Genomic DNA, 144,179 nt, shown 5'->3' on the forward strand with positions numbered 1-144,179 from the left:
AAAGAGCGAGAAAGCGCGTGCGTGTGGTCGGGTGGGCACTGCGTGCCTGCTGATTGCACGTCCCTAATAGCACATTTTTTTAAACAATCGGCACTTTGCATTATGGCGCCAGTTGAAAATAGTATTTAGTCGAAGCATGAGGTGTCACGATGCAAGGTGGACACGTCAAAGCTGCGGCCTTCAGTTTTTTAAGTCCTGCTCGTTTATCGGATACTTACTTTAAGCAAACAGCTGTGGCATTGGCGCAATCCATCATGGCTTTCAAGTACTGTCAAATAGCTATGTTTACAGTGCTGTTGTCGTTAATGATCAGTCGCCAGTGTCGGCAGTTATAACAAATGCTTCACGTAACCCGCAGTGCTGCTGCATAATTTACCCGAATTATTACTTATGTTTTGATTTTGCAATAGTCACAGAAGACACATATCTTAGCGACATCAGCAGTAGGTGCTCGCGTGAACAGCCCGCAACCGCACTGCCGCCGTGGCTGTCTGTGTTTTTCACACTGCTCCGCTTCAAGCCGCCTTCGCTTCCTGTAGTTGTTTGAACAGTAGACGACTGCGCAGTGGTTTTCCGAAGACATCGTTGCAGCTTTAATCGCACATACACCCAAATCGGGCTCCTATTGCTAAGCAACCGCATACAGTAAACACGGAGAACCGCAGAGGACGCACGGGACGCACGGACACCGCCTTTCCGAACCAGCCAGAGAGGAGGAAAGCAATATGGCGGTGTTCGGCGCGCTGGGAGCGAGGCTAAAACTGAAAAAGGTCTATAGGTGCTGTTGTAAGTGCGGAGCGAAGGGCTTCAAAGGCTTGTTGACACTCAACTGTCCACTCGAAGTCAACCTTTCGGATGGCGGCTTGCAGAGGTGCGGCAACTTTCGAGAAGTTCGGGATGAAGCGCCTGTAAAAGTTAGCTGTCTGAAGCCAAGATAACAGGTGCTTTGACGAGCGTGGCATCGGCATGCACATGATTGCGGCAATCTTTGATGGGTCTGGCTGTTTCCCTTGTTCCGAGATCATAAATCCCAGAAACTTCACACTGGGGACAGCAAACTTGCATTTTTTCAAAGAAACTTTGAAGCCGGCTTGTAGAAGGAGAGTGAGGGTCTCGTCTAGGAGGTCAAGAAACTCTGGAAAGTTATCACAGAACACGATGATGTCGTCAAGATATGTGCGTACACCACATCCTCAGTGTCGGGCTTTGAGTCGAGAAAATATTTGGTGCATTGCTTTCTGAAAAGTCGCTGGTGCATTTTTCAACCCAAATGGCATTCTTGTCCACTTGAATGTTCCCTGGTGCGTGATGAAGGTGGTTTTTTCTTGGTCTTCATCTTCTACTTTAATCTGCCAATAAGCGCAGCAGAGGTCAACGATTGCAAAGAGAGAACTTCCTGCAAGGTCGTCAAAAATGTCATCAGCGCGAGGCAGTGGTTGGAGCACATTCATAGTCATCCTGTTAAGAGGTATGTAGTTAACACATAACCTCTTTTTGTCTTTCTGCGTCACGACACTGGCAGGAAATCCCCAAGGTCTAGATGAAGGACGGATGATGTCATTTTAAAGGAGAGATGCTGTTTGGGCTTCGAGGAACTTCCGATCACTGGCCGAGTAGCGGTATGGTTCCCGTCCATAAGGCTTTGCGTCCGGCAGTAAGTTGATCTCGTGCTCGATGCCTTCGTACAGGCCATTGTCATCAGGGCTGGTAGCGAAGAGACGTGAGTAGCGGTGCACTATTTCCTTCACTGCTTGCTGCTCTTCGGGCTTGAGTTGGGTCCCGATGATGATGTCAGGGAAACTGTTGTTGGGTGTGGATGAACATGGCTCAGAAGGAATTACGCTGCATGAGGCTGGCTGGGCTGGGCTCTTGTAGTCTGTTGGCTGAGTTTGAGACTGGGCTGCCTTGTTGAGCTTGCTCCACACGGGCTCGTGTTCGTCTGGTTCAAAATCCACTTGTAGGGGTTCGCTGGTGGTATGAGGTGGGTCAAAGCGAGACAGAGTTGATATTTTAAGTATCACTACATTGGACATACGTGGTAACAGTTCCTCTTTGCACAGCACGACAGTGTTTGTAGAGGACTGGCAGATAACAGGAAGGTGTGGCGGCCTGAAATGAAGTTCCGCTTGAGCAGCATAAAACCAGTCCTCTCCCAGGATAAGGGGAAGGGCATTTCTCTGAAGGACTGCGGTTTCCACAATTGCAGAGAGTGGGCCTACGCTGATTCGCAAGAAGACAGATCCCTGGGGCATGACGGAGCCTCCTCCTACGACGAGAAGGGGTGGCTTTGTCCACGGCTCTATGCTGAGGTTTTCAGCTAAGCTGGCAGCGAGGATAGTGACGTTCGAGCCACTGTCTGGGAAGGCACTGATCTCTCCAAGGCCCTTGACGCGAGCAGTGATAACCGCACAGCTGAGCATGGATCCAAGCAAAGGGTCCTCAGTGCGGCCAACACATGCTGTTGGCACTTTAGGGATTGTTTGCGTCTTGTCTCGGGAGGGCTGTCCTTTCTCGGTGCAGTTGCTAGCCAGATGGCCCTTTTTCTTGCAGCTATAACATACTGCTTCGCTTAGGTATTGCCCTCGTCTGTAGGCAGGTGCACCATACTTGGAAGAGATTGCCTCGTACCGATGTTCTTGGTCAGCAGCTGGTAGGTTGGATATTCTCGGGGGCGGCAGCCTTGGACGGTTTGGTTGCTGGTAGGTGCTATTTATAGGTCGGGAAGGCGGGCGGATGTCTGCAGTGGTCTCGGTCGTGGCTGTAGCACTGGAGGTGATAGGACGCGGCTGTCGGCTTGAAAATGGCGCGGATGGCTTTGTCAGTCTAGTCATGCGAGAGTGGTCCATGGCACGATCAACTTCTGAAGCGATGCTGACGAAATCCTGGACAGTCTTCGGGCGTTGAACGACGATCGCTGTAGCCACTTGCTCATCACGGATGCCCTGAATTAAATACTCGATGCGCTCTTTGTCAGTCAATGAAAGCGGGCACCTTCCAATTATCTTGAGCTTGGCGAGAGTATAGGTAACCAGGCTCTCACCGCGGGTTTGCTCACGCGCACCGACAAGTTCCTGCCACTGTATAAGCGACAGTCGCTCGCCGAACTGCGCTATAAGCGCTTCCTTCCACTCTGACCAAGTTTTTAGCTGGTGGCCAGTGGTTTCCTTCCAGTCAGCGGCTGGGCCACGAAGTTTTGAGAGGGCGATGGCTACCAGGGTAGAGGGTTCCCAAGAGGCAAGCTGTTGGGTGCGCTCGAGGTCGTCTATCCATCGAGTTACGGATAACCCTCCGTCGCCACTGAACGTCGGAAGCGTTGATGATAAGTCCGGCAAAGTTGTAACGTGCACTGCTCTCGTAGAGGCTTGTGACAGTGTCAAAGCTAGTTGATTTTGAAGGTAGGCGGTCAAAATTTGCATATTCTGTACGGGGTCGGCGCTGAACACTGGCATAGGTTGGAAAAACTGGTCACCTTGAGTTGGAGCGGGTTGTGTCTCGGTGACTGATACAGTTGTTTCCGGTGGCGAGACTCGTTTTGCGGCAGTGTCAGCAAGGATGCGACAAATAATTTCGTCCTTAGAACCAGTATTGTCCAAATTGCGTTGGGATAGTTCATCTCGCAAGAAGTCCACTGTAAAACCAGCGAGGTCCGAGGCGGTGGCTTCCTCCCAGTTTATGAGCGGCATGGCGGCGGCGGCGGCGGCGGTGAGACGGGCGGCGGGCTCGACACACGTTGACTCTGGCTTTCGGTGAAGTGGCTTGCGGCTTCGAATGGGTGGGCTACACCGATGTTCGGGACGTCGACTGCGCCATATGTGAGCACGGATGCATTTATTCTATTGTTGAACAACAGTCACAAACAAAGGGCTTGAAATACAGACGGCGGCCTCTCAGCTCGCGGCCGAAGGCTCTCTTCCCGCCTCGGCACTCCGAGAGGGAACGCGCGGAGCCAGTCAGGGTTGCCAGTCCACTTATGAGTTTGGCTGTTCCAGGCGGCGAGTGACTTGCATCTCACAACTAAGAGCAAAGCGAGCGCAGCTGCTTCCTTTAAAATATCGCCCTCCGCCCATGTCATGGCCCCCGCCGCTCACACAAGCGCAATCGCGAAAAACGAAAATGACAGTTACACTAACACCAGTGACGATCACTGGAGCGTTGCAAGAACACGCCTAATAGCAACGAGGTTTCACTGCCGATGGAAACGGGAGCGGGAATGGCACACGCACACTGCACGCACAGGACGCGAAACGTCCGCACAATACGCCGACGACCTCTCTAGCGCACGGCGTATTGAATCACTGGTGAACGAACAGCGCGAGTGCTCCTCAGTGAGCAGCGGTGGTCGCCCGACGGCTCCGAGCAGTGACGCAGTAGACGAAATGCCCGTCCGATCGTGGTCGCCGAGCACGTTGAAATCAATGCACGCAACAACGAGAGTTTTGCAGCGAATTCCACCTGAGATATGAGTGAACGGCGCCAACGTCAGCTTGTGAGCCCGATCAAAAACAAACTCGAGCAGTTGAGAAAAGTACGCCTACGCCGCACGGCAAATGCTACGCCGCGGCCGTCTGCTACCGCCCGGTTTGCAAGCAGCAACTACAACGCCGTTGCTAAGCTGCCCAGGACAAGATGGCCTCCCGATCGTGGAAAAAAACCACGTGATTTTCTCCACACTTTTCTCCCAGGGTGTTGTGTGGAAACGGCCTCTCCTCTTTTTTTCCTTCCTCCATGTATGGGCTCAATGCGCCATCATAGAGTTTCTTACTGTTACCTAGAGGGAAAGCTGGCAGCCCGTCTAGGGGAGTTTGCATGGAGATCCCTCGAGACCACTTCAGCCACCATGGGCGCTCAAAGCATAATGGGGCGGTGAGCTACCGACAGCAGAACTGCAACTTTTGGCCAAAAAATAATGCAAAAATAAACGCTATTCGATAATCAAGAATGTCCTAACGTTCAATATCCTGTCTGTAAATTGCAACAAACGAGCAGAAAAGCGTTTAAGTGCAAAGTTCGCCCAAAATTAGGGATGGCTAGCTCTTCTATTGGCCAAGTAATGAAGACTACAAAAACTAATATTTCGTAATTAACAGGCGCACGTTTAAAAATAAATGTGCTTTCAAAAAAAATTTTGTTGCTTAAACACTATAAGAGGTTTTTATGGCATTTCAGAAAAGTGAACCCTTTTATTGGCGTCGTGTGTCGTCGCGTTTTCACTACTACGAGTTTTGCACACTGCGTTCGCGCGAAAGTCGTCTGCGCACACACGAACAGCGTTTTCGGAATGACACATCTCAGTAGTGCCCCTCCATGTCCCCGAAAAATTACGACTGCGCCGCAACAAGTAGCTCATTGCCCCATGATGCTTTGAGCGTCCATGGTGGCTAAAGTCACTGGAACTCTGAAAGTACCGCAGCTGTTTTCTCTTTGCCGCCGCGCCGCCTATTGGTCAGTTGCGACCACGTGATTAGGCGTCTCCATAGATGGCCCACTCGCTCTAGGCGCCGAGGGGGGCAGTGCTTCCGAGGTGGTTGGACGGCGTGTTTTACGAAATAGCACGTTCAGTATCGCGTCTGTGTGCGTGTTTGTCTGTCTGTGTGCGCGCGCATGTCTGTGCCTCTATTTGAGCGTATATCTGCGTGTGTGTCTCTGTGTGCGCGTGTGTGTGTGTGCGCGCGCCTGTCTCTGGTGCGCGCGCGTGTCTGTGTATGCGTGTCTCTGTCAGTGTGTGTGTCTGCGTGCGTATCTATGTGTGCGCGTGTCCTTGTGCACCGCGTGTGTCTGTGCGTGAGTGTGCGTGTCTCTGTGCGCCGTGTGTCTGTGTTTGTGTGAGTGTGACAGCTATAAATGTCTTTGGAGACGTTGCTTTACGAGATTTTTTTTCCCTACTGGTCATCGATATTGGCTAATGAGGCTTAAATAAAAAATAATAAATTGCGGAGTTTAAGGTCCAGAAGTGACACGTTAGCTATGAGGGGTGCCGAAGTGAAGCGCAGTGGGGGAATTTATGCCACTTGGAGTTATTTAACGCGTACTTACATCGCACTGCGCACGGGAGTTTTTGTATTTCGCGTCTATCGAAATACAGCCACAGCACGTCCGCATGCTATCTGGCTATCTGGCCGCACAGTTAGAGCATACTGAAAATTTTGCGCAGAAAAAACGAGGACAAAGCAAAGACAAGCTTGCTTTGTCCTCGTTTTTTCTGCGCAAATTTTTCAGTATGCATATCGACCAACTTGCCCAACTTTCTGCACAGTTAGAGCCTTGGCCCCCTCGTCGACCTTGGGGTCATCCAACTACCTCCCACAAGCCTCCGACCGGCGACTGACCACACGGAAAGAAGAACAGGCGGCAGGAAACAGTAAACGTAAAGGGAACGTGTCATATGCATCAGACTTCCAAGTGAACTGATTTACTAATCGTTTTGCTATATCCCGCTGGTATGTACGCAGCCTACCGGTTTTAAAGTTTTCCGGGTCCCGAAAACATGCATTTGCGAGCCTCTCACGGAAGCGATAGGACAAGCCTGCTTCTTGCGTTGTTAGCGCACACCCGTGGGCTAAAGAATACGAGAGGCTGCGCAACTGTCGTGCGACGCTTTCAAGGTTTTCGTAAACCCTCACCTCATCTAAGCTCTCAATTATGAATACTTTCATTGATTTATTTTTGCGCAAAACCAATGAACAAGGCGGCCTCAAGGGAGACTTTCTTCGCCTAGCAGACGACGCGCTCGCCGCGCTGGACCACCTCTGGCAACTACACCCCAATGTTGCCCGCGCGCCGCCCGCTGGTTGCGGTACTTTCAGAGTTGCAGTGACTGAAATGCAGCGCCGCCAGCTTTCCCTCTAGGTAATAGTATGGAACTCTATGCCCGCGGGTTGCTTGCGGGCTGCCCGAGCGCTTCTTATCACTACATTCTTTGCATGCTTGACTACAATACATTTTTGGAGTAGTATTTTAATTTTAAATGCTAAAATACAACTTAAAAATGAATAAGGCAAAAATTATTGCTACAATTCTTGTTTAACCGTCTTTTTAGCTCACCGTAGAGGCATTTGTGGCGCTTCAATCGAGCTGCTCTTCAAACGCAGACGCAACGGTCCGCACCGGGGGCAAACGACACATTTGAAAAACCAAAGGTAACTTTCTTTTGTATAATTGTATCGTTCGATTGATTCCTGCATCACAGAACAGAATCTTGCTGCGAACTTTTCGCTGCCTCAATTCGTGCCGGCGCTACAAGTGTATACAGCCTGCCCAATTTTTAGCTGGCGTTCGTAACGGCCACGCGTTCCGTGCTCCTGGAGCCTAGGAGGGCGCAAACTTGCGAAAATATCAAATCTAAGCCCTGGCTCCCCAAGCCCGCGCTTAATATTGAGCTTCCTGTAAGTTTGCTTCGTCGAAAAGCGCAAGAGTGCAGAAAAAGCGGCTGTCGAGCGACCTAGCTAAATATTTGGCCGGCTGTACGTCTGCGAAGTCTTTTGTCTCACGTTTTGAAAACGCCTTATTTATTCATGCACGCTATGAAAAATAAATTGCGCTGCTGTAGGTATACCACGACGATGGTCGCATTTTTTTTTTATTTAATTTGTTTCTCCGGCAAAATTTTCTGTTCTTGCAGAATTTGCTTGTCCACATGGTAGACCTACACGGCATCGGCGCTGTAATTTGCGAGGCACAATGGCTTGGTGGTAGCGTTGGATGGCGTGGGGTCGCGTTTATGCGCGAAACATAGGTTAAAATACGCGTGTTCTGGGTGTACTGAGGGGGACGGTGGAGACGAAAGCCGAACCTGTAGAGAAGCGAAGGAATCCTCTCTGCTCGTGTTTGTGGTTGCGCGCAGTCACGTACGCCGCACGAATGTGCCTTGAAAGTGACAACATGGCGATGTTGAGCAGGAATGGCGAGAGGTCACAGCGTTGCAGAACGCTGTGCGCGCTGGGCTCGGCTCAAGCCGGGCTCCGCGAACGCGCGCGCGAAGCCTGCAAGGACGACGCATTTAAAAGAAGATTGGGATGCGAGCGATAAATTTTTGGTGGGAAAACGGAAAACCACAATGGCCCCATGCGCCGCTGTGCATACGCAGTGGCCGGTGCGCGCCCCTGCGCAGCAGGCGTATACGTTGATCGGGTATATATCTGCACTAATACATCTCCGCTTTGCCACAGAGAGAGAGACTATTTGATGAAGAACTAGGCTATGCTAAAACTGTCTAATGGTTCGTTCACACCGGGCATTCGGGTTTACCTGTACTGTGACTTTTAGAGGGGAAAATGTTGCTCGGAGTGAAACAAAAAATCAAAAGATAGGGGAAAGCTTCGAGCCTCTCCAGATATCTTGTTTGGCGGCCGTGGGGCCTTCGCGCGAGTGTCGGAGTCATGACGTCGTGTCCGTCAAGCGCAGTACAGCGCTGCGCGGGCTCGATAACCCATGAGTTGCGCGTGGTTCATTGAGAGTCAGATGGCTTAACGGCGCGGTACACGGTAGCGCACCGATATGTCGGATTCGTGTCGCTGCATGGCGGCTGTTGCCTTCGCGTTTCGGCTGCTTCGCCTTCCGTGGCGCGCGGCTTGCCGCCCGTTGACGTGGTTTCTCGGGAGCGTCCGCTGCCCGGCCGATGTGGGTGATAGTCTCGTTTGCGAACGGGTTAAAGCTGGAACTCAAAGCAGCGACGCCGGGCCGGACGGCGTCTCGTCTGGCGGCGAAGCCAATGGCTAATCACTGACGTCTGTTGCTGGGCGGAGGGGACCAAGTCGCCGTGCATTGGCAGCCGCTTGGGAAGGCGCCTTATGTCAGCGTGCGCGTTGTGCGTCGCCGTTGTGGTGGAGTTTGTTCTTCGATGCTTTGCACCGTGCTACCGCGCGCATTGATAAGTGTATTAAGGCGAAAACCTTTAATGCCTCATACTTTCGTGACCAAGTTGTATCAGCAAGTGTGTCCGCGTTTCGGCGTCACTTAAGAAAAAAACTGCCTCAAGGTTGGGAGGAACCAGGGCCTTTGGCATTTGAAGTGGAGATGCTAAAACTCCGCCACGAAAGCTCAGGGTTTGAGCATGAATAAAGGCGCATGTAGTGAATGCATGGGTTTCATAAATAAAATAAAATAAATTAAAAAAATAAGAAAAGAACAAAAATGAAAAACAATAAAAAACTGTGTGAAAAATGTAAAAAAACAGCGCGCCCAGAAAGGCTTTCGCCTTGCAGCACTTTAGAGAGCTAAAGTGCCCTCTGAATATTTAGTTCCTCGCCCATAGGTGGGACACTCACGTGCAGTGTTATTGCGCTGTCCCTGTAGCGGTCGCTTGTGAATATGGGAGTGCCTTCCAGCGCCCAGGATTAGGCGGCTACCGTTGATGTCTCGTGCCGAGCGCGTCATTTTCGCGGATAAAAGTAACAAAACGTTGGACAAGAGAGATACGTTCCTTGAAGAACGTGTGATTATCGGTTCTTTAGAGAGATAATGAAGGCAGAGCAGGGGTCCTTCGGATATCGCCTTGCCCATCACGTTCGCCTTTGCTCCGCTCTTTCAGGTGCTGGCGCTTTCAAGCCGCTGTGTTGGACGCACAAGCCATGTCCGGGGGCCGCCGGTTTTACGATTTCTCTACTCTGCCGGACGAAGTCTGGCTTAGAATTCTCGTGCACCTGGACACCTGCTCGCTCTTGGCAATTGAAGACACAAGCAAGCGCTTCGAGAGCCTTGTGTATGATGCCGGTGTTCTAAGGGAAGTCCGCTGCAGCCCCAACGTGAGCCATGAAGCCATGGCAAATTTCTTCACACCCAGGCGAGCGCAGTTCGTCAGGAAGCTGAACCTCGACAACTGCATCATGACTGACCCGGCCAACGTTATCCGCTGCGCTCGCCTGTGTCCGAATTTGACCTCATTCAGCTGCTTGAGCTGCAGAGTGTATCCCGCGGACATCGTCTCCCTGCTCATCGCGCCGGAGAGTTCGTTGGAGAGCCTGACGTGGTCTCTGTTCCCGGATGGAGTGTACCCCGGTGCGTACGCCAACGTTTGGCAGCTGCTGGAAAACAACCCAGAATCTCGCGCCCTGCGCCTCCGCTTCATGACCGTCGAAACTGGGAAGCAGGAGGCCACCGCAGAAATACTGGGAGCCATAGTTGAGCGCTGCAGCGCCCTGGAGAACGTGGAACTGCACCCCTTTGACAGCGACGGCTACGTGTCTATCGCGTGCTTCGGGGGCATTGCCGATGCCCACCACGATCAGGATTCGCCATGTCTGCTGCAGCTCTTGATCAGTTCGTTGCTCGCATGCTTCCCGTAGACAGGGCCAGCGGAAGTTGTGCAAAAGACGTCTTCACGCCCGCTTCTAGGGGGCGTGAAGCCGGCTTTTGCTCCCCGGCGTTTTTGAAGTAAAGTTGGCAGCCGCCACAATTTTCCCAACGCCTTCATGTGTCCCTGATATGACAGCATTGCCAGACTGCGGTCCACCGCCACAATGTTGGCTTGGACGCATTGTTCTCTGCTTGCATTCGTTCCGAGATTCGCGCAATTGCTGGCACCTTTATCAAGGCGTATTAGTGTCAGTGTTACGAGTCCGCCCTTGCAATGTTCGTTTTTGGAAAGAAGGCTTTAATGGAGAACTCAAATGAGGGGGAGCAAACACAGCTGTTTCTCTCCACAGGTAACAGCTGCACAAACGCAATATTAAGGCGAAAGCCTTTAATTCCTCATACTGTCGTTAGCAGCCATGTCGGCAAATGTGTCCGCGTTTCGGCGACACTACTAAAAAAAAACGGTCGAGGCTGAGAATCGAACCAGGGCCTTTGGCATTTGAATTAACTACTTATTTGGCATTTGAACTAGTCATTAACCACTCATGACTAGTTAGTCATGATTGGTTAATGACTAACTAGTCATGACTGGTTAGTCATTAATCACTCATGACTCGTTAGTCATTAACCATTCATGCCTAGTTATGACTGGTTAATGACTTGTTTCTCATGGCTGGTTAGCCATTACTAGCTACTCATTAACCAATCATGACTAGTTAGTCATCAACTAATTAGTCATGCCTAGCTAGTCATTCGACTCGACAATAGACCACATTCACACTATCAATCAGGTGATAGAGAAATGCGCAAAATATAAGCAACCCCTGTATATAGCCTTCATTGATTACGTTACGAGAAAGCATTTGACTCAGTGGAAACCTCAGCTGTCATGCAGGCAATGCGGAATCAGGGTGTAGAAGAGTGTTATGTGAAAATATTGGAAGATATAACGATTGCACAGCTACTATAGTTCTCCATAAAGTCAGCAATAAAATTCCAATACGGAAAGGTGTCAGGCAGGGAGACACGATCTCGCCAATGCTCTTCACTGCCTGCTTACAGGAGGTATTCCGGGGGCTGGAATGGGAACAGTTGGGGATAAGAGTTAATGGAGAATACCTGAGTAATTTGCGATTCGCTGATGACATTGCCTTGTTAAGTCACTCAGTACAAGAACTGCAAAGCATGATCAATGAGTTAAACAGGCACAGCAGAACGGTGGGGCTAAGAATTAACATGCAGAAAACCAAAGTAATGTTCAACAGCCTAGCAAGGGAACAGCAGTTCGCAATTTGTAGCGAGGTGCTGGAAGTAGTAAGAGAATATGTCTACTTAGGGCAGGTAGTGACTGCAGATCCGGATCATGAGAGGGAAATAACTAGAAGAATAAGAATGGGGTGGAGCGCATATGGCAGGTTCTCTCAGATCATGAATGCTAGCTTACCAATATCCCTGAAGAGAAAAGTATACAACAGCTGTATCCTACTGGTGCTCACCTATGGGGCAGAAACGTGGAGGCTAACAAAGAGGGTTCAGCTTATGTTAACAACAACGTAGCGAGCTATAGAAAGGAAAATGATAGGTGTAACGCTAAGAGATCGGAAGAGGGCGGAGTGGGTGAGGGAACAAACGCGGGTTAATGACATCTCAGTTGAAATCAATAGGAAGAAAGTGGCTTGGGCAGGGCATGTAATGCGAAGGTAGGATAACCGCTGGTCCTTAAGGGTAACGGAGTGGATTCCAAGAGAAGGCAAACGTAGCAGGGGACGGCAGAAAGTTAGGTGGGCGGATGAGATTAAGAAGTTTGCGGAGATACAGTGACGGCAACTGACAAAGGACAGGGTTAATTGGAGAGACATGGGAGAGGTATTTGCCCTGCAGTGGGTGTAACTAGTCATGACTAGTTAGTAATTAACCAATCATGACTAGTAAGTCATGGGTCATGACAATACCCAATTAGTCATGGCTAGCCAAACCAAGTAGACCCATAGCCGCCTCGTGTGTGCCAACGACCGTGCGGCCAAAACTGCGTGGAAAGGCTTTCGCCTCGCGCACTTCAGATCGTCAAAGTGGCCCCTGAATCAAAGAAAAAACGTTTAACATCGTCGCCGTTCCCAGAATACGCGTGTTTAAAATCAGCCAAAATGCACCTTTAAGCATGGTAGAGAGAGGCTAGCTGGGCAGGTGGTTCTTGAGAATCGCCAAGTGAATGAGGGGAAAATCCTCGGGGTGCTTGCCAACGTTTCGAGAAAAGGATATCGTCATACCAAGCAGTAATATTAAAATTAGGGGCACGCTTAAGCTCCGCCTTATGGGTATGACGCGGCAACGTTAATGGTTTTACACTTTCTTAATTAGTAGATTTCTCTAATTACACATTAGCATACTAGACGTGACAGCCCACTTATAATGGCCATCAGGTTCGTGATGAGTCCGCTCGACTGTAGTCTTCACGCACAAAAGTTTCCGAATCGTTCTGCACATCTTTCATCTTTGCGGTGTAGAGTACACGCGCCACAGCAATTCATTTTGGATTGATGCACCTCTGTACTTCCTCCTCCGAACCTCGCAGGTTCGGAGCTGCACACATTGTTCTTAACGTAGCTTGAAAGAACTCGCAGTATAATTACGGTACTCGGTGCTACATTCTTACAGCGCAGCTGTTGTGGGTGATTTCTGCGACCCAGTGAAGAAGGTCTTCTGTTATTTACGTATTTGAGGCTAACTGAAGCATTAAAGAGACCTCCAAAGGTGGGTCTTCTCGACGACCGCGCTGCGCTTCTGCTTCGGCAGCATTTTCAGCCATGCGCAGATTTCCTATCGTGATGAGGATTGCTTCTGGCTGCTCGCTTTGTAGCGGGCGCACACGGCATGTGCATACCAGCCGGTTGAGAGACACATGAAAAAAAAAGAAATAAATATTGCCGGCTATCAATTGGTTTGATCCGGAGGAAATGCGATAGCATGCGGATATCAATCGCCAATCTATTCCAGTTCTCAATGTATTCCAATTCTGAGTTCGTTCTTTCACTTCCCCATCTATTCGATATCTGATTCTATTCCAATTCCGACTACGCAACTGCGCGAAATTTGCCCCATTCACAGATTGCGGTGGGTCCTCGTACCACTACCTGTGCAGTGGCGTAGCGTTCAAGCGATGCACCACTGCATTCGCGGGTTTCAAACGCAGCCTCCGGTGGGGCTGGTGGAACGCTGGTTGCGCTTCCCGACCAACACGGGAAGGATTGGCTCCTGCAAGCCTCGTTTTGCACTGAAAGTTTTCTGGCAGGCTGTATGTTTAATGCGTACAGGCCTACTCTTTTCTGGGTCATTTTCTTAGCCATTTCACTGTTTGCTGGATGGTTCGGGCGTCTCCCTGCTCTCCCCCTACAGGTGGAGAGGGGGGATAGGAGGAGAGGTGGACGGTTCACAGGTGGTGAGAGGATAGTCCACCTAAGCACCACTCAGCTGGTGGAGGCTTCACACAGACACCGACGGACAGCTTTTGCCTTCATGACCCACCTAATGGTATCGCAACAAACACGAAGATAAAAACTAGGAGGGCGCTTAATAACCTCCCCTTGAGCGTGTCCGCCTACTAAAACAAGAGCACTGCTGGATTGGACTAGCCTCCGCATCTGCCCGGTTGCAACTTGTATCTTCCAACTGGACATTTGAAGCTGTGTAAGAACCGCTGGAGAAGGTCGACCTTCATTCGACTGCTCGACGGGCAGCCGACTGTTACAAGGCAGTCCTTGATTCCTTGTTTCCTCCTCCCAAAGGCACATCTCTACGTTACACGACATGCCGTTGGGGCAGAGCATATTTATGCACGCCAATTCGGGTCTTTCAGACATACTGCGCAATAGAAAGGCGCTTTTCCTTCTCTACATTGAAACGCGGTAATTAATTCTACCCGCGAAACCAAGTTCATCAAAAAAAAAATTGTCACTGCTATGGCTTCGACGACGTTCTATATGTAGACACAATTGGGTGTAAAGAAAACCCGATGCAAAGATGCAAAGTAGGTCATTAAGCCTGCTCTGAACTCGTTTTCATTTGGCTGTCGGAATTTCGGCGACATTCAGAGATCAGTTTCCAAAAATGTGAGCGGCCGACTGAGCTTTTCCTTCTCGTTGTTTTTGTGCTTACCAAAGCAATATTTTCACGCGTTATTCCAATTTAAGCGGCTTTGCAGGCCCCTTCCTTCCATGTGCATAGCCCGATATAATTCAAGAATCAAGAGCCGCCGTGGTGGCTTAGTGGTTACGGTGCTCGGTTGCTGACCCGAAAGACGCGCACTCGATCCTGGCCCCGGCGGTCGAATTTCGACGGACGCGAAATTCTAGAAGACCGTGTACTGTGCAAAATGAGTGCACGTTAAAAAACCCCAGGTGGTCGAGATATTCGGAGCCCTTCACTACGAAAAACCCCATAGCCTGAGTTGCCTTGGGGCGTTAAACCCCTAAACCATAAACTATCAAGAACGACGTGGCAGATGCCTCTGAGAAGAGACCCTCCAGCCAACGGCGACGAACGATTTTCACGACGCCCCGGTTAATACGAATAAGCAGCGGTTGTTCCCCACTTATCTGCCCCCTCCTGCGATTTCATGGTAGCAGCTCGGTGAAGGGGGAGAATGGGTCGACAACTTTGGCTGGAGAGGCTCCTTCGAGGGGCATTTGCCGCTACTTCTCGAGTTGTATCCGATAATAGCAGACTAGATGCGCACACTGAGCACCTCTTAAGCTGCAGGGGGTACGGGCCGGCCCTCGCACACTACATGATGAGTCCGAGCCTGGCTCATTAGCTATTTAATAAGTAGCGGGTCCGGGCAGGGCTTTGAGACTCGGGGTAATACAGCTATCTCACAATGAGGCCTCAGCAGTGCTCTGCTCTGAAGGCGGGACGCCTTTAGTCACCCCCACCTAGGCATGGATTTCATCGCCCTTGTGAATACCGTCCCAGAAATTGATAATTGGTTTTCAATTGGTTTCTTAAGGAAAGCAAATGGCGCAGTATCTGTCTCGTATATCTCGGCAGACACCTGAACCGCGCCGTAAGGGAAGGGAGGAAGGTAGGAGTGAAAGAAGGAAGAAAGAAAGAGGTGCCGTAGTGGAGTTCTCCGGAATAATTTCGACGATCTAGGGGATCTTTAAAGGGACTATGCAATGAATTAAAAGTCACTTGTAAATGTTTTCAGTACTTAGAAATGATGCTAAGAAGCATTCACACCAAGTGTGAGTCTTCGGAACTGATCCGGCAATTTATTATCAATTTTTAAAAACCGCGTTTTTTTAAATTCGCGGGCCTATTGGTGCCTTCGTACTGACCTACTTTGAAACTAAAATCGGGAAAATAGACATCACTAGTTCCGTGACGTCGGCAGGCCACCACACGTTGTCATTCGCTGGAGCCACGGCAGCCTTGACGTCACGGGTACGCTTCCGGTAGCCGTGAAAATTGTCTGCTCGAGCTGCCGCGCAACCCCCTCGGGCACGAGCCAGGGCATTGCCTTGACACATATGTTTTCAATTTACCTCTGCCGCCTATTTCTGTAGGGAGATCGGGAACCACTCGCAGTGCCTTTGTCGCAGTGATAAGCAAAGAAAACCGACGTGCGCCGCGATCCAGGAAGGCGGAGAGAGACGGGAGAGACGCTGCCGACGCTGTTGGTTGCTGGGTGCGACAACCGGAATTCGCAAACCGAACGTCAGCGAATGACGTAATCATGGGCGGGGCCCAGTCCCAGAGCTGTTTTCATTACTTTTTTTTGGTGCTCCGCGCGTATGAGTTGAGGGGGGAGAGGAGCAGCGTGATTTTTAATCGTCTATAACTTCGTTATTATTGAAGCTAGCTCAAAAATTCTTGCGCTAGGGTGACGAGTGATGGAATGCCTATCTGTCGCCTGCTTTACGTAATCGAAATTAATTTGCTGCATAGTCCCTTTAACGTGCACTGACATCGCAGAGCACACGGGCGCCTCTTGGGTTTCGCCTCCATCGAAAAGTGGCCGCCGCGGTCGGGTTCGAACCCGGGTACTCCGGCTCGGTAGACGAGCGCCTTACCACTGAGCCACCGCGGCGGGTAGAAATGTGCTAACGTAGTGATTGCAGACTAGTGCGACAATAACCGTTTAACCTGAGCAGCTGAATCAGAGTGACGGAGGTCCTGCACACGTATGCGCGAAGTTATGAACGTTTGAGTAGACGACTGCGCGTGCTAACGTAGGCTGCGCTATGCTTGGGGCTTGCACTGCGGAGGTCTTCTAATGCGCCATTCAACCTAGTCTAGGAGGCTTTGTGCTCTTTAGTTCTGCTGCTTCCAGCCCCTACTTGATTACGCACGTTCATCATTACACGCATTTCCGTGTCTCAAGACCACAGTTATTGGCTAGAAGCGCATTTTTTTTTTCGAATCCGCGCACCTAGACCCAAAGCTCCAGAAACCCTGCTGCAAGCCATACAAGAGTGTCCCTTCTATCCAGGAACTCCAGCCGCATCTCGTCAGGGCGAACGTTTAAAGGGTCCGTGAAACTGCCTTCAAGGTGCGTACATTATATGCAGTAAAAAAGACTATTCAGCGTTCATACCGCGTACAAGTCTTCAAAGTCGAGACGAGAATGGAAAAATTTGCGAAATTCGCCCTACCTCGCGGTAAGGTTCAGGGCCGAAGGTGCGCGCGAATTCTCGCCTTCGCAAGGCACACGTGATGCCACCTGTCAGGGGCTCTCTTAGGCTGGCCGAAAACCCCACTGACGTTTGCAAACGAAGCACGCGAAGGAGACGGCGTGCACAACCGGCTGGACACCTTGCTCCCTTCCACAGCGGAGGCGGAGTGGGCGGCGAAAAAGAAAGTAAACAACCCGGCTGTTGATCGCTGGCGGGGAAGGTTCCCCGCCTGTTTTTCTGGCTCGCTCCGATGTACGAGTTGAGAAAAGTCGGAGGCCTGTTTTTAATAGCCAATATTTATGGTGCTACAAATGCTAGAATTTTTTTTTTTTTTTCAGGGAGACCTATTCAATATTTATCAGTACCTCGACTTTTCTTACCCTCGCTGAAAACCGTTGCAGGGACCGTGTATAATTTTGATATAAAAATATATCTTGGTAAATCTTCAGTGCTGTTGATTTTTACGTCAGCAGCAGAATGACACACAACCTGATGAGAAGCAGTCATGTTTATTTATTTCCAGTAAGAGTACAAAAAAACATGCTCAATGATTCAGTGACAGGTGTTTACGATCAAATATTTTCCGAGTTCAAAGACATTGACAAAACACGAGTGGCAAACGCTTAATTACGTAACGTCTTCTAACAGCTGTGTACTGCTTGGTACCAGAAGACGGGCAGGGAAAGATGCTACAAAGCAGACACTCTGCACAGGGCAGCCATCGCGCGCCAGTGTGTCACGTTTGTTGTAGAAATTACAGCGGATGTCCAAATATAAGCTCAGAACTGAAAGTTTCGGGGGATGGACAGTTTTATTTGAACGGCGAGGATGCAGCCTGCTGCATGACCGTCCAAACAGCTGAGGCCGGCGGTGGAAGCCTGAGGAAAGGCTGGACGCCAGCTGTGCCTGGGTTCCTCTCTGTCTCAGACGTGATTGCCCGACTAGAAAATACTTTCCGAGGCACCAGGTAGACTTCTGCCTGGAAAAAAAAAGCACGTGTGTTAAGCGACTTCGCCCGAATAAATTCGCACCTTGTGTTCCCCTCGCAACAGCTTTTGTGGTAACAGGGTTGCAAAGCCAGTAACACCTGATCTTAGTGCTTGTGAGAATATATGGGTCGTTTCATCACCATCAAGATCACAGAATATATTGACACAACTGAGCGAAAAAATCGCTTCGACACGCCGCAGCACTTTAATACCCATGCCACACGCTCACAAGAAATGGCAGTAAATGCTTAAGGCCTTAAGTTTGTTAATGCCATTATTTTCGGAGTTGGTGCTACACGTCCACATTTAATGCCATTATCGAAAGTGACGATGACGATAACGCTTGCAAGGTAGTTAAAAGCTTCATCTGAATATAAACATTGCTAATGAGCACAATATATGGGAAATGTTGTTCAAATGTAATATAAAATCGATTTTTCAGAATATACGGCATTTCCTTCTTTACAAGTAGAAAAAGTAGCCATAGACTCGCATGTCAGCACCCAAGTCGAGAGTACCTGTCAATAAGGCTGATAAAAATGGCGCTCTTCGCATCGAAAATGCAGTATAGTTGCCTCATCTGACTGAAAGTTAAGAATTAACTATTTCCTACTGGTTAGGAAGTCGCTACTAACAAAGCTGCATGCTTTTCTGCGTGTGGAATGGGAACGAGAGTAGGCATTGCACGGGCGAATGAGTTGTGGCGAACTCAGTAGGTCGCGAATGGCAGTAAGGCTAATGCCATTAAATTTGTGCGTGTGGCACCGCACGAATGCCATTAAAACTTAAGGCAGTAAGCACTTAATGGCATTAAATCTGCCCGTGTGGCACGGGTATAAAAATCACTTCTTTCTTACTATTTAAGGACCAAGTCAACCAGCACTAAGCGCCTACGAACGCTCACCTCCGCTGGAGGCACCCTGCGAAACTAGGGCGAACGAGCCAGCAAAACGCAAAAACTCTCCTCGCATCTCCGCGCGAACAAGCCTTGCGGGGTGAATGCTGGATGCGGAGAAGATCATGGAAGGAACGGTTCCCTCATTTTTTTTTTACGGCGTGAGCCATTGCACAGAGCCCACATCGAGCAGTCGCGTGGATGATGCCCGTCCAAGGTCACCGATCAAAGCGGCCAGGAGAAAAAGATGAGAACGAATGGAGAGGCGGCGATGGTAGAAATGAGGAAAGTAAGGGGTAAATTGCACTCTACTGGCGCAAAGCCTACAAATGAAAATGACGCCTGCCGCGCTTGCGCTGGCGAGGCTCGCCGTCGACAAGACCCAGTTGCACTCGCCGCTGAATGAGAAGCCGGTCGGCGGGTTTTTAGGCTGACCGAGTACCGGCCGGTGATGACCTCGCAACACCAAGGCCAGCGCCGGTGACAGCGTGTATTAAGCGGCAACTCGACGAACACTTCCTCGGCGTACCTGCGGAGCGCCTGCGCGCCCAGCAGCGCGCCGCGACGGACATCGAAAACGGGCCTGCGTCTCCATGCTCCTGGTGCTGGCTCGCTCCAACTCGCGAGCCGACTGAAAGAACGGCAAGCCGTGAATAACGGATCGTTGGGGATCTCAAAGGCTTCCGAGAAAACTTGAGTGAACCTGAAAGAGCTTCAAGCCATCAAGAAGAGAGTCCCCGAAAGCCACCCTGTCCTCCGATTGTTATAAACCGGACCCCCTTTCGACGCGCGCGGGAGCGCCCGTGCGCAGGCGCCCATCTGACATGCACAGCTATCTGCGCCCCGCTATGGATAGCCCCGCTCCCGCCTGTTCGCGCGTCGGGCATGTGCAGACAGGCTTCATCGTACGCCCGTGCGCATAGTGGCCGTTGTACGATCGCTTTTGGGCGGATTCGCCAAGCAGGCGGACTGGCGGACCGCCCGACCAGACAATAGACCTCTCCCTGATGTAAACAGTGTGACGTCAAAAAATGTGTGCCCCGATGGGCAAAATCGTCGACTTTCGGTTTTGAACCGGTTTTTCTGGTGCCGAGCGTTCCCCCACAACCTTTGTTTCCCGATTCGAATCGCCTAGCAGCCTTTCTTCTCCGGGTGTGAGCCTTCTCGGTACGGCGCATGTTTTGCCCATCGGACCGCAAACACGTGCGCTGATGACGTGGCCAGGAGAGGTGTCCCCGTCGCGTCTTCTGCGCAGCCATAGCGCGCTAGCGCGCTGTGCCGGCTGCATTTGGCGAAGACGCTAAATGCAGCCGGCATGTGCGAGCATGAAAAAAGACTGGAATTGTTAGTAATGTGCACACAATACATCACAGCTCGAATTATAGATTTTAGTAAAGAATTAACTATGTTGCGCCAAAACACTGAACAGAAATAAAAAGAACAAATTCCATATCGCAGCACAGTGTACGCCAATGCATGTGCTATTGTTTTCCTTATGTAAATTGGGCATAGTGCTTTAATAGAATATAGCAGGCAGGCTATTTTGTGCAGCCTTTCACAAACATTAGCCAAATGAGTGTTCCAGGACATGTTAGAATCGAAATGGACACCGAGATAATTGACACTTGAGAGGTATGGAATAGGAGAGCAAGAGCAATTGTTACATGCATTACTGTGCCTAACTGTGTCAGACTTTCCTTGGTGCTTCTCTCTTACTGTCCCTTCAGCTAAGCAAGACATCGACTTCATAACATGGCTCAGTGAGAATGCTGCAAAGGCATACTTATGCATGTGACTTTTATATATTCAAGATAGTATTAGCAGGACTGCTGGTTCATCTTAAGCACAAAACCCGTCAACTTCAAGTTGCAGTATAGAGATGCCATGAAATGACAAAAGCCATCACTGCTTTTCTGTTTTCCTTTGGCATTCTCTGGCCTAACTTCATATTGATCTTTTCCAAATTTCTGTTGCCTGTCAATGCCTCAGTTTATTTTTCTTTGCAAGCACCCTGGCAGTGATATGGGTGTATTTAGCAGAACATGTTGATAGTCAGCAACTAAAAGCACTCTAAAATTCAGCATATGTTAAGTGGTATGAACATCTATTAACAGTTAGCAATGCTCACTTTTGCTTGCTACCTTGGGAACTGGTCATCGTTACATTCAGCCATTCTACATTTTACTGATCAGTGAAAATAACTTTAGACATCGCTTTAACGCTGTATCAGAGAACATATGCACATATACCTGTCACATACTTAAAACAGCTTATTTGTAATTTCATTTTATTGCACGACATCATAGCTCCCTTACTGGAGATATTGCAACTTGAAGTTGGCGGGTTTTGTGCTTAAGATGAACCAGCGGTCCTGCTAACACTATCCTGAATATATAAAAGTCACATGCAAAAGTATGCATTTGCAGCATTCTCACTGAGCCATGTTATGAAGTCGATGACTTGCTTAGCTGAAGAGACAGTAAGAGAGAAGCACCAAGGAAAGTTTGACACAGATAGGCACAGTAATGCATGCTTAGCTTTTCAGTGCATGAGTTTAGCTGGCTACACCTAGCTTGTGCAGTATGCAAATTAGCCTAAATGCAACTGTATACCGTCCGACAAACTATTGTGTAAATCTACCTCTATATTACTTGAAATAGATTGTGAGGAAAGTTCTTACGCATAAGATAGCATTGTGTTGGTTTGCTGAGCTGAGCAAGTGGCTAAGCACTTCATTAGAACTTATTTTAACGTTTATTATACCTAAACAGTACTAAATGACAATACTTGAGTGGTGAGCTAACATGATCCACCATGTAGGAACTTGATGAGTTTGTAATTTACTAATAAGAAGTAATTAACAATTAGCATTCAAGTACAGCCATACCACTACAAAGGAAAGCTTTGTAGGTTTTCTTTGTAGCCTTATGGCTTCACTTGAGTTGATGCGAATGAGTAATTACTCCCTTATCACAAATTTTCGCCTTGGGAGATTTACCTAATTCTCTGGATGAACATCATTTTGCATGAATTTCTAGAGTGACCAGCTCAAAGCACAAGAGGATAGCTAGCCCTGTGAGTTGGAAGGCCATTCCAGCCTTTTGTGGCAAAAACAACAATGAATCTTGAAATGCAGTGGCATGAGCTAACTGAGACACAGCACTGCCTGTGCAACTAGTGCAGAAGGAACCATGAGTCAGAACAGATTAGTTGGTTATGTGACGATAAACAGTTAAAAAATCAGCAGTTTCTGCACGACATGCAGAAATTTGAAGATTCACCTTTAGTGCTGTTACACTGGAGCTTCAAAAATAGTCTGAGAGAATAAAACAAGCGGCTCAGGTCTGAACTCATTCCAGAATTTTAGTTAAGTTAGATTTGTGGCATGCACCATTAGAATACCCAAGCTAATGCCACAAGGGGATTTTAACACAAGCAACTTGGAAGACAATGATACTAAGGACACGTCGGGGTGTAAATATCATAGGTTGTAGGCGGGTGTATGGGGATTATTAGGTGAGTATTTGAACCAGTATACAGTGAATATACCTTTATTGGAAGGCCTTATAAGTCGGCAAAATCTAATGCTGAAAATAAAAAAAAATATTAGTGAATTCTTAGTAACATTAGCAAACAGGCCAATCCAGAGAATGTAAAATGTTGTTTGAAGAACTGAAATGCTCGTGTTGATTGCAAGGTGGCAGACTCCATATGGCTGTCAGTGAAGGCATATGACAAAACACTGAAGGGAAGGTAATAATGCAAGTAATAAAAAGCTGAGGCCCAAGAGAGTGCCATGGGGACGTCTGAGATTGCAGGAAAAGGCAGGATGCATGAGAACTGGCAAGGGAAATCTGCTGACGGCTGGCTGTTTTAAGCTTGGATGCAGTTTAGAGCTATTCGATGCAAGTTAAAGAATGAGAAAACCAGCCTTACATAAATAAAGGACTCACATGCTTTTTCAAAGGAAAAGAAAAAAGCATCATAGGGAGATGTTGCAGTCAGGGTGCATGTCATGAAGAACAAGAGAAAGATGGCTATTGCAGAAATGTTTTCTAAAAGCTTGCCAATTTGTATCAAAAAATTTAATGGGCCAAAACAATCTAGCAGAGGCAATAGTATGAAATGTGTTTTGTGATTTGCAGTTTTGTGATTTGCCAATGCCCCAAAAATGGGCCTTAGGTGCTGGGTGATGAAGGGTAAGAAACACAGAGGGGCCAGGCTATGATGAGGCAGGAAGCTATCTGCACAGCATGCACTAGATATGCCTACACAACCTGCTTCCTCTCACTTAGTTGCTTAATGTAAATTTCACAGAACTTAATCATAGGGTACGCTGGGGTGAACCAGTGGCAAGTTGGCATGTTGAAACTGTGCTAAGGTACGACGACAGAGCAAGAATTGCTACCCTGTGCAGTGGTGTTGTTCCCATTATCTTTGTTCCTAGCCTAGCTTTACCAGCTCCACAGAGCTCATTTTGCAGTCTGCAAGTAACCATGTCCATAGCAAGCAGTCACAGGCAAATGAAGGTGGTAGCAGACAGACATATGCAAGTGCATTGCAAATGCATGTAGACAGATAGACATATGCAAATGCATGTTGTCTTGTGAAACAAATTGTTGTGGCTGGCCCAGGAAGTGCTGCTGAACAACCGCTTAACACCAATAAAGCCAATTTCGCGAGCAGGTCTGCAACAATAGCATTGCGAACACATCCAGTTTCGTACAACTGATCTCCGGATCGAAAAGGACCGTGGGCAAAATCAACAACAAACACTATCATTGCCCATGAGGTTTTTGAAGACCACTGCATTTTTCTGATTGCAGCGGAAACCAACATCCCATTTAAACTGAATACTGCCAAGCATTTGTCAATATTGACTTAACACTGCTAAGCAAAAAGAGAAAAAGCAATGGCAAAGGTTTTCTCAATATTTTTTTCTTCCTTTTCGTCAAGACTCATTATGCCCAACTTGCTCTGTGGACAGTTTTGATTGCATAAGCTCCTGCCACACTTTTTTTTCTGCGCTACATCAATTGAAATTTTCATGAAAAAAAGACTGACGAGTTGGCATATATTAGAGATTTGTACACTGTCAACCAGCCGTGATTTAAAAGTGGTAGTGATTCTTGTTTGTAATCGTGTAATACCATGTTGTTACAACCTAAATCGAAATGGCTAGAGGAAGTGTTCAGTCACCCATTCATCACGGCGATATATTTATTGCAGGCAAATGTGCGCACAGCCGGCAGGAAATAAAAAGAAATGATGCTCCCGAAGATACATTTGCACTGTACCGATGTTTTCAGAGAGGTTACACAGTTCCTCCGGAGAGTCGTAACCCAAGCACCCATCACCACAAAATGTACTGAATGGAGCTCCAAGGCGCAGAAGGATGGCGACATCGCTGTTGTCGCCGCAGAAAACAGTCCGACCGCCGTGCAGCCAAGCTCGCGTCACGTCGCACACATGGCAATTCTCAAGCACAGTGACAACATGAATCGCGATCAAAATGGTAATGAATGCTTAGCAGAAACAACGTCATGTGCACGCTTCGGTCGCGATCACTACAACCATCGCAACGAATGCGACTAGCTGCACAACGCCACGTTCATTTCAGCATTCAGAAAGCAGGCATGCGTAGTAAGCTCTCGCAGGTGCACATTTCACTGCCTTGACGTAAAAGCACTCGCTCCGATCGCAATCACTTTCACTACGCGGACACTCATGCAAGTACAGTTCACCATGAGCAGCTGTTACTTGCCGCTGTGCGTGATGATCCTTGCAGGAATTAGGAACGCTTCTAACAACCACAAACAGCTCCATATAAACACTTCGTGACACCGCCAGCGCGTAGGTGTTGCGTCAGTTTGAAGAGGCGCTCTGTCAACTCCATCAGCGTCAATGATTACAAAATTCAACTCCTGAAACTGTCGCTCGCCGCTGCTGCACGCGGAGAAGTTCGCAGTTGCTCTGAACACTTGTAATATCAACATGATTGTGGCCAATATAATATGCTTCGCGGTATAGCTGCCGCCACTACAGCCATGACCTATGCCTCGATCCCCAGTTCAGTCGACGGACAGCCATCTTGCCACGGCAGAGTTCCCGTAAAAAGCAGCCAATCGCTACAATCCGGTCGCCAGGCAGATCCACTCGTCCGCCCAAAAGTTGAAGTTGACCAACTTTCCATCCGCCCGCCGGACGGGGCGGATACCTATTGTCTGGTCGGGCGGTCCGCCAGTCCACCTGTCTGGCGGATCCGCCCATAAGCGACCGTACCGTACAACGGCACTTAGCCGAACCTTCAACTTCCGGAACTGCTGTCTTGGACGAGGTTCGTGCTAGGTGGGCAGCGCTTGAGCGGGAGCATGGGAAGCTTCAGCACGAAGGAAGCACCGCCGCCCTGCCACTGGCTCACGCCGATTATTCAATTTGGCCGTTTTATAGTTCTGCTTACTTTAAGCCTCCTGCTTGCGTCGATAGAGCCCCGTGGACGCTCCGAGAGTATTCTTGCACGGATTTGGCAAAAGTCGCTGCCACTGCAAGAGTCTCTCCTAACCGAAGGACACGCGAAGTTAAAGACTCTTACATTCATTTCACACCGAGTGTATAGCCAACCAACCAGGTGTTCTCGCATTCTTCATCAGTACCGACTGCACCTTAATGAGTCTACTGTATGTTCGCAAGTCAATTTTTAAAAAATTATATTGGAAGTTACTGCAATGTTTAAGCAGGGCAGCGCAGGTAGAAGTTTCTGAAATGAGCTAACATTAGAGATATAGCAGCCCGCTATAAAGTGGATGAGAACAACAAAATTATTAGTTTGAAGGCGAAAATAAAGAGCCTGCTCCCAGCATTGCATCCCTTAAAGGGATACTACATTAAATTGCGACTTTCTGTCAAATCGCCAAAAATGTATTTAGAAGGAGCGATTGTCTAGAGTTGCAGTCTTTATTACAAGTATTTTTGCGCGGATGGTGTTATTTTGCAGGTTTTGTGCGCACGCGCCAGTTGCCGCTCGTCCAGGCGGGAGGAGTGTGTGACGTCAAACGTCTCGCGGCGGCCTCCTCTGGTCGCACCGTGCTGCCACCGGTTCAGGTGCGGCACCTGGACGCTCAGAATTGGCGGCATGGAAACGTGAAACACAGCGAAAGTTACAGTCTAGAAAGTGGCAGTGAGAGTACATTTATATCATTCAGACATCGAAATGACCATGGACTAAAGGCATGGCTATGCCCCGCAGCCTCACAGAGCAACGACGAGTAAGATGAGCCTGGAGGATGACATATAGCCCAGGAGTGCGCCCCGCAGTGGTATATGTGGGTATTATAATCCAGTTTGATATTACCCAGACAAGTTTTCCTGAATTAGTTATTAAAATATTTTGTTTGCCGAAGGTAAATCAAGGCATCACCTTCATTAATTGCTCCAGCCACACAAAATGACCAGCCACACCACTGGGAGGGGGCGGGAAGAAGTGGGGAGGGGTAGAGATTTGAAATAGGACTTATACAACAAGTAAGCAGCGCGAACAAGGGGGTGAGTGCTCGACATATAAAAACAGCCAACTTAATTGCATTGCACAGTGATAAAGTATGCAGCACGCAGTTTTTGTAACTTGAGCATTGTTACTACGCTGCCAGACTTGCGTGCGCAACTCCCACGAGGGGGATCTGGCATGCGATTCACGTGGCATTGTCCTGTTGTTAAATTGCCAACATTGTTACTCTCCGATGGTTTTGGGTTACCAATATCCCTCAAGAGAAAAGTATACAACAGCTGTCTCTTACTGGTGCTCACCTATGGAGCAGAAATGTGGAGGCTAACAAAGAAGGCTCAGCTTAAGTTTAGGACAACGCAGTGAGCTATGGAAAGACAAATGATAAGTGTAATGTTAAGAGATAGGATGCAGGCGAAGTGGGTGAGGGAATAAATGCAGGTGAATGACATCCTAGTCAAAATCAAGAGGAAAAAATGGGCTTGGACAGGACGTGTAATGCAAAGGCAAGATAACCGGTGGTCCTTAATGGTAACGGAGTGGATTCCAAGAGAAGGCAAACGTAGCAGGGGGCGGTAGAAAGTTAGGTGTGCGGATGAGATTAAGAAGTTTGCGGGGATACGGTGGCCACAACTGGCAAAGGACACGGTTAATTGGAGAGACGTGGGAGAGGTCATTGCCCTGCAGAGGGCGTAGTCAGGCTGATAATGATGATTTAATTTCATTTTATTACTCTCAAGGCCGGTCAGGCATTACAGAGGACTGGGGAGAAAAATAAAAAATAAAAAGAAACAAACAAATAAACAGTTGCAATTGATAAGCATTAACAGTATCCTTTAATTTCTCAGAATCCTTGATGACGACAACGTGGACGGCAGGTGATTCCAGTCCGAGGCAGTTTTCAGGACGAAGGAATTAAAATATGGGACAGTCCTGCGCTGTGGAATGTGCACCTTTAGGTGGTGATCTCTGCAGGATATGTCCACCAGAGGAATAAACAGGGACTGCTTTAGGTTTTCGTTGCCGTAATATATTTTATGAAATGTGCAGAGGCGTGAAATGTGGCGCCGTATGGCAAGATCCAGAAGATTAAGCGTTCTTTTCATTTCTGAAGCACTGGCATGGTGGGAATAATTAGACAATATGAATCTTGCAGAGCGATTTTGGATGGATTAAAGCAACACAATGAGAGAGTTAGTGTATAGGTCCCATAGTGGAGCAGCGTACTCAATTTCTGAACGGACGAGTGTTTTGTAGAGCAGTAGTTTCACAGGGATAGGGGCAAGGGAAAAGTTGCGACGGATGAAGCCAAGCATGCGGTTGGCATTGTTAGTAATATAGTATTCAATATGAGCCTTCCAGGACAGATCATCTGTTATTTCAACACCAAGATACTTATACTTGTTAAATTGGGTAAGTGGGGCGTCATCGAAGGAGTATGAGCACGGAATGTTGTGACTAGTCGTACGCGTAATTCTCATTAATTTACATTAGTTAACGTTTAGTTTCATAAGCCAGGTATTACACCAAGTTCCAATTATGTTGAGATCATTTTGAACAGTGCATGCATCATCTGGGTTAGAAACTTCTCTGTATAAAACACAGTCATCAGAGAAAAATCTTATTTTTGAAGTAACTGAGGAAGGAAGATCATTAATATAGATAACGTAAAGAAGAGGTCCTAGAACTGATCCTTGCAGAACGCAAGAGGTTATGGGGGAAATGGGGGAGTCATGATCGTTAGCATTTACATACTGACTTCGATTACTAAAAAACACTCAATCCAATTTAAGATACCATTATCAATACTTAATTTTTTTAACTTATAAAGCAACAGTTGGTGTGACACGGTGTCAAAAGCCTTTGCAAAGAAAATATATATACAGTCAATGAGAGCAAAGCGGTCCAGTGCAAAAATCAAGTCATTAGTGAATGCAATTAACTGAGTTTCACAGGAATGATGCTTAAAAACCATGCTGTGAATCTGTAAAAAACGAATTAGATCCCAGATAATCAGCAAGGTTCGAATAGATACGTTCAAGGAGCTTGCATGGAATAGACGTTAAAGGGGTGGAGACACCAAATTTGTGGTTCGCGCGTTCTTAGTTTCAAACGCTTCTTATGGCTCCAGGAAGCATGATACACACTCAAATATACATATATTCACAGTGAATAATTTATTATCGCATTTTTAGGTGAACGATTTTCGGTTTCGGTTTCGGAACGCCGAGTTGTACAGTGACGTCACAGAGGGGGAAGATCAACTACTTCGCCTGGTCACGTGGGCCCACAAAAGTTGTGACGCACCTACTGCTACATCGTCTGCTTTCCCACACACGTGCTGACCAGCGCATGAAAACAAACAACTGCACGTCTAGTCCCAGCAGCTCGGATTCTGACAGATCTGATTCCAATGAGTGAGGACATCTAATATCGCCTTCGCGGGTTCGCGTGAGGATGCGAAACACTTTGCAAAATGCCAGTAAGCATCGCTGCACCACTCTACCCAAGCTGCGCCCACAACCGGTGTCACACTTCGCTGCCGTGCAGCAGTACCTGAGCGCTGCTTGGGATGGTGTACAAATATCACAAGAAAAGACAAGATCGCCTTGTTATCAGAACTGCCAGCTATACTCGAGCAGCGACAAAGCATATGTCTGCTTATGTTGGGAGCGTTCGGCAACGGCACCGCTCGCGGGCGCTCCGGGCGACGAGCTCTGCTGCTGCCTGGCTGCCGTGGTCGTCGCTAGGCCTATAGCCTGTTTAGCAAGCGGCCGGCGCTTCGGAAGTCGCCTGCGCTATAATAAAAGGCCTACTTTTCACAAATAGCTGTAGTGTTAACAGAATCATCTCACAATAAAATAATAGTATGGTCAATCTCCTCGACGCCTTCGGCAGCGGAGCTAGCGGGCGCCAGGCGAGCCGGACTCCAACGTCGCGCCAGCGGCAGCTGCTAGGCGCGGTTGTGAGAAATTTGCTCTTATCACAGTTGTTACCTCTACTAGCAGCTCAGTATTGGTCAGCGATCCTCAAAAATGACACTCATTTCACATTTCTTGTCCCATGGTTTATTATTTACATCAAGAACACTCTTTAGCTCGCTTTTATGACGTCGGCAGACGGTATCCAGGCTGACCTACCGGCCGGCAGACTCGGCGTACTTCACCCGCACAAGAAAATACAAAACAGCCATGCTACCAGAAAGGATGCTTTCTAGATTCGAGATATGACAGCATGACTGTGCTAAAAGTGGATCATTCGGCAGCGACACTGCCTGCGGCAACGCCGGCCGACGACCTGCGCGCTGGTCCCAGACTGCCCTAGTCGTCACTAGGCCTAGCTGCTTTCGCATATCGACTCCGCAGCTGAGGGCGCTTCGGGACTGGCCAGCGCTCAGAAACGTGCTCCGCTCGGCACCCCTTTACTGTGAACTCGTCCCATAATAAAAGATATGTTCGATTTCCACGACGTCTTCAGCAACAGATCTCGAGCTAGCAGACAGCAGGCGAACCGCACCAGGTAGCAGCAGCACAAAACTGGCTGATGAAATTTGCTTGCATCGCAGTCATCACTTCTACCAGGAACTTGGTATTTGCCAACGATCGTCAGAAACGATGCACTTTTGATATTCATATATCCCAGAGTTTGCTATGAACGTGAACAAACAATACTATTGCGTTCTTTAGATGCCGGCGTTCGGCACGAAGACTGGCGCAGACCGCCCGGCTCCAAGGAGTGCGCCCTATGTCATCATGACGCTGCCGCTCTCCGCGCTCGCATTGGCTGCCGCTTACCGTCGTTGTTGCCGCGAGCGGCCCGCCGTTGACATCTAGCAGGCCGGACGCAGGCAACGAGCTGCAATCGGACGTTGCGACGCTGTTCGCAACGGCGCGCCGCAAACCGAGCGAGTGGCGGTTAGCAGCAAACGCGGCTCGCTGGTGCGTCGACTGCGCTCACGCGGCTGTGCCCCGCTCATCGTACGTCACTGTATTTTCGTACGACGTCACTAAAACTTTGATTTTTCTACACCCCTTGTGACGTCATGGTTGATGGCGCTAGCGATGGGTCTAGATCGTGAGAGTGAGCATTTAGGTAATCTTTGGAACGGAATTAAAATATTTTTTAAACGTTTGTTGCGTCCAACACCTGCCTGTGAGTGCCCTTGCATACATAGGAATCCCATAGCAGGCTTTTTATAGCTTCAAAATTTGGTGTCTCCACCCCTTTAAGGAAATGGGTCTGTAGTTATTAGGATTATGAACATCACCAGACCTGTGGACCGGAACCACCTTGGCAATCCTCTAGTCGTCAGGCAGTGATGCGCTGCGGATGGACTGCGTAAAAATTTCGGACAACACCATGTATGAATATAAAAATGTACTCTTCAAGAACTTATAACTAATACTGTTGACTTCTGCAGCTGAAGCAAGCTTTCCTTTCTGAATAAGCCTGGCAAAACCTTCATCACTGATAGTTATAGGCTCCATGTTTGGTTTGGTTTATGGGGTTTAACGTCCCAAAGCGACTTAGGCTATGAGAGACGCCGTAGTGAAGGGCTCCGGAAATTTCGACCACCTGGGGTTCTTTAACCTGCACTGACATCGCACAGTACATGAGCCTCTACAATTTCTCCTCCAAAGGAATTCTAGCCGCCGCGGCCAGGATCAAACCCACGTCTTTTGGGTCAGCAGCCGAGCACCATAACCACTGAGCCACCACGGCGGCTTATAGGCTCCATGTGAACCATAACATAACATAAGAGTAGCACATAACCAGGACGACGGACAAAAGGGAAGAGAACACAAACCCACAACACAGGCGCTACATTGTAGGTTTCAGTCGTCCTGGTTTTGCGTTACTCTTATGTTATGGATCATTACCGACTTGCCAAAATCTCCACCCTGGTGAACCATGTGAACCAATTCTGAAACCGCAATATCAGGTAAAGTGGAAACCATGGAATTAGTAAAGGATGAGAAAAATGTATTCTTCAAAGCAATGCAGCACTTGTGAGGTGGAACTGAGATATTATTTATGGAGCGAAGTCGCATCTCTTTTGTTTTGTGCATATCAATGACGTTCCAAAATTTTTGTGGGTTGGAAACGAGCAAACGAGGCAGTATGTCACGATAAAAACATGCTTAGCGCTCTGCAGCGCCTGCTTGTACTCTGACGTGACAGCACGCTAAAGGTGCCATTTATCAGCAATTTTTTAATTTTTCAGCTGCCGGAAAATGCGCTTTTTCTTATTTAGGAGACACTTTAGCGATACGCTGAACCAGGGTGCTTGTTTGGAGCAGGAAACGCGACGAATGGGAATAAATTCTTTTACGAGATCATTCACCTTCGTTTTAAATATCTGCAAGTTTTCTTGAGTGGTCCGACTCCAGAACTGCGCGAAGAAGGTGTCGGAAAAGCGCTCGAGCTCTGCATTAATAGCTTGAGAGTCTGCCTTGCTGTAGTTCCTAAGTAGCTTGTATCTTTTTGGAGAGCGAGCCGAGCGTGAAGGCATAGTTAGGTGGATTGCACTATCGTCACTTAAGCCCGGAAGAAAGCTGATTGAAGATATAGTTTCAGGAGAAGTGGTTAGCACAAGATCAAGTATGTTGGCAGATATCTGAGTAACACGGGTTGGTTCTTTAAAGATTCAAGGTTGAACGCAGAACACAATTCAATGAATGCAGGACATTTTCAGAGAGGATGTAAGAAATGAAAAGAGGGGCTGTTCCATGAAATTGCGGGAAGGTTGAAATCGCCAAAAATATAAAGAGGAGACCTCGGAAACATAGAAAGGACCGAATGATCGGTGTCATGTAGGTCATCGCAGAAGCAAGGCTGTGAGCTGGGTGGTCGATAGCATACGCAGAATAAAACATCCTTGTGGTTCAAATGCAAGCAAGTGCAGAGAAATTCCAGTGAAGAATTCACGGGAACTCTATAGGAAGCAATTTGATCTGATACAGCAATCAAAACACCACCACCAACTAGCTCGCAGCAATCAAATCTACAAATGTTATAATTTTTTTCACAAGAGAACAGTTCTCGAGAATCAACTTTTGCAGACAGCCACGTTTCGGTCAGGACAATCACATTGGCAAGCAACGTGTCGGCTAGAGCTAACAATGAGTCTGGTTTATTTAAAATTCTGTGAATGTTAGTGAAAGGCATCGAATAATCTGGATTCGGTAATGCTTGAACGGCTGCGTTTTCCTATGGTGAACCTGAGGAAGAAGTTGATGCAGGCATGTCTGATGCAGGTGGAGGTGATGCAGGCGGGGCTGTTGCATCATTTTCAGAGTCCCACCGTTAGGCGCTTCAACTTCGCATACGGCATCTGTGTCGGCAAAATATACGTAGATTTTTTGTTTATGTACAGCCTGTTGTAACGCAGGTTGTATTTATGGCCACTCGCTCTACCATAGTCCATGAGCTGTTTCCACGAGAGCCTAGCTGCTCTGCAAAAGTCCTCCTGTATAGACAAGCCTGTATTCTTCAGTTTTGTTCTCTGAGCCCGAATTCCATCTTTAACTTTGAATGACGCGAACTTCACGACGATCGGTCGGGATTTCTTTTGAACGAAAGCTCCAAGGCAATACGCCCTTGCAATGCCTTCATCGGTTATTTCCAGGAAAAATGAGCTCAGAAGGTGCCTCCGTATCTTCTGCTCAGATTCCGCCCATGTTTCATCTGCTGCATCATCGACACCGTAAAATATAAGATTATCTCTTCGAGACTGATCTTCAAATTCACCAAGGCGCATCCGCAGAAGATAGCTTTCATCATGAACTGCTTTAGTTACAAAGTGTTTCACGTCAGCCCCATCCAGAAGAGCTGTAGAATCGCTTGCCTTTGCTTCGAGAGCTGCCAGTCAATGTAATGCATCTGACACCGTATCTTCAAGCTGCTTTTGACTGGCCTCTAACTGTTTCTCACCGGCCTCAAGCTGTTTTTGACTGGCCTTTACCTCGCTCAGAGATGCCATTACTTCCCCAAGATGTGATTCCATAATATTTTGAGGTCATTAATTGCAACTAATATATCCTCATTACACAGGCCTTGCTTGTTGGGACCAGCGTTCAACTCTACATCCCCTGACAACAAAAGCAACTTCACTACACGAATACAATCGGCAATAGTGCATCCCAAAGTGTGTGGGCATGGGACAAGCAGTAAACAGCGATTACTAGTACGCTTAGAATATAGTGAAAGTGGGCAACTGACCTGCGTAAGCAAGTAGAAAGGCTTTAGCACCATCATCGCTGCTGTCCCACGCCCACTGACGAGTGGATGCATGAATCGACTATTTATACACTGCACGCTGGTTGATGATGGTGGCAGTGCATCTTCCTTGTTGTAGTGCGGTGGCAGCGCGCTTTCGTGGTCCAACGGCGTGAAGTTCAAAGTGGCAGGACAATGTCCGGCTGAGAAGAGTCCGTGGGAACGGGCAGCATTTGGCAGCAAGGGTAGTCCTCCAGGCAAATCCAGGCAAAAAGCAGGGAAGTTGTAGTCGATCCCGAGCAACTGCGTAAGCAAGTAGAAAGGCTTTAGCACCATCATCGTTGATGATGAGGGCGAAGTTGGATGAGGACAAAGGCAACAAACGCCTGTCCTTTCCTTTTCTGTGCAAAGTGAAGTCGCATCTTTGTTCTTGGCGTTTTTTCTAAGCACTGAACAGGCTAAGCGCATGCCACACTGGCGCCAAAGAAACCCGGCGAGCTGCACCATCAAGCTAGACCAAACAGAGTGCATCATAGCAGGAGGTTTTAAATTCCGAAAACATTGGGAACGGAAGTATTTTGATGCACCCTCGCGAGTTCCTACATTGTGTCTGAACAATTTTTGGAAAACGTTTCTTAAACTATGCTAGTCCCGGCTTCAAACTGTACTTGTCGATGGTAAAGAACCTGGCGAATGCAAATATGACGAACTCAGAAAATCGATATTTTCATGAAAACGCTCCTCTAAACCACCATGACCCATTTAAACCAGTTACACACACAAAAGCAGTGTGTATCTACTTATCACACTGACAGCAAAATGCAAACTTGGTAAAATGCATTCCGTAGAAAAGCACCTATTTTGCAGATTCAGGAGCAACAGTTAGGAACACCCTCCATAAAGGTAAACAGCAGCACGAAATGACTTAAAAAAAGAAAAGCAACAAACCATTCAGCACAACTCATCAATATTGTTACAGCTTTTCACAATGACAGCTATGTCCATACATATTCCACAAAAATTCTACCTAATAAAGCAAAAAGTTCATAAGTAAAGAAATGCATTCAAAAGTTAAGAAATGCCCATGGCCCAATCTCGTGTCTGCCCAAAGTCACCAACAGGCATTCTGCAACATGTGCATTGATATGAGGAAACATGGGTTGCAGAATGTTCAAGGAAGGAAGTGTTTCTGTATTAATGCTCAATGTGATTCCAATGAGTCCGGCAAAAAAAAATCTGCGCGTAAGAGAAAGGTCCCATTACCATAGCGATGGAAGAAAACAAAAAGATATCGTAGTTGCACGTATCCAAACATGACCACGAATATGACGGGAAGGAGAACTTGACATTTAAAAAAAAAAAGAATGATGATTCGAAAGCCAACACAGTTTCCAAGCCATGCAAGTGCAAACAAGGCACAGAAGGCTGAATAAAAATAGAAACACAGATGGTGCACAAGAATAGCAAAGCATCAGATATGTTGCCTTCATTGGAAACACACCAGAAATGTGTGACATTATCAACCGCTGCAGGGCATCAGACTATCAACACGTGCCAATGCCGCCGTGTGTTTCAAGCAGCTCAATCCCAGTGCCCATTTTCTTTTTTGTTTCCACTACTTAAGCTTCTTCTAGTACCTTCTCCTTCTCAATGGCCTGTGCCGCCTTCTTTATTCCTTCATCGCCGCCTTCTCCAGTGCCCATTCACGGCCTGAAGTCATGAAAATGTTGCCTTCTCCTACTAGGAGATGGTAAGTCTAGTGGTGAAGGTCACTGTACAATCGTGAGAAACAGCAAGTAAAAAATCCTGTTACATTCGTAACTTGGTTTCAAATATAACATGACAGGCTTTCTGAGACTGATGAATAGAGGGAAATAAAAAACTTGCGTTATATTCGTGTAACTAGTCTATAACCCTCACCCCCTCTAAAAGCCTCACACAAATTCATAACAGCTAGAGAAAAGCCAATGTGGATGTGATCTCCACTGATGCTCAGCCTTGCATTCTTTGTGTTTCCAGTCTCATTCTACACACTGGTTGCTGAGAAGTCAGGGTTATAAGGGTGTCTTCTAAGCTTCCATTGACAACTGAGTGTACCCATTAACTTGCCTTTATCACAGTTCTCATTTAACTGGGATGTGCGCCACCTCATCCGTAGCATCGTTCGTACTAGTTTTCCTGGTGCTGCAGCAGCTTATGGACATATGTGATAATATACATTGCAAAGTTGTCCACATCCATGAGTGCAGAAGTTTTATGGGACAGCATAACGAGCTCATCGGTTTGGTTAGCAGCATCTCCTGTTACACCCAGGTCGATGCCAATTAAGAGGTCTCATGATCACACATGGTCGGTGCATATCATGAGGTGTATGGCTAATCATGACGTGATGCATGCTCTTGAGAAGAAGGCTCGGACACGATCGAGAAAATAAGCTTCACTTTCTCATGCTATGTGCCAGCACATATTAGGGAACATCAACAAACTAGAAGCGACGACACATCGTGATGCCATGAAACTGGAAGTGCTGACAGCAAGGTGTGAAACGTCTTGATGGGCTCGTTGTGTCCTCCCAAGACATGCTGGCCACTGTCTAAGCGGCCGCTCATTTTTCTTTTTTGTCACAGAACCACTAGTGCCCTTTTTACATTTAAATAAGGCAAAGAAAAAATCTCTGAACAAGCTGGCCTCCTGACCCTCCACATCTAAAACCTCTCTTTCCAATAGATGGCCACAGATCTGCCTGTCTTGTGTACCCACACAGGAGCCTATGTACTCATGTGAGTACTAAACAAATTAATTCCTATTACTACCGTCATTCTTACACAAAGTACCACTCCATTAGAAGTATACATCTCAAGGGGTTTGATTCTGTGCCATCCACAGAAAGTATGCAGCATCTGTGAAAGCTTAACACTTGGAGGGGGCAAGCACTAGAGTTCCCTTGCAGCCTCGAGACATTCAGAAAGCTGGTAAATCAAAGACACCACACTGCATGGTCCAGAAGCAAACTTGGTGGGCTGCATATATTTTGACAAAAGGTGCAGATTAGGTGTGATGAGCACAATGCAAGGTAGACATTTGCATGTGTCCATTTTTGAACGACACTGCATTCGTTGTTTTTAAAGACCGCCGTCAGAGCTCACAGCAGAACGACAATTTAGCAGACTACTGAGATCCTTGTGGGAAACACTGCAAAACGCACAGGTACAACACAAGTGGCCTCCAACTCAATCCTGTAACAAAATAAGACAGCTTTCTCTATTTGGCAGAGGATTTTATGTGCTACAATACAGGTTAGCCTGGCATAGGAGAGAGAATGATGCAGTTATGAATTTTTAGATGCAAACTGGCTCGCTGCTGGAACTACATGCAGCTACTCTTAGCAGCTTGCCTATGCCTAACCGCACTGAACACTTGAAACATTCTTAGATATTTTTTACATGGTGCAACAGACTCAAAGAAGAAACAACAGGATGTCATGCAAATGCTTTTGTGTGCCTGCCTTAAGGTGGGGTGAGACTTTGAAATCGAGTTTCAAAATTTGGCTGTACAGCAGTAATAAAAGCTATGGTCATAAAATTTAAAAGGAATATTAAAGATAGGCGCAGCTTGGAGCAGAGACAAAAATTAGCTTTAAATTTTGAAGCAATTTTTTTATTTTTGTTTTTACTTTTTTATACTTTTGTACCTTTTATTTAAGATCTACTAATCACAGTGTTATAATTTTGTACAAAGGTAGCAACGAATGTTTTACAGACGTGGAACTAGAATTATATTCCTACAAGGAAAGCTAGATTTGTTAAATTTTTTTGCTTTTGCCGATGCATGAAAATTGCCAGTTCTGACCGGTCTTTTTATGCTATAAAAAACAAAAATGGACCTAGGCTATTGATTCTAGTTCCAGTTATGTAGCTGCCATTAATTAACACCTCAGAGAAATTTTGTTTGCTTGTGCCCTATAGTTCCCGAGAAAAAGGTACACAAACTTCCAAAAATGTTGTTTTGAGAAAAACACCGGTAAAGTCTTTGAAAGCATTTTTATTCTTCAAAAATTCCCTGGGCTGTAATCTTTTGAAGTGCCAGCATCGCCATACCCATTCTCTTTGCTTCTGGCCCCTCTTTCTTGTTTCGCTCCAGATCTCGGCTTGAAATCATTTTTTTGACCCTCCGTCTGTCCATAGATGCTAACACACACAGAGGCCCAGGGGTGGCTCCCAAATGTTTCAGCACCCTGACTCGTGCTACATTTCCATCATTAAAGCATGTAATTGCATCACCGACAACTGTCTCAACTGTTTTGAGACTGGCATAGATGGTTTCAGGACACCTCACCTAGATTAATTGCTAGTACATTGCTAGTACATCGACAGCACAAGGGGACAGCGTCAAAGCTTAGCGCGCAGCCATAAACAGAAGAGCAACAGGAGGAGCCCTAGTGGCTTGAAAATGTACTACTCCCAAGAATAAATTCAAAGCCGAAACCGAAACCTTCACAGCATTGACTTTCTACATGTATCGGAAACGAAGAGATTGCGTCGAGATCGCAGCGGAGATCAGTGGTCGAGATACACCCACTTTTCCTGTCAACGTTGCGAAGAAAACGGACAAAAAATTATTTTTGAAACCGCGAATATGCAAGTGTAATATATTTTCTTAAAGATAAAAAAATTCTCTATCAGATGATTGAAAAATCTCAAAACTGAATTTTTTGACCAAACAAAGTCTCACCCCACCTTAAGCATTGCCTCATGAAATCCCAGCAACTTGCAAAGTACCCACTAATTTTGGGGCCATCTACTTTACAAAGCAGACAGCATATCCGAGGAACACAATGCCTCCTTTCCAACGTACCTACCACATAAAGCAAGCTCGTGTGAAGACGAACCTGGTTAAGATGATTTCTCTGACAATATCAGCACTGTGAGCTCATTAGGTCACTTTGATATACGTGCCAATGTGAAAAAATATCTGTTTAAAATGAACTGTTAAGGCAAAATTTCAGTTAAGGCAATATTTCGCAGCGATCGTGAACCATGGTGACCCCCCCCCCCCCAATGGGGTGTTCACGCGGCACAGTCAAGGAAAGAAAAAAATATATATATATGAATTGGTTCTATGCAAGAAAGCACGCAATCGCAAGATGGCTACTGCGCACCTTCGCGAAAACCTGGAGGGAAGCCGTGCATTCTTAGGGTAAAGCTCACGGCGCTGTGTTTCGATGGAGGTGAAATGCAAAACACACCCGTGCGCTAAGTGATGTCAGTGCATGATAAAGATCCCCAGGCGGTCGAAATTGCTCTGCAGTCCTACACTACAGCACCTCTCTCTTCTTTCACTTGCACCTTCTTCTCCTACCTCACGGTGCTGTTGAGGTGTCCACCAACAAGTGGGATAGTTACTGCCCCATTTCCTTTCCTCAAAAACCACTAATATATTTCTTGCCCGTGCAGAGAAGGAAGGGCCCCATCGCGCTTGTCAGATCTCTGCATCGCGTGCATCAAGTGTCACCTCCCACAGACTGAAAAACGCATGTGCGCAAAGTGCACCCGGGTGGCTCATTGATAGGGGCCTTAAAAACTCCAGGGCCACATTTTAAACTCATATGGCATCGCAACATGCGCATTGCCTGTGGAGTACAGAGAAGCGCATGTGAGTAAGCACAAATACTCGTAGCTTGCAAAATGGCCAAATAACTGCAGCAACACGGACTCTTGTCTTACCTCTGGTCTTACACATTAGACAGACTTACCTAGGAATAACGACGTTACTGAAGGCAGTGAGGAACCACTTCCTAACAATCATTGCCATTTATTTTCCACTCTAGCCGCCCACTACGCTGGAAAGTGTGGCCAGGCAGCACTCCAACCGAGGTTCTAGCTTGGCGCACCCAGTTTTGCGTGTGTGACTTCTAAGGCTTGTAAAGAAAAAAGGGTGCAGCAGGGATAAATTTATAAAGGCCTTACGAATTTCCAACGCCGTTTGCGGAGAGGCAGATGGTGTCGCTAGAAATTTCGCTTGTTGTTACGAAACCGTTCTTGAGTGTCGGAGGCACACTGCTCAAAGGTGAGTTGTGTTTAACGGCACACAGGCAGCTAAGGCCTTCTTGCGCCAAGAACAAGGTATAGGAAAAGCATTCAGCAAGATTTAATAAATATGCGGAAAGTGATCGGTGGTGTAGTGTGCCTAAAAAATTTAAACTACCTAGTAATAACAGAGGAAAAGAAATTTAGGAATCGCGAATGGTAAAAGCTTTAACAAAGGCCAGATAGCCTCAGCAGCTATCCTTGGCTGGGCAAGGATGCCGAGGCTCTCAACCAAACAAATAAAAACTGCAGCCTGTTTCTCAGAAATGAGAACACGGCTGAGGGGCATCAGGTGAAGCACTGTGTCATGGTTTACATTTTTTTCAAGAAAACATGCTTCTGTTAAAAATCTAAAAACCTGAGACATAACCACAGTAGCAGTATCACCTAAGAGCAGTGCTGCGTGAAAAGGGTTGCACTGATTATAAAATTGTGAAAAGCACTCTTTCTTTAGCTTTTTGAGGTTCGAGCATGAAAATAAAATGTGATTTATACTATAAGTTCATCTCCACATGTACAAACTGGTTTGTCTTGTTTCATCAGCAGAAAGTTGTGTGCAAGGTGTGTGTGGTCTATACGGAGATGGCAGATAATGACTTCCTTGAAACGTTCCTGGTACACTTATCTTCCATTCACCTAAAAGTGGTTTTACCAAGTGCAGTTTGTAATTTACTTCGTTGTTCCAAGTGAACTGCCAATTTTTCCTCTCTTCCCGATGCACTAAGTTCATGCAATCTTTATAGGGCACATTTACATTTTTAATTTGCTTTACCACAAGCTTGAGTAGTGTGCAAATCTGCTGTTTTATTGCCTTTTATGCCGACATGACTTGGAACCCAGCAAAGTTTTATGTTTTGTCCTTGAGCTATGGTGGTTATGTTGTGCATGATGCGGCCAAGCAGGGCAGTGATTGCATTTCTAGAGTTAGGACTGTAAGCACACTTAGCGAGTCTGTGTAAAGTGTAAATAGTACTGTTTGCGAGGTTCTCATTTACTATTTTTTCTATGGCTACACAGATGGCGTAACATTTGGCAGTGAAGATGCGTGCACGCTGCGGACTAACTATATTATCACAACTCTCATGTATCACTGCACTTCCAACGTAAACATCAGTTTTTGAACCATCTGTATAAAAAGCTGTCGAAGTACTGTACTTTTTCTCGAGTGTAAGAAATTCTTGCATCATACGTTGTTTTCTAATGTTTTATACAGCATTGTGTAAAAGTGAAATAAAAACTTGCAGGGAAATTGTCAGATGACGGCAGTGGATCTAGTCTTCGAGCAATGCTTGGCAGTGCGTCTAGTACGCCAAAGTTTTGGCACACCGCAAGAGCAGTAGCCGGGTAGCTTGCTGTTTGTTTTAAAGAATGTTCTAGATGGGCACTTTGTGGCAATGGGGCAACATATGCTTCTGCAGTGAACGGATTTTTAGAATGTACGAGCATGTGAGCATGGCTCTTGTGTCTGGCTGGGCACTTTTATTTCTTTCCTTTTAAACCCTTTCTAGCATATGTAAGTGATGGTTCGTTAGAGTCTACATACAGACTCTTTATGGGCGACATCGTGTATGCCCCAGTGAAAAGACACAAACCTAAATTATGCACTGGATCCAGTTGTTTAAGGTACAATGGCCACGCTGACCCATAAACTATGCTTCCACAATCTAATGTAGAGTATACTACACAGCAATAAATTTGTAAGAAACATGTCCTATTGGAGCCCCAGTGTTCTCGTGAAAGTATTTTTTGTACATTCAGGGATTGAGAAACTTTCTTTTTGAGAATGTTTATGTGTGGCAGGAATGCGAGTCAAGTTAATCCCCAAAATTTATGCTCGTCTTTTGCTGTTAATGTGACGTCACTCAGGAAAAGGGTGCGATCAGTCTACAGCCCTCTTATTAGCAAGGATAGAACAGCTACTCACTTTTGCGTGGAAAACTCAAAACTAATTTTATATGCCCATGTCGTTAGTACTTTTACCGTCATTCGTATTTGTGTCCAGCATGTTGCTACATTTGAGGATGTGCAGGCTATTTGAAGATCGCCAACATAGACAGAATACATGACGGCTTTCGGGATTATCTTAGTGATGGAATTTATTTTTATAATAAATAGTGTCGTGCTTGTTGTACACCCGAGATACTCCATTCTCCTGAATGATTCTCCTTGAGAGGGTTGAGCCTAGGTGTACATGAAGAGAATGGTTGGAAAAGAAGTCATTCAGGCAGTTCAACATCCTACCGCGGATACCTAGGCCCCCTAGGTCACAGAGGATCACAAACCGCCATGTATCATAAGCTTTATCCATATCGAAGAAGACAGCAAGACAGTGCTGTTTGTGTATAAAAGCTTCTATGATTGTGTTTTCGAGGCGGACTAGATGGTCAGTTGTTGAGCATGCCTTTTTAAAGCCGCATTAATGGATGTCAAGAAGTTCGCAGGATTCGAGGGAAAAAGTCAGTCTAATATTGAGGACATTTTTAAAAGATTTGGTGAGATAGCTTGTAAGGAATACTGGCCTATAACTACTAGGGGAAGTTGGTGGTTTTCCTAGTTTCAGGAATGGCACTATGATGGCTCTTTTTCACTCCTTAGGTATTTTCATTCTATGAATATTTTGTTAAAGAAATTCAAGAGTTTTTCTACGGCTGGCTGGCAAAGATGGGCAAGTATTTCACAGTGTATCTGATCCTGGAGCAGTTGTTTTGCTGGCAGACAGTATTCTATTGACTTCTCCGAGGGTAGTTAAATTGTTGTATCGTTCATTTGCATCTCCACTCGTTAGAAGGTGGTTTTTGGCCATGTTTTTCCGCTTTAGAAATCACCTCGTACAGTGTGACGAAATGGCGACTGCAGCCAAGTGCTCTCCCAAAATATCTGCCTGTTCCCTCATCCTGGTTTGCGTACCAGATGTTGTCAAAAGAGGAATTGTGAATGGTGAAAACCTGCCATTTAAATTTCGAACCAGCTCCCACATTGTTTTTGATGTGATTTGACTGTTTATAGATAAACCATAGCTGTGCCATGAGGCTTTCTCGGCACTGCGCCAGACGTACCGAGCCTTAGCTCCATTCATTTCGTTTCATTTATTTATGCTGTCAACCGTGATCACGGGATATAACAGGAGCAAGTAATGTGGTACAAAAATGACAAAAACATTGAAATGGGCACAAAATTTGCACATAAAGCATTCGCCACTCACTTTTTTAGAATTTACGAGTTTCTCCTGTGTTGGGTAGCTCAAAATTTTAGCCCATGCTTTATTTTGTTGTTTTTTTGCTTCTTTGCAGTCTAGTGCTCACCACACTTTGTGGTTTTTGTCACACACTCCTGAAGGCTGAGGAACAGCTAGGTGTGCGGCAGTTTTGATACAATTTGTAAATGATTCATTTACCTGATCAATTCTGAGATTTCTCTAAACCAATATCTTCTAAAGGAGCTTTTGCTCTAAAAAGTTGCCAGTTTGCTAAATGGAGCCTCCAATGGTGCAGTTTTGATGGGATAATTTCAGGTGTACCTGATAAACTAATTAGTACAGGGAGGTGATCGCTGCCATACAGGTTGTCAGTGATATTCCATTTAAAATTGCTAAAAACAGCCGGTGAAACAATAGACAAATCTAAAGAGCTCATTTTCCCAGAAGCTGGGAAGCAGTATATGGCCTTTCCTATATTTGGAAGAGATATATTAATTGTGAGGATGAAATCTTCGATAGCTTGGCCCCTAGAGTCATAGCATTCACTTCCTCAAAAAGGAGAATGGGCAATAAAATCTTCAACTACCAGATATGACTCTGGAAGTTCGTTGATGAGTTCTTGTAGATTCTGGACTGTTAATGCAAACTATGGAGGAAGATAAACAGAACAGATTGTTATCGTTTTGCAACTGACGATGCTGACCGCAACCACCTCAAGTTCTTTCAGTTTGATTTCTTGAGCAAAGACGCTGCTTTCAATGACTATTGCAACGACTGCTGAGAGTCTAGTCACATGCTCGCGATCACGTTGGAATGTTTTATAATGTCTCAGGATATTCACAAGCTGTCGACCAAGGTTGGTTTCATGGAGACATAAAGCTACAGGCAACACTGACGCTAGAATATGTGTCATGTAACTAATTCCTGAGTAGTTCTCTACAGTTACACTGAACCAAGAATTCATGTTTGGATTGTATTCTTTATTCGCCCTCTGCCCTTTGTGCACATCCCAAATCTGTCATGCTCCCGCATGCCGTGCTCACACTTTCTGGTGGTTGTGGCGCCCTGTACATCGCAAACCCGTTGCCTTTTCCCACCACTTTACTTCGGCGAGAATCACTTGGCACGGTAGATGTCATTGATCTCGACGACGCTTCCCCTGTCCTTGATGACCCTGACATTCATGACATCAACGCCCTCACTCCTCCCATCGCCGTTGCCGACCCGTCCTCCCCGGATATGTTTTCCCATTCTGTCAATGCCGCTCTACCACCTCACCAACGCGCCCAGCTCATCGCTTTGCTGCAGCGCTTCCGCGCGTCCTTCGACTCTCACTCAGCACCTCCACCAAGTGTAATGAGGGGACTCGCACAGTTAGTGTTGACGGCCACAGTCCTTGTTCTAGCGGTGCTGCTCAGCAGGCCGGCGTTCGGAAGCGCAAACCCGAACTTTGTCAGCTTCTCCTTTCTTCTTCTTTCTCGCCTTCGTCGGCGCTAGCTGCTGGGGCACCAAACCCCAACTCTCTTTCTTACAGTATGTTTTTTGGTTGATACGGAAGGGATTTAGTTCTTTTCTGGACCCGTTATCAGGGTTCTGTCTTTTCTTCGCTCAAGAGAGCTGGTCCACCACTGCAAAGCGGGTGGACTGGGAGTTACATCCATCACCTCGCCAGAGGTGCCAGATGACCGTGGGTGTGTGGGTTTCAGGACTTCCCCAGAGGGGGAAACTCCTGCGGGATGCCGACCCATGGACCCGTGCTCCATGCTTTTGAGATGGCAGAGCAGCGTTCGCTGTCCCTGCCTTGGGCATGGATGGCCCTGCCATAGACTCAGTGGTAGTGGCCTGGGAAGATGCCACAGTGCTATGTGGTGCACCTCCTCTGTGCACCACATTGGCAAAGTTTGTTAACTTGAAAAAGTTGAAACCAGTCAGAAAACACACCACCTGATTCAGAAAACACACCGCGGATGGTGTTTAGAGATCGATGTGCTGTAACTGGCGCAGGGATTTCCCCAATGGACACTAGGCTGGAAAGTGTCCAGTACTGGGCAATGTCTCTGAGTTTAAGCAGCAGGTCACCACTAGGCATTTTAAATAGTCCCCTGGCCCAAGGCATCAGTTAGGCATTTGGGCACTAAGAATGGTGACTTGGCTCTAGTGGGTTTTTTTCTGTTTCTTCACTATGAAGAGCATGGTACTTTGTAAATGTTTTTGGTTTCTGGAAAAATTGTGCCCTTGCATCGGTCTGCCCTTTCTCTGCAGGCCAATTGTTTTGTGGGATAGGGAGAGCCAAAAAATATATGTGTTGTTCAGCTGTGGTTCCAGCCACCCATTAAGGAGCTCAACGATGGGACGGGGCAGGAGCACAGCCTTTTTGTCAACAAAATGCAGTAACCTGCCAATGTAGACAATTTCAGTTTGAACTCAATGTCGCTTTACCCTCTGCCAACATGATGATCGGCACTCGCAAGATCAAAGACATTTTGAGGGCATCAACCTTTCTAAAAGTTCTGGAAATTACTGTACAAGCAAAAAATATCAGTGCTACGCTGCAGTCAAACAAAACAGAGGCACGGACAGCAAAAATATCTCTGCGACATTTCCATAAGAGCTCTCCTTCACCAACCTCTAATTTTAAAGCTTAGTTAACCCTCTCGTGCATTCCACAGGCATCATATATAAGGCTCAGACTTTTTCGGTTTAAATTGAAAAAGGTCTGCATTTTTGGCTTGCAAGGTGTAGCTACCTCACTGCTTAGCATGAGTTACTCTCCAGCAAAACTGAAAATTGACTCATTAGGGAAGGGAGGGGTGTGATGGGACGGTGATATTATTCGATAAGCATTAGCACAGTTGTGCGATTTCAGGGATTGCTCCACTAGCTTACACACCCCTGCAGACCAGGAAGCACTCTTCCTCTCCTCCTGATAGCCAAGCACTGTTTGTCTACTATCATCCTCCACTTAGAGGAATTAGCTGATTGAATAGGTTTACCAACTGAATGCAGGACACTGAGATGAAACCATGAATGGGCATCACAAAAAAGTACCATGTTCTGGCTACCGTGACAACTGAGTAACAGTTTCATCGCTACCATACACACACAAACCATGTGATGCCTCACGCTCCTGCTCAACCCGGTGCCACAACCCAATGACATGTCAACCTAGTTCTTAGAAGCAAATTGCCACGTGCACTTTTTGGCTGCCAGCTATCTCATTTAACTAGCTTCACTTTCTTAATGACTGCAGCAATTTCTTCTAAAAGCAGAGGTCAAATTACTACCATTTAAACATTAATACTGGCTGACAAACTTTTTTCTGCAGACAAATACACCGAGATAGTTTGCCAATGTCTATGTCTGTTGGACTGGCACATCAAATAACCGTAAAAGTCAGTAATGCATTTTTCGAAAACAATATTCACCAAAATAAACCTGGCACTTGCGTTCTGAAATAAACATCGAAAAAATTCCTCCAAATTTTCAAGAAATAAAAACTGAAAAGCCCAGCCACTAAATGTGTACAAGAGTAGTGATATACACAATAGCCAAAATATATATTTAACCACCCACTCCTTCCCACAGGCTATACTAATACAGGATATGATTTTTAATTAGGATCAAATATTGCCTTTCACTGCAAGTCCATTTCTAGAAGGACGTGCACAAATTTCACTTTTAAAATAATTGTTTACTGACATAAGGTTGTTTACTTAAGCTTTTTTTTACTCATGTGGGTAGTACAAAATAAGGGCAAACTGTTCAGGAGCACTACATATATTTTCTATGCACGTGGTTATTTTTGTAATTTAGAGCTCACAACATCATGATAGTTGAGTAAGCATGCTTATTAGTCCTATGTTCAGATTTACTTTTCCTAAAAAACGAATGTATGTACCCACTCCACAGCTAATGTCAGTGCGAGCTATGTGCTAGAGCATTCGGATTAAGTTTACCAGCTCTAGAACTTTACCTATAGAGACTGTAGCAAAGAGGAATAACTAGTCAATCACTACGAGAACGCAGCAAGACCTAAATGTTCACGTATTGATGATGATGATGAATTTTCAGGGTGAAATACATCGGCGACCAAAGAGTGCCAAGACACAAGGTTTTTTCTTCGATACTCAAAGACCCATTTCCCACGCAATTCACCCTTGAAGAAGCCGAGCACCAGACCAGGGGAGAGCTGGTACCCACTGTATCACCGGTGGTCACCCGGCGACACTGGGGATCGAACCCCGAACCTCCCGCATGCGAGGCGGACGCTCAGACGACTAGGCCACTGCTGCGGAAAATGTTCATGGATTAAATGGCTCCTCTCACCTCGACACTAAATGCAACACCAAAACAAAATGCCCTCAAAATACTCCTTTGAAAAGAATTGAACCTTACATTCTGGGCTATAATGCATAAAAGTGACAGCAATACATTTGCCGCACCTGAATAAGTTGTCAGTACCAATGTTGCTGACTTGAGTCAACAGCACTCCAACAGATGAACTGAGATGCTTCCCGATGCCTGGGGTACGAAAAATGGAGATCAGCACATGACAACTGAAAGAATTCATTCTCAGAGACAAGTGTAGTACATGCACACAAAAATTACTTCTAAGGTAACAACAGTATATAGGAACTACAGAGAAACATATGAGCGCATTTGCTTAAAAACAGTAAATGAGCACCTGACACCGACTGTCTTTGAACAAACACCTTTCCTTGAATTTATAGCCAAGAAGCTATGCAGGTTCTGCAGAGCAAAATAAACTATACAGAAAGATATTATGAAACAGAATAAAAATGACTGCAACTAGAAAGAAGAGGTGGAAAAATTGAATTGCTTGTCAACATGTACAACACTGCATTTTGAAGAGTGCAGAAAATTGGTGTTTGTTCCGACAGGGTGAAGAATGCTATTCTTGATGAGGGCAACACTAAACACTATCAGTCGATCCGCTAGGTGGCGCCGCACTGGTTAGCTGGCTGACTATCGTGCTCCGTTTTTCACCTGCCCCTGGCCTGGTCCAGGGCCTTGCCCGCCCCTGGATTTACACTCCATCACATCAGGAAGACATCCGCACCACGTGGACACCATTGGCATCACGGCCCGCTGTCGAGCTGGCGCTCCAAGCGCCTCCAAAAATCTGCTGCGGCGCGGCGCCTCACTAACCCTAACGCGCCGCGCCTGCACCTCTGGCATGCAGCGCCTCAACAAGCCCCTGAAGCCGAGACCCACCCATACCTCGCCGGTGTCAACTTCTTCCGACGCGGCCGCCGCGGGGCCTACTCCAACCACGCTTACAGCCATGTCTCAACCGGCTGTGTTCAACACCGGCCACACCACCGCGCCCATTCCCGTCGCGTTCACCGACGCTGGGAGCTCCGAATCGACAGCCGCAACGCAACTGGCAGCGTTCGTCACCGCCGCGGCGTCCACTGCTCGCCAACTCCCCGCATTAAGGGAAGCCAAGAGCTTCGGGCACACAGACGCATCGCAGTCGACTGCGTTCGTCGCCGCCGCCAGTGCCGCCGCACCTACTCGGACCACACTTCCCGCTGACAGCAAGTCCAGCACCTTGGTACCTGCGTCGCAGATTGCGGCTCAGGCTGACGACACAGCAGACATGGACCTTACGGCGTCCCCGGTCGACGGCCATCTCATTCCGGCCTCTGAGGTCGGCTGGACCACCATCGGTGCCTGCCATAAGCCTGCCTCCGCCACCCGGCCCCGCACCGAGCTCATCACAGTTGGCATCCAGCTTCCCCCTGGCACCCTCAACCCCAAGATACCGCTCTACGACGTGCTCGCCGCAGTCGTCTCCGCTGCACAACTGTCCTCCGAGAGCAGTGCGGAGATTACCCTTCAGGCCAAGCCAGCCCAAAGCCTCGTCTTTTTAAAAACTCATTCCCCTCTCACCGCCCACCTCCTGCTTTCTATCACGCATCTTCAGCTTCACGGTAAGCCTATCACCATTAAAACATATGCCCCTAATCCTCCCATCTCATGCCTCGGCGTCATCCATAACGTCGGTGGCCACTTCACCCCTGATGACCTCATGCATGATATCGAATCATTCAACACCGATATTCTTGCTGCTTGCATGATGGGCACCACTCAGTCGGTGCTCATAACTTTCGCTGGAACCGTAATCCCCCACTTTGTGTATTTCAAACGTGTTGCCTTCCGGTGCCGTCCCCATAAGCCTAAGCCTCCCACCTGCACCCGTTGTCTCGCTCTTGGACACTGCACCCACCAGTGTCCACAGCACAGCGTTCCGGCAAAGTGCCGTCGCTGTGCTGCTCCTCTACCCGCCGACCCTTCCGCTCATGTATGTGCCCAGCCCTGGTGCGTTCATTGCCAGGTAAACACCCACCCCTCCCTCGACCCCACTTGCCCCTTTCTCCTTGGTAAACAACGCGAGTGTGCCAAAGCTGCATACCTACGACGCCTAGCTTTGCGCCGGGCCACGCAACCCACCCCCTCCTCCTCCTCTAATCATGAACCTCCGTCAGCTCCGGTCACGTCACCACCAGGCTCCTACGCCGCCAAAGTTAAAGGCTCCTCGGTTCCAGCGTCCCTTTCCAGCGTCTCTTCCACTGCACCACCCTCTCCATCCCTGACTGACGAGAGCCGCTCCTTCGACCTCCGGCTCGCTATGCTGGAACGCCAGCAGCGAGAGCAACAGCGCATTTCCCATGACCTACAACAACAGATCCACGCCTTGACCCAAACCCTCCAGACAACCACCTCCTCTCTTACCTCCCAGCTTACCAAGCTAAATGAGCACCTTGCCACACTCACCACTCCCTCCTCCACCGCCCAGGTCGCCCCTTTGGCTGATCTTCTCGAAACCACCACACAGGCACACCACACTCGCTTGGTTCAGCTAGAGACATCGGTTCTGCAGATTCTTACCACCCTCCAAGCACAATCCAAACAATTAGAATCCTTCACTTCTACGCTCCAATCCCTGCATGAGTCACTGCCCCCGGCCAAAACGAAGGAACGCGTACCCTCACGAAGTTCTACCTCTACACTATCATAATGGCTTTTGGTGAGGACCTCGAGATTGTGCAGTGGAACTGCCGAAATCTGTGCCATAATAAGACCCCCCTCCACCAGTATCTACTCGCCCGCCCCTCCCTGCCCCATTTCCTCCTTCTCCAGGAGACCCGGACGGCCCGCACTGTCCCAGGCTACCGCGCCTACCATGCCACTACGGCCACACCACTTGCGTCTATTTATGTACGTAGCGATGTGCTCGTGGAGCCACTTGATATCCCCTCCGTCCTTCTTAAATATTTAGTTGGTGTGGTCTATTACCACCCTTCTTCCCGCGTCTCACTCGCCCTTTTGTCTTTCTACAACCCACCTGTCACTTCCTCTTTATTCTCTTCTCTGGGCAAATTCCTTCACTCTCTTTCTTCTACCTCCCATCTCCTCTTTGGTGGTGACTTTAATGCCCCTCACACACTCTGGGGCTACCCACAAACCCTCAAACCCGGCCGCCTCCTCCATTGTCTGGCCCAGGAACGCCACCTCACCCTTCTTAATACTCCTGGCTCTCCTACTCGAGCGGGCACTGCCTCAGCAGCAGAAGCGATTTCAGTTGAAAGGTGATGTGAAAGCAAAAGTCCACTGATTTTGTGGACATCAGCTAGAGGACTACCACGATGTATAGCTCTGACTTCCCGCATTCCCCGGAATGGAGACAAAATGAGCCTTTTACTATACAAATTTACTACACAAACAGTGCCAGTACAAAAAGATGGGGGGGGGGTAGTGCAATATCCACATTCGATCGCTTATTTTCTAGACAGGTGCTGCCGCATGCTCACATCCGTGTTCACAAGACAGCAGGGAATCAGAACTGTTGGAATTATCACAATTTCGTGCTGATCACTAATCATACCAGAAAAGTAGGAACGTTGCCTCAAGTGGCAACAAAATGCAGTTCCAATGAATGGATGCAAATGATATGCTAAGGCCACAGTAGGGAGAAACTCGACGCAATTGTAATGAGTACTTATTAGCTCTTGCCAGCTATGTCCCGCAGTCTCCAGTCGAAGTTTCACAGCCAGTGTTTCCTTTTCGTTTTTCGAGCCTTGGTGGTGGTAGTGGTTTATTTGGCAATAAAAAGTGAACGAAAAGAATGTTGCCGGCTGCGGCCGTAAGCGCTTTCGGGATCTCTGTTATCATGCATGGATGCGCGGGCAGAAAAAAAAAGTTCAGCATTACTTGCAACGCATCTCTATGTCACAGACTGAAGCACAAAAGAGTTTACCTCTCCCAAGCTATTATCGGGAATGGGGAGGAGATGAAGGGGGCTAACACACTGTGATATTGGTTTTTTTTCCTCTTTGCAGCTACTGACCCAACAACATTAGTACTTGAACGCAATATGTTTCTACCATTCTGATATGCCTTATTCTGCCCATTTTCTCTTATTTACTGTTACCATATCAGCTTTCTCTTAGAATTCTACATAGCACTGGCAGTGTGTGAGTAAACAATAAAAACACTCGCCATGCTTCGAAATCTCGGGTTGATGTTTCACTGCAGGTGTTTTTCCTAGAATTGCAAAATAAACGTTTGTATGGCGAACGGGAATCAATAGCACACAAGTCTTACGCGACACCCGCAGCTGCGTAGCGTCACGTGCCTCTGACGGCAGAAAAGGCTGTGACAACACACATGACAAATGCCCTTTAAAACCAAGAGGTCATCTACTATTCTGCTGCATCCATTTCAACATCATCCATATTGTTTTACGAAGGCCATAGCCCATAGATGTCTTGTGGCCCTTTGTTATGGATGCCAGTGGAACCTACGAAGCTTTATTTTGTAATATTGCTTGCCGTGGCTACCGCTGCTAGTCATCAAAATATTGTTCAGGGTCCTGAGAAAAGAATAACTACAAAACAACGTGTACAACTCTGGAAAAAATGGAAACAAAATATGATATCTGTAAATGTCAAAGATATAGACTTTCCACATTCGAAATAGTACCTCGTAAAAAAGAATCGCTAGGCACCATGGCAGGGCCGCAAAGGGGTGCGTAGGGGCAAAAAAAGCAGTATGAGTGTGCCAAACATGTTCGAGCGCGGTTGTCATTGTCGGGGCGTTTATCCCCCTTCCGTGACTAACCGCCTCCTTCTGCCACAATGCGAGGAAGAGAAGGTCAAGGTAACGCAGAGAGGAGGACCAGACCGTCTCAGAGGAGCGCTTTTACGCTTCCACGGACAAGTGGAGCCGCCCTGGTGGTTGAACTAACGTCTTGTCCAAGATGGCCGCCGTGGTACCCCCCCCCCCCTTAATATACGAAAACAGCATGGCCTATGTGGGCAGGTGCAGTGAAAGGCTCCAGATTTATTATGAATAAACACAATGTACACAAAGAATATATAAATTGAAACCCTCACATCTTTAACAGAATCTGGCAGTCGTATACTAAGTAGGGGAGGCTATGTTCATGACTTCCACTTTTCAATGCAAGTCGAACGAAAATAATAGCAAGTTATGTACAAGATCTGACTCGATGTATTCTTTTATGGTCGACATATACGGCGAAGCTATTAAATGCAGTTCTAGACTTTTTGAAAGAAAGCCTGCATATTAGGCTCTTGAACAATAATGTTTAGACGAACAGTTCCTACTTCAACCTGCAAGTCGTGCACTGTGTCCTCCATGAAGCTAACGCCTTGTCAGCAGCATACATTTTTGTTTCTGAATGGTTTCAGATGGGAGATCATTTACAAAGACTCAGAAAATGAGTTGAAAAACAGAGCCCTCGGCTACGCTAGCAAGTAATGTTTGTGCATGAAAAATTACAGTTCTGATAACACTCAGCTTACAATTCAAAAGATAGCTTGTAAAAAGGTCTAATGATTTCTGTCTGCACCAATAATTATACACCTAATTTAATAACATGTGCTGACTGTTGGTATAAAATGTCTCTTCAATATCCAAGCATATCACTATTTCAACCTTGTTGCCATGAAGGGCAGTGTTAACGAGTTGTGTTCAAGCAAGAACAATTAATGTGGGCAAGTGATGCGTTAAATACCCATGTTGGCTGGGGTTACAAACACCGCATCTAGTCAAAATTTCTGATATGATTATGAAGTGATTTCCCAAATATTCCATTACTTACGTTTAGAACTTCAATAGATGTCTACCTACTAAGCTCAGCATGCTGTCCGTTTTTACAGATAGGAACTACATTCAGTCTTTACCCTGTCTCGATATAATGAGCACTCTAAAGAATTTTGAGCGTTTAATCATCTTGGCAATGCTAGTATCAAGCCCCGATTTTTTGCATGGGGATACGATACTTAATAATTAAATAATTACCTGGCTATTTTATATTGAAGGAAAAAATCAAAATGAAGGTTAGCTCAAATGGGGCGCCATTTATAGGGCCATATTGTCAAGCTAAGGTGGACCCAATACTATCAAACTAGATGCTAACCGAGCTAAGAATCGCATCTTCAATTACAGCAGGTAATACAGACCTTTTCAAAAGAAGTCAATGGGCGCCACCATATTGGGCATTGGCCTATGCTCGTAGTACAGAAAAGAGTTGAGGATTAAGCTCCTCCACTTCTCCATACACAGCCCACAAGACCTGCTTTCCCGAGGGTCATGAAAAATTCTATATGCTGGCTTAAAGGGAAGCCAACAACACTGTTAAAGCTATCCCTAACTTCTTTGGCATTTTTCTTGGTTTGATGCATTAGAAAAGAGTGACATTCCTTTTGCTCACCATGGTGACCACACTATATGTAGCAGAGGTGAAATTTTTTCACTCATGCTCACGTCATATGGTATAGTTTGAAGGAATCTTCCTTCTAGTAATACATTAGTCAATTTTATTGCATTCTTTAATTCAACTTGGTTTTATACTTTTTGGCAAATGACTAGCAACAACAATGATGTGGAGGTCTGGTTATCGCCATGGGCACTAATATCATTGTTGCCAAATTATCATCGGTCAAAGTGTTGGCAGTGGCTGTTACAGGGTTCACTGTGCTGTTAAATTAAGCATGTTAAATCATTCTAAGAGAAACCTGCAATACTGCTGTGCATCTGAAATATAAATATTAAAATCTCCAAAAATAAGGCCCAAAGGTTCAGAGGCTGGTACATGGCACCAAATGTTACATCGAATTGGAGGTTCTTATAAGTACCTCAAGGCATGTGTCACTAAATGAACACTGCATAGATACTGAAAAGCAATGCCCTCTTATGAATAACACTACTACACCATATCTCACTCATGAATCACACAATTGTGAAGAAAATGTACAACTGGGTGTAAGAATAGCTTCACTGTCAATAAGCAAAGCCAGGTTTAACTGAGCACTCAAGCCAAAAATAAACTTCTGGTCCTCAATGGACATTATTAACCACTGAGACTGTTACAAATAATACAAATATTGCTAAATAGCACAGAAAAGGTACTCTTTGTTATGAAATAACAGATCAATCCCAGAAGAAGTAAAACATAACTTCAGAAACAAACACTACAAGCCAATAGCACACGAGATCTTTGCAGTTTGTGAGGTCATCATCCCAGCAAGCATGCTGTGAAGATAACTTCTGTTTTTCTCATTCTTTATCACTTTCACCTGGCCAAACCAACAGCCTTTATCTCTCTTACAGGTGACTGTTGTTTTGAACCTACCTCTAGACCCTCATGAGCTTAATGAACTGTACTAAAGCACAAATAAGTATCCACTGCTTCAGGGTCCTCACTGGACCATCATTAAAATCATTAGTCTGAATACCATGCAAAAACACTTAACTAGACTAATACATAAGGCGTACGAAGTAATTGAGTTCGGAGGGCCATCAGCTGCTCCAGAAAGGCAATGTGCGCTGGTCACATTCCAGGCAGAACAAAAAGCTTCCACATCGTCAACAATGTATGGAATCTATACCCATTAAAAAAATTGCCATGTCTTGATAGCAGATTATAGTTCTTATACAAAGTACAACAAAGAAATGGCACTAAACAGTGTAATCAATTCTTTGAACCAGTGAGAGCATTATACTAGCCTTATCGCCTACTAAAGCAATACACAGCTGAGCAAGTGCCACTGTTCACAGCACTGCCCCTGCAGCCCAAGTCGTGTTATGTTGCTTCAGCATGCCTTACATGCCTCACCAAAAGTAGACTGTGAGCCATGTTGTAATACAAAGCTCTGCATTCCTTTAACCCCCTAGGGATTCTCAAACATGCATATTTCAGTACATGGGTGGGCACACTACTTCACAGCAGATAGCTTGCAGCGGTGTCACACCATTCACTGTGATGTTGAATCAGGAATGTGGGGAAGGAATTTTAATTCGTGCAAACTGCTTATTAGCACTAGCCCCGATGTAGCTTGGTGGGTGCTATGTAGCCAATCATCGTGGTGCCACTGACATCATACACAAGCCACCCAAGCCAATGTTGGCTCAAACATTGTATCATATGTTGAAGGCCTGGCTATTATGCCTTGAAAAAGACCTCCGGAGCACACGTTACCACTCATTTGCAATGCACTACCCTGAATAATGATGCCCAACCAAAACCCACACTGCTTTCTGTCCAGAATCCACACACAATGCAAGCGCTGACTGTTTAACGTAATTTTCTGTTTCCCTACCGATTTTCACAGCTTTAAACCTTTGTGCCTGCCCTGTATATCAATAATGATTACTCGCTTACAATGGAGCCTATTCCTATTCACACAAAATCTGGAATATATGAACATGAGAAAATTCTCAGCTACTGTACTTTGCATGTACCATGCCACAAACGTACTCTGAATGCATCCACATGTACCCAGACCCAATCTCTTCACTAAAACTGACATCCAACAACTGAGCAAACAATGATAAGGACATGAGGTCCCTCTCAGGACATACGTATGAAGGAAGCTAAGAAGCTTGCTTCACACGACATCGCACAAGACAAAAAAAACCTACAAATTTTGCGCTTCATTTCCTGAATGCCTTAACCCAAATCTTTGCACTGCTCTCCTTCAAATGGTAGTGCCATAAAAAGCAGCAGGACACGTATGTGCACCACACAATACCAAATGCAATACCAAACTAAAACTATACATTGTAGTGGCAACTGAGACTCACCTTTCAATGCTATACAGCTCAGCAGTTCTCTTGTGGTGGCAGGATCCATGCTGCACACTCCTAAATGAATGCAGACATATGTACATCCATTAGGCAAGCATTGTTTGGGATACCTGACCTAATGGCAGATGGCAAAAAACAAAGTAACACTAAAATAGCCTATTAAAACAGCATTACATTCAGCATGATAAGCTATGGGGCACCAATAACAAGCAACACCTAAACTCCTGTAACGCACACAATAAAACTGAAAACAGATGCGCGTAACTACAGGTACACACTATAACTATGATGGCCCCTTCAAAGTTCAGCAATCTCTGTGACAGCTACACGAGATCAAAATGTCGCCATGCATTGAGCATAACTCCGCCTGTATAAAACAGCTGAACCGCAATGTAGATCATGAAACCTAGAAGTGCAGTTCGGTTGGTTACAGCCACAGGAAAAACTTGGCAAGCGTCACCTTGACTTTAGGCGCGCAAAACACGTTACGGCAAAACATCAACATACTCAGTCCTGACCCACAGAGCCAATTAGGATCAATAAAACTTTTTGCTGGGCTAGTTAGTGATACATACTTGAATAAAAAGGTAGCACAAAAAAACGACCATAGGGGGAAGACACCACAAAAATGAACATAACTCAGCAATACAGCAAGCCAAAAATGCAACTACGTAGAGCACATAATAGCCTGGCTACAATATCCATCACAGACACTTTCGATCCTCATTTAACTCGGTCTGCATTAAGATTTTCCAGCACGTTCGAAATATCCGGTGCTATAGAGGCATTTTCAATCCTCAATGAGAAGTTTCCCTCCCATGTGTTAGGTGGCGGCAAATTTTCCATCGACAGCCATAACATGGTGATGTCCGGCGACACTGCGTAGTCGGGTGCAGCGGCAGCCAAATCTGTAGCCAGACGCTGTGATAGCAGTTGGCGCCAAAATCAAAAGATTTGTTCTCACAGCTGTGCAGTTTATTATCAGAAAAAAAAAAGAAACGCCAGACTGCTCTCAAGACGGTGGCGGCTGCTGACCTTGAAGCCGAGATTGAGGCAGCTAGAGGAGAGACAGTGTAAAAAGGCAGCTGTTTTTTTACGAACGGGTGGTGTGTCGCAGCTGCATGGAAATCTACAGTCCACCAGGACAGGTGAATGTACAATCGCATCAAAGGCAGGTTCGAGAACACCCTCCCCCACCTCAGTGAGCAGTTCTCTAAACAGAGTTTCTGTGTGATGCCGTTGCGATGCATAGTCGAAGCTTGCTGGCCCCTGCTGAAGTGCATCGACACAAATATGCTGTTGGCCATCTCTGTTGAGAAGCACGTTGCAGTGGAGATGCACAAGCTGTGCTCCTCACAGAGGATAGGTCTGTTGCCAATCTTTTCGGCCTGGGGCGATCTACTCTCAACCCCATCTATCAGGAGTTTTGTGACACCATAGTGTGCCTACTCAAGGACAAGTGTATCAACATGCCTTCTCCAGACGCAATGGGCGACCACATTAGAGAGTTCAGTGCCGTTTGCAATTTTCCACAAGCGATGGGTGCACTCGACGGGTGCCATTTTCCCATGTAACCACCAAAGGAAAACACATAAGACTACTACAACTACAAAGCCTGGTCAGTTACCTTATACTTGGCTTATGTAGAGCTTACATGTTGAAGCCATAAAGGCAGCACTGCAACAATACGAATTTGCTAATGCAAAAGTCTTAGTTCACAACTCCTTGTGCTCGTTCATGATTTGTGAAGAATTCTTTTAACTCTTACAGGCGCTTTTACACAATTGCATAAGTGGCAAACTTACATCTTTTTCTGAGAAACTGGAACACTTAACAGTGATTTCATTATTTCAGTCAAATTGAGCACCCTTCTTCTTCCAAATAAGTTGCTTTTTTGTACCGTGTAGCAAATGCAGTAAATTATATTTCACATAAGTGTGAGCTAGGTAGCGCTTTGTCCGCCATTTTCGTGCAGACAGATTTTGCCGTGAGTGAAAACATAGATTGTTTTTGCTCAATTTCGAGCGTAATGCGAATCTTCGAAACACAAAGTGATTACACGATCCCTAAGCTGTTTACCTGACACACGAGAACATTTTGATGTTACTATTTCTATCAAATCTGACACTTCGTACGGAATTCTCCACATCGTTTAAAACCTTACGTGCTGGCCTTTCAATTTTGAAAACTAACAAATTCCCATCCTCGAGGCCTGAATATACTGCTTAGGTAAAAAAATAACTGATTTCAGTCAAAACAAAAAAGGGCGCCTGAAAGGGTTAATGCTGTTTTTTTTTGACAGGCACAGCATTGTGCTGCTCCCCTCCGTACACCACCAGTGCCACTTTTAGTACACGAATATTGGCTCACCAGGGTGCTGCCACAATGCCTACATTTATCAACACTCCCTGCAGGCAAAGTTCAATAAAGGGCCAACATTTCAGGCTCCAGCTGTTGTCATCAGTGCTGTGCCTCCACTAATACCCTGAGATGAAGCGCTTCCCCTCAGAGCAGACTTAATGTAACCCGTCAGCCATAGCATCTAATTGAATGCCGACATGAAATGGTTAAATTACCACTTTTCGAAAGCTAGAAGGGCGGTGGAGAATGCGTCTGACACAATGAAGGCAACATTTAGGTTCTGCATGAAGAGGATGGTGTGCAGCCTAAATACAGCTCCAATGGTGATTCGCACCTGCTGTACGCTGAATAACATCTGCGAAACATTTGGAGACATCATGCAAGACTGGACCTCTGATGCAAAGGTTTCCGAGGCCCTGTATAAGGTGCAATAGAGAGTTACAGACGCTCAAACCGAAACTGGTGCAGCAGTATGAGTTGCAATCCTAGAATCCTACAAGACGCGAGCATAAAACTGAGGTAAACAGTGCTATCCATTTACAATAACCACGTTTTCTGGCTGGCAAGTTGATGCATGCATTCACTTTCAGAAACTGTGTGAAAAGATGACAGCAGAACACACAGAAGATGCACACAAAATATGAAAGGTTACACAGGAAGCCTCTCTATAGGCTTAACTGCCAACACTTAACAAAACAAGGTATGTGTCACATTCAAAGGAACCAAAGCAAAAAGATGAAGGACTAGACAAAGAAAAACATTGGCTAGCTTTATCTTGTCCTTCATCTTTGCACACTGAGCCCGTTGTTTAAACATGAATTACCAACATCCCCACAATGCTATGCTGCTGCAGAATATATCCCCGGAAAAATATCACAAAGCGGTGCCAAATATTGCTAATGTACTGGAACAGCTGCAAGAAGCACAAAACAACAAGAAAAATAAAATCGACTAAAATCGGAAGGAGTAACCTGAGATAACGTGACATGCATGTGGTTAACATAGCCTTGATTGAAAATCACTCTGGTACTGGAAAAAAGTGCAAAAAATGCAACAAAGCAAGAAAGAAAAACAAAACGATAGATAAAATTGGAAGGAGTCATATTAAATAATGCCGCATAACACATAGTTACCACAGCCTTGAGTATCACAAATCACTGCGCTGGTGCCAAAACAAATGCAAAAATTGAGCAAGAAAAAAAAACAGACAAAATCTGGAGTCACATCAGATGATGTAATATTACAGAGGTCGGCACACTCACTCATGAGTGCACTCATATCATGTCACACTCATGTCTGTGAGTGTGAGTGAATGGTTGTGTTAGTGCGAGTGGATGCAAGTGTGGGTGGTCATGAGTGTCAATGAGTGGATGTGAGTGAGTAGAGATGAGTGAGTGTGGGTGGTCATGAGTGTGAGGGTGGATGCGAGTGTGAATAGAGATGAGTGCGAGTGAGTGGATGAAATTGGAAATGAGTGTTAGTGAGTGGATGTGAGTGTGACAGAGATGAGTGCTGATAGGACATGAGTGATGAGAGAGAGAGAGAAAAACTTTATTGAGGCAAGTGTGTTAGACCCCCTTGGGTCCCTGGACCACCGCACGGTCCCACTCTATGTCGGAACGTTCATGTGGTGTTTGTTCATATGGAATCTTCACGTGCGTTTCCGAAGTGCGCGCACCTCTTATCGCCTTATCTGGCGATCCTTCATAGCTTCGAGCTATCGCTATGTACACGTGCTCCTTCCTATCTTCCGGCCACTCGGCTGCTTATAAATACGTCCTACACTTTTGAATAAACGTTCATTTTTCTGGTTCTACTGGCTGTGCGGCTGCTTCCTTGGTTCGGCGTTCTGCGGGCACGCTATGGATATGCAACAGTTCATGATGTCGGCACCCCGAAGCACCGCAGCAAGCTGTGATGGCGGGTCAGAGACGAGAGCACGACCTCCCAGTCCTCCCAACTTGATAACGTGGGCTGTCCCTGCGGGGGAGGATTACCAGGGCAGCCGAAAAGGATGTGGGAGTGTGTGGCATGAGGGTCGCTGCACAGGGTGCATGCAGGGGAGGTGCCACAGTAGAGAGATAGCAGCTGAGGGGATGAGAGAGAGCGGGTCTGGAGGCATCTCAAGAGGATCTGTTGGGAATGGGTAAGGGAGGGATGTGGAGGAGGGTAAGTCCGACGGTCCAAGCGGGGCATTTGCATCAGCTCTGCAAAGGTGTGTGCCCGTTCTCTCGAGATGCCTGGACCGAGGCCGTCCTGAGCCCGGCAAATCAAACCTCAGGCCAATTTATCGGCAGCCTCGTTTCCTGGATTCCCTGAGTGAGCCGGCACACACTGGAGCTCTACCCTGTGTGGTAAATGTTTGGAGGGGGTGTTCAACAACTCCCAAGCAGGGGCGTGAATCCTGCCTCTCGTGAAGTTGAACAGAGCCATTTTGGAGTTGCTAAAGATGTAGTTTGCATTGGAATGTACAAAGGCTAGGGCGATGGCGGTTTCCTCTGCCTCCTCAGGCGTACAGCCCGAGGGAAGGCGGTGTGAGAGGAGCTGTGCTAGGGCTGGATTGTAACCAACTGCTACAGCTTCATGCGCTGTGCATGCGGCGTCTACCCAAATGGCGTCCTGGGCTTGTCCGTAATACTTGTGTAGGGCCTTAGCGCGAGCCATGCGGCGAGGAATGTGGTACTGGGAATGAACGTTCCGGGGAAGGGGTTTCACAATGAGAGGGATGTGAATGTGTTGAGGAATGGCTATAAGGGATGTCTGATTAGCGGGAATGTTGATGCGAAGAGAAGCAAGGATATGCCTGCCAGTTGCGCTCGCGGCAAGTCTTAGGTACTGTGTCTGAAGGTGCGCGTCTACTGGTTCCTGAAAGGTGTTATGCATGCCTAGTTCAAGGAGCTTGGCTGTGCTAGTGCTGCGGGATAGGTTTAAGGCTGCCTTGGTTGCTAGATGAATCATGGCGTTCACTCGCTCTGTTTCCATGCGGTTCAGCTTAAGATATGGGGTGGCGTATAAAATTTGGCTAAGTGTAAAAGCATACACTACCTTCATGTTGTCCGCTTCGTCTAAACCTTTGTGCAGGGAGGATACGCGGCATAGAAGTTGCAACACGGATTGCGTGGATGCCTTGAGTGTTTTAAGGGTATGATCGTTGCGTCTGGAATCCTGCAAGTAAAGGCCAAAGATGAAGGATGAGTGATGAGTCGACATGAGTTGGGGTGAGTGGTTGTGAGTGGACATGAGTGGCAGCAAACTTCATGTGATACTGAAGCTTGTCACATGTGTTTAGCTATTTTCATGTTGTTGACAGTTGAGGGAAGTATATATTCACTGCTGAGGACGCTCAAGGCAGCATGAGGCATCATGCCGGCATCTATTTAGAACCTAAGGATTACACTGGAGAGGAAATGGCAATCTTTTATTCCAGTTCACCTTACTAGTTCACCGCTAGGCATGGGCGCAGGCCCTTCACGGGTGCAGTGAGCCATTACAAGTTGTGTCAGATCCGTTGATCGCATTTCGCACTGCCATTGCTAGAAAGGCAGACGTCTCTTGACACGCCTCCTACGTGGCTCGAGCTCATATACACAGTGTTCCAATGCTTGCTGCCGAAATTATTGTCAGCTTCTTGGCAGTAACTAGCACAAGGTGGGATCTCGAGCACTGCAGTGCACGCTTAGGTTTTTCTGTGCCAAGCCATGTGCATTGTAGAGCTCTGCTCTGGCAGCAAATTTTTTTACTAGGGCCGGAACCATGCAAAGAACCTGATCTACTTGGCCTGGCTACTCAACCACCCAAGCTAGGCTCAAGCCTGGAAATGATGAGAAAACCAAGTGTGCTTTTCGGTAACACCAGAGGTTCTCGTTTCTGTCATGTACTTGAAGGAGCACTGTGTCACAAATTAAGCATGTGGTTTTTATTTTTTGTATGCATAGCATCAGGCATGGCGACGCCTTCACACCAAGGAGACAGCCAAAGTGGTAGTATTTAATGTTTTAATCTGCTCCAGAAATCATTGTTTCGTGGCGATGATGAAGAAATGGTGCGGCTATTTTCGGCAGTGGAATGAGGTGGCAGCAAAAATGGGCGCACACTTTTTGATTGGTTGGCCGTACAGTTCAAATGAATTTCTTATATACTCGGGAAAGGGACCTAAAATACATTTCTGAGTATTGTCACATTTTCATTCTAGAAAAAAAACTGCAAAAGAAAAGGAGTACGAGCGAATCAAAGCCAATAAGAATCAAGGTAGGGGCAACACAGTTTTCATTTTACCTAAAAGTATTGAGCAAGAGAGTGCTGCTGTTCAAACTGCCGGTACTGATAAAGCAGCGAAGAAAAGTTGTCGGACGGACATCATAGCCAAAAATATGACAAGAGAACAGGAGACTGAGAGCGGGGAGGAAGAGTTTTTCATAAACATGTCTGAATGGTGCCGACATGTTGGACACTGGACTGTGCTTGAACAGGAAAGAGTTGATGACTAAGCTCCCCAATGCTCTCACTAGAGTTGAAAACAAAACGGTTTTTCTGTAGGGTCATGAAAAGGCTCCCGTCAGTGCCATGAACATGGAACTACACCGCTGGCAACTTCGGCTGCTGCGGGCTGTCCTGGGAAGTCAAGAACTGCATACAAGCTTCCACTGCATGTGTGCCAGGCGTGGTTCCAATTTGTGGTGCCCAATCTTTGGCACTGGGCAAGTGAAATGGGCTTGTGAAATACGATTTTGTTTTATCTTTGTGTTTGTAAAACTGTAAGGGGGCAAACTGCTATCTGGACACTCCAATTTCAGTAGTTCTACTCACACTGATATCTGGACACCTTGAGGAATCCTTTGAACCGGACACTACGATTTCCTCTAAGAACTTCAGGATAGGTCTTTTTTCCAGTAAAGTTCCACTGTTTCAGGGCATACACTATAAACCGACTCACAAGCTAGCTGCATACACATTCTTCCATGAGCGTTTCCTCCACAAACAATGAAGTGAACTATGGGAGAATAATTAGGTTAGAGTCACCTTATACCTTTATCCAGTCTCTAAATTAGGTGCATTGTTAGCGCCCTCCATGCCCATGCAGATGCGAATGTGGTCTCTGCACGGACCGGCCTCAAGCAAGAGCACTGCACTGGTTTCTGAGGCCTCCTTCAGATGGGGTTTGTGTGCCGCGCAGACAACGCACTGCACGCACGCATATCCACAGATCGCGCATGCATACCTGCTCTGGCTAGACAAAGCCAGCCCTGCTCTTAATTATGCCCCAAAGAAAGCCCAAGAGTCTGTCCTACAGGGACTAATAATGGCCACTCCCCTTTTGATCGTTTTTCTGCAGGGCAAAACTATACTTGAGGCCCATTCCAGTCGTTACCCATTTCGTGAGGAACTCACTTGATCTTTTCGAAGATACTCTCTATTTCCAATGCCGCTAAAGGTATTCAGTCACCACTTGCCTCCAATGTATTCATGCAGATGAGAGGACACGTCATTGTCAAGGCAAACCCAACATAGGTACTGGACACCATCGACGACCATTGTCAGATGCCGTCATAGGCATGTACACAGGGGGAGGGGTTGTGACCACCCTCTCTAATCATCAAAGGGGCGCCAGGTCTGCCTATACCTTTACTTTGTCGGATCTGGCACGTCATTTTTTATCGTGCAGTGTTGCGGTCATTCAGATTTTCTGGCGATACAGGCAGCCGAAGACCCATGATGTTGTATTCCAAAAAATGTTTACTAGCTGGGTCACTTTGAGGCAACCTTTTCAGGTTCTTTTTTGCAGTTAACAAGACAGATGTGTCATAATTTCTGTGGTTTAGAGAAAATGTAAATTCATTCGGAAGCGCGTTGGTGCATTCATGCCTCAGCAGCATGGGACTGCCTTCCTCTGCCGATCTTGCACATGAAAGTATAAACTACTGCTTAATAATATTTCGTACACATCGAAATTCCATCACACTGAAATAAATATTTTAAAATCATTCCTCATCTTTGCACTCCGTTTTGACCGCAGGCGCCTAGGGGAGAGGAGGTTGGGGATAAGAGGATGCTGCACTGAAACTTGGCTCCCCTTCATGAAGAACCCTGCACACGCCTATGGAAATCATTCAAAAACGTTTCTAAGCATTTCAGCTGACGCTAAACAGACACTCATCGTCTCCACAGCAAGCCCGGAAGCACATGTGCGTAACATTGGTTCAGGACATGGAAGTAATGCGTGATGAGTGACCACTTCCTTCGGTCATTGAAACTGTGAAAAGTGGCCAAAGAGCCGGGCAGAGCCCCGGGCGACTCGCCACCACATCTGTGCGACCAAGACTCTGCCAGAGGAGCCACAAGCACAGTCAAGGCAGTAAACCGTTCATCCTCCTGTTGTCAACAAACAAGAAAACAGTGAGTAAGCGTGAATGTGAGTGAAAGAACATGGGTGTGAGTGAATGGTTGTGCGTGTGAGTGAGTGGTTGCCACTGCGAGTGGTAGTGAGTGCAAGTGAGTGGAAATGCGAGTGAGTGGTTGTGAATCTGAGTGGTTATGTGTGACTGGTTGCGAGCACGAGTGTGGGTGATTGGTTATGAGTGTGAGTGGATATGAGTGTGAGTGAGTGGTTGTCACTGTGAGTGGTCATGAATGTGAGTGAGTGCGAGTGGACATCAGTGCAAGTGTGAGTGGTTGTGAGTGTGAGTGACATGAGTACGAGTGTGAGTGGGTGGATGTGAGTACAAGTGACCAAGAGTGTCGTTGAGCCACCTCTCATCATGCCGAGGTATGTATATTGCATGTGGTTAACACTGCCTTGAATATCGCAAATTGCTGCACAGCATCGCGCAGGCACTGAAACAAGTACAACAAATGTACAACAGCAAGAATGAAAAACAAAATCAATAAAACTGGAGCCACCATAAATAATGTCGTACTGCACAGCCTTGAAGAAAACAAATAAAAAGTGTATGGCGTGACTTGCCGAGATGAAAGCAGGGGTAAGATATCGAGAAAACCGACGAGTCTAAAAACTAACACACACAGAACACTGGTAGGTAAAGTAAAAACTGGCAAAACACAAACATACACCGCTGAAAAAATTGGAAAAGCCATGAAAATTTCCCGAGATAATGGCAACTACATTAAAACGAACCGTAATGAGCTGTGTGGTACAGTTGCCAATAAAATAGGTTGTCATTATGAATCAATATGCATGGAAAGCATGTGGCTGAACCAGTGCCCTTAAAAAAATTCTTATAGTGATTCAAAAAACTTTGTAATTGCATTCACCATTTTTTCTTGCAGGGTGAAGAGCTGCTGCCTCACTTCAACCTCTCTGGCATGACACACTTCGAAGCTCTCATGGAACATCCTCTGCTCCGTGAGCAAAGCCTGTCTGAAGTCTGACGACGCAGTTGCCCGCATCCGTTTAGGGGTTTTGCTGCTGGCAGATGCCTCCCTGCCCCTCAGCTCCTCCGTCCTCAATAGCCGCGGACTCGGCTGCAGCACTTTCATCGACTAGACTGTCGTCCACGTTGAATGAATTCTTCAGAAGGTGCAAGTACGGGGCTCCCATCATCAGCACTGCTGGTGTCAGTGCCCATTGCAATGTCAAGAGTGATCTGCACCACATAGAACAGAGAAACAACAATTTATGATGTTTGCCTGCTAATGTCTTTGGTTCACAGATAGGTGAGAAGTGTGCCATCATTTTTGTGCGTGTCAAACAAGGATACCTCCAGTTACTAGCTGTGTACTGAAGCAGTGATATTAGACGTATTTTGTTTCTGGCACACTTACATTCTTTTCCGATCTAGAGGAGAGAAGTTAACCTTTAATCAGGCTTTTCCAATACATTGGCAATGCTTCTTCCAAGGACATGATTTCTTTACTTACTGCCTGAGCAAATGCGTTAAGGGGCCATCTATGGCAGATTCTGATGACATCATGACCACACTTGAAAGGTAAGGTGGCCGATGCTTTGAATTAGGCGATTCTTTGCAGCGCTAAAAAACAGGATGACAGCACTAACAAATATATGACGCTGAGATGATGGAACTAGAGATAAACCTCACTATGGTTCAAATGCAACCTAGTACATGCTGTGAGCTACGCAACGTGCAGCAGTGCTGAAAGAGACTAGAATGTCAAGCTGTTTCCATTTTGTATGTGGCATCGCCTTGACCTTTTTATTTAGCATTGCAGCATTCCACATATTTCATGACCACAATATCATAGCTACTCCAATACAGGCCACTTTTCAAAGTTCACGGTGATCTAAATGAAAACATGAGAAAACGATAGAGCACCACGTTTTTGGCAAGTGCCTTGCAAATCTTAAATTTGATCTACATACCTGCTCTACAGTGGCTCCCACAGCCAGTGAAACGGGCTTCTTGAACGAGGGAGGGGCGATTCATTGGTAAGGACCCCAAGAATGAATGGATCCAAGCGTAATGGGGCCATTGGATGGCGCCCGAGCCTGTTGTCGTTCAGTTTTTGTTGAAGTCCCTGAAAAGGATCGAAAGTTGCACAAGTTTACATACCTGCTGAATGGCAGACCATTCTGCATTTAAAAGCAAAAAGAAAAGCCCGTACAGGTGCCCCAAAAGTAAAACGTAGCACGCGAGCGGTGGCCGAATAGGGAGAAACTGCATGCCAGTGTGCTCTACCAGAAGATGCCGAGAAAAGAGCAAGAGTGCGTCGGCACATCTGGCTCACCCATCTCGATGATCTGATGCTTGCCTCATCGTCTGGTCGAGCGAAGCTGTGCCGCTGCCATCACTGCTCACCAGGGGTGCTTTCAGTGCTTCGTCGGGAATGTCACCATTTTCAATCAGCGTGAACGCCGTGGTTCGTGCTTCACTTGGCGACGAGTTTGTTGCACTATGGAGCATAAACGTTTCTGCATCGGTTTCACAAGGGCGGTCAAAATTTCGCTTGCCTAAAAGGAACGCATGAAAAAAGAAAAGCATGGCTCCGTTGTCGTTATGACACTCAAGAGATCACCAACGGCACACGAAACAAGGTAACTGCAGACCACTTACTTCAGCACAAATTACCTTTCTTAAACTGGAGAAAACAAAGTTAAACAAATTTTCATAGCAAAAAACGTTGTCTCTGCTAGAGTCATCCTAGATAGGTTATATTCTGAGCGTCTATTTATATCAAAAGACAACGCAGCTAATACATGCATGCTTTTTTTTTTCATGCATTCCCTTTAGCCAAGCAAAATTTTGACCTCACTTGCCAAACCAATGCACTAGCTTTTAAACTCCATAGCGCAGCAAACTCGCCGCCAAGTGAAGCGTAAATCACACCGCTCACAAGACTGAGAATGGTGGCACTCCTGACGAAGCAGAAAGCGCATGCCGCCGAAGGCCAGCTTTCCTGCACGATGTGGGCAAACAATAAACCCTTGCTGGAAGCATTGGAAGCGCCCCTGGCGAGCAGTGACGGTAGCGGCGTGGCTGCGCTTGACCCGACGATACGGCGAGCATCAGATCATCGATATGGATCAGCCGGATGCGCCGACGCCCTTTCGCTCTCTGCTGCGCATCTGCCTTGGAGGAAGAAAAATTTAGAGGAGAGGCCATCACGTGACATTTTGTGAAGCCGGAAACAAGCTCGGCGGCAGCTTGTCCGGATGTTTACAAACATGTTTACATTTCGCTGCCGCGCCGATTGCGCGCGCGTTTCAAAGCCAACGAAGGAGCGTGCTATCGCATGGGAACAGGCCCCGGCGCGGGTGGCGCTTGGCTGCTTGGTGATTTAGAGTGACCTATACCGACGTTCGTCAGCGGAAAAGGTAATAAAGCGGAAATACCCGTGTGAGACAGGCGGCTACTTTCAGTTACTGCTTCATACTGCGTCTTCTCCGCGCCATCTCCAACTGCTCGGCCGTGGTCACAATTAATAGCAGCCGGGAAAAATGCTTATCTCAACTCTTGCAAGCGCGGGAAGTGAGCTTCGCTTTCAATTACTGCGGTGGCCCATCCTGACATGCAGAACCCGTTGTCACTTGTGTCTACATTGTTTTCTGACGGCGGAGATTATGAGCCTCTCTGGCAGTGGCGTAGCCAGAAATTTTGTTCGGACGGGGGGGGGCTCATGTTGCACCGTGGCCTCCTCATAGAATTTGTGGAGGGATCAAACGCAAGAATAATAACGACATTGCCATTGAGAATGCCATTGTGCATTATATAAAGCTACTCAGTGTCTAGACAAGAGAAATGTGTACTTTTAAAAATAAAAGAATATATATTTGTATGTCTTAAAAATCGTGTTAACTGATACCAATGCTTCCATGTTTTTGCGTATTTACTAAGTAAACAAAATATCACACAGTCTACAACTACATCAGTCCAAAACTAGCATAGCAGTGCATGCCACTGATATGAAAAACGTAAAGGCCATGAAATGAGCAAGTAGAGGACAAATATTTTAATGAATTTTTGTCGTTCAAGAACCATTACATTTTTGTACATATGCAACAGCCAGGGAAAAATGTCAATGACGCAGTCCTTCGTTCTAGTGTACTGCACAGCAGCAGCTGTCACCGGTCAAGTATTGCAAGTAATTGCACCAAAATTTTAGTCACAACAGCGAGCAAATGAACAAACGAGGAATTCCGCAAAATATGCAATACAATTAAGTGCGAAGATAAAATGGAGTATTAGAAATGCGAAGATACAACTTGGCAACTTGAAATTTTGAATAAAACCACCTTGGCACAAATAATTTCACAAGGACAAAAAAGACGAGGAAATTGTGAAGTTATTTGCGCCAAGGTGGTTTTATTCCAAATTTCGAGATGCTAAACCAACTAGCCCGGCAACATGCCTTACTGAACAACTTGACAAAGGACAAAAAAGTGTCGCTGGAAACAAAGTCACTGTATGTATACACAAAACCTAGCAACAAGATATTTAAATACTCGTATGCCTCCACTACATCTACGTGTCTAAGCAAAAGTCAGTCCAAATGATGCGTCAAACAAGGCAAATAAGCTTTTGTGGAACGTTCTAAAATTAAAAGATTTCATATACCGATTTAAATTACTTTTTTTTATGCTGTGCATCTTGGATCTCACAGTGTATTTCATGAAGCTTCCGAACAAACTATCAAACCTTAATGCAGTGCAAAGTACTGCCTTTAAACTTAAGCTTCCTGAAATGTTTAAGTATATGGCTACCCTCTAAGCCTTTCATGTCCAGCTTGCTCCACAAGGCTTATATCTGAATGGCACTCTGCAACACTTTCTCTTTGAGAGCATAATGATTTTTGAGTGGACAACTGTCAAATGTGCTCATGAGGTTGTAAAAAAAAAAATCCTTCTTAGCTAGAATGAGTTTAGAGGTTCATGCATGAGATCCCTGAGCAAGGTATTGAAATTGGGTCGTTTACATGCTATGCTCGCATAAAAGTGTCCCACACACTGGCCACACTTTAATCACGCTCTCTGGTGGATAGCACAAACCTATCAGCTTTATGCTGAATGAGTGTGCACTTGTCTGCTTTCGGCTGAATCGTGAACAATGCTGCCATGCATGGTCACACCCCACCTTGGTGTTCAATCTGCCTTTTAATGCAGCTCTTGTTGCTGAGTGTTGCAATCTGCTTCCACTGCATATGTTTGGGAAGCTGGCTGTGTCAACAGTGCCTTCTGCTGCAGCAGTGAGGGTAAGAAAAATTCTGCAGTACTTTGCTGTTGGTCTTAAATACCATACTTAATTTCATAGCATGTTTTCGTGCAGCTGGTGATGCAAGGAATACTTTCTTATACAGAAGTGAGGATGGGCAAATATACTAAAAAGTTTGAGTTCTTGACCCTAAATGGAAAATGTAATATCATAACGTGTTGTAATGGTAGACATGCCAGCAATGACTTTTGATTCACAACTCCAAGAGCCACTCACACAGGTGACAGAAACGGAGAGGGCCAAAGTGCATATAGTAGACGGCAGGGGAGGATTTAACTGAAATTTTACACATGATAACCATTCTGAACACCTTTTATCTCAATGAAAAAAGTCCAAGAAATACGTTTAAAATGTGACTACCCCCCTCCATCAACCCACCCTTTGTAGCATGGCAACATAGCATATTTCACATATCTACAGATCTAGTATTGTGCATAATATATATTACCGTAGCTTTTCAGACTTCTAGAAGTTTAGGAGTACCCAATGGCTGCAGTATAAGTTTCATGGTGTTGTGCATCATTTCAATACTGTGTTATGTTTAATGCGCAGAGCTGCAGCTGTACGCACCGCTTTTCGCTACTTAGTGAAATACTAGCTTGTAATGTCACTGCATAGTAGCACGCTTTACTTGTGATCGACTATACATAAAATGAAAGTCGATCTATTGTACGTAATAAATGCATCAAATTATTTTTCTTCAACATAACCACAGGCACCAATGAAATTCAGCGCACATGTGGATCCTCATTTCACTAAGTACTTTTTACCCCAAATAACACTATCACAGGACATAGGCACAATAAACACATGAGAAAAGGCCTCCAAATTCAGTTAGAGCTTCGCCTTTTTCGCACTTCTTGACCATGACATCAGATAGAAAAGCAATTGCAAACCTGCTACAGGAAACCGGTTCAAACACAGCGCACGACCAGAAACACAGACTTGGCCATGATATGTACGAATACACCTGAGCCCGGCACGTCCCTGAAGGTAGAGCTCGCTAGATGCTTCAAACGTTACAATCTTGAAACGGGGCGTGTAACAAAGTTTCTGTATACTAAGAGGAAAGTGAGCGCAGCTGCTTTCTTCAAAATATCGCCCTCCGCCAATGTCATGGCCCCCGCCGCTCACACAAACGCAATCGCGAAAAACAAAAATGACAGTTACACTAACACCAATGACAATCAATGGAGCGTTGCAAGAACACGCATAAGTATCAACAAGGTTTTGCTGCCAATGGAAACGGGAGCACAAATGGCACAGGCACACTACAGGCACACTGCACGCATAGGACGCGAAACGTCCGCACAATTCGCCAACGACCTCTCTAGCGCACGCCATATTGAATCACTGGTGAACGAACAGTGCGAGTGCTCCTCAGTGAGCAGCGGTGGTCTACCGACAGCTCCGAGCAGTGACGCAGTAGACAAAATGCCCATCCGATCGTGGTCGCCGAGCACGTTGAAATCCATGCATGCAGCAACGAGAGCTTTGCAGCAAATTCCACCTGAGATATGAGTGAATGGCACCAACGTCAGCTTGTGAGCACGATCAAAAACAAACTTGAGCAGTTGAGAAAAGTACGCCTACGCCGCACCACAGATGCTACACTGCGGCCGTCTGCTACCGCCCGGTTTGCAAGCAGCAACTACGACGCCGTTGCTAAGCTGCCCCTCACGATCGTGGAAAAACCATGCGATTTCCTCCACACTTTTCTCCCAGGGTGTTGTGTGGAAAGGGCTTCTCCTGATTTTTTCCTTCCTCCATGGCATCTGTTGATACAGTGCGCTGGCATGCAGTTTTTCGCAGCTCGCCCACCGCTCGCGTGCTCCGTCTTACTTTTGGTGCACCTGTACATTAGGTGCATATGTAAACAGAAACAAGCCTACTAGATTTTACATTCAGATGCCAGCCATAAAATAATTGGAGATGCAATGAATCAAAATTGCATGCCAATTCCAATAAAATTTACGCACAACGTGCTCTGCATTTCAGTGCGCATAGCTTCAATGCATTTCAGCGACCATGGGGGAGTTGGTAACAAAACAAAACTAATGTAGTATTGTGGGTTAAGTTCTGGCTTTTTTTTTATTGCATTTTCTAGTGGCTGTGTTGTGCGTATGAGTACGGCAGTATCTCCTGCGACCCGGTAGAAATAACGAAACCGTTATTTCCACCCGTGACGTCGCATCCGGTTTAAAAAATGACGTCACGTCCGGCCGTTTTTTTTTTGTTGTTGTTTGATTCATGTTTGAGCCGAGGCAAGCATTGCTTGCAGTAGCTGAGAGTAGCTGTATGGCCGGTCAGTGGGTGCTGCGCGCGCTCGTGTTGCCCGTGAGCAATTTCTCTGTTCTTTCTGTTTTTTGGTATGCAAGTATTGAATAATTGCCCGTTATCTGACATTCGACATTCTGTTGTCAACTTCCTTGCACCAAAATATTTGCAGATCACCCAGGACTAGCACTGAGCCCGCTTGCACGGCAGTGGACACAAAGGCCCTAAAGGTGAGAGTCATCTGTTTTGTCATGAGTTCTTCTCTAAAGCTCAGTGCAGTTCGACAGAAAAGAATATGCGCTCAGTATATTTTTGTACCTTTTGTCAGCCTGGACCAACGTAACTCTTGGTCATGTAAAACACGCATGATTACCAGCTTTAGCGTGCGCCCGAAAAAAAGGCGGGAAACTTTTGACAACAGCGCAGTTGAGCTAACCGTTTATGCGATGAGCTTTGTACACGGTCTGACTTTTTCTGACCCCGCTGCTAGGAAAGTGTGTGGAATACTGACTTAATGGTACATTTTACAGTTACGTTGCTGTGAATCCATACAAGCCGCTTTCCGAAACAGGTGCACTAATTGCGGCGAGATAAGCGATTACGCTTTGGTGCCTGGAGCGCGTAAACATGTTCTTCTTGTAAATTTATTTTCATTTCAGAAAACACCACTTGAAAAACCGAAATGCAGTTTACTCGTATGCATGGACCATCCCGATTCCTGCTTCGAGTCCGGCGCTCGCTTGCTGGTGCAGAGGCTGAACAAATGAGACGATAAAATGCGGAAGCAGCAAAGGCTTTAAGGCACCACAGGGCGAGTTCTCCACCTTCTGTGAATTTTAAAGCGACTGCTGTGCCACCTGAACTGATGCATCGGCTTTACATGGGGAAGGTTCTTAGACCCAGGTAGCTAACTAGCATGGAGCGCATGAGGCAACTGGAAAAGCAAGCAAGGCCTCTAAGCTTAAAGCCTTTTTACAGGTGATGCTGCAGACACCTGAAGGAGGTGAACATTGTGGACGAGGTGCTTGATACCCTTTGATATTTTGGAAGCTTGTGAGGTGCATAAAGCTCGCAAGGCGCTGTTGCAGTTTGCGACAGGTAATTGTGGTAATGATGATTACGTGGCTATTTGCCTTGCATCGGGTGGGCGGTAGTTTTTCACCCTAGCCGTCACATGGAAAGAAGAAACAAAAAGAAAACTTGGAAACATTCACTATTAAGATGGCTTTCACCTGCAGACCCCAAGTGAACAGAACCTTCCTGCATAGTGAACAAAGCAACTAGGCTGTCACGGATCTAGAAAATTATAATTTTGAAAGTGGGCTTCCTGCTGTGAAACTGGGAATGCTTGTGGCCCTAGAGACAAGCAGTGGCGAGAGGCTAGAAGTCATAGACGAATTTAGGTAGGACAGGTAGCTGAACGAGGGAGTAGTTCCCATATTTGAAGAACACATGGAAAGACAAGGACGAGGCGTTGTTTGTGTTGTTCCTTCTATGTTTGTCTCTTTTTTTCCCACAAGTTAAAAGTAGATATTTGTTGTAGTTTCACTTTTTGAGGCAGCCAAAAGATGGACCACAGGGATGACCCACACAGCATTAGTGTTTTCGTTTCGTTCCTACTGTTTTGTGTATTTGCACCTCTTGACCTCAAATGTGGCATTGTCATGATCTTACATGATGCTATGCTGATAAAACATGTGTGTGGAACACCTATGGGTGTGTGGCATTCAGGTTCAAGCACCAACGTAGGGCTTCCAGTGCAGTAGGAATTATGAGAGGGAAAAAAGCCTCAAGGATGTGGATGGGCAGTTTACCTCTTCAGTTTGCCTTTTGTGAAAAATTCTGTGGCAGGAGGTTACATGTCAGCCCACCCCTTAATGCTGCCTTTGGGCCGTTGAGGTACAGATGAACTGATAAATAAACAACAAAAAGGAGTTCCTGCTCAAACAGTATAATTTGCAGCTTTGGTGGAGGATTTTCTGTGGCCCCTTCAGGGAGTGTTTACCCAGAAATTGTAGTTATTGCTTAATGCCTCTTGGTCCCAAGAACACAACAGTTAATTGCCCTCATGCCTCTTGATGAGGGAATCTCAGAGGTCAAAATGATAATTTACCATAGCTATGAAAAGTAATGGCTGGGTGTATCTCCAGAGAGAACCGAGTTTATCTACTGGACTGAGTGGTAAGAATTTCGGGTTGGTTAAAATGGCTTAACATCATATCGCCATATCTTGCATTGTTGGCATGTGTGATTGTTGCGGTGTGTGTGGCTGGTGAGCTGTCAACTTGGGTGTGACAAAAGTTGTAAGCTCAGCCAGAAATACCTGTGCTGTTTGATCTCTGGGCAAGAGCTTTGAGCGAGGCCACTGCACTGTGTCCTTGTTGCACATTTGGCTTTCGTGATGCTCCAACTTCCTTCTTCCCTCACCTTTGCTCGGAATGTCGCCATGGGACTGAGAGAAAGTGGTGTGATGCAATTAGAGCAGTGGCATGGCCATAAGATCCATCCGCACAGTACCACTTATAGGTTGTTCGCTGGTTTGGCACCGCGGTCAGAATTGAGGTGAGTTGTGAGTGGGCCACTGTGAAAAATGACAGTAGAGCAGCAGCAAACATGGCACCAATGGTGGAGAGCAAACTTTGATGTCTGTGTTGCCATTGTTGTCAAAGTTATCTGTGAGGCCATCAAGGACACCACCTGTTCTGAATGCATCGCATAGCAGTAGATCAGAACTTCACTTTTACACTTGGGTCATGGGCCTCACTGCAGGAGGTGTATCAGTCGGTTCAGATTTCACAGTGAGACATATCAAATTCAGCAACCTTACTATTCATATGTACAGTGAAACCTCTTTAAGGTGTACCTCGTAGAACTGCATAAAAACTATACTCCGTTTTATACATCATGTGCAACACTGAGAAGGCTACGGAAGTAGTCTGCAGAAAAAAATAGAGAGGTGTATCACTCCGTGCTGTTTTGTGGCCATGTGGTCTAACGCGTCGCTCCGGAGAGTTGACAGGCAGTGGGGGTGTGTGGGTTCAAATCCCGGATGGTGAAACTTTTTTTTCGCAGATTTTTTTTTTTCACCGCAAGATGAATTTCGCGTGACTTGAATGAGAAAACTCTTTTTGTTCAGAATCGCTTGAATATTATGGCGTGTTCTGAAATGAACTGCATGCATCTGTTCATTTGATGCATACCGTGTTAATTTGAGCTGTCCGAAATTCGTTGTCAATGAGCTCTCACCGGCTTTTGATCACCAGTAGCGGTTTTCTTCCCGGTTCTGCAGCATTGTGACTATACTTTTTAGATGCAAGCAAGAGGTTTGTGCGAAAGATGACGTTCATTCGTCGGGTTTAATTAGCACAGTGGTGAGTGCACCGCCGTGGCCCCGATTAAGAAGTGGCCGTCTGCAACTTTCGGGTCAAATTATTTTTACACACACCACCTAAATATGGCCTGTTTTCCTGTGTTAAGTATTAAATTTAGAACATAGTGTTGATTCACACAGTGAGAGAAAATAGTACTGCCTCAAGAGTTAGATTTGTTGCCGTGCACAAATGTATATGAAGGCAATACAGAGGCAAGTCAGCTTGTCTCGATTTTCCTGCTCTCCTAGAAGAGCAGAAGCTGCTCAGGCAGGATTTTCATGCAGCCAGGTAAAAAGAGTTTCAAGCTGTGGGAGCGTCAAGTAAGAATGCAGAAAAAGTTGTGCAACGCTAGGTAAAAATATTTCGAAAGAGCAAACAATAAATGAGACAGGACAATAAAAATTGGTTGGTTTAGGTTGGTTTATGAGGTGTAACGTCCCAAAGCGACTAAGGCTATGAGAGACGCCGTACTGGAGGGCTCCGGAAATTTCGACCACCTGGGGTTCTTTAACGTGCACTGACATCGCACAGTACACGGGCCTCTAGAATTTCTCCTCCAAAGAAATTCCAGCCGCCGCGGCCGGGATCGAACCCACGTCTTTTGGGTCAGCAGCCGAGCACCATAGCCACTGAGCCACCACGGCAGCCACAATAAAAATTGCTGACCCCGCAGTGTTTGTGAGAAATGGTTTATTCTGGAAACAGCCAATGGTGCTTTTTCAAGAGCCATGCTATGATATGGAGCATTGTCCATGACGACAATGCTATTGGCCGGAATGTTTGGCAAAAACATGTAGGTGAACCACTTCTCAAAGTAGTTGCCATCCATCTCAGAGTGGTAGTCAGCGTGGTTTCCCTTTTTTGCTCTGAAGAAGTCAGCAGTGTCTTCCACGAATCCTGTTGCACTGCCCCCACCATGTACAAGGATCAAACGGGCCCATTTGCCCGAAGGCACCACCAATCCCGTTGTTAAACCTTTCAGGAAGCCATCCTGAGATGACTTTACAGTCTTGTTCTGCCAGACGTATTATTTTGTGTGCCCTGCGTTGACCCAGGTTTCATCTAGGTAGACAATGCACCTGTAAATGCAAAACAACCGAGTACACGAGTCAATGCTTCCAACTAAACAAACACGCTGCAGCATGTAAGTAGGCAATGCACTGCAACAAACGCACTGCTGACCCCTGTCTCACAAACAGCCGCTCAAAGACACTCGAGAAAAAGAATTATCTCAACTTAATTGCTCCCTTGTTCGGGCTTATATTTCACGCCCAGGCGGCATTTGGTAGCCAGTTTATATTCACTGTATGTTTGCATGGGATACTTGACTAATTCGGCAACGTTTGAAATCACTCGCGGCGACTGCGAACGAAAATTGCCAACGTTCGCAGCAGTAGCGCCAGTAACTCGCACCACCGGAGCAACTCGCAGTGTACAGTGGGTGTCCATTCGTTCCTACGTTGACGACGAGATTGCACTACCGATTACAGTGCTACATTTTTGGCAGTTTTGCTGTTTTTGCTTGCCGCACCAATTGGGATTTAGTGATTTAATCTGACCCATGCAGACACGTGCCCCACCGAAACGTAGCGCAAAACTGGTCGTGAAACATCACCACTACGCAAAAGGTCGGCAACAGCAACGTGGTTGAGACGATTTCTTCTAAATGTGTTATCCTGAAGCAACACTCACTGTTCCGACTACGAGGTTGCAAAGCTAACATCAAGCTCTATGTGAAGCCAGTCTAAACGTGCTGCGTAAAAAAATAAGCAAAGAACGCCTCGTACCTGCCCTGTCCTCGGAATTGCTTGATCGCCCGCAGGTACCTGCGACGCCAGGCAATGATGTCACTTCGCTCGATCAGTGCAAGATTCCGTTTTCTTTTATGAAATGTGAATCCGATATCCTTCATCAACCTCCGCAATGTGGTTTTCTTGAAGTTCGGCAGGTCGTCGTCCTCATTGCCAGCCTTTAGCACACTGCCCAGTGTTGGGACTTCCCTCTTCGCGTACATACTGTGCACTTTCAGACAGATGGCATGGACTGTGAAGCTGTCATTCTTGACTATTCGCGAGCCTGAAATCTTCACGTCGCGAGGTCTTTTCTTCGGAGACGCCACAGGCCCGCACAGACGCTCCGCCTTGATTTCGGCAACGCCACGGAGAGATACTCTGGTGTCCTCGCTCACAGCACTTCCCGAACAACCTTCTCCGGAAAACGGGTCTTGGTGCGGCAGAACACATTCGCAATAACTTGCTTGGCATGCACGAACCTTCGGGAAAATGTGTACAGGAGAGCTGGCCACGCCCGCTGAGCTGGACGCCATTTTCTCAAAAGTGAAAGGGAGGCGGACGGAAAGAGTAAACACGGTGGCCAGCGGGGACAGCGAAAACGTGAAATGGAAAAAGACAACAAACGCAAAATATAAAATCACAGATCTCGACCGATTCGCTCGCAATAACATCGTTTTTTGTCACGGTGATGACAAATGTATTATCCACAAAGCCTGTCGGCAAAGCATTTGTTATTTTTCGCTCATCACAAGCAACGCACTATTCTCTGTCACGGATGCAGGCTGCACAAAAAAGAGCGCTAGCTTTGACAGCGTTGCACCTGATGTATGAAACGGAGTATATGTGCAAAGCGGCAATACGCCCAAACTGAAAGCAGCCTAAATATATCCACTTACCAGGTAAAAAATGATACCTGATGCATTTTTAAAAACGTGCACACAAAACCTTTTAACTGTATAGCTACCGTTCAGCCTCGAACGTGGCTTGGGCAGGGTACGTAATCTGAACGCAAAATAATCGCTGGTCCTTAAGGGTCCTTAAAGAAGGCAAGCGTAGCAGGGGGCGGCAGAAAGTTACCTGGGTGGATAAGATTAAGCAGTTTGCCGGGATACGGCGGCCACACCTGGCAAAGGACAGGGTTAATTGGAGAGACATGGGAGAGGCCTTTGCCCTGCAGTGGTAGTAGTCAGGCTGATGATAATGATGACACCGCCATCCTGCTGCAGAACATCTGCAAAGAGTCCTTCGCAGGCAGTGTGGCTGTAAATACTAAGAGCTTCGCTCTGATGTGAGACACACTGCAGCTTATTTCATGTGGGAAGCACGCTATCCATGAAAACGTCAGTAATATGAGAACGCACTGAGATGGGGCTGGACCACAGCTGCACAGTGGCGCAGATCAGCCGGCAACGCAGCAATGGTAGGTGCGGTGCATGGAGGAAAACTGAAATCTGCTGCAGAGAGACAAGTCATGTGACAGCGATAAGCGGTAGCTATAGCAATGGGCACATCTGCATGGCTAGGGTCGTGGCTGCTCGTACCCAGCACCTGCAAACAGGTTAGTGACGGGCCTCGGGTGTGGCGTGGACAGGCTGGCACCCCCCTTTTCTTGACGATGGGAGGGGAGAGTGCTCTCTTTCCAGACGCGTCAAGCAGCTGCAAGTAGGCTAGGCATGTCAGCAACGAGTCTTATTATGTCAGTGTGGTGTATGCATTAAGAGCACTCGTGAACTTTCCTTTTAAATAATATGCATTAAAAAAAAATGGTGCACTGTTAGTCTTTTGGTCACGTGCTACAAAACTGGAAAACTACTCCTAATGGAATTTTGCCTTACGACAAAGACTGCGCCAAAATGCTCTTGGCCATTCTCTCCTTTGCACATGCCGTGTGGTGTGTAATATTCATTTTTCTCATGGGCGTTGTCACATGTGGCAAAGTGGGTGGTGTATCATCGTTTGCGTAAGAACTTAAGGCCACTGAGAAGTTCCCTAGGCAGCCGCTTGGCCACCCACTGATTTCAAGGTGATTTCATTCTGCTTTTCAATGAATGGAAAATCCTGACGCGAAAGCGTCTGCAAATTTTTTGCCACCTTCCCCCCCTTTTTTGTCTACTTCTTTTATTATTTTTTTCTTGGATGTTGCGAGCGCCGTGTGTGTGTGTGTGTGCTGGCACAAATTTTGGAAAGTTCCTTTTCTAGCGCTTGCAAGTTCTTTCCATATTTTCGTTTTTCATGGGGCTGGAGCTTCATGGCACGTCCAGTCCACCAACTATTCCTTGGCATTTTCAGATACTTTGTCCCATTGCACTTGTGTAGTGTGAAGGATCTGCCGCTGCTCTTAAAGGTGCACTGAAGAGGAATCTGAACTCGTCTTTTTGCCGCCGGGAACTCAATCTACATGTTCTGAGCATTCTTAGAAACTGCGACTTATTGCCCTGTGTGGCTGACTTCCCTAATTAAATCAAGTTAACGTCCGGCTCCCGCCTTGTTTTTTTAATTCTCCCTCGTACGGTGGGCGGAGTCGACCAACGCGTGGAGTGCCCTTCAGCCAGCTCCGTGGAGGCTTTGCTTTCACTTCATTTTGTTTTTTAGGTTTCCGTGAATAAATAGTTTAATTTGCAGATAATATAACCGCAAAATAAGCCCGCAGAAATAAAAATACGCGCGGACTATTTGCTTCTACGGACTACTACGTATTACTCCGCCGATGGCAGAGCGGCAAGCCGCCACGGGACTGGGTGAAAGGCACTCCCCGCGTTGGTCGACTCCGCGCACCGTACAAGGGAGAATTAAAAAAAAAAAAGTGGGAGCCGGACGTTAATTCGATTTAATTAGGGAAATCGGCCACACAGGGCAATAAATCGAAGTTTCTAAGAGTGCTCAGAACGTGTAGATTGAGTTCCCATGGCCAAAAGACGAGTTCAGATTCCTCTTCGGTGCACCTTTAAGATACTTTGTCTCCTTGCTTTTGTGCATAGCCTTCTCCGCAGTGCTCAGGTGCATTTGGGCAAAGTGGGCAAAGAGCAAAGTGGGCATTTGGGCAAAGAGCACTTGTGTTGTTGTCACTCTGTCTCTGTCCCTGTCCCTGTGGTGCCACACCAGTATGAATGATGATTAGCTTGGCTGGCATTTCCTCTTGGTCTCTGAATGCACCATGCAGTCAGAATTTGACGAAATTATGGACATGTACACCAGGGAATCGTTTCAGAAAGTTATCCAGGATTTATATTGTGAAGAAAAATAGCGCAACGCATAACTTTTGGGTTTGTTATATGGCAGATTACACGAACCAAGAACAGAATAGCAAGGTTCTACTGTGTTTCTCTGAAGGGCTGTGATAGCTTTGCAGGGTGTGTAGCAACCTTGAATGATCAGAATTTTCTTTACCTGGAAAAATGAGAGAATTGTGAGGGATACGATCAATAAAGTGGCCAAGTTGGAAAAAAGGACCGACTGAAATTAACGCAGTGGTCTGCCGCAAGTTTCAACGATACTGTAAGTGCCCAGCACACAGTCTGTTCACATTCGTGTGGCATATTTTTGCTTCTAACATGTATAAGGCATGGCAACCTGTCTGTTTTGGGTGTCTTTTTCTTGTCGTCCGTGATGTGAGCATCGTATATACTGGTTCGTTCTGTACAGGTTCCCGGACTCGACAGTAAATTTGGGCTGGTGCATATGGATAGACATAGCTGCATTCAAAAGTATTTTCTGTTAAATAAGCCGTAGTCATAGCAATGTGCAGAATTCATGCACTTTCAGTGTATTCATGCAAGGAGCCACGCCACCCCAGCATGGCATCAAAATCAATCTGGAAATCTTGCTCTCAGGCCTTGTCAATCTTGTAGGCCATTGCAGAAACAAACAAATAGAGGCTAGTTTCTCTGTAGTTAGAGCTGTGATGAGTTCATAGAAAGCTGGTATTTTTTTATGGAAATCTCTTAGTGCTTGTCCCATGGCATTGCTGCTGTCGAAAGGGATACCAGAGTGAGCACAGGGTGCCTTCATTGGAAAGGCAGAAAACGGCAGTACTTTTCACTGATGGAAAAACCAACCTTTGAAAGCCTGAAATAATCTCTGGCAGTACAATGAGCAGTTTATGAATCCCCTGAAAGCATGTGGAGTGTTTTGTTTAGAGAATTTTCCAGCATTTTCTCAAAGTGGTGCTCTTTGTTTCTTCTGTAAAAGCACATACGACCACCACTCTTATGAACCATTAAAAGACAGCAGAAACTTGTGAGCATAATTTTAAGAAATTTCCAAATCTAAGAGCCCAGATCACTGAGGCACTTTTTGTCTGGTGAGAAGGAAAACAGCTGCCGAAATTGCTGCACAGATTCTGAATTGAAATGTGCCAGCATCTGTGGGCCCGTTATGGCTAGGGATTCCACTGTGGTGAAACCCATACACAAGAGTTAAGCGGGCCATGTCCCGTCAAGAATGATGCATCTGGGACAGCATTCCACGATTGGAGCTGTCTCTAGGTGTCACGAGGCAGCGTGGAAGACGTAGTCTTGTTAAAGCTCTCACTTGCGTTGTAGCTTAAGCTGCTGTTCATTGATTTTTTGTGTAATCTTTTGTTTCTCAGCAGTGTGCCACATCACGTCATACGCCTTTTCAGTGTGAACTGTGACAAGAAGAGCATTTCCACTTGCAAGCTTACAAATTCAAGCTGTCACGTTTTTCCTTGCACACAGTTATGCTTCAGGCCAATTGTACCATTCTACATGATTTCCCCTCATTCATTGAGATGCTCAATAAGCATTAGGATGTGATAAATTATGAGGAGTAAAATATTGGTGTGGAATATTTCGTTTCATTGCTGCATTTTGAGGAAACATGCTTGTATTGCAATTTTAACGATCTGTATTGATATCTGAACTACTCTAGAATATTCAGTTGTATTTGTTCTGAATTTTATTACTATTATAACACCCGGCGAGGCTATAAAGCGCAGGTGCTGAGATCGGCGTTACCCGCCCGTGATAGAGGAAAATAAAGATGGACAGCGCGTGCTCGGAGCGCACGCCCGGCACGGGCAGTTCGGAACTAGAAGCCTGCCACGCTGGTCATCTTGCTCTGGTGCTCCGCTGCAACCCCGCAAATCTTCAACAGTGGTGACCCGGCGAGCCGTGCCTTCTATCCCAGCGGCGTCCTAGCATGGCAGGCTGGCAAGACCTGAATTTCAACCCCCCGCTCCCAGCGTTCCGGCCTGCAGGCGTCGGCGGGTGGTTCGCCCAATTGGAGGCTGCGATGCACCTGAACGGCATCACCATCCAGCCGTTTAAACACGCAGTCCTTTGCGACATCCTCCCGCCCGACCTCCTCTGCCGACTCGCCTGCCCTGCCTCAGGATGCCGGCCCTACGACGAGTTGCGCGCTGCTGTCCTCGCCTGCTACGGCGCATCCTACTACCCAGTGTCGCTCTATGACGAAGCGGGCCCGCTTTCGATAGCGCCCGCACCAGCATCGCACTTGTCTCCCGCTGCATCCTACGGAAACAGCACGCCACAAACAACTGTCACTGGCAAGTACTCTGCCGCTCCAGTCCAGCATCTCCGGCCCGGCTTCTTTAGCACCGACCTCACCAGAAGCTACCGCATCGCTTCCGGCAGCACATCCTGCTACCCCGGTTACGCTAGCAGCACTGTGCAACGACTCCATGGCTCGAAGTCTGCAGTCATTCCTTCAGCAGCTCGTTGAGGTGCCTGGCCCACCGCGGTTTGCCACGTCAGCGAACTTAGCGACAGCTGCGCCTCGCGCCAGCCTGTTCAGCGCCTCTGGCCATACCGGCTACCAGAATGATGTTACAGTGCCTTCGGCACAGTCCATCGAGCAACTTCTCTCATCTGCAATTGTGCCGCCGTCAGCCGAGCGCTTCTTTGACGAGTGCCCCACTCCACCAACTTCAGTAACCTATTATTGCGTAGCACCACTGCCAGCCAAAAGTTCACCTGCCGCCTTATCGCTCATTCCACCAATGCCATCAGTCACTGACCTCAGCGAGCGTGCTAAGGGCGAAGTGAGATTGCCGGCACCGCAGAATCTGTCAGCTATCTGCCCCACTACCCAGGAGGCCACACTGCCTGCCCAAGGGGCCACACCCCAAGCCCTCAGTACTGTCAACAGCTTCTCGGAGTCTGACCCTGGCAGCTCGACACTGCCGCAGCAAGCGTCTGCTTTGGTGTCTGACTTCAGCCACCTTCAGCAACAAATGGCAGAGCTACCCACACCGAGTAGTGCGGCAACTGCCCATCCACCAGCTGTGTCTCTTGCTGTCAGCCAGCCATCTGATGTAGCACTCTCAACTACACGGCCTGTCACTGCCACAACCTTCTTGCAGCCACCCATACCCGACCATGCCCACACGCGCATAAACACTGGCGAGGTGCTCCGGACTGTCACTTCCGTTTCACCCAAGCACCTGGCATTGAACCGAGCAACTTCCTCTGTCATCACCACAGCTGTCACCGTTGTCTCGATGGTCACATCTGTGCCAACCCTAGAGGCCGGACCGCACTGCTCGCGCCCTACATCAGGGGCACCTGAGCCATATAAGCCAGCCGTTGCCACCTGCTTGGAGGACTTGAAGCTGGCGCTACAGCAGCTACACGACACCACGGTAAAGACCACATCAGTCCATGGAGCCGTTTCGGCCGCTCCCTTGCTTGTGACGGCGTACTCTGTGTGCCAGCTTCCCGTTGACATCAACTGCAACGTTCCAACACCAATGACACTTGTGCCAGCGTGCAGCACTACAGTGGGTGACGGCCCGACCATGGCCTCCATCGCCCTCATATCCTTTGTCAGCTCGGCACCCTGCATCATTCGCCCGTTCCGCAGCAGCCAGGATCGTCCACCTGAGCTCGCACACATACACGCGACGGCTCTTCCCGGCCTGTGACATGAACTTACTGGACCCTCCTTCTCCCCTTCCTTTTACCGACTGTCCGTATAGGGGCAAGGGGACCCTGTAGTGATGTGCATGGTTAGCACGAGCCGCGTGCCGAAGAGAAGGAGGCAGCCTCCGGACGAGGAAAAAAAAATGCTGGATTGTGCCGTGGGACAACGCTGTCGGATTTCGGACTTGACAGGACGCTGCCACCGCGGTTCCTCCCGCTCGCTCCAAAAAATGCGAACGCGTTCACCCCTTCCCGGCGACCTCAACAAGTGGTCTCCATCTCTGCCCCGCCGGCGCGTACATTTCGCCGTTCCGTGCCGGCGTTCTGGGCGAGCCGAGTGAGACACATGCCGGCATTCTGTGTGAGCCGAGTGAGACGCATGCCGGCGTTCAGTGTGAGCAGAGTGAGACGCGTGCCAGCATTCTGTGTAAGCTGAGTGAGACGCGTGATGACGCGCCAAGTGACGTCAGGCGTGGCTCTACAAAAGCGAGCACCTGCATGAGCACCGCCAGGAGAAAGCATCTCAGCTGTTGTCCAATAAAGTACTACGCAGTGTTCTTATCGCTTCTTCCTTGCCGGACCCGCGAACACCACAACTGGCGATGAGGATGGTGGAAGCAAGGCAAGATGCAGAAAAGAAGCGCTGAAGCTGGACAACGAAGTACCAAGGCAACAGTCCGAAGAGCAACGCTGATTCAACCGCACCTACGACAAAAGGCGACAAGACGTCCGAGATGGCAGCCTCCAGTCAGATTGGTCAAGTAGAAGCCTTCGACGAAACTGTGAGTGACTGGCTATCTTACGAAGAGCGCCTAATTTCCTTTTTCGCGGTGAACAAAGTTCCAGAAGACCTCAAGGTGCATGCTTTGCTAAGCGTCATTGGGCCGAAGTCATACAGCGTCTTGAAATCTCTGACCGCACCAGATAAGCCGTCAGAAAAGATGTTCAAGGAGCTAACTGAATCGCTTCGCAATCACTTCACCTCAAGTGTCTGTGATCGGAGAGCGAGCAAAATTTCACAGAAGATGTCAGCTGCAACATGAAAGCATCGCACAGTACGTAGCCGAGTTCAGAAAACTAGCTCAGACCTGTGAATTTGGCACCTTTTTGGACGAATCGCTTCGTGACAGGTTTGTGTGCGGTTTATTCCGCACTGACATTCAGCGATACTTATTTGCAGAAGACAAAACGCTCACATTCCAAAAAGCCGTTGAGCGCACACTTGCTTTGGAAGAAGCTAAGAGAAATGATCAGGAAGCACACGATAGAGAAGCTGTCGATGACTTCCACAAAATGAGCGCTGAAGACGCAGCCAAAACAAAGCATTTTTTCGAGTGTTACCGCTGCGGCTCTTACAAGCATTTTTCCTGCGCCTGTCCACACATAGCAGATAAGTGCACGAACTGCGGCAAGAAAGGCCACGTTGAGCGTGCCTGTCGTCGTCCCAAGCAGTATCCAATGAGTTCATGGAAGTGGATACGCACTCTTGAAAGTGACGACATGGGAAACCTCCAAACGCTGCCTCAAAAAATTCGGCATCCCATCACCGCCGATGTCAAAATTGAAGGTGTACCTTTGCGAATGGGATTAGACACAGGCGCTACGGTGTCTGTAATATCAAGACAGCAGTTCGAGAGACTTAGACCGCCTTTAAGACTCGACTCGACGGAACTGCGACTGAAAACATACGCAGGAGAAGTTATCCAGCCCTGCGGCGTTTTGAAAGCAGCCATAAGGTACAAGGATCAAGTTGGTGACCTTCCATTGTACGTCGTAGACTACGGCGGACCAGCTCTTTTAGGACGCGAGTGGCCCGAAACTTTGTGCTTGGACTGGGATGAAATCTGCAGTTTGCACAAGCTGAACAGGTTTTGGTGTGCAATTTCAGGAGCGGACCAAGATGGCTCAAAGCAACTATCGGGCAGCGCACCGGGCCAGTGACGTATGAGGCCAAGGTGCAGACACCCCACGGATCCTGCACGTGGAGGCGACACAAGGACCATTTGCAACGAGCCTCAGCTGCGAACACGCCATCACCATTTGCGGTAGGGGAGGAGACCATCGGTTATCCAGAACTTTCAGATTGTCCGCCACCCTCATCAATCGCTGTCTCCGCAACTAGCCCGTGGTCAGCGGAAACAAGGCAGTATCCCTACAAGGCGGTATCCTCAACGAGTCAGGAAGCCGTCTGACCGATAACAGCCATCGTGACTCTCCAAATTGCGGTGGAGGAAGCGACGCGTGCCGGCGTTCTGTGCGAGCCGAGTGAGACGCGTGCCGGCGTTCTGGGCGAGCCGAGTGAGACGCGTGCTGGCGTTCTGTGTGAGCCGAATGAAACGCGTGCCGGTGTTCTGTGTGAGCCGAATGGGACGCGTGCCGGCGTTCTGTGTGAGCCAAGTGAGACGCGTGATGACGCGCCAAGTGACGTCAGGCGTGGCTCTACAAAAGCGAGCACCTGCATGAGCGCCACCGGGAGAAACCATCTCAGCTGTTGCCCAATAAACTACTACGCAGTGTTCTTATCGCTTCTTCCTTGCTGGGACCCGCGAACACCACAGTCTTCTCTTTTCATGGCATCCAACCCTGCATATGGCTGACACTAGTGGAGGGACTGCAGCAACCGACCTTGCATGACGCAGCATTCTCTAGTCCAAGGCACCTATTCATCGTTCCAGGCTACTGGCTCAACAACGTGCTCACAAGTCTGCACCTTGGCCTACAAGCAGAATGACAATAGACCCATGTCGGCCAGAACTGCTGTGCCAAATAAAGTATTCCTACCAATATGCCTTGTCAGTGATTAATGAAGCATTTGAATAGATTACTAACAACCTGGTTGACCCTATAGAAAAGCCATGTTACAAAACAGTCGGTTGAGACCATACCCAGCCACCACATTGTTTCCTCTGCAGAGCCGCATATTGCCTTTCTGTTTATGCCCCTCCAACAGAAAATGCTGCACAAAGTTAACGAGGAAAAGAAATTTCACTGACAAGCTGCTCTGAGACTACTGCTAAAAGGGAACTGAAGCCCAGTGAAAATGTAAACCAGGTAATGAATGTTCGTGGGCGCTGCATGTGTACTTTCGATGCATAAGAGGGGCCAATTTCAACTTTTTTTACAGGAAGGTAGTGCCTTTTCTGATTGCACCATCCCTTGCTGTGAGATGCTTCTGCCTATACCGCCACCTCATTCAGCACTGACAGTGCTAGGAAAGCTGTTGCTGAATATGTAATCTCGGTGCTTTTAAATTAATGGTCTTTGTAGTATTTCAAAAAGGCTAGGCAACCGTCCTATACTGGAGTTCCAACCCACTGCAAACGAGGTGGATTCTGTATCACTTGGCTCTCGATGGCAGTTAGTGAAATTGGTATCTCCCTAAACTGCACTCTAAAAGAGCATAAAGAAAACTCTTCCACGGTAATTCATGCCATGCAACATGACATAGAAAACATCACGTGGCTAGTTCATCCATTGTTCTCAGGTTCAAGACATCTGCCAATTTCTATACAGTAGCTTCAGTCTGCTGCAAACTACATTTTCTCTTGAAGGCACTTTTTGAGCAGGAATTGGGTTTCACCCAGTTTTCATGATGATGCTTTGGGTGCACAAACTGGGTAATGCTGGTCTTTACCTGTTAGCAAAGGGCCCTAAATGATTGAAATGATATTTGGTAAATTCGATTTACAGTCTTCTCTTACCGTTTCTGACCTATCTTTCCGCAAAAAGAACAGTGGCTGATTGAATTCCCATCACTTGTTAATGTCAGATTTAATTTTTTCTTGCTCTGACCTTTCTCAGCTGCTAAGGGCCATTATTGCCCGAGAGGTATGTAGGGTGTGTATTGTACATACACGGAAATCGCTTCATTCAAATCTGCGGTATTTACAAAAAGGTACTTCGGTCCCGTCAAAATATCGTATTTCAGTGCGACAAAACTGCCGGTAGTACACGCTTATTCAACAGCCGTACAGCTTACCTGTCCTGACCGATGATGAAGCATGGCAATGCAGCGTGCTGCACACGGCCATCGTGCTTTCGACAGCCCCCGGACCGATAGTCTATGAAAGGCCATTACACGCACTATGCGCGCGTTGCTTGGTGTAGGTTGTGGTCTTTGTGGCTGCTTCACTGCAGTTTTTTTTTCCCTGCGTTCCTGTCACGACGTGGGGCCAGTTTATTTTAGAACATGCGAGGCCGATCGAGTGACATCTATCAGGTGCCGCTAATGATGCCAGTGCTGATGAGCAGTCGCATAAGAATGACAAGGCCAGTGAATGCATTAAACCCTCTGGTCGGGCTCTGTTTTTTCCGAACTCTGTGTCAAGAACTATTTTCGGTCCTCTTACCCTTATTTCAAATCGGCATGATTTGAACAAATTTTCAGTCCCTTAACAGTTTGAAGTATTGAGATGTCGAGATATGCCCAACCATTGGCGCTTTGCCTTGCAACGATATATATCCTTTTCATGGCGCGCGCACAATTTGGCTTTAAACGTGATGGTCCTTGCCTTCATCTTCAGAAGTCTTGGCGCAAATCTCATCAGTTTACTTGCAACAAACGTGAATATAAGACTGCTCAGAGAGAGCACGCGGCTACAAAACCACCAGGCCGCACACGTGTCCACTCTTGGGGCCCTCAGTTCACACAATTTGGCGCTAAACGTGATGATCCTTGCCTTCATCTTCAAAAGTCTTGGCGCAAATCTCAAAAGTTTACTTGCAACAAACATGAATAGAAGACTGTACAAAGAGAGCATGCGGCTACAGAACCACTGGGCTGCACATACGTGTTTACTCTTGGCACCCTCAGTTCGAATAGAATTTGACCAAAAGTGTGAGCTAAAAAAGCGAGCACGAAACAATGAGAGTTCACCGTGAGTGCATGTGTTTGAGGAAGGGATGTGCACAACAGGTTTTACAAGCACTGATCGCGGTGCTTGCGTGCGGTACAGCAAAACGGTGATATCGATACGAGATGGAAGTACGCGTTATATGTCGTTCAGCAGCTGGTGCTTCTATAGTCATCCCAATGAAAAGTGGAAGGATTAATTTTTTTTTTTCCTGCACAACAAACCTCGAGTAGAACCCCACTGTTATGTTTGCGGTTGCTGCGTTCTACCTGTACTACGTTTTCATGAGCCAGTCCAGCTGCCATAGATCAAAGCCCACGTATACGTACTTGAAACTCGATCGCCTGTATCTTACATAATGTAACTGTTGCATCATTTCCGCATCGTATGCCACGGAAGTCGCCTCGCAGTGATAGTTTACACCATTCCGGCATTCGTTCAATGCATGTGCAATGTCAGTGCCGGGTAGAAAAAGCGAAACTATGCACTCTATCGGCGCTTGTCCACCGCTATTTTAGGCGACTTCTGGCGGGAAGCCCCCCCCCCCACCAAAGCGAGCACGCTTACAGAATAGGTGATATTTGGTGAGGCTGTTGGCACAGTTACATCGCCGCTGTGATGCCAGCGTGAACGACCCGAAAACGCGAAAACGAAACTATGCCACGGCAGACGGCACAAGCAGCACTGTACGAGATGCGGTTGCGCGCGTTGGCTCCGACGGTTTTGTTTCTGCCAACCGCTTTATTCTTGTCACCTGCATCCTAAGATACACAAATTTGAGATTCCAATAGGCGATGATTCTATGGGATTAATGCGGCCACCGCGATAACAGCGAAGAGGAGCACGCGTACCGCAGCTTCGCATGCTCTAGGCACGCTCCCTCTTTGCTGCTAAAACCCTTCCACAGACAGATGCTCAGAAGCGGAATCAACTTTTGAGCTATAGTTGGCATAGCATCATGGAAAAAATAGCACACTCATCACTCGTGTTGTCTGGTCTTCTTTGCTTATGCAGAATGATCGTGAAAACTACACAGCCTTGCTAATTCCAGAGAAGGATATGGCGCACATGTCATAATAATAAAAAAACTGCAGGCAATGGTGCACAATTTCTTTTCACACTAAACATTCATCTGCTACGTTTCCTGGCTGTTACTTTTTTTTTGCGGTCCTATGAAAAACTCTGCAGCAATGTATTTTGTAGCATTCGACGCTCTGGCGCATTTAACAACTATATGTGGACACTTGAGTGCACTCTCAACTCTCACTTTAGGTTGTACACATATATATGTAGCCCAAAAATTTAACTTCATATTGTCTCTCCCAGATGCACAGAAATCACGTACACCACCACCTGGACAACATGACCACAGATGTCATGCATATTCAAAAATGCTGACTCCATGACTGCAGTTGAGGTTTTCGGCCAGAAGCATGGGTAACGGGGCGAGCTGGCACAGGTTGATCGCTTGCAACAGAGAAGTAATCACTAGTGAAATGTGTCGTAGCATGTGCACCGACATTTGCAGCTGAACTGGTTTTTACTGCAATGTGAAATGTGTAGTAGTCACTGAAGAAGAAAATAAGTAAAGCGTGTATTGCAAACACAAAAAATAAAATAAAATTAATTCAGCAGGTGAATGCGAGAGTTTTCAATTGCAAAGTATATATCCCAATCCTAATTTATCTTCGAGAAAGTACTCTACAAGCTATAATTAGTCCAAAATTGATGGCCTACGGAGTGTTTCACTGAAGATGCGGCAATTTTTTAAATACATTAAATACAGCTAAGATGTTCATTTAACGCGCAGGCTTGTGAATTAATATATAATATTTAACTTCTTACCAGTTACAGTAATGCACCTTATTTATTGAGATGTTGATTATAGCTGACCGTAATATCCGCATCAGTTCTTAGATTTTTCAAATTGTGATTCTCATCGCGGCTGCAGCGCATCGAGTTTGGGGTGCCCAAATGGCCGAAACTGCATGGGCCAGGAGCACTCACAGCCACGCCTATGAGTGCATAGCCAGCTCTTTCCTAGAGCAGTTCCCACTGCAGTCACTAAAGTATACACTTTATTCCCTACTACTGTTCTTCAAGCTCAGCCAGTGTAAAAGCAGATCCCTTTAACAGCTGTTCCTTATAAAAGAAATAATCCCAGCAAGGACATATCTTGCACAGAAAGATTACAGCATAAGCTTTAACACAGCTGCAATACCTGCAGACTTTTGACTGGTATCAACTGAAAATGTAGACAGTTTAGTCTGACAAATCCCTACTGACCCCTGCTGAGATCACACACAACCCGGTGGTTTCCAAAGCTGGTGACCATTCGAAATCTGTCATGCTTGTGAAGTTGACCTGCTATTGGCCCAGGACAAAGATTTAGCTTTTATTATGTCATTAACTGGAAATATTTGCAATGATGTTTCAGGCACACCTCAGTTTTGATTACACAGTTTCATTTGGTTCCAGCTCGAACAGTGAAGCTGCTTTGCAAGAGAAGGTGTGGCATCGTATATTAGCAAACAGCTATTATTCTTACTTTGAAACTGTGGCCAACAGATTTCTGGTTGAGACTGGGCGATATTAGTTCACATGAGCTGCAACTATGTGAAATTCTCAGTTTAGGATGTTTCTCTTGCACGTATGCAAATCCAGATGGCAATTGCCCAGTGAAAGCAAATTATATTTCACCTGGACTATAGCTCATCAGCTACTGCCTTCATGACTGTAGAAAAAAGGTGCAAAGCTCCTTCAAGTAAGTGCAATAGTAGTACAAGACCCACTTAATTTTCATTCAAAGGTATGATGGCATTTTCATCAAGCAAAGAGATACAGTAGGGATTACAACTGCAATGTGGGACATGGGTCATATGGTTACTTGGGCATCACAAAGCTGAACTTTTCTTATTAAATAGAAGTAGAAATAATTTGCTTATTAATTTGCTTATTATTAAGATGTCAGGTTGAAAGCTCTTGACTTTAGTTGTTATCAAAGCTGCTGAGGCAAGAAAATTGTGTAAAGCACACATTTTACCCCATTAAAGGTGAAGCATGGAAGAATATACCATCAATGAACCTGTGCTCACTGAAAAAATGATGCAGACAGTACAGTAAGAGCCAACAGCCCCTGTAGAAGAATTTAAAGGCCCAGATTGCAGTATGAATTAATCATAAATCAATATGTTCAGAACAATGCTTGCAAAGTTTCAAATCAGGCCATTTACTGAGCAGAACAAATAAAATGTACTGCACTCGTTCTGTCTATACATTTTTAAAAAGGCATGAATGCCTGACAGTGTAACAGACCTCTTTGCTGTTTTTCTTCCATTCACACAATACTAAATTAAAGGATACAAACAGCCTGACAATTGTAGATACATAAGGGCAAACTGTGCAACTACTCCTACCGGAACCAAACGAATCAAAACAAGCAAAAGCTACAAGAAACAATTATTACAGGCACAACAAATACAGATTAATTTTTTTTCTTTTTGAAACGTTACAGTCATACCGATCCTAGTGTATCAATAATGAGAATGTGATTTTGCAAGAAGTGTGCTATCAAGTAGAATTGCTTTTCATGACATAGATTCTATTGTGCTGTGATTAAACATTTTCAGCCTCGCCTTATTTAGTATATTCTTTCCCAAGATGCCATCTTGGAAAGGCACTTTCATTTAACTTGCACACACACACACACATCTTTTTCACTGCCAGTAGACTGCGCATGGTAATGCAGCAAAACACTGAAGAATAATACAGCAGTTTCAGCTACCCCTTTAGGCTGTGCACAGATGGTACAGTAAAGAGCTCTTTGTGTGATCCACCAAAGTTGTCAGGCACATATATGCCAGAGTGCTTCCTTACTGTACCTAGCTAAATTTTGTGGTTCGACAACTTTCGATGGGAAGTGGATTTTGTTGAAGAGTTTCATATCTAAAAATGGCGATGAGTAATGTCTGTTTGTAAAAAAAACAATGGAAAGACCTAGACACAGGAAAATGCAAACACTTGGTGACATAAGACAGCTATTCAAAACACATTTGAAACATTCTTCAAGCTATATTGCCCACATGGCAAACATGAAGGAGTTGAAACAAATATTGTAATACCTTACCTAACAGTATCATATCTGAGTTATTATATTGTTTTTTTTCTCATGGATACTAGAGCCAAGGATTTCACATTAAAGAGCAACCACAGAATCTTTCGTAATGTGCACAAAAATACCATAATAAGCTACCACTATAGTATAAGAGAATATGCTGGGATATTTGATTTAGTTCACATATTCTATTGAATTACAGCTGCAGGAGAGAGAACCACGATTAAGTAAAATACCACTCTGTCTGTTAGCCTTTGAAATATTCCTGAAAGAGATCAATTTTTTTTGTGTGTTAACAGAAATTCCATTGTCAGAAAATGATTTAAGCATATAATTTATGTTTTCCTGCAACTAATGCATTGCTGTCTCAAAGTGTACTTGATCTGTGAGCAAAACTGTGTTATCCATGCACTGGAAGACCAAGCACCTGAAGTTATTGAGCTGAAGCCATTAGTGATTAAATTTTTTGAAGAGTATGGAAGATAAAATAGAATCCAGCAGTTTACCAGCCTCTATATATTGGTAGTTTACCACCAGGTTCAGTTCGGTTATTTAATTTAATAACGAACAACCATACAAAAACTTCTCAAGGATAGCAAAAAAGGGAACTCAAAAGCCAAGTAGGTACAGTTTGCTTGGTAAAATCCTATGTTTCATCACATCAAAGATTTGCTGAACACTGAGAAAGAAAGTACAGTTAAACAATTTGTCAAATGACGAATACAGCTCAGCTGCAAATTTGTCAAGAATTAATGCAATGCCCCTTCCTCTAATATCGCCTTCCTGATGATTAAAAAAAACAGAGAATGTTAAAAAATTTTGTCATGCATTCAAATGGGAATTTTTCGAGTATTTGGGATGGAGTCAATAACAGTTAAATTGGTCAGCAGTTTTCAATGCATTTTTTGCCTTCCCTTTAATAGTGGCCTATATCAAAGCTTATCAAATCATATGACAGAATTTTCCTGAAACCATTCAGTCAAAAAGAACAGAATGTTTGCAAGAGCATGATGATACCATGGTAGCAATGAGGTGGGCATATTTCACCTAAAAGTGCACTAATCTGGCCAGATCCCCCTTCAAGAGCCTCAGAATGTATGTTAAAGCAGGTGAAAGTTTTTTTTAGTGCGCAAGTGGTGTCATGTAGAGTTACTGCCATTCTTGTTGCAAGCCTGAAATATTGACTGAAATTATCAGCTTTTTATGATGTATTATTCAACAAACCATCACTGCATTGCGAGACCTTATCTCTTCCGTGAAGGGAGTTAATCTGCGACATTTTTGCAGGCTTTTTTGTTTAATTAATAATAACAGTAACAATGATGATAATGCTTTGTATGCATTAAAACAACTCTATGTCTAAGAAATGCTTCTAAAATACTTCAAACTGCAGCACAAGCACTCACGTTTGCATGAAGGCACAAAATAATCTTCTTATGACAACATGAGAGGATCTCTTTTGCAGCCTTCCTGTACCTGACAGACCTCTCACCAACCCCCAACTTCATTTTCTTCAGTGCATCCTCTTAAAATACACCCCTCACCCCTGGCTATTTTTTTGTCGACCGTCTCAGAGCTTCCACTGCATGCCCCATTTGCTATGATCCCTATGCCAATCTGCAACATTCCCTCTTTTTTTGCCCCATCATCATCATCATCATCATCAGCCTGACTGCGCCCCCTGCAGGGCACAGGCCTCTCCATGTCTCTCCAACTAACCCTGTCCTTTGCCAATTGTGGCCACCGCATCCCCACAAACTTCTTAATCTAACTTTCTGCCGCCCCCTGCTATAGGTTTGCTTTCTCTTGGAATCCACTCCGTTACCCTTAAGGAGCAGCGGTTATCTTGCCTCCATATTACATGCCCTGCCCAAGCCCACTTTTGCCTCTTGATTTCGACTAGGATGTCATTAACCCACGTTTGTTCCCTCACCCACTCCGCCCGCTTCCGATCTCTTGTTGTTATGCCTATCATTTCTCTTTCCATAGCTCACTGTGCTGTGCTTAACTTATGCTGAGCCCCATTGCCTTTCAATTACAGCATTACCCATAGCATCGGACAAGCTGATATGGACCAGATGGCTTTGGTGACCCTGGCACAAGATATCCACGGCGCTTCATATTGCATCATAATCTGTTTCTCTCTCTGTCAGACACACATGCGGCTGCTGCAGCATCCATGCATGCTTGTGTTCCTTAATTTGGATATGGGTGTTTGCGCTGCAGTTACATCTGAAGTCTCAAACAAACTTGCCTGAAACCTCGTTTGCCTCTTAATATATTTTGTTTACTGGTGATTATGTTGCAGTGCCTGTCTATTCTTTAGCTTGGTGGGTGCCATATATCAACTTTCTTCCCTTTGTGTAAATTAAATGGATGATTTGTTGCTTCACCCCACGTCTCTAAATAATGTTGCTCATTCACCTACTTCTTTTTTGTACCGTACATAGGACAGTTGACCACTTGCTTTTGTTTTGCTGTTCAATATGCTGTAATGAGTATGTGTGTCCAGTTTATGACCAAGTAGAATGAGCCCATGCTTGTCTATGGTTTGGTTTTATGAGGTTTATCGTACGTCCCAAAGCGACTCAGACTATGAGGGATGCCATAGTGAAGGTCTCTGGAAATTTTGACCACCTGAGGTTCCTTAACGTGCACTGACATCGCAGAGTACAAAAGGCCTCTAGCATTGCACCTTCATTGAAATGAGGCCAACAAGATCGGGATCAGGCCCGCATCTTTCGGGTCAGTAGCTGAGCACCACAACTACTAAGCCACCAGGGCGGCTTGCCCATTCTTTTCATTCAGTGTTTCGGTATATACACTGCATTTGTCATCACCTGTTGGGTCACGTTGTCAAGCCACTGACAGCAGTAGCTTTTTGTGGCTGCTCCCTCTTTGCTTGAAAAGAAAATTCAATTTGAATTTGAAGAAATTATGCACTAAAATATTCTGTTCCATCACCTTACTTATTCACTCTCAAGGCTCAAGGGCATTATTTAGAGAAATGGGTGAACAGAACAGATTATTAACAAAACAAATCAGTTGCACCTTTTTTGAAGGCGATGTTATTGGCGATCGCAGTGGCAAAGGCAAAAAAGTGGTTCCAGTCATTACTGGTGTGTGGAAAAAATGAATATATGACATGTGAGAACACAGACTTCAAACATGTGGTCATTACGTGATGAAATATAGGGCTCATTGTAGTGCTCGTGAAAAGCTGAACATCAGTGCACCAGAGGAAAGAAATAGAAGTTGTAAAACAGAAAACAAGACTGTCTGTAGTGTTGAAACTGAATGGTAAAAAAAAGAAAAAGTTATAGTAAAGCAAAAGAAATATCAATATTGTCGTGACAAATTTGGCGTCAAAGAAAGGGCACTTGAAATGTTAAAAACATCATGCCATCCTAATATCACTCCCAAATTTTAACAAGAACTGCAGACAATTTTACAATGTGTGGTAAAATAACTATTTTGATTCAAATTTAATGCCCATCTTTGCTACTCTGCAAATGCCAAAAATGGTAAAATATTTTCTTGAAACATGTAGTACCTACAAGCACAATTTGAATAACGTGTCCATACCTCTGGATTGTAAAGTTGAGATTTTGGGGCATGGTCAAAGGTGTCTACAACTCATATTAATAAGACAGCAAGAGCTGAATTACAACTATCCAACATTAAAATGATCAATAAACTGCAAGATCAAATGGCCCCAGTTGAAGGACTCATTGTGCTTCTGCAAGTTTCAGTGGTTCTTATTAAGCAGGTCCCAACAAGACATACTCCCAGATCTTTAAACAGCACTTCAACAAACCTTGTTAGCAGAAGCATGAAGTTGGCAGTGCACAAAGTGCCATGAAATTGCGGCCGGCCATGCTCACGTCGAGGACCTCATTTCAACAGCACTAACATACAAAAATATTTACACAGTAGCAAGATTTATTACAACGAAAAAAAGGTTTTCCTTGCTGCTAAACAATACGAAGTTGCCGATTTTGAGTCTCTTTGTGACACTTACGGCCAAGTGAAAAGTGCCTTGTGAATTACTTCTACTTATATGCATTGCTTACAAGGTGAGTTATTATTGAGAAAGTTGGCTTAGAATTGAAAGCATATCAGTTTGAGTAGTTTAAGCACACAAACAAGGAATGAAAACATGAGAAATGAGCTGCAACCAATCAATTTATTTCCTGGCTGAAGCACTGTACACAAGGAAGAAATTAATCATTATTGTATGGCTTCAATGCAAAGCAATACTACAATTAAATCAAAAATTCAAAAGACAAGCCAGTTATGGTTGGTTGGTTTATGCTGTTAATCTGGTTGGTTGTTGCTGTTAGCTTCGGTGCATAGGGCACACTTTGTCGTGGAGTTTCCATTTTGCCTTAATAGTAGAATGAAACTTTGGTCACTGACCATGTCGAACATGTTGATTGACATTTCAGAACCCTAACAAGTTGCTCGTTCAAAATGAAGGACCGGTCATGAAAAAGCAGCTCCTTAACTAATCGGGGCAGATCCTTAACTAATGGTCATAGGCCAAACCGGCAGATGCCTTAACAAAAGACTGTCAGAGCACAACTACAATGTAAGCACACGAATCTTGGGACATCTGGGCATTCATTGCCGCGATTGTAAATGCACTCCTCACTGAGGTGAGCAGATGCAGTGACCAAATCACGCGAGAAATAATTGAAGCCAAAAAAATCGCAAGCCTAAGAACGCTGTGTCAGCACCCCACCTGTGGGCCTTCTGGATAAGGAATTTCATTTCCTTGCGACAGCTCAGCAGTCATGATTTCCTGCTCGTCTCCTGCTGCCATTGTCTATGTTTCATGTCTTATCCTTCTTGTTGTTTTTGATGCCTTGAGTATATTTACCGATGTGTCAGGGCAATAAATTTCAGTTGCTAGTCAGCGCCTGTGTCTCGTCTCCCCTTTCTGCGTCCTTCATGAAGTTTGCGCTGTTTTCGTGTAGTCGGGGCAATGACATTGCATAAGCCTGGTGAAGGTTTCCCCCTTTGTTCTGATGACTGTCTTCAGCATCATCTATATTATATAGGATTCCAGGTGCAGCCACACTTACAAATTTCGTTCAGTGGCAAAGATTTCCACATTCTCCCCAGCAATTTCACGCCCTGGTTGTGCATGTTCTGCCACAGCAGCTGTTTGATTCCTGCCGACATCACTGCAATGCTCTTTCAGCCGCCTGGGTATGTTTCTAGCTGTCTCCCCCGATGTAGACCGAATTAATCGTCGCAAGGTAAACAATTTCACAGAACTTCGAACGAGGCACAGCATCTTCAACATTTGCAAAATCCCCGCGCATTTTACTAGTTAGCACGTGGGCAATATTCTTCTGGTGCGTTTTGAAAACTCCTGCCCTTCGTCTGGAATGTACAGGGTCGTCAACTCTTAGTACAAACACGCTAGTGCGTGGCCTCACTCTGGAGGGCCACTGCGCACGGCATGGCCTCGCATCGAAGCGAAGTGGTAGATGACGTGAAGCACCACGTCCAGGTCTCTCCTGCGCCACTTGGCTGCGATGAGCGGCCATGCCGTGCGCAGTGGCCCTCCAGAGTGGGGCCACGCACTCGCGTGTTCAGGGTGGACAACCTTGTACATACGGAACCACAGCTCGCTTCAACTGACGAATGCCTCGGGGACTGCAAAACCACCAAGCCTGAATCGTATTTATGACACTGGCCCGACGTTGTAATGAATTCACATTATTGACTTGCATATCATCTGTGCAAATCAGGTTGAATGCTCGAAATGAATGAGCGCACATATGCCTACTCGACCAACCCATAAATTACGCGAAATAAAAGCATATTTACGTCAATCAATTATAAGAAGATTTTCCGGAGAAAGCTGGAGCGTCTTCTAAGGCACTGCACAAGCGCGAGCACCCAAACAACGCAAGCACACAAGAGTCCTTTCACAACGAATCAATCGATCACAACGCACCACGCAAAAGCCAAAGTCACATATACACGGTGAGAATGATGCCAAACGCCTGCACGACCATAGGAAACTTTACCACACCGGCTAAAATCGAAGCGCGACCCCGAAATCACACGTCCAGGCACTGACAGAGGCTGATCAAACAAGCAAACGATGCAAAAACGGCGGCCCAAATCCCGTCCGACAACAATAAACAAAGCCAAGGCAATTCATGGTTGAAAGTAACGCTTTGGGCCTTGGAGGAAGGAAAATTTAGAGGAGAGGCCGTCACATGACATTTTGTGAAGCCGGAAACAAGCTCGGCGCCATCTTGTCCGGGCTGACGTTTCGCCACCGCGCCGACTGCGCATGCGCTTCAAAGCCAACGAAGGAACGTGCTACCGCATGGGCACAGGCCCCCACAGGTTTGCATGTATGGGGTAGAAGTAGAATGCCATTTGTTTGCAGTTGATGACTTTGCTGTAGAGCAGAAGCTTTTGTGTTGTTGTATATGATGTGAAAATATTGTAAATAGCTACGTTTTTCCGTATGAGTTGTTTTTTGTGAGAAAATAAATGTTTTTTATGAATGAAGTTCTCGGGATCCTGAGTGCATTTGTATCTTTATGTAGATATTACAGTGAACAAAACTAACCCTTCGCCTTTATTAAAGAAAAAAAATCTCTAAGGTATTGTTTAAGTGCAGGGTCTCTTTCTTTTGCTTTTTACCGGCGGCGTATAACACTCCCCGAAAAATATTTCAGCCTACGCCGCTGGTAGTGGCTGTATTGTGAAAAGAATAAAAATTTACTGATCTGCTTTGGCGCACGTGTCTACCTTGAGTTTAGAATAACCTAAGGGCATGTGGCATCAATGAATGCGTTAAGTCGGGATCGAATTAATTGCAGGTATAACCAAGATGCCGGTAGAAACTACAGCGAGTGCATAAAGGTATTTATTTATTTATTTATTTATTTATTTATTCAGGTACCTACAGCACCTGTTGAGGGCATTTTTGTAGGGGGGATACAATTGCAAAGTATACATTGTCATGCAGATGACACTGCGTATAAAACAAACAAACAATAAAAATACAACGCATTCCAATACTGAGCAAACTTATAACAAAAGAACCATGAAAGCAAGAAAGACGCAAGAAAAGTTAATTCAACAAAAGTCTCGACAGAGCATTTTCAAAAGAAGATTGCGGAGCTAAGACAACGTCTTCCGGCAATTTACTCCAGTCATACACTGTTCTGGGAAAAAATGAGTTTTTAAAGACATTTATACGGCACTGGTATTCTTGAACCTTTAAAGAATGATCTAAACGGGAGGATATGTAGCTGGGGGCTTTCATGTATGAATCTTTAGACAAACCTGTTGAGCCTATAAAAATATTGTGAAATAGTTTAAGTCTAAGGTATCTGCGTCTGTCTTGTAGTAAAGGCCAGCCCAAATTTTTGCAAATCTGAGAGGAGCTTTTGGTGAAATCATAGTTTGCGGACACAAACCTTGCTGCTCGTTTTTGAATTCGTTCGAGTTCGCTGATAAGTGTTTTTGTTGCAGGATCCCAAGTCGCACAACCATATTCTAAGATGGGACGCACGTTTGTCAAGTAGAGTGTCTCCTTCAAATCAGCAGGTGCCTGCTTGAAATTGCGCTTTAAAAAGTTTAACACACGACTAGGCTTGGCAGCAATATGGTTTACGTGATCGTTCCAAGAAAGGTTGTTTGCGAAGATAACACCTAAGTACTTGTAATTTTTAACAAATGATAAGTTTCTGCCGCCTAAAGAGTACTGGGTAGGTAATGGTTGCTTTTTATTTGTAAATTGCAGAACTTGACATTTCAAAAAATTTAATCGCATGTTCCATGTTTTGCACCATGCTAGGACAGAGTCGAGGTCACTTTGCAATTCATAGGAGTCGCTTAGACAAGTGACGTCACGGTAGATGCAACAATCATCAGCATACAATCTGACCAGACAGGAAACCCGGTCAACTATATCATTGATAAATATTAAAAAAAGAAGAGGGCGCAAAACCGATCCCTGGGGAACACCTGATAAAACAGCAATATCTGATGAACTTACACCTTCAAGAATAATGCGTTGCTTTCTACCGACGAGATATGCTTCGAGCCATTTCAGCAGGGTGGGTGGAACTTTGAGGGTAGACAGTTTCAGTAATAATAAGTTATGTGCGACAGAATCAAAAACTTTTTGAAAATCCAAAAATATGCAGTCAACCTGGTTACCATTGTTAATTGAGAAAGCGACATCATGAGCAAACTCTATCAGTTGCATATTGCACGAAAAGCCCTTCCTGAAGCCATGTTGCATTGGACCAAAAAAGTTGTTATCCTGGAGGTGCTTAAATAAATTAGTGTAAACGATGTGCTCTAGCGATTTGCATATGACACTTGTTAGAAAGATAGGCCTATAGTTTACAGTTTTTGTTTTGTCACCACTTTTATATAGAGGAACTACGTTCGCGCTTTTCCAGTCATCGGGCAAGGCACCGACATCCATTGATTTTTGAAATAGAGTTACTAAAAAGGGAGCGACAGAAACTGCACAGTTCTTCAAGATATAGTTCGGGATACGGTCAGGACCGGGTGCCGTGTTTACCTTGACCTTCTGCAACAGTAACACTATTCCATGTACTGAGAAATCTATGCCACTCATCTCAGTAAACTCATTCACGATATGCAAATCGTCTGTACGGCATGCCGATCGAGAAAAAACTGAGTGAAAATAACGATTAAACTGTTCAGCCTTGCCTTCCAGATCCGAGCTGCAGTTGAAGTTATCTATAATATTGGGAATGTTGTCTTTTATACGCTGCTTACTTTTTACATACTTCCATATTTGCTTTGGATTGTTCTTCATTTTTCCGCCTAGAACACCCAGATGCGCACGTTCGGCCCTACGCATCTCTCGCGTTATAGTCTTGTTCAGCTCCTTCAATTTACAGTGCAAGGAAGGCTCTGGTGATTGACAGTACCCACAGTATAAGCGGTGCCTTTTGTTTATCAAGGTTCGAATGGCGGCGTTCATCCAAAGCTTATTTGTTCGACACTTCGACGAAATGGTGCGTGATGGAACATACGTCTGCACTAAGGACAGGAGTTTTGTCTTCAGTAAGTGCCAAGTGGAATGTATATCAAGACTGGAACTGTGATGTGTAAATTCTGGGAGAAAGGCGTCGAGTTCACGCGATAGCGAGATATAGTCTCCTCTGTCGTAATGAAATACTGTTCGTGGTGGCAGCTTTCTGCGGTGCTCGGCAAAACAGGATAATCTTGCGATTACCACTTCATGGTCGCTTAAACCGAGAATTGTGGTGGTTGAAGAAATGAGGGTGCGATCGTTGCAGAAAATCAAATCAAGTACATTTGCACTACTACAGCCTATTCTAGTTGGGCACTCCACAAACTGAAAAAGGGAATGAGTGTTAATCATTTCACGAAAAGCAGTATGAAGAAGCGATGTGGTGTTTATATTTGGCTTAAGGGAGACCCATTCTATATTAGGTAAATTAAAATCACCGCCTAAAATGACGTAAGATGCATCCAGGGTTAATAGGATGTTGCTTAATTCAAATAGGGGTTGTGGTGTTTTAAGGGCTGGAGGCCTGTAAAATGAACCAATAGCCATCGAGGAACCGTTAGCCAGTATGACCTTACACCAGACCGTTTCGCATGTCTTGCTTTCCGTGTTAAGAGGTATGCTGTTTAGTCCATTATCGACAATGACAAATACACCACCGCCATGCTTATTACGGTCCTTCCGGTATACATTGTAATTAGGTGGAAATATCTCACAGGAGCCTATTGTTTCGTCCAACCATGACTCAGTGCCAATAACCACATGTGGCTTGACCAATTCCAAGAGTGCTTCAAACTCCTTTTTGTTCTTGAGGCTACGGCAGTTGACGGCATTAATTATCAAGTCGGTTTTATGGTCTGCTCTTTTCTGCGATGCAGGATTCTTTGATGGCTATTGGTTTATGCTTTTCACGGAATCAGTAGCGCTGTCATACATGTAAACTTGTTTCGCCAACTTTAGTTTGTTGACATTAAGTTTGTAGTCATCGCCACGTTCCTTGGCGAACTGTATCAGCCTCTTCCGCTCATGCCTTACTTTATTCAAGTAGTCTTCACTGATAGCAAAACCTGTATCTTTTAGTTTTGAGGCAGCTGCAAGTAAGCGTTGCTTGTCTTTGAAAGATAAGAATTTCACTATAATCGGCCGGTTTTTTTCAGGTGAGTAACGCCCAAGTCTGTGCGCTCTTTCCATAGCCATCGAGCTAAGTTCTACACTTAGTTTCTCAGCACAAAAAGTCATAATTCGTTCTTCACACAGTGCCCATGTTTCATTCTCGGAATCTGGATGGCCAAAAAAGATGAGGTTGTTCCTTCTTGATCTGTTATCTAGATCGTCTTGGCCTTTGTGGAATGTCGCAAACGAGGAAGCAACCGATTCGACACGAGACGAGATCCTTTCTATCGATTCTTTTAACTGTGGGACACATGAAGCGCGGTCTTCAGCGCACACAACCTTGGCGGCGAGCTCCTCTACTTTTTGTTCAATGGCCAGCTGATTACTACGAAGCGAACGAATTTCGTCAAGTATGTCGGACTGTTTTTCCAAGATTGATGGTAACTGCATAATAGCATTAAACATTTCCTGTTCTTGCTCTTCGGTAAGAGGACCAGGATTCAGTTCGACATCCCCGGCAAGCAGTAAGAGCAACTTTGAAAGCAGACAAAAAACGGCAATACAGCAGCACAATCCTAAAAAGATCGTGCGACATGCAAGCATGTACAGGCATTGGGTGGGATCTGATGCCAGTTTTCTAAAAGGTTTCCCATTTACACAACGATAGGAATAACCAACCTGTAGAAACACGAAGCGTAAGTGCCTGGCAGCCATGGCGGTGCCAGATCCCGAAATGGTCGGCTGCGGCGGCTGCTTTAGTAGTCTTTCGTCCGAGGGTGATCATGGTGGCCAGCAAGCGAGAGAATCAACCGCAGGCAGCGCTGTCATGTCCAGTGGTGACTTGAAATCTAAGGTAGCGCAGATGAAGGGCTGGCACGTACAGTCCTTGCAAATGGTGTAATCAGGAACGGGACACGGTGCATCGATGCTGTCATGATAAGCAGCCACCATCTGCATAACCTGTAGAAACACGAAGCGTAAGTGCCTGGCAGCCATGGCGGCGCCAGATTTTATATCCAACAACAGTCGCATATAAAATCAATGGCAAATTTCACATTCGACCGAACGAGCCCCTGCATTCTTTACTGAGAATTGCATGCAATAGTCACCGGTAGCTCAGGTTTTTTGAGTCATTTCTGAAAAAATTTTTTATCAAATTTTGTAAGAGCTTTGGGGAACATTCTGAAATTAAGAGATTTCACATACCGATTGCCTGAAAGCACTTACAGTTTTTCTTTTCTTTCTTTTTGTAATGCTGTGCGTCTTGGATCTCACAGTGTATTTCATAAAGCTTCTGAACAAACTATCCCACCTTAATCCAGTATAAAGTACTGCCTTTAAACTTAAGCTTCCTGAAATGTTTCCGTATATGGCTACTCTGGAAGCCTTTCATGTCCAGCTTCCTGGCACAAGGCTTATATTTGAATGTTACTCTGTAACACTTTCTATTTTAGAGCATAATGATTTTTGAGTGGACAGCTGTCAAATGTGCTCATGAGGTTGTAAAAAAAATCCACCTTTGCTATAATGAGTTTAGAGGTTCATGCATGAGATCCCTGAGCAAGGCTATTGATATTGGGTTGTTTGCATGCTATGCTCGCATAAAATTGTCCCACACACTGGCCACACTTTAATCGCACTCTCTGGTGGATAGCACAAACCTCCCAGCTTTATGCTGAATGAGTGTGCACTTGTCTACTTTCGGCTAAACCGTGAACAATGCTGCCATGCAAGGTCACACCCCACCTTGGTGTTCAACCTGCCTTTCAATGCAGCTCTTGTTGCTGAATGTTGCAATCTGCTTCCACTGCGTACGTTTGGGAAGCTGGCTGTGTCAACAGTGCCTTCTGCTGCAGAAGTGAGGGCAAGAAAAATTTTGCGGTACTTTGTTTTTGGTCTTAAATACTATACTTATCTTAATAGCATGTTTTCGCGCGACTGGTGATGCAACAAATGCTTTCTTGTATACAGCAGTGAGGATGGGCAAGTATACTAAAAGTTCTTGACCCTAAATGCAAAATGTAATATCATAACGTGTTGTAATGGTAGACATGCCAGCAATGACTTTTGATTCACAACTCCAAGAGCCACTCACACAGGTGACAGAAACAGAGAGGGCCAAAGTGCATATAGTAGACGGCAGGGGAGGATTTATCTGAAATTTTACACAGGATAACCATACTGAACACCTTTTATCTCAATGAAAAAAGTCCAAGAAATGCATGTTTAAAATGTGACTACCCCCCTCCATCAATCCACCCTTTGTAGCATGGCAACATAGCATATTTCACATATCTACAGATCTAGTATTGTGCATAATATATATTACCATAGCATTTCAGACTTCTAGAAGTTTAGGAGTACCCAATGGCTGCAGTATAAGTTTCACGGTGTTGTGCATCATTTCAATACTGTGTTTCATGTTTAATGTGCAGAGCTACAGCTGTACGCACCGCTTTTTGCTACTTGATGAAATACTAGCTTGTAATGTCACTGCATAGTGGCACACTTTACTTGTGATCGACAATACATAAAATGAAAGTCGATCTATAGTACGGAATGAATGTATTAAATTATTTTTCTTCAACATAACCACAGGCATCAATGAAATTCAGCACACATGTGGATCCTCATTTCACTAAGTACTTTTTACCCCAAATAACACTATCACAGGACATGGGCTCAATAAACACGTGAGAAAAGGCCTTCTAATTCAGTTAGAGCTTCGCCTTTTTCGCACTTCTTGACCATGACATCAGATAGAAAAGCAATTGCAAACCTGCAACGCAGTAGACGAAATGCCCGTGCGATCGTGGTCGCCGAGCACGTTGAAATCCATGCACGCAACAACGAGAGTTTTGCAGCGAATTCAACGTGAGATATGAGTGAATGGCGCCAATGTCAGCTTGTGAGCACGATCAAAAACAAACTCGAGCAGTTGAGAAAAGTACGCCTACGCCGCACCGCAAATGCTACGCCGTTGCTAAGCTGCCCGAACAAGATGGCCTCACGATCGTGAAAAACCACGTGATTTCCTACACACTTTTCTCCCAGGGTGTTGTGTGGAAAGGGCCTCTCCTCTTTTTTTTCCTCCCTGCGTGCTTTGGGCTTGCTTTCCGTTATTTCCACCGGGTCGCAATAACGATTTGGCTTGGATTTCCGTTATTGCGACCGGGTCGCAATAACGCCGGCCGTATGAGTACCAACCATGCAGCACACACACGCACACAGCCACAACATAGCCACAAGGCAATTCAGAAAACCGGAACCAAAACTAAACAACGATACCACTCCATAAAGTGCAATGACATCTCTTGAACGTGAATTCAAAGCAACTAAACAGAACAGGTGCAGGTGAAAAAAACCAAGGTCTACGCACTTGAAGGGCGTCGAAAAATGCTGCGCCGTTAAAATGCGCAGGTCCGCTAATAAGAAGTGCTTCGTAGCAAACACTTACTGGTACATCTGGGACAGGTTTCTGATTTTGTGGCTCACCTCCGCTGCTGTACAAAGAAACCCGAGGGTCCGCAATGCCTCCGCGTACACTGCGACGTTCCTTTTCTGGCGCCGCAAATCATCTAGACGGCCTTGCCAGCAGTCGATGAGAGCGGCTGTCCCACGCTCGCTCCACAGTTTGCGCGCCGACGCTCATACCGACGCGCAGCAGGACGCCATTTTTGTTTACACTAACGACAATTAAGGCAGTGTTGCCACCTCTGTTTCCGAGCATTACGCCAAAATGGATTCAGAAGTCCACTAAATATTTTCGAAAAACACCAAAATATCCGCTAATATGCACTGTGATGCTAGGTGTAAAAATACTTACAGTGCGTCTTTCTTTAGCTTAGAAATGCAAACAAATGTAGCGATCCAGTGTCAGAACGAGTGGAAAAGCAAAAACGAAACCAGAATGCGCAGCGGCGTTTAAAGCGGCGTCTGCTTGTGCGCGTATCATAACCAGTCATGAGCATGAGGTCAAGTAAAAGGTGGCGTATTTTATCCCGCAACTGTGCCTAGGAGTCAAGCTTACAGTCACATTATTTTTTGAGCAACATCCGTTGGCAGCGTCCAGGGCAGATAGCCGCATCGTTTTGCGCCTCCTAGCTGCGTCCTCAGCGGTACGCAATGCCCTGTATAAAAAGTCCTTCACAAGGTGCCATTCTTCATGGATTTATTGTATATAAACATTAGGAGATAGCAACAAGCGTTACAGAGTACATCTATCACATTGCTTGAGCAATTACAAGAAAAAAAATGGCGGGGGCTTTGGTTAAGCTTGGTAGGTTGCGAAAGCAAAAGCGCAGCGCCTCCAACTGAAGGAACGCAGTGCGCCGCGTCTACAGGTCACGCGTGGCTACCGGCCGCCGCTGCGCGACGACTCAAAGCGTTTTCGGTAATTTTTTATATTTTGTTTTTGATGTTGTTGCGACTGAGAGAAAGGAAACATAATCTACAATTGATATCACGTCACAGCGGCAGTTGCGCCACAGGTGCGCAGCGCGGCAAACACACACCGTAACTGCAGCCGGGCTCTCTGAAGGAGCGAGTTGGTCGCCCAATCTATAGCTGGTATGAAGTCCCAGCGGCAGTAGCGCCACAGGCGCGGCGCGGCGTAACTGCAGCCGAGCTATCTGAAGGAGCGAGTTGGACGCCCATATTCACTCCGCTAAAGGTCAAACGTAACTGCGGCCGGGTCACGCGAAACTTTGCAAGTGCGAGTAGTATTGCTTTCGCAATAAAAAAAACATGAGAGGAGTGTAAATATGTTTGGACTAGTCACGCCTAGCCCAAAGCAACTCTATGCGAGCGTTGAAGCAAAGCTACGGAAAAACTTTGCGACGTCAAAACACAAATGCGTCAGCATCTTCATCGGAATCTTCGTCATCCACCTGCAGGTAAAGTGGCCGACACGTAGCACTTCCGGATGCTGATGGTTCACTCTGTCCACTGCAACTGGTATCAGTTTCAATAAGTCGGGTAAATTTTTCTGGAAGTTGGTAGTCAAAACATTCTTTATCGTACCTCTTCAGCCCCGCTCTGATCCCTATACTATGGCATTGACTGCAGCTGGAGCGAGCCTGTTTCGCAGTATTGTCTTGAGCAAGTTCGTTTGGCTGAACGATCTCTCAGCTTCCGCGTTCGAATAAAGTAGGACCAGAATTGAGATAGTAAAGCCTGCTAGTTCTCTGAATAAGTTCTCCCCTCTATAATTTTTTACTTCACACCAGAAGCTCGAGGTTTTTATGCGAGAGTCGTGATGCTCTGCCATTGGCTTTCCGCCGCATCTATTTTGCCTGGCTGTACACCTACCGCTTCCATCAGTGGGACAAGAGAGAACTTCAGTGCACACAAGGCTTTTTCTACTGACAACTGTCCCACGTTTTTTAAAGTTTCAACGTTGTTAGGAAGCCTCTGCCGTATTTGCTCGATGAGAGAAACCAAGAACTTTAAGCATCTCTTTCTTAAAGGGACAGTGAGGAGAGCTCTATTAGTATTTTTTTTTACCGCAAAATCCGATAGTTCGGCATTTCACGGCTCTGTTGCCACTTCGCCGGCAGCGAAAGATGCATGTATTTCTAAGAAATTTGGACTCGAAGTCGAAAAAGTTTTTCCCGCCGCTCTGATTCAAACTTGGGATTCTCTTATGACGACACAGGACTAAGTGACGTGAAACATGACGTGCGCATGACGTAACGCAGACTCCGTGATTTCTGGCGGCAAGCATTCGGTAGCCTTTGGCAGCCGCTCTGTCTGGGAATGATTTCTTGATGATTTCTGCCAGATGGTCGGCAGTCATAATGCTGCAAAGTTCATCTATGAACAACGCCGCCCTACTCTCTGCTGTACTCGCTGCACCGCTTTCAGTTCGTTTCGGGAAGGCAGTCTGCTTTTGCGACGGGCCCAATACGCTGGCAGCATTCTGGTGCTTTTTTGTATCTTTGTGCGCCTTCAGGTCGTTGTATTTGGATCCGAGTTGGCAGCGGAAGAATTTACATTCGGCAACCTTCAATCCATTGGGTGCTGTCTTGCAGAGAAGCCAGCTGCTCAGATCCGGATCTTTAAGCCATTCGACACGAAACTTCTGAACGTACTTCACTTTTGGCGTTTTTGGCATGACAATCTCCCATGCACGTGCGCACCGTCTGGGATGGATTATTTTCTGGCGCAGCGCCGCAGACAATGCCGATATACCAAGCGGACTGCTTTATTCTGCACGGAAGCAAGGGGAAGGCGGAAGCACTGAGAATTGCGTTCAAAGTGCAGAGCGACTGTAAGATAGAAGGCTGGCGCCGAGGTAACCTGCGAGGTGTGGGTAGCAAAAGTGACCGAGGCGCCTGCGCCGGCGGCGTGTCGCCTTTCGCCGCACCTCGCAGGGTCGATTCATGCATATGGCATCAGTTGACGCCCTACAGCAGCCAGGTGCGGAGAGGCGCAGGCTACGAATCTCTCCGTTGGCTTCTTCAAGGCGTGTCACATAATAACGCCCCATGCCAACTGGCCAGCCAACGAGCAGGCTGCCGGCGCCGCTCCTAAACTTCCTTCCTCGCACATAAACCGCGGGCCACTTTTTTTTTTTTTTACTAAAGCCCAATGACAGAATTTCTCATTTTGTTCAGATCCACTACAAATCCGCTTAAATAGCTGAAATCCGCAAAACAATGAGAACCAATAATTAAAGGGCAACTCCGGCGATTTTTCAGCCATTTTAAGTTAATGGCTGTTTTGTGTTCCTAAGAACCTCCTGTATTGTGTACGATACAAGGTTTTCAAAAGCAACCCTAAAATAATTTTTAAACAGCAAAAAAACGCAAAACTCGAAACCGAATGACGTCACTGGCTTGTTCGCCGCGCTGTGAAGTCCCCGAAGATACCTGAAGTACCCTGAGCACCGCTGTCGACGTGACTGAAAGTGCGGAGAATAGCTTTTCCGAGACCAGCGAGTCTTTAGAATACGACTCATGCGATGGTTTCGGGCTGGACGAATCGCCTTTCAGGTATGATCCACCGCCGCGCGAGCCAGCCGAGTCACACCACAGGCCGCGTCACCTGCAGCATGGAGACGGTCTCAACTCGGAGAAGTAAGTACTTGAGTCTTTTCTCGTGCATGCATTTGTAACACAATCGTCAGAACAAAAGTTAATGTGATGCTCCCGCTGACAACTGTTCGTGTGGCGAGTGCCGGCCGACCCAATCTGATGAAAGAATCTGCTGCCGGAACGTTGCCGTGGTGCACAACGTCCTTACAGGGGCATGCATCACCAACAGTCCTCTCTTTGCGAAGCTTTGTCTCGATGGCGAGCTTTTGGAAGTGAATTCGCGCCAGCTACAGTTCTACAATTCAACATACTTTCAGCACGGTTACCATGGTCCGCTTCCTTTTGACGGCCGGGCTTCGTTCAGCTGGCCGCTGCGATAGGCTGTTGTACTCGAATAACGTTGACACAGAATCTGCCTTCAAGCGTCGGCTGAACGAAGCCTTAGCGAGTCCAAAGCTCTCTCTGAGGTACACGCGCTGTCTTCATAGCAATCTGGCGCGAAATGTTCTAAGCACAAGCGGGAATGCTTCCTCGGAGACCAGTTGACACGGCGGACAGCTCTCACCCACTTGTCGCGAAGATTCTTATCGCTAGGAAACCTATGGTAGAGCACGCCCATTGTCCCAGGTGAAAAATTTGTGCATCCCACAGCACAACAGAAGTTGCCGTGACCCATCACTCCGGCGTACACACCCCATCAAGCACGTTGAGACGATGCGAAATCGCACAGGTGGTCGAAATAATTCCGGAGACCTCCACTACGGCACCTCTTTCTTCTTTCACTCCTTCCTTCCTTCTTTCACTCCTCCCTTACGACGCGGTTCGGGTGTCCGTTACTTTCCTCCGCGCTCCGCGGGGCGCGAGCGCATCCGGCGCGGTCGCGCATCGAAGCTCTGCGGCGCAGGCGCACACGGGTCTGTATGCGGCGCTTCGTGTCGCCTGCTACTAGGGTGCATCGAGGCACCCTCAGTGCTTGCTGTGCGGTGAAGCGCACCTAACTCTCTGCGCGCCTAACTTCTGTCATATATGACAGAAGCTAAAGTGTTCGAAACGGAAGTGGCAGGTCTGACCCTGACAGCGGCGGCCCCGTTTCAATGGAGGCGAAACGCAAGGCACCCGTGTACTGTGGGATGTCAGCACACGTTAAAAACGCCCATGGGGTCGACAATAATTTGGGGTCCTCGACTATAACGTCCCATGTAGTCTATGTCGGTTTCGGACCCCATAAACGAAATCAATTCAAACCCGCAATGACAAGTTTGTAGCAATACATGCATAGCCCGAAGGCGTTATAGACCACATGGGACGTTATAGCCGAGGACCCCAAATTATTGTCGACCCCATGGGCGTTTTTAACGTGTGCTGACATCCCACAGTACACGGGTGCCTTGCGTTTCGCCTCCATTGAAACGGGGCCGCCGCTGTCAGGGTCAGACCTGCCACTTCCGTTTCGAACACTGGCTTCTGTCATATATATATATATATATATATATATATATATATATATATATATTGAAAGGGGGTTTCTGCACAAATGGTACAAGGCGTGGTGTTCACAGCGGGCGACACAAAACGGCGAGCAGAACGGTGGGCAGCGCAGAAGACCGCCAGTCCAACCCAAGCGATCTCGTGCAGCGCGGCGGCACTTCGTCGTCGTCGGCGCTCCGGCAGCGATCGGCCTAGGCGGTATCAGGCGCGGCCGTCGTGGTTCGCTACAATCGCCCCGGGAACGAAGATTAGCCATCCTAGCGACTTATGGCGAGGTCAGGAGGAGCGGGTCGTAGTAAGTCTTCAGGCGGCTGACGTGGACGGTTTCTCGGCCGCGATGGCGCAGTTCCGAAGAGGGGTTGAGCGGCTCCACGATGTAATTGACCGGCGACGTTTGCTGGACGACGCGATAAGGCCCGTGGTATTCCATGCGGAATTTTGATGACAATCCTGGTGGTGTGCCGGGAACCCAGAGCCAAACTAATGATCCAACCGGAAAAACGTGTTGCCTGTTAACGTTATCGTGGCGATGCTTTTGGCGGCCTTGGGATTCAGAGGTAAAAGAGCGCGCCAACTGGCGGCAGTCTTCTGCATGCTTTGCGACTTCGGAGAGAGGTGTCCACTCGCAGGCGTCAGGAGTATAAGGTAATATGGTGTCCATCGTGGACGACGGCTCACGCCCATACAGAAGGAAGAAAGGGGTAAAGCCGGTGGTTGATTGCGTGGCGGTGTTGTACGCGTATGTCACGAAAGGAAGGACGGCATCCCATTTGGTCTGATCTGCTGCAACGTACATCGTGAGCATATCTCCGAGAGTACGGTTGAAGCGCTCGGTGAGCCCGTTAGTTTGAGGATGGTAGGCAGTGGTGGTCCGGTTTGCGATGCGACATTCGGTAAGCAGAGCTTCAACGACGTGTGAAAGGAAGGCGCTGCCTCTGTCACTGAGCAGACCGCGCGGCGCGCCGTGGCGAAGGACAAAATGGTGCAGCAGGAACATAGCAACTTCGCGGCTAGTAGCAGCAGGAAGGGCGGCTGTCTCGGCATACCGGGTGAGGTGGTCGACGCCGACGATAATCCAACGGTTCCCAGAGACCGTACAGGGAAGCGGGCCATAAAGGTCAACAACAACGCGATCGAAAGGACGTGCTGGGCATGGGAGTGGTTGCAAGGGGCCGTTCACACGGAGAGTGGAAGTCTTCCGCTGCTGACAGGCGATGCAAGATCGGACGTATTTTCGAACATAGGCGTACATGCCGCGCCAATAGTAAGGCTGAGAAATTCGTTTGAATGTTTTAAGCACACCAGCGTGCGCACACTGTGGGTCAGCGTGGTAAGATGCGCAAATTTGGGATCTTAAATGGCGGGGAATCGCGAGAAGCCACCACCGACCATCAGGCATGTAGTTGCGGCGGTGTAGAAGGCCGTCCCGGAGGGCAAAGTGCGGAGCTTGACGCCGTAAAGTTCTAGAAGACGCAACGTTTTGTGATGAAGACAAGGCGTCTATGAGGGACGCAAGCCACGGGTATTTCCGCTGCTCCGCAGGCATATCAGCGATGGTAAGAGACGAAAGTACGGGATCTGTCGCCGAGGAGCAGGCAGCGTCGCTGGGAAGGGGAGACCGAGACAAAGCATCGGCGTCCATGTGCTTACGGCCGGAACGGTAGACGACGCGGATGTCAAACTCTTGAAGGCGAAGAGCCCACCGAGCGAGGCGACCGGATGGATCTTTAAGCGACGATAACCAGCAGAGTGCATGGTGGTCCGTGACGACGTCAAACCGGCGGCCGTATAGATAGGGTCGGAATTTCGTTAGCGCCCATACAATAGCTAAGCATTCCTTCTCCGTAATGGAATAGTTGGATTCAGCTTTGGTAAGCACGCGACTCGCATACTCAACAACGTATTCTTCAAAACCATCTTTGCGCTGGGCCAGGACAGCTCCGAGGCCAACGCCACTCGCATCCGTATGGACCTCGGTAGGTGCTGTGGGGTCATAGTGTCTGAGTATCGGCGGCGAAGTCAAAAGATGGCGCAGGGTAGTGAACGCTTCGTCGCACTCGGCCGATCAGCCAGATATGTCATTGGTCCCGCCAAGTAGCTTCGTCAGCGGCGCAATGATGGACGCAAAATTGCGTACGAAGCGCCGGAAATAAGAGCACAATCCTATGAAGCTTCGAAGTTGCTTGAGCGAAACCGGCTTAGGAAATTGCGCCACAGCACGGAGCTTGGCCGGGTCAGGGAGAATGCCTTCCTTGGAGACGATTTGCCCCAAGATGGTCAACTGCCGAGCTCCGAAGTGGCACTTCTTGAGATTCAGCTGCAGTCCGGCGCAGTCAGGCAACTCAAAACCTGCTTTAAGCGTGCGAGGTGTGTGGTGAAATCGGCGGAAAAGACAACAATGTCGTCCAGGTAGCAGAGGCAGGTCTGCCATTTGAACTTCCGCAAGATGCTATCCATCATCCTTTCGAATGTGGCGGGAGCGTTGCAAAGACCGAACGGCATCACGTTGAACTCGTAGAGGCCGTCGGGTGTAACAAATGCTGTCTCTTCTCTGTCAGGTGCAGCCATCGGTACTTGCCAGTAGCCGGAACGTAGGTCAAGGGACGAAAAGTACTCAGCGCCTTGGAGGCTATCAAGAGCGTCGTCGATGCGGGGAAGAGGGTAATTGTCCTTGTGGGTAATCTTGTTGAGGCGGCGGTAATCGACACAAAATCGGATTGAACCATCTTTCTTCTTGGCAAGTACCACCGGCGCGGACCAAGGGCTGTGAGACGGACGGATGACACCACGGTGCAGCATGTCCTCAACTTGTTCGCTAATCACGCGGCGCTCTGCCGCCGACACACGATATGGCCGCTGGCGAATAGGCGGGTGAGAGCCGGTCTCAATGCGATGAGCGACGGTGGAAGTCCGGCCTAGAGAAGTGTGGGCGACGTCGAAAGAGGAGCGAAACGTGTGTAGGAGAGCTAAGAGCTGCGTCCGGTAGGCGGAAGGAAGAGCGTCGTCGATGGCGGCTTGGAAGAAGGCGTCGGGCAACGGATCAGGTGCTGAATCAGGATGAAGAGCATTGATAGTTTGGTTTGGTTTATTGGGGTTTAACGTCCCAAAGCGACTGAGGCTACGAGAGACGCCGTAGTGAAGGGCTCCGGAAATTTCGACCACCTGGGGTTCTTTAACGTGCACTGACATCGCACAGCATACGGGCCTCTAGAAATTCGCCTTCAAGAAATTTAGCCGCCGCGGCCGGGATCGAACCCGCGTATTTCGGGTCAGCAGCCGAGCGCCGTAACCACTGAGCCACCGCGGCGAGTAGAGCATTGATAGAGGAACTGCGGGAGGTCACAGGGGCATCCAGGTTAGAGAGAAGGTGGGCAGGTTGAACTGAACCAGGAGACTCGCCACGTAGCAGGGTAAGCGTGCATGATGGTAGATAATCATCGTCGCGAGACCTGCGTGAACATCGAGAACAGCAGACGGCAGCGGCAGGTTTTTGAGATGGACGAAGGAAGACGATGGCGTAAATAAAACGGCGACGGCGGGTGTGGCAGGACACGAGAGGGATACAAGCGCTGAAGCCTCCGGAGCGATGTCGACGTCTTCAGTTACAGTGATCTTCTGTGGACACAGGGAATGGAGGTCGTCGGCTGGTTCGTCACACAAGGCAGAAAATTCAACTTCAGCGCGGGCGCAATCAATCACGGCGTTATTTTTGGACAGGAAGTCCCACCCGTGAATCACGTCGTGGGAACAAGACGGCAGGACCACGAACTCAACACTGTACAAATGTCGGCAATGACGACCCGCGCTGTGCATGCGGCCAAAGGTGCGATCAATTCTTCGGTAGCAGTCCGAAGCGACAAACCAGAAAATAATGTCGTCACTTTTCGTAACCGACGGCACAGTTTCTCATGAATCACTGACACAGCAGCACCCGTATCGACAAGCGCGTGCACAGAAAAACCATCGACTGAAACCAATAGAATGTTCGCGGGAGAAAGTTGAGGCATTGAGCTGTTTGAAGAGCACGCAGTTCTTGCCTCGGGAACTGCGGAATTTAGTTTCCCTCGTCAGCAGATGTAGGACGACGGCGCATTGGTGAAAGTGAACGGCGACGTGGGGACGGGGATCGACGGGTCGTATACGGACGATCGTGATGTCTAAAGTCAATATTTGCTGTCTAAAGTCAATATTTACGCATTTAGAAAAATTATTTTAGTTGCTAAATAATTAATTGCAAAACATAAAATTGCCTATGATGCGCAAGCCGGTTGGAAGATGTATGTAAGTGGTTTCCCTGGCCTACCTCCAATATTTTATTTTTTAACCCTTGGCTAAAGTTAGCGTGGACACCCTGTATATATATATATATATATATATATATATAGGCACCCGAGTACTGTGGGTTGCCAGCGCACGTTAAAAACGCCCATGTGGCCAACAATAATCGGGGGTCCACGACTATAACATCACTTGTAGTCTATGTCGCTTTCGGACCCCATAAACCAAATCAATTCAAGCCTGAAATAAACGGTTTGCAGCAATACATGCATATCCCCGAGATCGTGGCTCTGAGACGAGATGCCGCTGAGTTGTGCGCGCAACCAGCGACAACGCACTGTAGTTAGTGCGCTTTCTCGCGACACGACGCGCCGCCTCCGGGCCCGTGTGCGCCTGCGCCGCAGAGCTTCGATGCGCGACCGCGCCGGATGCGCGCGCGCCCCGCGGAGTGCAGCCACGCTGCGCCGTGTTCGTACTTAGAGTGGACTACCCTGTACAGTGTTCTAGAATGCCTTCTAGAACACTGTACTCACGGCGAAGCTTGGAGCGTGGTGCTGAGATTATTTATAAATACGTTTTCATAAAAGCAGGCATAGTGCCAACAAATGTTCAGTCTGATATTTGATTTATTACAGCAGTAACACTTGTAGTTTTGTTTTTGAACTAGTGTTTATGCTTATAGTTTAGCGAGAGAGAGAGTGCTTTCGATTGAGCTCGGACAACGCCTCCCGGAGGCATTAGATTGGAACTTCCACGGCCGCTCTCGACGCGCGAGCGCACGGGAGTCGCGACCGGCCGTGGAACTTCAAACCACAATAGGTCGTGATCCAAACGCACTCGAGGAATCGACAATGAGTCAAACAGGAGCGAGCTCGATTTCGCTTGAAAGTGACTATGTGACAACCTCCGGTCTGCACTGAGTTCGATAAGCATTGAATCAATGAGGACCGAAAGTGCTCGTGTGACAGCTGGGGTATGACAGCTGCTGTTTCATATGGCAGTGTCTTTCCACGTTACCTATCAAATCGAAATGCATCGCCGATACCGCTGGCGTGTTCTGGGGATGCGAGCGTCGTTCCCTAAAACACACTTTTTTCTTGCGTTCTGTTAACTCAAGACGAGACTTCACAGCTATGCGACCGCGTTTTCTTTCTGCGTCGGTGCCAACCCGTGCGCACAGGTACGCGTAATAAGTCGCAAAGGGATTACCTTCATATCGTGACAGCGTTGTAATCAGGTGTTGTCTAAAAGTGAAATTCCAAATGCATACGTACCCTGGATGACAGCAGCACGTTTGAAGCCCGAAACGGAGTATCCGAAAAGACGTGGCAACGAACAAACGCCTTCCATTCACCAGGGCTGAAGGCATGTGCCGCCCACGGTCTCACTCCGCGCGCTGGGGTTCCGGACTTACTTGCTCCGCGCACAGTACGCCTCTGCGAAAGATTGAGGTTCCAAGAATTTTAACACGTTTTTACGCGACAGCGCATACATCTCGTTCGGTCGAAAAGCCGCCGGCGTCGTAGCAGTAGTAGTTGTCGGCACCGCGCGTCGGAAAAAATCGTATCATGCCAACCGTTCGCCGCAGATGTCCCGGATGGTGTCATACGATTCAGCGTTTCGTGCAGCATAAACTTACCTGTTAAGATAAAGCCCAGCTTACGGCAGGAATTCGCACCGTCGACCTATAATCGGATGTTTGTTGCGGGTGTCCGCCGAGATATGTGCGACAGTTACTGCGTCATTTTCATTCCTCAAACCCAATTTTCGATTCCTTAATTACGGCACCTCTTTCTCTCTCTCTCTCTCTCTCTCTCACACCTTCCTCCCTTCTCTAACGGTGCGGTTCGAGTATCCACCGAGATGTGAGACAATTCCTGCGCCATTTCCTTTCCTCAAAAATGCGTTGCGTTCAAAGGTGTTGTTCCTGACGGCAAGGCGTCGCGCCGAACGGGCGGTGGCATTCCGTGGACTCCCTGGCAGCGCTGCAACACGCTGTAGCGTTACGCTCCTAAAGGCGAAGCTTAAGCATCTTCCATTTTTTTTTTCATTTAAGTAAGATGGAGAGTGTGTCATGTTTAGCCTGGATATGCAACGTTTTGCTGTAGCACAATGCACATTCCCGCGCAGACTGTAACGCTTTCAAGTGTCCGCTGAAGCACCTACCGGCGTTAACGCAGATTTTCGCTTTGGAACACGATCTGCAATAGCCCTCTGCGCGGGGCATAAGCTCTGCTTAGCATTTTTTTTCGTACAGTTTTGATCACTATGCATGTAGTGATCCCGAAACTTTCAGATACATGGCCTCAGACCAAAGGCGGAATCAGGCCGTCACAATTAAGCAGCCGTGATTACCGATTTTTTTTATTCCTTCGCCCGTGCCGCCAAGCAAGCGAGGCGAGGAAATAATACTATGTATTTCTTCCTCCTTACAAGGCTTAGGTGTACTACAGAGGCCAAACACCCGACCCATGGACGCCTAGTGCATCGAAGTAAAAAAAAGAACGTTGTAATGAAAATCAAAGGAAAACAAAACCAAAACAACAACAAACGAACACGTTTGGAGCAGTTAAGCGCACACAAGAAATGCGAATTCTCGACAAAATTCTCTCATATCTTCTAGGTCGAAACTACAGTTTCATTCACAGGTTAACCTGCAGGTTATACTCGCGCCACGAAGGGCGAATTGCAGCGGCAGCAGCGCTGATATTTATGGTCCACTACAACGTTTATAGATATATGGTCCGCAACCCAACCTCACCACATGTCCCCATCCACACGCCGTAACCAAAATTAGGCGACAACCAGAGTAGGAAAAAGTGCGCATATCTAGACAGTGGCGAAGAAAATTAAATAGTGTGAATTAAAAAAATCAGCGGGGTGTACAACCGTTGTTTCTGAAGGCAGTTTTGCAGCACGCTGACCGATAGAACATGGTCAAGACTGTCAGCTGAGCAAAGCTATTGCTTAATACGTCATGCTTTTTTTGAGCAGAGCTCCTTGGCGCCCGTTTCTGCGTTTCGCTGCGTCGCCGTCGCCGTTGTCCGTTGTAACCAGCAGTGGACACCATAGTCGCGCTTTAAGCTGCGAAACCAATGGAGCGGGAGCTTGGAAAGCAGAGGGAAGTCGCATAACTGCCCTCTTGGAGCAATGGACACCTCAATCGTCCTTTAAGCTATGTGGCAGTAGTGACAGATGTGCGCTGCATTGACAATGTTGTGCCAGAAACGCGCTGCTGAAGCCCTAGGCCGTCAGCGTTCGTTGTGTTCATTGGCGTTGGCGTTGACAAAGTTTTACACTCTGGTCATTTTAAGGAAAGGAGAAGTGCGCATGACTGGCTTCCTGGGTAAGTGGACGCCTGAAGCGCGCTTATAGGTACGTGGGGTGATGAGAGAGAGAGAGAGATGTGGGCTGCATGCGTTAGCGCTGACAACGGTGAGCGAACTCTCGCGATCAACCATTAACTGCCACCTGCCAGGGTGGCAAAGTGGGTGGGGACTTTAATGTAGATATAAAGGCAAATAGGAATTCCTTACCACTTATGCGGAATAACTTCCCGTTCCTCTCGCTCGCATAACGGCTCCCACGGCTGTGACAACCTCGCGAAATACTTGCACAGACCTCGTCTTTGAGAACCCAGCATTGGTGCAGCAAGTCGAGCATATATCCATCTATTTCCTCGACCACAAACTTCCTTCATGAGAGTCAAGAACTGGTAGTGGAGTGTTTCTTGAAGAACAAAAATGTGTGAAAAATAACAAGTTGTCTGCAATCGTACATACATGTCTTGCTCGAATTCTTTGCCTCTATCTGTCGAAAAGCAGAAACAGCTGATGAGCTGCGCTCAAATTTCACATTAAAAAGTAACGTAATCGTCGGCAATTTTTTTTTCCGCTTTCCTTTCACTCAGGGCAGATACTGCGGCCGCGACAGTAGGATTGTCCCTCGATGTGTGCTTAAGCTTAAACAGCTTGTTGGTTCTCGGAAGTTGCCACTGATAAGCTCCATCTTGATGCGCACTGCATGGGGGATCATGGAATGTTGGTTTTCGCAGCGTTGGCTACAGTCGTTCTCTGAAAGCGCACGCTACAGTTATCGCTACACACGAACGTTTGCCGCCAAAACTCCCACTGCAGCGCATTACGCAGCTTCACAGCCGCCCAACGAAGCACTGGCGCCCATATTTCGCTTCCAACAAAGCATTTTATGTCTGTAAGCAACAGGAAGCGTCGTTCGGTCGAAGGAACGGATGGTTGCAACCGCGAAGGAAGACAGAGGAAATTCTGTGAAAACAGGGTGTGTGTGCGTGTTTCTATTGCGTTTGCAATCTGGTTCAGCCCATGGCAGTCACTTATTTTCTTTATTTCGTTCTTTTTGCGCTGCTCTTTCCACTTGGTCGGTGCGGGAAGTTATAGCGCGCGTATTCTCTGTACGTTCGTACGTAACCTGCCACGAAGCAAGCCATCCATATATCTTGGTGTTTGCCGCTGTGTTTCAGTGTCACGAAGCATATTTTTCGCGTTGTTGACGGTAAATTACGCCATTGCTTTCGCCATTTCGCTGCAAACTGCTCGTCAGTCTATCGCCCTAAAACCGGCTTCTCGGTTCTTGTCGGCGAGCTTCACCACAACTCTCGACCCCAAAATATATGCAATTTCCACGTTCCCGACTCCATAATTTTCAGCCTATTGTAAGATTTCATCGCAACAACTAATTATATCCGAACATCTACTCACGGCAGGCCTCTCGTTTTGCGTACTTTGCAGTCAAAATTACGCCCCATTAGTTTCTATGTTAGTCGTAACTACCAGGTGAGAGCTTTGGAATCCTTCCCTAAGGCAGATTTTGCGACGCGTATAGGAAGATCAGACCCTTCTCATCAATGCGTTTTCAAAGCATCTATCAATATTCAGCAGTTGTCTTAAAATTAAAGGTTGAAAATTTTCCCATTCAGTTACGGAGAGCTTGCCGCCAGCGGCGGACAGATAGCGTTAGCAGGTGTTGTCCAGTGGAGTCACTGGAATAACTTCTGGGCGTCCGGGCTTTGCGCTACTGCCAGAGCACCGCAAAGAGCCTCTCCCCGAAAACGGATTTGGAAGGTATAAGGTGGCCGCTGCGTGACGCTCGATCGCTGCGTGGCAATTACGTCGGTGGTGTCCTGCGTATCTCCCATCGTAACGTTGGTGTTATAAAATGCAAAATAATCTTCAGCAGAGTTAGGAGAGACACCTTTAGTGACGTTGTGAATAAACACTCAGAAGAAACTGGAAGAAATGATTTTTGCAACTCTTCTAAGCCGCAACTTGCATGTGTATTCAGACCCTAGGAAGAAAGCCCAAATGCTTTGCACGGCCGCCAATCCATGCATTTCCCTGCAAATTTGGTGCTTGTTGTTCCGGCAACGTGGGACCATAGCGACCATATTCCTTTCAAGCCCAGCGCGCGGGTAAAAGGTATGCGGTACGCTGGCCCATTAGGGGCCTGGATAAGGCCGATTCACACGACGGACCGTTCGCCCGCGGCCCGCGCACTACGTCTGCATGCGTCAGCACTTTGAGAGGCGCGCTGGATGCATGGATGGATGGTGGCCGACAGCGCGCCCCTCAATGTGCTGACGCATGCAGACGTAGTGCGCGGGCCGCGGGCGAACGGTCCGTCGTGTGAATCGGCCTATACCCGCTCGCCTCCGCCATCGAGGCACCCTATTTATTGTCCAGAAGAGCTGGACTTGCGTGTACTTCCCTTCAAGAAGCCAGAGGCGGTTACGAGCTCGTTTTGTGAGTGGAGCCAATGGTATTGTAATCCTTGTCACACGGGCAAGTTCAGTGTCACTTTCAACGAGTGACACTCGTCTTTAGTGTCACTCGCGCAGCGTCACACGATCCACTTCAGCGATTTTCGCCGCAGAATGTATTGGGTGCGAAGCGAGTTCGGCGAATTCATTATCCTCAGCTTTTAACGCTGTCCGCGTGCACAGACAGACCGTGCACTAGGTAGTCAGGTTGGCACTTGATCCGCGTTTTTCCTACTCAAGGCAGCTAGCAAGCCAAACTTAGTCTTCTTCCTCTGTTCAGGTTGGTGCGGGGACTACGTCCACATCTGCCTGAGCCAAGAAGATACTAGCACAGCACCTAATATATCGTCCCGAAGTCCGTCGTTTCATTACTCGAGGAATAACTTGTCCTGGATGAACAGGTGCGGCGGCTTCGTCTCGCGAGAATGGTGGCGAGGAGGCAACGTACCGTCGTCAGCTTTATGAAAGGGAACGCGGTAGTGCGTGGCAGATAGTCTCGAACTCTACTTGTGGCAATAAGCGGTGGCCGCTTTCAGAAACGACGTGGAAAGGGAGGTTCGATCCTCCATGCCAGAAGCAGACAAGGCGGCAGAGCCCGTTCCGCCACGTTGGGAAACGCGGCCGGTATTTATCGCCACAAGTAGAGTTCGAGACTGTCTGCCACACACTCCCGCATTCCCTTTCATAAAGCTCACCACAGTACATGTGCAGTACGCTGCTGGAAAAGCTCCATTCTGGATGTCATTTTCTTTCCCCGTGTAGCAGCATGCTGCCACACTGACATTTCACGAGGTGAAGTGAACCTGACATCAGTGTCTGATTTCGTTAATATTCCCAGTGGACACATTACCTAAGTCTGATGATATTACCACGGACGAGCGAAGACGTGGTGATAGACAGACGGAGGGCTGATTTTGAGAGAGAAGTGGATGTTGGGTCGGCTGGACGCTATCTGCACCAGACCCAGGGCCATCCCCAGCGTGGGTATCTGTCATCGCTTCAGAGGCAACAACAACATCGGGAGCTGACTTGGTACGCCTGGTCCGCCTGGCGTAAACCGACCTTGAGTAAAGGCATAGGCCTTCTATGGTAAATAACAACTTGGTGGAGGCTTGCAAGGTACGCTCTAACGAAGAACGGAGCATCCGCCAAAGCCTCGCCGCAGTCGACGTCCTGGCGGCCCACCACCTCCCCTGCCAGAAGTGTCCCTGGATAGAGAAGCCACCCCGGGGCCTGCACTCAGCAGCTCCTGGCTGCATTACCGTGAACGCATTACCTTCGCGCGCGCAGCTGGGGATGACGCGGACGAGTGGCTCCCGCATTACCAACGAGTGAGCCTCTGTAACAAGTTGTATACAAACGATCAGCTAACGAACGTCGTTTTCTCGCTCACGGACGTGGCCCTTGCATGCATGGTACGAAAATCATAAGAACAGCAAAATATTAGAATTATGTTATATTTGTATCTAACATATTGTCACAGATGGGTCCTTAATCACACAGTCTAGGCACAGGCCGCAAACAGAGAAGCAGAGTCCCAGCTCCGAGAGCACGCGAGTTCCGCACTTCATCGTCCTTTCGGCGCCGCCCGGGGACACCTGGCGGCATTATTCCCCCTCCCCCAAAAATGAAAGCCAAAACGTGGGCGCACATTGAGTGAACGGGAGGAAGTAAGCAAGTGAACAAACTGTCACATGCCGCTCAACGGCTGCAGGTACAAATAAAAAGAACACGCGGAAGAGGCTACGTTCCTTACTGCGTAAAGTAAGGCTTCATGCGCAGTACGTGCACGACCTCAGGCTGAGGTCGACGGCGCGAACTCGGTACAGTGCCATCGGGGAGGACTTCATACGTCACATCCGTGATACGGCGCAACACTGTGTACGGTCCAAAGTAGCGGCTCAGGAGCTTCTCCGACAGGCCTGGGCGACGTACTGGGGTCCATACCCACACTTTGTCGTCGGGGTGGTACTCTACGTGTCGATGTCGTTGGTTGTAGCGTTGTGCATCCGTGGCCTGCTGCCGTCGGATGTGCATACGGGCCAGTTGCCGGGCTTCCTCTGCGTGCCGGGTAAACTCCTCGGCGTCCGACGTGAGCTCCTGGTCGTCAGGGGCGCACGGAAGCATGGCGTCGAGCATTGTCTGTACGTCACGCCCGTAGACGAGGCGAAACGGCGTAAAGCGAGTCGTTTCCTGAAGCGCCGTGTTATAGGCAAACGTCACGTACGGGAGGATCTCGTCCCAGGTCTTGTGCTGTACATCGACGTACATGGCGAGCATGTCCGCTAAGGTTTTGTTGAGGCGCTCCGTGAGCCCGTTTGACTGCGGGTGGTATGCAGTAGTCTTGCGGTGGGTCGTGTGACTCAGCTGGAACAGCTCGTGCATGAGCTGTGCAGTAAACGCAGTGCCTCTGTCGGTGATTACGGAAGACGGGGCGCCGTGTCGTAAAACGATGTGGTGTATGAAGAAATGCGCGATTTCCGAGGATGTACTGCGCGGCACCGCCATGGTTTCCGCATAGCGCGTCAAATAATCAATCGCAACTATAATCCACTTATTGCCAGATGCTGATACAGGAAATGGGCCCAGAAGATCAATGCCTACTTGGTCAAAAGGTGTGCGAGGTGGTTCAATTGGATGGAGCAAACCTGCAGGCTTTAGCGGTGGCGACTTACGACGCTGGCACTCACGGCAACCTCTGACGTAGCGATGGATGGTCGCTGCAAGTTTAGGCCAATAATAAGCCTGACGCCCTCGGGCGAGCGTGCGTGCAAATCCCAAGTGGCCAGATGTGGGCTCATCATGACACGCTGAAAGGATGTCGTCGCGGAGGTCTGATGGCACGACTAGGAGGTAGGTCCGGTCACCGTTACGTGAGTTTTTCTTGTAGAGTACGCCATTGCGAATACAAAAAGAGGACAGGTGGCGGGAAAAGGGTCGAGGTACGTTGGAAGCATGGCCCTCTAGGTGATCCATGACAGACCGCAGGTCAGCGTCAGCACGCTGCCTTGCCACCAAGTCCGAACTGCTGACCACACCTAGGAAACGATTATCGTCCTCTGAGCTGTCATCAGCTTGCTCGACGGGTGCGCGCGAGAGCGTGTCGGCATCTTCGTGTTTACATCCGGACTTAGAGACAATTGTATAATCAAATTCCTGAAGGCGAAGGCTCCAGCGTGCCAGGCGGCCTGATGGGTCCCGGAGATTGGTCAGCCAGCACAAGGAATGGTGGTCTGTGACGACTTTGAAAGGGCGACCGTAGATATAAGGCCGAAATTTCATCGTGGCCCAGATGACGGCGAGGCACTCCTTTTCTGAGGTGGAATAGTTGATTTCGGTGCGCGAGAGTGTGCGACTCGCATACGCGATCACACGTTCCACGCCTTCTTGATGCTGAACGAGGACGGCACCAAACCCAATATTGCTAGCGTCGGTGTGTATCTCGGTAGCAGCCTCCTCATCAAAGTGAGCAAGCACGAGGCCGGCGAAAAGCTGTTCTTTCGCACCACGCATTAGGTGGCGCAGCTTTTTGGCTTCCGACATGGCTGGGTCAGCCCGCCGGAAGAGACGCGTCATGTCTTCGACGTACATGGTAACCGTTTCATTGGGCATCTGCATGCGGGACTGCAGGGCGCGTTCAGCTCGCTCCCGACGATCAGCGCTGACATACGCGGCGAGCAATTGACGTCGGAACTCATGCCATGACAAAAGAGCGTCCTCACGGTTTTCGTATTACGTCCGAGCACCGTCCTCCAAGCTGAAGAAAACGTTCCTCAGTTTGGCGGCGTCATCCCACTGGTTAAATGCGGCGACACGTTCAAACTGGAGGAGCCAATCTTCCACGTCCTCCAGCTGAGTCCCGTGAAAGGATTTTGGTAGCCGTGGGTTTTGGAGGGTGTAGTACGCGGCGCCTTGCATGACTGGCTGAGGGGGAGGCGCCGAGGTAGTGTCAAATGGCCTGAGCTCAGGAGGCAGCCGGCCAGGTGCCGAGGTAGTCTCCAACAGCCCATGCTCAGGGGGCAGTCCTAGATTGCCGCGACTGACCCGATGCACTGGCGTGTCGATAGGGAGAGGTCTGGGGTCCTCGGTGTTAGGAGGAGTGTGCGACATATTCCAGGGTGATGCACCCAGCACCTCCACCACAAATGTCACAGATGGGTCCTTAATCACACAGTCTAGGCACAGGCCGCAAACAGAGAAGCAGAGTCCCAGCTCCGAGAGCACGCGAGTTCCGCACTTCATCGTCCTTTCGGCGCCGCCCGGGGACACCTGGCGGCAATATATACAAAATACATGTTATGTGTACAAATTATACAACAAAAACAGCCAAACATATAGACAAACTTGAGCAAATGCGAAATTTTCTTATATCGAAGTTTGATGCCTAATCGTGAGCACCTCTGTTCTCCTCTGCAAGACAGTGAATCCGATATAGTTGCTTTAACTGAGACTTGTTTGCACACCGGTAGCAAAGACAATGAAATATTTCCAGACGCCCAAGCTTACAATATCTACAGACATGGCCGTGCAGATAAAAGAGGGGGTATGGTGCTTCTTGTTTTTTAAAAAAACGTTACCATCCACTGTTATCAAATCCATTTCTGACCTCGAAATAGTATGGGATCTCTGCAAAACTGTATTTTCGAATTTACTTTTTGGGGTGTGTTACCGTCCGCCTGATTGCGGGATTTCTTTCATTCATGATCTTGGGTCTAGCATTTCTGCCGCTGTTGAACATAGTTCACCTAGTGACATCCACTTGATGGGTGATTTTAATTTTTCTGAAATAGATTGGTCTTCTTTGTCTTCAACTAGTCATGCTGCAACAGAATTCATCAACCTAACAATAGATTTTAACTTATTTCAAGTGATTAGCCAGACTACGCGTGGTTCTAATATACTTAATTTAGCTCTAGCCACTGCTCCCGATACCATAGGGCCGGTTATGTATCTTGACGGGTTTATGTATCATAAGATGTTGCAGTTTGATATTCTAGTTGCACATGGCCGGCTGTTTAAAAAATTATTTACCCTTTCCCTTGATTCCCCCACATTATCTTGGCTTCGAAACTTTCTCTCAATGCGGCAGTAATTCAGTTGTCAGCGGCTCTTCCTCACCACTATGTGACGTAACCTCAGGCCTACCACAGGGAAGCGTACTTGGACCCTTACTTTTTCTAATCTACATTAACGACCTTCCAAATAAAATTTCATCCCGCTTACACCTTTCTGCAGATGACTGTGTCGTTTACCGTTAGATCACTTCCGAGACTGACCACCTGACCCTTCAAAATGATCATGACTCTACTGTTGATTGGTGCAAAAACTGGCACATGATTCTTAACCCTAATAAATGTAAATCAATGACTTTTAGCCGCAAGCATGTTATTTCAACTTCATATGCTCTATAAATAATGCCTTCCTATCAAGGTTTATGTCGTACAGATACCTTGGAATTCAGTTCACACCAAATCTTTCATGGTCTTCTCATATTTCTGCAATCTGCAACAAGGCATCGAGGACGTTAGGTTTCATACGCCGGAACCTTCGCAACTCACCTAGCTCCGATCGAAAACTTGCATATTTGACATTTGTTCGCCAACAGTTAAAATTTGTCTCACCTATATGGTTTCCCCATCAAAAATATCTCACAGAAATGCTCGAGTCCATTCAAAGCAGAGCTGCCCGGTGCATTTTTAGCAATTATAGTCCCCTCGCAAGTGTCTCCCAGCTTAAAAACCTTAATGATATACAGATGCTTGAAATTCGTCACTCCATTTAACTTCTGTATTTATTCCATAAATATGTTCACACCCGTCCTTCGGTGTTACCTCTGGAATCACCTTTCTGCTATTCACAACGCTTACATAATCGATTCAGCTTCAACCGGATATATGGTAAGACCCTGTCATTTAATTCTTCTGCATTACCTAGAGCAATTAAGCTCTGGAATGATCTTCCTGACAACATAGTCTCTTTCATTAATCCTGGGGAGTTTAAAAAACATCTATGTATACATTTATTGCCCTAGTAATGTTCGAAATGTACGACAGTTTCATTTTCTCTTGACGTTGTTTTCTGGTTTACCACTGTTTCTGTTGCCCCTGGTTACCTTTTTTCCGCATGTTCGTGTTTCACTCTTTTTTTCTTTTATATTTTCGTGTTTGATGTTATTTTAACTCCCTTTTTGTATCAGCTTCGTGTTCCTTTCGTGTATTTGCCTTGTACCGCGTTCGTTGTACCGTTATTGTGGTTTTTTACTTTCGCATATTCCTTTTTCGATATGCCCCCCTCACCCAACGCTCTTCGGGGACTGTGAGGTACAAATAAATAGATAAAGTAGTTCGATCTATAATGGGGAATTGCGATGGAAAATTAAGCATGACCAACAGCAAACGTTATCTTCGATGCAGTGAACTGAAAGACCGCGGGGAAAATCTTCGCCTTAAACTATTCCGTAGTATCTCTCTGGATTGTTTTCGCTGCGGGAATCCTGCACAAATTTCAAAGTTTTGCCACAGCCGTCAGTCTCGCTCGATCAGTCAAAAGCCTTATCGTGTGTCTCCGTCGAAGAACAAAGCAATCTGCCAGCAAGTCCAAGAGATGCTTGAGGCGGAGGTCATTCAGGAGTCGTCGTGCCCTTGGGCTGCCCCGTAATTCTTGTCAGCAAGAACGACGGCACGTGGCGATTCTGTGTGAAGTACCGCAGTTTAAATGCCATCGCCGAAAAGGACCTTTGCCTTGCATTAGTGACGCCATAGACTGCTTCTCTGGTGCTTCTTACTTTTCCTGCGTAGATCTGCGATAAGGTTACTGACAGATTCCGGTGCATCCGGCAAAGAAAAAACGGCGCTTGTAACGCGGGATGACCACTTTGAATTTAATGCGATGCCGCTTCCACTTTGCAATTCGCCTGCGACTTTATTGACATTTATGGACACGGTATTGCGCGGCATGAAATGGATATTTGGTATGCTCTCTTGATGGCGTCGCCATTTTTGGTGAAACGCTCTTGCATCCGAAATCATGGGCGCCAAAGCCAGACCATATCGATTGGAGCGTAGAAAACATGCCGGTGGTGGCTATCGTATCGGTCCTTGAAGCGCTCTTGTGAAGCAGGATCTCGGCCATACAAAGGTTCTCACTGGTAGAAAATGGTAGGATGGTGTCCAAGGTGTAGAGCGGCGGGCGAGCATATAAGCGGTGGAATGGACTGTATCCCGTCGTGTCATGAGTGGCGGTATTGAAGGTATTGAAGGCGATGAATAGCAGTAAGCTGTCCCAGTTCTTATGGTCAGAGTACGCACGGCAAGTATGTTGGCGAGTGTTCTGTTCGTGCGGTCCGACAAACCGTTTGTCTCTGGGTGATATGGCGTTGAGTGCCTTTAGGTAACTGTGCACAAACGGAACAGCTCTTCAACAATATCGGCTGTGAATTGGCGGCTTCGGTCATTGATTACCAATCGCGGTGGTCTATACCGTAAGAGGACAGAGCTCAGAACGAATAGCGACACTTGATGCGCGATAGAGTTCCCGTTGGCAGATTTTAAAAGCAGCCAGAACTGAAGCTAAAAGTAGCCAAAAGTAGCCATGCCTTCCATTCTCAGCGCCAAATTTTTTGGCAAATGTAACAGAAGCAATATTATACGTTAAATGTCTATTAATGGACAAGAAATAAAAAAAATTGAATAATACAAAAATAAAGACTGCAAAACTTTGCCCTTTTGCTTTGTCTTCAAGCAACAGGTACGTTGCAAATAAATAAATAGATTGAAATTTCGCTGCGCATGAATATAGCTCATATGTAATCAATAGTTTTCTTGGCCTATTGTTTAAGGGAATCCTCCAATGTGGAGCAGATTTGTAATAAGGGAGTATATTGATGAAAAAATAGAGCTAAAGGAACACAACAGACGGAAAGGGAATGACGCCGACCAGCGCTATTTTATCATCATGAACGTTGTCCAACTTGCCCAACTTTCGGCTTTGCTTAATAAGGGAGTAATTACTCATTAATAACAAGCCAAGCACTTTCATACGGGTGCAGAGGAAAGCTATAGAGTTTTCACAGGAACTCTGTAGCTGAAGAAAAAATTTTTCTCGTCCAGGGTTGCAACACGAGACCACCGCCTATCAGGGGCAGTTTCTCTACAAACAGCGCTAACCAGGATGGCTAGCGATGGTAAGGCGAGAGTGAATTGACCTGCTCGAAGTGGAAACGGTGTGGTTTCAATATTTTAGATAATCCCACCAAGGTGGATCGTGGAGTAGATAGGGAGGGAGTAAAGTAGAGAGTAATTACTCATTAGCATCCTCCTGAGAACAGCCAACGGCTACATCAGCATCCACTCAACTTTCTTGTCCTTTCGACATTCTTCTGGGAAATTACGCTTTGCACTTGTATTCTAACCTATGGCAGACGGGGACCTCGGCACACTGAATGCATTAAACAGAAGCTCTGTCAGCTTGGGCTGCACCAGTGTTTTCTCTCCGGTATTGCGATTCTAGTGTTTTAGCGTTACGCTGAGTTTCGCTTTCCACATGGCTTCAGCTTCGCGCATTGCTTCAGCTGCTTTGATGCACACCATTCCCGCTGGCGGCGATCTCAGACGCGTGCTCAGAAAAAAAAAACCAGAAGGAAAAGGAAAAGCTTGGTTATGCAATGGAGGTACTGTAATTCACGCTATACTCCGACACAAATTAAAAATGCACCGTCGAATGCCCCTCAAAGGAGGCCTTCCGGCCAGTGACGCCGACCGTTTGTTGTTGTGGTTGCTGCGACTGAAGGAAGGATGAAAAGAAGACTGCACGGGCCTGCCCACTGGCTCGAGTTGCGCCACACTCGCTGCCACGTGCAGGCAGAGGAGAGTTGAAAGATTTGAGAGGAAAGATGGAAAGAACAGACGCGCGTCGCAACCCCGACAGCTTCCCATGACGTTGCAGTTAATCCCCTAGTGTGACACGACAGGTGGCTGGCAGTATCCCCCGTGAAATGGGATATACGCGACGACATGACAATTTGTAGACGCCTTTGGCCGAAGGGCCTCCTTTGAGGGGTATTTGCCGCTACGTTCTTGAGTTGCATCCGACTATAGTAAATTTCAGTCTGCAGGATAAACTAACCATACACGTCCTCCACACTCTGCAAGGTAAGTCCACTTCTCGTCATGGCTTAACCAAGTCCACTGCAAGACAAAGGCCTCTCCCAATGACCTCAACTTAACCCACTCCTGCATCAGCTGCACTCACCCTATCCCCGCGAATGTCCTAGTCTCAACACCCCTACCCGACTCACTGTTAAACCCCACTACCGTGACATTTTCTGTGACCCTAAGAACCAATGGTTATGTGTTCTTTGCAGTACGTCCCTTGTGCGTGTTTATTTCCTCTTGCTGATTTCAGCTGAGATATCATTAACTTGGTGTCTGTTCCCTAACCCACTCTGCTCTCTTTATGATAATTTTCCTTTTCGTAGCTCGTTGCACCTCCCAATTTAATTCAAGCCTTTTCTTTAATGTCCAAGTTTCTGTCCCCTTGGTGAGCACTGGCACGATACAACTGTCGTAACTTTCCCATCGAGGGATACTTTTAAGCTGTTCTTCGTTACCCGGGTGTACTTCCATCCCATTTTTATTCTCCTTCCTATTTCACTCACATAGTTGCTGTTAATACCTGTCCCAGATAGACCCATTCCCTTAACGTATCCCGTGAACTCCTCCTCCTTTCCAAGATAGATCCATTCCCTTAGCTATCCTAGTGCACTGCAGCCTATCGTAAACTCCTGTTCCTTTCCAAGGCTGTTAAAAAATATTTTAAGTTTCTTCATATTAATTTTTTTAGGCCCGCCGTTCTGCTTTCCCTGTCTAGGTTCTCGATCGTGGTCTGCAATTCATCTATCGAGTTATTTAGCAAGCTGAGTTGTATGTAATGCGTTACAAGTAATTGATTACTTGTAATCAGTTACATTTTTGTGATTGCGTTATTAATTTATTAACCTCTCAGCATTATGCAACTAGATTGAGTCACGGGCACCACAGTGGTTCACAGTTAGCTCTACTATGGAACTGCATCTATGAATTTTGTGAGATACAATGTGAAATGCAACGATTTGCTTGATGACCTTCCAAGATACAAACAAATAGAAGTTTGATGCCAGCACTATCACAATTTGCCGAGATAAAAAGCAAGCCTCAGAGCGGTGTTTCTGGCTTTTCTTAAAACTGCAGCCAAAGGGTGGCATGTCAGTTATTAGAATTAAATTTTGGCACTAACTGATGTACAGGGGCGATGGAACGAAACGCTAACAAATAGGAGCCAATGCGCTCGGCTGTTAGCATATCTTTTCATCACGCTTTTACTTCGCAGGTAGCAAAAAGGCGCTAGAGTTGTCCGTGAAGCATTCTAGGATGACTATAGCGTCCTTTTTAACAACACAGGTAAAAGCACGATAAAAAGAAAATCGAACAGTGAAGTGCGTTGGCGCAGCGCTCTTCGTGCTTCTTTCTATCGCTATAGTATGGAGGCCAATGTACTGTGCGATGTCAGTGCACGTTAAAGGACCCCAGGTGGTCGAAATTTCCGGAGCCCTCCACTACGGCGTCTCTCATAGCCTTAGTCGCTTTGGGACGTTAAACCCCATAAACTAAACTAAGCTATAGTATGTGGTAATAATGTCCGGCAGCTAGAACTTCAACACAATATATTAATACTGCAGAGATAAATTACTAGTTTCATTTGCTCACAACAACTGTAACAGGAGTGTTCCTAAATGCTTCGAATAAAATTTGCAGACGACCGGCACCATGCAGGAAAATGTCCTATGCAACCTGCACCATCAGACAGTGCAGTGAAGTTCTACTGCGACAAACGTAGATTAAGTCATACACAAAACATTATTTCGACCCTTTCATGTGCTCTTTAGACACTACAAAGCAGCACTCTGGCACTTAAGCCAGACAAATTCCTCAGACCAGACATCCAAACCAGCAGTACATTGTTTGAAGGGAGAGTAATGATATTTTCATGTGCCATTGATTTGCTTCCAGAAGCTGGAATCGGGTCTTAGATCACATTCGCTTTTTTATGGACGTTTAGAAGCATTTTCTCTGAAGAAAAGTGCTTTAAATCAGGTTGTGAGTAGTTTCTGCATTTTCCATGTGAGAGGTGACAGCATCCATGACATCATTAGAAAAATCTAAACTTGATCTCCGACAATCATTTTGTTCACTCTCTTCGCAACAGCCCTGAAGGTTAATTTTTCTGTGGCGCCGTTTAAGAGAAAGGTGCTGTAAAGTGGTCCATTTGGCTGATCTTGATCCCTTACCGAAGGGCATGACATACTTGAGCCAGCATTACGAAAAATAGAGCATATTATGTCAGCCTCGTCACAGATTCATGAGCTGTTTAAGGCAAGCTAAGGCTACGCAGGGTATTAAAATGATCTACCAGTGTCTCAAAGTTTAATCTGCAAGAAGCGGCCTGTACTGACACATTAATGTAACCTTTAGCCAGAGCCTACCAGCAAGTAAGGCAGCATGGAAGAAAAAGCGAATAAAAAGCTGGCTGTGAGTACATTAAAAGCGCCCCAAATCATGTACTATCGCCCTCAATATGACTTGCAACCCGCGAGCGTGTGGCCGCAGCGTTTTCGGAAGCATGATGGGGCCGACAAGCGGCGCGCCTGAAAGCTATTGGGATCAGGTTCTTCCGTTCGTGACCTATGCATATAATACCGCATCTCAAGCAACCACCGGCTTTTCCCCATGTTTTCTTTTGTTCGGGCGCGAGCTTTCCAGTCTGCTGGACACAATCCTTGCCTACTCCGACAGCTCGGAATACACTTCCCTTTCTGACATAACCAGCCATGCTGAGCAGTGCCGCCAGTTGGCTCGCTCCTTCACCGCAGAACGTCAAGGACTCCGCAAACATGAGTCCGATCAGACACACCCGCCGTTCACTTCTCCACTGGCTCATTCGTCTCGCTCTCTGTTCCGGCTGCGTCCAAATTTTCGGCCACGCACATCGGCCCATACCCCATCTTTGAGCGTACGTCACCTTTTCACTATATCATCGAACCGGGGACACTTTCTTTGGACCATCGCCGCCGTGGCCGCGACGTCGTTCATGTCAGCCGCTTGAAGATCTATTGCAGCCCCCTCGTGGTAGTCTTGAGTAGCCAGGATGGCTCCCTCTTTTCGCCGGGGCGGTTGGAATGAAGAAGATGATTCAGCACCGCCGCCAACGACTACGAAGCGCTAGTGCCGCCCGTCGGATGCTCGAGCTGGAGAACTGCTGCTTGTGTTGCGGTCTCTCGCCTCGCTGGTTCTTAGACTACATGCGCTAGGGTCTTCGTCGCCGGCGCTTTCAACCTGCCAATAAACCGCTCTACATTATATATATATATATATATAGCACAAACATATAAACTTACTTGGTTGCTAGAGGTAAAATGCGAAATTGAGAAACGCTTCATTTAGGTAAACATATATTGGGAGTCGACGTTTCGGACAGAGCCTGTCCTTTTTCAGGTCTTGAAAAAGGACAGGCTGGCCGAAATGTCGACTGCCAATAAACGTTTACCAAAATGAAGCGTTTCTTAATTTCGCATATGTATATATATATATATATATATATATATATATATATATATATATATATATATATATATATATATATATATATATATATATATATATAGTGATACATGCCTTCGAAGAGACAGAAGTAGTGCATGCACTAGTAGTAACAGAGGAAGGAGTTGGTCTCTCGCACGCGCGCTCAAATCACTGAGGGACCGCCGTTTTCGTCTCTGCTCCGGTGTTCTATTTCGCGAAATAGAACACCGGAGCAGAGACGAAAAAACTATATATATATATATATATATATATATATATAGTATATATATATATATATATATATAGTATATGTATATATATATATATATATATATATATATATATATATATACATATATATATATATATATATATATCAAAAATATTTCTTGGCAGCTGATTCATTAATATAAGATAAAGTCACCAGAAATTGAAAAACATAAGATTTAATTCACGATGTTTCGGCTGGAGGACCATCCTTTTTCGAGTGCATTACAGTATTTGAAACAAGCAGCTTTTATAGCATCCGCGAGGTACAGAAAAAAGTGTAAAACACAAATGCAAACAGTGGTGAAGGGAGAGGTTAAAAAAAAGAAAAAAAAAGAAAGAAGAAAAAAAGGAAAAAAAAAGTTGGTTACAACTTGAAAAGGCGGCAGGTGTTCGGAAGGAGGTAACGACAGAAAAGTCGATGACAAGCGCGAAGCTCTACAACGCACAGCTGCCACAGGGTTGTGACCAAAAAAGAAATTTACTGCACAAGACTGCGGCGCCTGGCAGCCGCACAGCGCGATACACAACTTTCAAGGAAACACGAAGCAGCTAGCGAACACCTTGCGCTCACAATACCTCAATCAGGATCAAGACCCGCGCGGGCAGGATTATTCGTATGCAGGCTGCGATAATCCGGAACTGGATCAACTTTTCCAGCTTCACGACCTTCGCGCGGCTCTTGCCAAAATGCGCAGGGGGACGGCGCCCGGGAGGGATAAGGTCAGAGTCAAATTATTGGCGAACCTTCCTGATCGGGCATACGAAACCCTACTCGAATATATTAACGCCATTTGGACCGGGGACACTTCGTTGCCACCGGATTGGAAGACATCATTGGTAACCTTTATCCCAAAGGCGGGGAAACCGGTAAACACAGACAACCTCCGGCCCATCTCCCTCACTTCATACGTAGGAAAACTGATGGAAACGATGGTCCGTGACCGCCTCTCAGAATATCTCGAGAGCAAGAACTCCTTTGCCGACACCATGTTCGGTTGCCGACCCAGTAAGTCCGCTCAAGACATCCTTTTACAGCTTCATCACGAGGTTCTCTAACCCATAGAACACCCACACAACGACGAAATAGTCCTAGCACTCGCTCTCAAGGGTGCGTTTGACAATGTTAAACACGGCGTCATACTAAAGCACCTTAGCGAGACCAACTGTGGTCCTCGTACATTCAATTACATCAAAGATTTCTTAACAGACCGCTTGGCCTATATACGTATACAAGAGACCGAGCACGGCCCGCTTGAGATGGGAACGCGGGGCACACCACAAGGCGCTGTGTTGTCCCCGCTTCTCTTTAACATTGCTATGATGTATCTCCCGGCACAGCTGGCGGCTGTCGGCGGTGTTCAGCATGCGCTGTACGCCGATGACATCACCATCTGGGCCACTACGGGAAACATAGGAGAGATGGAGGAATGCCTGCAAGCAGCGGCGAGCATAGTTGACCACTATGCCACGTACTGCGGCCTCCAGTGCTCCCCGTCCAAGTCTGAATTTGTGCATATTCGATCTTCTCCGAAATGCAAAATCTCCGTTCAGCTTTCTCTCGCAAGCGGCCCCATCCGTGAAGCGAAGGAGCTACGAATACTCGGTCTCTTCATTAATCAACATCGTAAGGCAGACACAACTCTTGCCAAACTCCGCAAAGTCGGCGACCACGTGGGCCAAATGGTTCGCCGCGTTTCCAACAAGCGAGGAGGTTTGCGAAGTAAGGACGCGATGCGGCTCGCGCATGCCTTCGTAACTAGTCGAGTACTGTACTCGGCTCCTTACCTCCGATTACGGAAACATGACGAAGATCACTTGGAGATTGTACTCCGCAAAATTTTCAAGAGAGCCCTCGACCTCCCGATATCCACTTCCAACGCGCGACTCCTCGCGTTTGGGGTGGTGAACACCTATCGAGAACTCCGCGAGGCGCATCTCGTTAACCAATACACGCGTCTCGCCCAGACCGTGTCCGGTCGCCGCCTCTTGCACCGGTTACATATCAGACATGATCACCATACCATGGAACGGGTTCGAGTGCCAGAACTGTGGAGAAGCGCCCTCTACGTTCGACCCCTTCCGACTAAGATGAACAAGGAGGACCATAATGGCCGGCGCCAGGCGCGGGCGAATGCCCTGCACCGCCACTATGGCTCAAAGAAACACGTCTTCTATGTCGACATTGCAGGCCCCTACCGCTCCAGGGGGGAATGGTACACGGCTGCAGTCATACACGAGGGAAAACAGGTGGGCGGCCTCTCGTTCAGAGTGCCCAACTCAACGCATGCGGAGGAGGTGGCGATCGCCCTCGCAGCCTCCCATCCCGACTATAAATTCATCCTCACAGACTCTCGCGGAGCCTGTCGTAACTTTGAGTTCGGTTGGATCACTCCACTCGCTCACCAAATTTTACACCGCAGTACTCGCGACGGTGATCCAACTCATCGCTCAATCATATGGGTCCCCGGCCACCAAGGCATGCCAGGTAACGAAGCCGCCCATGAGGCAGCCCGCGCACTCACTCACCGGGCACCAGGCGTCCCTTGCGAGGAGCTTAACCCAGATCCCAGCCCTCTCCTTTCTTTTAAAGAAATTACTGAGCACTATCGTGCCGAACACCGGCGATACCCAGTTCTTATGAAAGGACTGGGTAAAGCTGGCGAACGAATTCTCCTCAGGCTCATTACAAACACCCTGCTGTGCCCGGCGGTTCTCAAGCACTTTAATCCTTCTTTTGACGGCCGCTGCTCATTCTGTGGGGAGATGGTCGACACCTTCCACATGGTTTGGGCTTGAAGAAAAAATCCTTCTCTCCCCCCAATCACCCCTTCCCCTACCCGAGAGGACTGGGAGGCGGCCCTGCTCAGCTGCCAGGAACTATCGGCCCCACAGGCCCTGGTTCGGCGGACTTGTGTAGCGGTCTCGACCAACGGGATCCCGGAATGAGGGACTCCGCCTAGTATTGTAAGGGGTCAGACCCATTAGGGGCCTCTCTCCGAGCACCTCTCTGTAAATTACTAAATAAATGCTTTTCACCACCACCACAGCGAGAAGGCAACATTTCATGAGAATGTTCTAGGCAGGAAACAATGCAAGAGCGGGGGCTAGTTGGAGCTTCATACTGATCAATTCGCGCTACAAGGAACATACACAGGAAAACACAAACGGACGAAGCGCGTTTACGCACTCCGTCCGTTTGTGTTTTCGTGTGTATGTTCCTTGTAGCGCGAATTGATGAGTATTTCTAGGCAGGAATGTCAAAGAAACACCTCCGATAAAAAAATAACAGAAAAAAAGAGAAAGAAGAAGAAAAACGCTGCTACACAAGAATATGAAAAATCCCACTCAGAGAAGGGTTGTGCCAGCACAACACGATACAAGATAGGTCATTAGGAAAAAACACAAGTTTCTAATGAATCCTTGCACAACCACTCAACAAAAGAAAAAGACGCAAGGCTAACAACAAACACACACACACAACACCAGAAACGAACCGTAGTCAGTGGCAAGTACAATGTGCCGTGTTAAGACAAATGTAATTCTTCACTGCGAGTGAGCGCGCGCAGGAGGGAAATGCGTGACAATACAATACAAGGCATGACAATACAATACAAAAATACTTAAAAAACAAAAAATAAAAATATATAGAAAAGGGGGAAAAACACTAAATACGTGGCAATGCATGTGACATGAAAAAAAGAAGAAAGAAACGCTTGCTATGCTTTCTGACGCCCGTTCTGTCAGCCTCTGCCATCAACATGTCTTGGATATTTATTTGGTACTCTAGGGGTGTAAGCATTATAGCCGGCCTACTGTTTCGTTGATGCCGCTTGAGAATGTGTTAAATTTGTGAATAAGGTATGATTCACAGCTCTAGTCTCTGGCATTGGAACTGTTACTGAAAACATCTCGAGTTTTGTCGACAGCCTCATCAGAGATATCCCTCCCTTATATCCCTCCCATGTTAAGGACACCACCCATTTCTAGAGCGAAATTCTTGACTTAGTAATTCCAAATGATTCCATTCTGGTAACCCTGGACGTCGCTTCATTATACACCAACATACCGCATGCTGATGGCATCAAAGCAGTCGTCTCTGCTTATGAGCGCTTAGAATCTAAACAACCGGTTGACGGCAACCCGCTTGCAGAGCTTTTAAAACTTATACTCGAGTTAAATAACTTTGAGTTTAATGGCCAGCACTACGTACAAATAAGCGGAACATCAATGGGAACAAAAATTGGACCACATTACGCTAATATATTCATGGCCGCACTTGTGAAAGAATTCCTCAATAGTTCTCCATACAAACCGATATTTTACAGAAGGTTCATACATGACATATTCATGATCTGGACACACGTGGAGGAAAAACTAACGGAGTTTATTTCCAACTTCAACAACGCTCACACTAGCACCTCGTTTTCATCTTCATATTCAGCTTCGTCATTGAATTTTCTTGATGTCCAGGTGACTATCACGGGAAACAAACTTGAGACAACAGTTTACAGAAAACCCACAGACCGACATCAGTACTTACATTTCCAGAGCAGTCACACCCGACATTGTAAAACCTCCATCGCTTACAGTCAGTCCCTACGTTTCCTGAGGATTTGCTGTAAGGATGGCGACTTTGAATCAAACTGCGAGCAACTCCGGGCAGACCTAGCACGACCGAAACACCCATTGTAAGTTATCGACGATTCAATCAAGAAAGCTTCAAGGCATGACCGGCGCGAACGCATAAATGGCAAGAAGCAGCCACGCCCGAACTCTCAAGTCAATCTTGTCCTTACACATTCGGCGTCAATCCCCAATGTTAATCCAGTTCTTAAGAAACACCACAACATCCTTCTGCAGAGTGAAAGGATGAAAGAAGTCATCCTTGCTCCCCCACGCGTCGTGTATTGGCGTGCAAGGAACATCCGTGATATCATAACATCATCTACAATCGGGAACCGTAGCTTCAGAGGATCTGCGCCATGCAATAAACCTAGGTGTAAACTCTGTCCGATTATGGAAACAACTACCAGCGCCAAAAGCACAGCGTCATCCTTCTCATTCCAGATAAAAGGCAACTTCTCATGCGACAGCGCTAATGTTGTCTACCTCCTGGAATGTGGCACCTGTAAAGCTCAGTACGTGGGACAAATAGTTACACCGTTCAGAATTCGCATCAACAATCACAGATCACATGTGCGGACGCAGCCAAATCTCCCACTTTCAAAACACATAAACAACCTTGGGCGTCCATTCGACAACTTTAAAGCTATTGTACTTCAATCGGGGTTCAAAACGCATTATGAGCGCGACAGCTGTGAATCATACCTGATTCACAAATTTAAGCCGCCGCGGTGGCTCAGCGGTTATGGTGCTCGGCTGCTGACCCGAAAGACTCGGGTTCGATCCCGGCCGCGGCGGCTGGAATTTCTTTGGAGGAGAAATTCTAGAGGCCCGTGTACTGTGCGATGTCAGTGCACGTTAAAGAACCCCAGGTGGTCGAAATTTCCGGAGCCCTCCACTACGGCGTCTCTCATAGCCTTAGTCGCTTTGGGACGTTAAACCCCATAAACTAAACTAAACTCACAAATTTAACACATTCTCAAGCGGCATCAACGCAACAGTAGGCCGGCTATCATGCTTACACCCCTAGAGTACCAAATAAATATCCAAGACATGGCACAGACTGACAGAACGGGCTTCAGAAAGCATAGCAAGCATTTCTTTCTTCTTTTTTTCATGTCACATGCATTGCCACGTATTTAGTATTTTTCCCCCTTTTCTATATATTTTTTATTTTTTGTTTTTTAAGTATTTTTGTATTGTATTGTCATGCCTTGTATTGCATTGTCACGCATTTCCCTTCTGCGCGCGCTCACGCGCAGTGAAGAATTACATTTGTCTTAACACGGCACATTGTACTTGCCACTGACTACGGTTCGTTTCTGGTGTTGTGTGTGTGTGTTTGTTGTTAGCCTTGCGTCTTTTTCTTTTGTTGAGTGGTTGTGCAAGGATTCTCCCTTTTTTGTGTATTGAGTGGTTGTGTAAGGATTCATTAGAAACTTGTGTTTTTTCCTAATGACCTATCTTGTATCGTGTTGTGCTGCCACAACCCTTCTCTGAGTGGTTGGTTGGTTGGTTTATGGGGTTTAACGTCCCAAAGCAACTGAGGCTATGAGAGACGCCGTAGTGGAGGGCTCCGGAAATTTCGACCACCTGGGGTTCTTTAACGTGCACTGACATCGCACAGTACCGGGCCTCGAATTTCTCCCCCAAAGAAATTCAACCGCCGCGGCCGGGATCGAACCCGCGTCGATCCCGGCCGCGGCAGTTTTTCATATTCTTTTTTCATATTTCATATTCTCTTTCAATTTTTCATATTCTTGTGTAGTAGCGTTTTTCTTCTTTTTCTTTCTCTTTTTTAATTTTATTTTTTTATCGGAGGTGTTTCTTTGACATTCCTGCCTAGAACTTTCTCCTGAAATGTTGCCTTCTCGATGTGCGGCTGCCAGGCGCCGCAGTCTTGTGCAGTAAAGTTTTTTTTTTTTTGGTCACAACCCTGTGGCAGCTGTGCGTTGTAGAGCTTCGCGCTTGTCATCGACTTTTCTGTCGTTACCTCCTTCCGAACACCTGCCGCCTTTTCAAGTTGTAACCAACTTTTTTGTTTCTTTTCTTCTTTTCTTCCTTTTTTCTTTTTTTTTCTTTTCCTCTCTTCTTTTTTTCTTCTTTCCTTTTTTTAACCTCTCCCCTCACCGCTGTTTGCATTTGTGTTTTACACTCTTTCCTGTACCTCGCGGATGCTATAAAAGCTGCTTGTTTCAAATGTTGTAATGCACTGGAAAAAGGCTGGTCCCCCAGCCGAAACGTCGTGCATTAAATCTTGTTATGTTTTTCAATTTCTGGTGACTTTATCTTATATTAATCAGCTGCCAAGAAATAATTTTTGATATATATATATATATATTAGGGGTGTGCGAATATTCGAAATTTTCGAATATAATTCTAATATTATATTTTTAGTATTCGTATTCGATTCGAAGTCCAAGTATTCGTGTTGTTTCGAATGTTCGACAAGACGCGAATATTCGTATCCAGCCGAATATTCTGTTGCGAGCACCGGCGTTCATTTCGGTCCGCAAGTCCTATCTACAGAGACATAACCACATGGCGGTGCCCAGAGCAATGCGTAACGTTGGGCCATGCAGTAGCTGACTGCACTGGTTAGCTTCTTTGTGGCTATACCTGCGAAGCTGGTAAAGTCAGAGCTGTGCACGAAATACCTCGCAATACGAGCCAGTTCAGTGCCAATTGAGAGGGCATTTTCTGTGGCTGGAGAAGTCGTTTCAGCTAGAAGGGAACTACTTCTGCCTGACCATGTGGAGCAGCCGGTTTTCCTTCACGACAACCTTTTATGTTCATCCCAGCAAACGCGCTTTTGTGCTTATGGCAAGCTAGCCTTGATCAATGCCGTGTACCAGCCATCTTCTATTATATTTACACTCTTCTAAAAACAGTGTTCGAGACTTTGATACTTTTTGTGCAGCCACACACACCTTTTGTGCTCATTTCATCACTGATAGTTGAATTGTGATGTTCTTGGGTGCTCAAATAAGTGTATTGTAGTGTTTAAATGTGTCTGTCCTTGATTATTCGATATTCGATTCGATATTCGGAACCAAGTATTCGTATTCGAATCGTATTCGAAAAATTTGATATTCGCACACCCCTAATATATATATATATACTGGTGTGACAAAAGTATATATATATACATGATTTTAGTTTCGATACCTGGGCGCCGCCATGTTTTTTTTACTCGAGCGTCGCCTACCGCCGACGCCATCGTGGGCTGATAATTTGCAGCTCGTTGGCTGCAGCCGAAGCAGCATGCGATCTCTGAAAGTGTCATTCGCCCGTTTTATTCCTGTCAAGCCTAGAAATTTTGGGTGGGCGTTCGCCTCGTGACCATCCTCGTGTGTGCTACGCCATTAGCTCCTGCAATAACCAACTGGGAGCAAGCGACCATGCCTGGACGCAGCGAACGATCAGCATCAGTGAGTGCCATGCTCGCAGTTCACGCGTGTAGTTTTTTGTCGCCGGTTGCCTGTAGGGCAAATGCGGCACGGGGTTGCATGTTAGAAAAACGAAAGCAAAATGTGTTGAAGCACAAGATTGCGGTGAGCAATGAATATCTAGTTTTTCGTGGAGCTCAGTTTTTCATGAACGATTTCGCTGCCTGCTTGGACATGGCGAGTGTGACAGTTTAGATGCTGAGCTTGTGACAGAGTACCCCGTTTACAAGCTGAACATTTTTGAAACAGCGAGTGCATGACCGAAACGAATCCACTTCTGATGATCAGAATGTTTGTTTGCGGAGATACGCGCGATGAAATTGAAATTCGGCCCCTCCTGCCGCTTGCGTAGGGCTGATCGTACTACGAGCGATACAAGCCAGTTGACTGAAAGCAATTCGCATTCTCGCCTTCCCCGCTCCCGCCAGTACTCACTGGTGCACAAATACCAGAAAATGTGCAATTACACGATCTAATAGGTTGGTACGCTAATGGAACGCTATTACCACTTACTGGCAGGCAGAATCGCCGTACCTGTGTTGAGAATTCCAATCTCAATCAGGTCGGGGCACTGCTCAAGTCGCTGCGTTTGTTGTATCTCTGGCACGGTTATGCATAGTGTGGATTTTTTTTACAGTGCATTCGATGCGATTTCAGTCGAATAATTTATCACAATGCACGGCAGAGTTTACCTTCTTGTGTATGCCGTGTATTTTTGCATCTTACGTTGCCATGGCTGCATTTTTCTTCGCTTTGCAGTTCGGTAAAAGTTCATGTCGCCGCTTCTATTCATGCCATACTGTGCAAATTAAATTAGTATTTTTGCACTAACGACATGTTTATTTTTTTCAGGTGGCGATCCCCACACCCTCCCGATATTGACGATCATGTGGGGCGGCGAAACGAAGTTGTGGCCAAATTTGTGAAGTCCTCACATAGTGTACTGCTGAATTAAAAGAGCTCTGCCAAGGCCGTCCAAATACTTGGTCTCTTAAAGTTATGCCCAGAGTATAGTTTGGCAAGCCAGGCGCTGCGCTTCGTTCCGCGCCCGATATTAGGCACACGCAGTGGGTTTGTTTCTGTCTGCACTTCGTTCACAAAGTGTGCTAACGTTTAAGCT

General features: G+C 46.8%; 1 protein-coding gene and 2 pseudogenes across 2 annotated transcripts; 2 read left to right on the plus strand and 1 right to left on the minus strand.

Annotated features, from left to right (window-relative positions):
- Nucleotides 1–7,039: 7,039 nt before the first annotated feature.
- Nucleotides 7,040–10,394, plus strand: LOC149357920 (uncharacterized). Its single transcript, XM_089577994.1, has 2 exons — nt 7,040–7,136; nt 9,527–10,394. The coding sequence occupies exon 2, from the start codon at nt 9,567–9,569 to the stop codon at nt 10,278–10,280; it is 714 nt and encodes a 237-aa protein (XP_089434120.1). The 5' UTR covers nt 7,040–7,136; nt 9,527–9,566; the 3' UTR covers nt 10,281–10,394.
- A 7,426-nt stretch (nt 10,395–17,820) lies between these two features.
- LOC149357921 (uncharacterized) lies at nt 17,821–107,171 on the minus strand (annotated as a pseudogene). The gene is made up of 7 exons (XR_016291903.1): nt 106,964–107,171; nt 104,185–104,466; nt 66,683–66,837; nt 65,617–65,948; nt 61,393–61,512; nt 55,984–56,043; nt 17,821–17,940 (listed from the first exon to the last, which is right to left on the minus strand). The product of XR_016291903.1 is annotated as an uncharacterized LOC149357921 (transcript).
- On the plus strand, nt 56,386–57,778 carry LOC149357922 (uncharacterized; annotated as a pseudogene).
- Nucleotides 107,172–144,179: the final 37,008 nt, after the last annotated feature.

Source organism: Amblyomma mixtum, chromosome 3 (genome assembly GCF_055824585.1).
Source record: "Amblyomma mixtum isolate Tamu chromosome 3, ASM5582458v1, whole genome shotgun sequence".
In the NCBI taxonomy this organism is placed as follows: Eukaryota; Metazoa; Arthropoda; class Arachnida; order Ixodida; family Ixodidae; genus Amblyomma; species Amblyomma mixtum.

Coding starts and splice junctions, on each gene's coding strand:
- LOC149357920 (XM_089577994.1), top strand. CDS start 9,567: ATGTCCGGGGGCCGCCGGTTTTACGATTTCTCTACTCTGCCGGACGAA.